The sequence below is a fragment of the Drosophila innubila genome, chromosome X, assembly GCF_004354385.1.
Source record: "Drosophila innubila isolate TH190305 chromosome X, UK_Dinn_1.0, whole genome shotgun sequence".
In the NCBI taxonomy this organism is placed as follows: domain Eukaryota; kingdom Metazoa; phylum Arthropoda; class Insecta; order Diptera; family Drosophilidae; genus Drosophila; species Drosophila innubila.
In genome coordinates this window covers 28,526,057-28,665,824 of record NC_047626.1, presented here as the reverse complement: position 1 = coordinate 28,665,824, position 139,768 = coordinate 28,526,057, and the positions used below count along the sequence as shown (strand labels likewise).

General features: G+C 38.0%; 21 protein-coding genes across 26 annotated transcripts in view; 9 read left to right on the top strand and 12 right to left on the bottom strand.

Moving 5' to 3' along the window:
• LOC117786189 (probable isoaspartyl peptidase/L-asparaginase GA20639) overlaps positions 1-386 on the top strand; it is a 1,553-nt gene extending 1,167 nt beyond the window's left edge. The window contains exon 1 of the mRNA XM_034624315.1: positions 1-386. This exon is cut by the window's left edge and continues 1,167 nt beyond it. Coding sequence (XP_034480206.1) covers positions 1-194 — 194 coding nt within the window. The 3' untranslated portion in view covers positions 195-386.
• Positions 387-678: 292 nt separating this feature from the next.
• Positions 679-1,985, bottom strand: LOC117787873 (UPF0454 protein C12orf49 homolog). Of its 2 annotated transcripts, none has more exons than XM_034626499.1 (2): positions 1,626-1,985; positions 679-1,570 (listed from the first exon to the last, which is right to left on the bottom strand). In XM_034626499.1, exons 1-2 carry the CDS (start codon positions 1,734-1,736, stop codon positions 1,022-1,024), a joined length of 660 nt encoding a protein of 219 aa, XP_034482390.1. In that variant the 5' UTR covers positions 1,737-1,985; the 3' UTR covers positions 679-1,021. The 2 variants fall into 2 exon arrangements, with proteins under 2 accessions (XP_034482390.1, XP_034482397.1); XM_034626506.1 differs by having other exon boundaries at positions 679-1,567.
• A 270-nt stretch (positions 1,986-2,255) lies between these two features.
• On the bottom strand, positions 2,256-3,186 carry LOC117789216 (E3 SUMO-protein ligase NSE2). Its single transcript, XM_034628310.1, has 2 exons — positions 3,035-3,186; positions 2,256-2,980 (listed from the first exon to the last, which is right to left on the bottom strand). Exons 1-2 carry the CDS (start codon positions 3,108-3,110, stop codon positions 2,376-2,378), a joined length of 681 nt encoding a protein of 226 aa, XP_034484201.1. The 5' UTR covers positions 3,111-3,186; the 3' UTR covers positions 2,256-2,375.
• Positions 3,187-3,499: 313 nt separating this feature from the next.
• Positions 3,500-5,035, top strand: LOC117793573 (dnaJ homolog subfamily C member 25 homolog). Its single transcript, XM_034633927.1, has one exon. It carries the CDS (start codon positions 3,783-3,785, stop codon positions 4,806-4,808), a length of 1,026 nt encoding a protein of 341 aa, XP_034489818.1. The 5' UTR covers positions 3,500-3,782; the 3' UTR covers positions 4,809-5,035.
• Positions 5,036-6,004: 969 nt separating this feature from the next.
• LOC117794358 (myoneurin) lies at positions 6,005-8,036 on the bottom strand. 2 transcript variants are annotated; one of them, XM_034635007.1, is made up of 2 exons: positions 7,124-8,022; positions 6,272-6,585 (listed from the first exon to the last, which is right to left on the bottom strand). In XM_034635007.1, exons 1-2 carry the CDS (start codon positions 7,909-7,911, stop codon positions 6,372-6,374), a joined length of 1,002 nt encoding a protein of 333 aa, XP_034490898.1. In that variant the 5' UTR covers positions 7,912-8,022; the 3' UTR covers positions 6,272-6,371. The 2 variants fall into 2 exon arrangements, with proteins under 2 accessions (XP_034490893.1, XP_034490898.1); XM_034635002.1 differs by having other exon boundaries at positions 6,005-8,036.
• Positions 8,037-8,931: 895 nt separating this feature from the next.
• Positions 8,932-12,745, top strand: LOC117794391 (DALR anticodon-binding domain-containing protein 3). The gene is made up of 3 exons (XM_034635012.1): positions 8,932-9,787; positions 11,524-11,842; positions 11,896-12,745. Exons 1-3 carry the CDS (start codon positions 9,018-9,020, stop codon positions 12,181-12,183), a joined length of 1,377 nt encoding a protein of 458 aa, XP_034490903.1. The 5' UTR covers positions 8,932-9,017; the 3' UTR covers positions 12,184-12,745.
• Positions 12,746-13,137: 392 nt separating this feature from the next.
• LOC117794344 (chondroitin sulfate synthase 1) lies at positions 13,138-26,845 on the bottom strand. 2 transcript variants are annotated; one of them, XM_034634982.1, is made up of 5 exons: positions 26,796-26,845; positions 21,635-22,461; positions 21,256-21,574; positions 15,973-16,386; positions 13,138-14,260 (listed from the first exon to the last, which is right to left on the bottom strand). In XM_034634982.1, exons 2-5 carry the CDS (start codon positions 22,397-22,399, stop codon positions 13,281-13,283), a joined length of 2,478 nt encoding a protein of 825 aa, XP_034490873.1. In that variant the 5' UTR covers positions 22,400-22,461; positions 26,796-26,845; the 3' UTR covers positions 13,138-13,280. The 2 variants fall into 2 exon arrangements, with proteins under 2 accessions (XP_034490873.1, XP_034490881.1); XM_034634990.1 differs by having other exon boundaries at positions 14,077-14,247.
• Positions 17,735-19,914, top strand: LOC117794375 (alkaline phosphatase, tissue-nonspecific isozyme). Its single transcript, XM_034635011.1, has 2 exons — positions 17,735-19,056; positions 19,619-19,914. Exons 1-2 carry the CDS (start codon positions 17,817-17,819, stop codon positions 19,801-19,803), a joined length of 1,425 nt encoding a protein of 474 aa, XP_034490902.1. The 5' UTR covers positions 17,735-17,816; the 3' UTR covers positions 19,804-19,914.
• A 2,094-nt stretch (positions 26,846-28,939) lies between the features above and the next one.
• Positions 28,940-40,128, top strand: LOC117793982. Its single transcript, XM_034634446.1, has 7 exons — positions 28,940-29,095; positions 29,157-31,301; positions 32,319-32,448; positions 32,521-32,651; positions 34,070-35,819; positions 35,882-36,099; positions 37,999-40,128. The coding sequence occupies exons 1-7, from the start codon at positions 28,940-28,942 to the stop codon at positions 39,988-39,990; spliced, it is 6,522 nt and encodes a 2,173-aa protein (XP_034490337.1). The 3' UTR covers positions 39,991-40,128.
• Positions 40,129-40,917: 789 nt separating this feature from the next.
• LOC117788782 (mucin-5AC) lies at positions 40,918-45,182 on the bottom strand. The gene is made up of 3 exons (XM_034627652.1): positions 44,976-45,182; positions 42,143-44,919; positions 40,918-42,040 (listed from the first exon to the last, which is right to left on the bottom strand). The coding sequence occupies exons 1-3, from the start codon at positions 45,149-45,151 to the stop codon at positions 41,040-41,042; spliced, it is 3,954 nt and encodes a 1,317-aa protein (XP_034483543.1). The 5' UTR covers positions 45,152-45,182; the 3' UTR covers positions 40,918-41,039.
• Positions 45,183-65,104: 19,922 nt separating this feature from the next.
• LOC117790307 (N-alpha-acetyltransferase 30A) lies at positions 65,105-69,457 on the top strand. Of its 2 annotated transcripts, none has more exons than XM_034629729.1 (4): positions 65,105-65,340; positions 65,472-66,364; positions 67,974-68,219; positions 68,294-69,457. In XM_034629729.1, the coding sequence occupies exons 2-4, from the start codon at positions 65,483-65,485 to the stop codon at positions 68,456-68,458; spliced, it is 1,293 nt and encodes a 430-aa protein (XP_034485620.1). In that variant the 5' UTR covers positions 65,105-65,340; positions 65,472-65,482; the 3' UTR covers positions 68,459-69,457. The 2 variants fall into 2 exon arrangements, with proteins under 2 accessions (XP_034485620.1, XP_034485611.1); XM_034629720.1 differs by having other exon boundaries at positions 65,115-65,340; positions 65,475-66,364.
• A 774-nt stretch (positions 69,458-70,231) lies between these two features.
• LOC117790055 (poly(A) RNA polymerase, mitochondrial) lies at positions 70,232-76,988 on the bottom strand. Of its 2 annotated transcripts, XM_034629305.1 has the most exons (3): positions 76,785-76,988; positions 75,837-76,719; positions 70,232-71,401 (listed from the first exon to the last, which is right to left on the bottom strand). In XM_034629305.1, the coding sequence occupies exons 1-3, from the start codon at positions 76,879-76,881 to the stop codon at positions 70,522-70,524; spliced, it is 1,860 nt and encodes a 619-aa protein (XP_034485196.1). In that variant the 5' UTR covers positions 76,882-76,988; the 3' UTR covers positions 70,232-70,521. The 2 variants fall into 2 exon arrangements, with proteins under 2 accessions (XP_034485196.1, XP_034485204.1); XM_034629313.1 differs by lacking the exons at positions 75,837-76,719; positions 76,785-76,988 and adding an exon at positions 72,401-72,680.
• On the top strand, positions 72,771-74,837 carry LOC117790066 (tetraspanin-2A). The gene is made up of 2 exons (XM_034629326.1): positions 72,771-72,917; positions 73,902-74,837. Exon 2 carries the CDS (start codon positions 73,911-73,913, stop codon positions 74,643-74,645), a length of 735 nt encoding a protein of 244 aa, XP_034485217.1. The 5' UTR covers positions 72,771-72,917; positions 73,902-73,910; the 3' UTR covers positions 74,646-74,837.
• A 548-nt stretch (positions 76,989-77,536) lies between the features above and the next one.
• Positions 77,537-82,230, bottom strand: LOC117790004 (solute carrier family 12 member 8). Its single transcript, XM_034629239.1, has 7 exons — positions 81,539-82,230; positions 80,930-81,477; positions 80,662-80,863; positions 79,895-80,129; positions 79,139-79,732; positions 78,901-79,079; positions 77,537-78,826 (listed from the first exon to the last, which is right to left on the bottom strand). Exons 1-7 carry the CDS (start codon positions 81,766-81,768, stop codon positions 78,667-78,669), a joined length of 2,148 nt encoding a protein of 715 aa, XP_034485130.1. The 5' UTR covers positions 81,769-82,230; the 3' UTR covers positions 77,537-78,666.
• A 338-nt stretch (positions 82,231-82,568) lies between these two features.
• LOC117788609 (pre-rRNA-processing protein esf1) lies at positions 82,569-85,157 on the top strand. Its single transcript, XM_034627421.1, has one exon. It carries the CDS (start codon positions 82,634-82,636, stop codon positions 84,977-84,979), a length of 2,346 nt encoding a protein of 781 aa, XP_034483312.1. The 5' UTR covers positions 82,569-82,633; the 3' UTR covers positions 84,980-85,157.
• Positions 85,158-85,730: 573 nt separating this feature from the next.
• On the top strand, positions 85,731-90,772 carry LOC117788624 (histidine-rich glycoprotein). Its single transcript, XM_034627447.1, has 2 exons — positions 85,731-85,745; positions 90,377-90,772. The coding sequence occupies exons 1-2, from the start codon at positions 85,731-85,733 to the stop codon at positions 90,770-90,772; spliced, it is 411 nt and encodes a 136-aa protein (XP_034483338.1).
• LOC117788615 (serine/threonine-protein kinase Nek3) lies at positions 86,185-87,355 on the bottom strand. Its single transcript, XM_034627436.1, has 2 exons — positions 87,130-87,355; positions 86,185-87,066 (listed from the first exon to the last, which is right to left on the bottom strand). Exons 1-2 carry the CDS (start codon positions 87,295-87,297, stop codon positions 86,368-86,370), a joined length of 867 nt encoding a protein of 288 aa, XP_034483327.1. The 5' UTR covers positions 87,298-87,355; the 3' UTR covers positions 86,185-86,367.
• A 3,264-nt stretch (positions 90,773-94,036) lies between the features above and the next one.
• Positions 94,037-100,523, bottom strand: LOC117793981 (myb-like protein AA). The gene is made up of 5 exons (XM_034634445.1): positions 100,446-100,523; positions 98,281-98,488; positions 96,050-96,255; positions 95,855-95,917; positions 94,037-95,695 (listed from the first exon to the last, which is right to left on the bottom strand). Exons 1-5 carry the CDS (start codon positions 100,521-100,523, stop codon positions 94,037-94,039), a joined length of 2,214 nt encoding a protein of 737 aa, XP_034490336.1.
• Positions 100,524-108,318: 7,795 nt separating this feature from the next.
• On the bottom strand, positions 108,319-113,281 carry LOC117793980 (putative uncharacterized protein DDB_G0271606). Its single transcript, XM_034634444.1, has 3 exons — positions 113,273-113,281; positions 112,529-112,938; positions 108,319-109,873 (listed from the first exon to the last, which is right to left on the bottom strand). The coding sequence occupies exons 1-3, from the start codon at positions 113,279-113,281 to the stop codon at positions 108,418-108,420; spliced, it is 1,875 nt and encodes a 624-aa protein (XP_034490335.1). The 3' UTR covers positions 108,319-108,417.
• A 15,025-nt stretch (positions 113,282-128,306) lies between these two features.
• LOC117793977 lies at positions 128,307-133,898 on the bottom strand. Its single transcript, XM_034634443.1, has 3 exons — positions 133,800-133,898; positions 130,882-131,249; positions 128,307-129,003 (listed from the first exon to the last, which is right to left on the bottom strand). The coding sequence occupies exons 1-3, from the start codon at positions 133,896-133,898 to the stop codon at positions 128,307-128,309; spliced, it is 1,164 nt and encodes a 387-aa protein (XP_034490334.1).
• Positions 133,899-136,758: 2,860 nt separating this feature from the next.
• LOC117793976 lies at positions 136,759-137,616 on the bottom strand. Its single transcript, XM_034634442.1, has one exon. It carries the CDS (start codon positions 137,614-137,616, stop codon positions 136,759-136,761), a length of 858 nt encoding a protein of 285 aa, XP_034490333.1.
• Between the last annotated feature and the right edge of the window lie 2,152 nt (positions 137,617-139,768).

The window sequence follows — 139,768 nt, the reverse complement described above, 5'->3', positions numbered from 1 at the left end:
ACCAGGAGTGTCAACGGATGACAAAGCGTATTGGCGGCACCGGTGGCGCCATTGTCATTGACCATAATGGGCAAGTGGGCATCAGTTTCACTTCCCGCCGCATGGCCTGGGGCTATGTACAGGATGGCATTATTCACTACGGAATCGAGCACAACGAAGTGCTCCAAGAGCCACTTGTGCCCATAAATGAATGAACAACTTAACATTACAATCCGAGATCACAAATAATGATTATTTTCTATTGTTAAATTCAAAAAATCAACGTCAAGAAAGAAAGATACAAGAAAAAGAAAAATGTTCTAATGATTCTTCCAATGATATCTTATTATTGATTTTTATGGACCTTCATCAATGATAATGATTATTTTTCAGTAATTTTATAGAAATCCAACAGTAATCATTTGTAATTGCAATTAATATTTATTTTGATACAAAAAAAATCATAAGGGAAGATTATTAGTGTTTTTTTTTTCATTCAAATATAATGATTACTGACAAATTATTGTATAAATTATTCAAAATAATCATCAATAATGAAAATTTTTTTAAATCATCTAATAATCATTACTATGTGAGTTGTAAAAATATAACTCAAAAGGATTTTCTAAATCAATATGTAACCATCACTATGTAAGTTGTAAAAATAAAACTTAAAATGATTACGTTCTCTGGTTACAATTTTCATTTGAATAAATTACTTTAATAAAGCACAAAAGTCAGAAATATACGTATATACAGCAAAGCTCATCAATATATGTATATATGATCTATGTACATGATTAACCTTAGGGACATTTAATTGTTTAGCTTAATTCTAAGATAATTGTTCATTATTTCCAGACCGAACTCGGATTTCCTTGAAAAAAAAAATACAAATAAAAATAGAAAACCTGAGATAAAACAATAGACGAGCATTTGGAGCTCTATAGACACTAATGGGTTACTAATTGGGTTTGTTGTCCCCGACTATAGAGATTGCACATGACCTTTTGCGGATTTCCTGGGCGGGTTAGTTAGAACCCTAACCCTGGCCACCTCGGGGCGCCACTTCACGTTGGGACTCGTGTGCCTCGGTGGTGCCATAGCAATATTTGGCCGCCTCGTTGCGGTATTTGTTCTCGTGCTCAACGGAATGCGAGTTGGTGCGACACTTGACCAGGCACAGCTCGAAGTGATCCTCCACGCTGGCATATATATATTTTTGTGTATCGGACGCCCGTAGCACTTGCTCCAGCAACGGTCGCTTGTTCGGATGCAGGCAGCAGGAGACACAGTATTCGTAGATGCCACAGCAGTGAGATGTGCCGTTGCAGCTTTGACAGCTATAGTAGCTAATATCGGGCAGCTCCACGTTGCAGCAACCGTTGACCAGCATCTGTTCGCGCAGGCAAACAAAGCCCCGCTCATCCGCCAGAAGTTTGCGTCCCTGCACCGAATTGCGGCAGTGTAGTTCCGGATCATGGGTACGATTAAGATGTTCTTCGGGCGCAAGCAGCTGTTGTTGCCAGAGCAGCGGGCGCGTCCGTTGCACATTATACTCATCATAATGCAGTCCACTGAAAGCTCCCTTCTGAAGTTAAGAACTAAATTAATTACACAAACGGATTACCCATCATGTTACTCACCCGATCAAAGAGGTTGCCAAATATATAAACTAAAGCGAGCAGCACAAGGATTATGTAAATGAAGCGACGTCTCAGGAGGCGTGTCAGTGCGGCTGGCCACATCGTATGCATCGAATGCACAGTACAATGGCATCGGCATCATTGCCAGCGGCGTCCTTCTGATTCTGTTTCTGGTTCGTTGGTTAACGTTACGTTCCGTTCCGTCAACGGTTGTAGCGTTGTTGCTGTGTCACAGCCTTTTTTTGATTTGCACGCTTCATGCACATTTGTTGTTCAACGGTTAGTTTTTGTTGATGCCCCCAAATATACTCGAGTAATATTTGCAATTTGTTTTGAGTCAAACAGCTGAGAGCGCTACCAGATAGTCTGAAAAAAACATCAATGGTAAAATCTATAGTATCCATGCGCGATAATTTTCTGTTTATATAGTTGTGTAGTAATTTGTTATTCTTGTATTTTACTTGAAATACATTTGCCTACTTTTGGATAATTGTTTTCTTTAACTTTCTGCCATCTATGAATTCACTATCGATATTCCACTGTTGACCATATGGCAACGCCCCGAAAATTTTATCGATGAAATTCTTAATCTTATAAACAATTGTTTAAAAAAGCATATAAGACAAAAAATTATAGGTTGTTTTGACCTCGACATTGTGTGAGCTAAGAAACTCTGCGATTGAATTTTTTTATTTTAATTTTTAAATATTATTATTTCACAGCCATTTTGTTAAAATGGAATTTGTTTTGTTAATCTTCATCTTCGGAGGATAAAAGGGCTGCCTGATCGGCTTTATGTTCATTGATCTTTTGCTGCAATGTCAGATCGGCTTGAAGATGGTTCGGTTGTATGTAGATTTTGGTTACACAGCCAACAACTGGACAACGTACGCTCATGTTATTCTTAATGACAGACATGACAGAATCCCGATCGTAGTGATGACCACACTTGATGTTTCGCACGGGATTCAACATGAGTCCCTTGGTCCATGGATCATACATTGAACAAGCCGTGTTACCGGATTCCATGATTTCCATAATTTCAGCTTCCACATTACTATTGGAACCGCTGGCGGTTGAAGCGTTTAAGTTACCAACTAATTCATCCTTAAACTCTTTGTACTCAGACGTTAGCTTGACATTAGAACGTTTCTTTTCTTCAGCTGCATTTAAGTCGGCATATTTCTTTTCAAATTGTTGCAGTGTATCGCTGTCATTGGCGGCCATTTCTAAGATTTGATCAAGACGTTTCTGTTTGGTTTTCAAGCGAATTAAAGTTTCGCCCATTTCCAAACGCTTTTCAAGTATTTCATCGTTGAACTTTTTAAGCTCATCTCGCAGTTTATCTCCAGTACCTTTAAAACAAAGACTTTAAGCCATGTTAAAGTTGATTGTAGGCGGGAACTTACCTTCGAATGATTTCATGTACTCAGCGTTCTCAACAATGCATTTTTTCATATTATTTATATCATTAAAAAAATCCATGGCAAACACTTTTAAGTGTTTTGTAACATATGAAATAGAGTTTACAGAATCGACTAAAACAAGAAAAAAGCCGGCAAATTGTATTAAGGATGGGTATCGATGTAGAGAAACGATATGCAAGTAATATCGATACAGTGACGCCAATATTAAATAACTATCGGAACTACTACTGTGCTCAAGCGAACAGCGCGAAGCGCACAATTTAAAAATATAAAGAGTAAAACATATTTTTTTCAATAAAATTTTGTACTGGTTTGTCATATGGCACTACATAAAATATTATATTTGTATTAGCTTTAAATAACTTTCTTCGTTTGCGAACTGAAGCTAAAGAACTGGCTCAGATGTAAAGGCCGCCGAATTAAATTGGTTCCGTTGGGCACCGCTACAACTCTAGAAAAGAACTGCAAAGAACGTTAAGAAGCTGAGGCCGTGAGCGAGGTGAAAGTGGCAAAGGCCCGTAAGCGCCAGCATTGAAGCGACTTAGCAACGTAGCAACAATAAACGGAATATAACAGTTGCTAAGCAGCAAGCATACACACGTATAGGGGAGCATTGTGTGGAGCTGTCAAACAGTTGAATCCACAGCACACCACGTCAAGTGCACAGGAGCAACAGCTGTTGCTCACACACAAAGACACACACCCGCACAGACATATATACATATACAAAATGCCACACACACAATCGCAAAGATGGCTGTACAGCTGTGTGTTGGTGTGCATGCTGCCCACACTGTGCCTGGGCTTACTGGAGGGTCTCTACTGCGGCAAGGAGAACTGCTACGATGTGCTGGGCGTGACACGTGAATCGTCCAAGTCGGAGATAGGCAAAGCCTATCGCCTGCTGGCCCGTAAGCATCATCCGGATCTGCATCGCGGCGAGGAGGCCAAAGCACTTGCCGAGGAACAGTTTAAGCTGGTGGCCACCGCCTACGAGATACTCCGAGATGAGGAATCCCGCAACGATTACGATTACATGCTGGACAATCCGGACGCATATTATGCCCATTACTATCGCTACTATCGACGACGCGTGGCGCCCAAGGTGGATGTACGTGTGGTAATTGTAGTCACGCTGACCATCATCTCGGTGATTCAGTACTATTCGGGATGGCAGCGATACGATGCGGCCATCAAGTACTTTGCCACGGTGCCCAAATATCGCAACAAGGCACTGGACATCGCCCGGGATGAGATCCAGGAGCGTATACACAATCGCAAGGGCAAGAATCGAAAGAATCTTTCCAAGACAGAGCAAAAAGAGGAACTGGAGCGTATCATACGCAAGGTCATCGAGGAGAAGATGGACGTCCAAGGCGGCTATGCGAAGCCAACGCTCTGGGATGTCCTCTGGGTGCAGTTGATCATCTGTCCCTACACCTTGTTCAACTTTATTGTGTGGCATGCTCAATGGTTCTGGCGCTACACGATCCTCAAGCAGGAGTACGGACGGGAGCAGCAGCTCTATTTGATAAGACGCCACATGGGCATGGGTCAGCATCAGTTCAACTCGCTGGAGGACAAACAGATTGAGGAGTATCTGCAATTGGAGCTGTGGCAACGGGACAACTTTGTCGCGTGGAAAGCCGATCAGGATGAGGAGATGAAGAAGAAACTGGCGGAGAATCCTCGCTATAAGGCCTATCGCCGTTATATGAAGAACCATGGACCCGGTCGCATTACTTTCGAGGATTAGAGAGACGACACACCTGTTGATGTTCAAGTTTTATTGTTCCATCTCGTCGCCAAATGGCCTAAACTGTAATTTATTATTTCATCCTCCTCCTTTACTACCTACATTTTTTTTATATACGAGTATACATACATATATATATTTTTTACCAACTTTTTATACAAATGTTCAATGTGTGTAGGGCAATAGTTTAAAAATAAATTATGTTAATAATTCTTTAAGCCATCAAATTTCGCCCATGGCCAAAACGTTGACCTCGCCATTGAAAACCGGTCCGGCTCGGACCGTACCAAAACGTGCTGTCTCCCATTTCATCTTCTTCTCAGTAAAACGGCCACACAGTGCGCGCCATCTGACTAGAAACGTGTGTTAAGCACGTACCAAATCGCAATTAGAAACCCAACCCCTGTTAAAACAAAAAAAAATATCAAAAATCGTTGTAGCTCAATTGTTTTAATTTTTGTTAAAAAAAAAATATACAATTAATATTATATTAAATGAAATCTAATTCAATTCGAAACAACTTTTATGATTTTAAGAGATGCCAAGTTACTCAATGATTTTTTTTTGTTTATTGAATCGATTAATATGTTTCTAATTTCATAGATATAAACCGGAAGTATTTGCTAAAGTGAGTTATATGAAGAAGCGAACTATATCTAATTTTCCGCTGGAAAACACCGTATTTAATTTATTACGATTAATCAAGTTTTAGTAACTTGTTTGTTTCTTGAGATATCTGGAACAAACATACAAGAGAACATTTGGTAAATATCGGACAAATAGTGCAATATATGAAGAATGTGACTATATCTGTGCCTATCTTGAATTTCCTAATTTTTCGCTGAAAAAAGTGTACTTAATTTATTCAGAGAAATGAAGTTTTAGTAACTTGTTTGTTTCTTGTGATATCTGGACCAACATTTGGTAATATTATACTAATATATCACATTGAATATAGTGGACGAACAATGCAATAGTTTGGCCCCAACAAAAACTGTTGTTATATCCTTTAATATATTTCATTCTTTAAAGTAAAGGTATATTTTTTATAAAAAAAAATCGCTGAAAATGATAAAGTGAGAATGCGGAATTAGCATATATGGCGTGCAACCAGTGGCTCGTGTACACAGTTGTTTTGACCACATTTTTCCAAAATTAAAAACAAGGAACAACAGAAAGAACAAGAAAAGAGTTCATTTAAGACTTTTGTTATTGAATATGTTGGTAACCGTTGCCAACTCGGCTTTATTTACACAGGTGTTGAGCACTATTCTAAATTGTTTAGCATGCATGTTTCCCATAGATTATGATTACGTACTAGAGGGGAGTTCGGGTGGGTTGGGTTGTTGTGGTTGTTGGGTAGTAGTAGAATTTAATCCATCAAGTATTTGGTATCGCTGACCAGATCATCGGCATCGAGCAGATCACCAACGAGGCCATAGGGCACCTTAACATGCTGAACATTTTGAAATTCATTCTCATCCAGCTCCGTATCATGGTAATCGTCCAGATCATGCTCCTCCGTCTCGTCGGCATCCTCGTCGTTAAACATGAAATCATTGGTCACAATGCATTCCTCCAATACTTTGTTGGCCTGTTCCCCGCCCACTTGGCTAAGGGAGGCGATGCCAATGCCAACACTGACACCGACACCAACACTGACACTGTCATCATCATAATCATCATCATCATCCACATCTGCAATGTCGTCGTTGTCATCATATTGCAAATGATGTTGCTGCTGTTGATGTTGCTGCTGTTGATGTTGTTGCTGCTGCTGTTGTCGCTGTTGCTTGCGCGTCGGCAATCTCTGAAGCGTTCCAGCCGTGCTCCCAGCCAGCTCCATCAAGTTGGGCTGGTTAATACGATGCTGCTCCAGATGCGTGGCCAGATAACATTTCTTGGTGAATCCCTTGTCACATTGTGTGCACTGGAATTGCTTTTTGCCCGTATGCGTTCGCCGGTGCACGGACAGCACATGGGCATAGGCGAATCCCTTGTTGCACACCTCACATACATAGGGTCGCTCTCCGGTATGGATGCGTTCATGCTTCTTGCTGCTGCCAAAGTCCGAGAAACGTCGCTCGCAATAACGACAGCCGTACGGCTTCTGTCCGGTGTGGACGCGCATGTGACGTCGCAACTCCACGTTGGAGATGAACGCCTTCTGGCATACCTCGCAGGGATAGGGTCGCTCGTTGTTGTGGCGTCGCATGTGTGCGTTGAGGGCATGCTGATACTTGTACGTGTTGCCACAGATGTCACAGATCTTGGGCTCTGTGGAGCGTCGATTTCTGTTGTTGTTGTTGCTGATGATGTTGTTGTTGCTGCTGGTGTTGCTGATGTTGTTGTTGCTGCTGTTGCTGCTGGTGACTGTGACACACGGCATTGTCTGCACCTCCTCCGGCTGTTCATCGGACAGTTTGTACTGCTCATCAACCTCCTCCTCCTCCTCCTCTTCCTCCAGCTTCTGCTCCAGATCCAGCTCCTGCTCCAGATTTTGCTCCAAGTCCTGAACATTGCTCGATTCCGACTCTATGGCATCTGTGCCCCAGTCAACACCCAGAGCAATCATTTTGTCATCATCATTATCAGATGCAACACCTGTCAGATCCTGTAGGACAATTGTGGTCACCGCATCCTCTTTCTTCACCAAAGTGAGCGTATCTCCATCGCCAACATCGTCGTTGTAATACTTTAATCTGCTGGAGGCCGGCTCCGTTTCGAGACGTTTGATTCTTAGGCTGGCGGGCAATTTGAGCTGCTGTTGCTGCTCCAGCTGCAGCTTGTCCACGTCCAGCAGGAGTGTTGCCGTCGCCGCCGATTGGAACACCTTCTGCGCCTCGAGACACTTCTGCTGGAAACGGTACGTGATGCTCAGCTCGTTGCGGCAGCCGTGACAGATCTTGTCCGGCAATTGGGCGAGCAGTGGCCTGTCCAGTTGCAATGCACTGCAGCTCCGGATTTTGTCCACTATTTGCATATGTGGTGTCTCCAGATCCTGGCCGTAAATCGAGCAATATCCCTGCTCTGCCCGCAGGCATATGAGGCAGACGGCGCCTAGATCCACTAGGCGAGATCCAGAGCCCAAATTACGCGGCATTTCTTTTTACTGTTTATTATTTGGATTCTGAAAACAAAACGCCCACACAAACACACACACATACACTCACACACACATACAATGCTTTATTTTGTGTGTCTATTTTGTGCGTGTTGCGCTTTGTTGTTGTTTGTTGCAGCTAGAGATGTGCGATTTTCAGGTCACTGTTACTTATCACAAGTATTTTAAGGTAACTGCACCTGCGACAACCAAATCTTAAAAGTTGCATTTATAATGTTGATAGAGTGGCTTACGCTGCTTTAAATTAAAGCGAAGTACTTTAAAGCACCTTTATAAATAGTTTTTTAATGCGCTTTATCGTAGCTTGCTTTTTAAGCCCGTCGCTAATATTTCAAATCGCTTAAAAAGAACGTATAAACACTTATCGGCGAAGAAAAAATAAAAATAAAATGTTGTAAGAAAACACGATTTTGGTTACATCTGGTTCAGCTGCTCTATAAACATGGTAAATATCAGCTTTATAAGCTCCAAAATCACTGAATGCGCAAATCGAACTATTCATATGATACTATTCATAAGTGAAAGTATTCGAAATTTCCATATATATGAATTGTTGTTTCAGTATCATAAATATACGTTAAGTGCAAAATTCTACTAGGCGTCACTGATTTTCCACACACAATTATCATCATATAGCTCAGCTCTAGTTGCAGCGAAACTCTATCGATAGTCGTGCAGCTCCATCGGATCGACTCCATCTATCGATAGATAGACTGTTTTTATATTTAAAATATAATAGTTTATATTAACTTGTTCCCTTCTGTTTCAAATATCGTAATAAAACCACACTTTATGTGTGAAACTGAAATGAGAGGCTACTGTTAATGTCGATCATTTTCAAATATATTTCAACTTTTGTTGTTTATTTATTTACTTCATTTTAAAAGCGAGTAGCATAGCGTTCACAACTAGTAATTCTCAAAAATTGTTTCCTTAAAAATAAATACACTTATCTCCCAAGAAGGGAAGTATCGTACATTATCGATAAATTATCGCTTTCGCTTAAAAACATAACTGTTGCATTCCCGTTTTGTTCGTTTGTTTGTTTTAGTTGTTTGCTGATTAATTAATCAAGTTTCAAACAAATGCATACCCACGATATGGACATGTCGCACAATCCAATAACCAAGTTAACACGCCAATTGATTGATTTCTTTGCCATTTACCCGGATAAGGAGGATGCTCCACGTTTACAACGCTACGGCGAACTCATAAGATATCACAACGAAGATCTGGTGGAACTGGGCGATCTCAGCATTGCGGCAAGTAAAATAAATTGGATATGTTTTAGCCAAAAGAATGGCATGCTATTACGCATCGATTCGGATCAATTGCTACCGGATGAGGAGTCAATGGAACAGCTGTTGGAGCACAGCAAGCAATGGCTATTCCCCCTGCTCAGTGTGTCCAAGCTGCGCAAGGAGCGTTATGCACTCCGCTTTCAGCGTGCTCCAATCATTGCCTATGTACTCGACTCGATTTTGCAGCAGGGCGACACTTATGGCCAGGTCAAAAAGTTGGAAAATAGCAATGATGAGAATATGCCCACACTCTGTCTCATCCTACATGAAAAGTTCGCTGAAATAGATGGCGGCAATATCAAAGAGCTGCACAAATTCCGGGCTAAGCAACTGTTCCTGATTGTGCGCCGCCTACTGAACTATGATCACTACCGCCTGGTGGAACCGGAGGACAAGACCGACGACACTATTATTGTCAGCGTTGAGTGCAATAATCAATCACGTCGTTGTGCCACCGAGCAATCCCCACAAAAATACGTTCGCTTAGCTTGCGGTCCGGTTCTGGAGCCGACCAAGAAGACGGCCACAATGCTAACTAGCAGCAGCTACATGGCGTAAGTACGAGGGTGGGCTAATAAGTCATTGGCTCACTTTGGAACGCAGTTACGTTAATTATACCCGTTACCTTAAAAACTAAGTAAAATGGTATATTAAGTTCGTTGGAATTCATGTAACAGCGAGAATGAGGCATCTCCGACCCTACAAAATATATATCGAGCTCTATTTGTTTTTTTTTAATGCAAATACCAACAGCATCTGCACTCAAAATATTCAATTTTAGTTTTATATATATAGTATTTACCGAGATATAGGCCTATCAATTATAACGTAGGCGACAGACGGAATACGAAACACGACACACGATAATTCAAAAGAAACTCTTTTCTGTGAAATTTGTTTTTTGTCGCTTGCGTCTTTTATGCAAACAGGGCTCGATAAATTCTTGATCAGCATCAACAGACGAGTCGATATAGAACTCGGAGACTACAAGAGATAGAGCAACCAAATTTGGCAATCAGATTTCTATTGACTCCACGCAGGTTAACTTTGTTTTAAATTTTAGCACGCCACCGCAAATCGGGAGAATTCGCCACACCCACAGTTTTTAAGATAATACATTTTTTATGGTATTTAACATCACTTAATAATATCTATTATCTCACCTAATAGCTAACGAAAGTTATTAAAAATTAAGGCAATACAAGCATTCAAAAATATGTAGTGGTTTTTATTAGGTAGTATTCTAGGTATTCTATGGTCGGGATCTCGACTATAGCCTTTCCGACTTGTTTTTCAATATAATATTCCATATCGTTCCACTTCTGCATGTCCTTCAAATAATAAGACAGATATTTGTTTGAGAAATAACATCGTCACTAGACGGAAATCTTCTGTCTTTTTTATGGTAGTTGCCAAATCAATTCGAGCCCCTAATCATTAGTGCCTAATGCATTCAATCTCTCCATTTTAGCTACGCTCTTTTGAGCCGCAGCGTTTAAATAGGTCGTTTTATTCGCAATCCCTCATCGAATCAATCGAAGAGCTTTGTATAGCATTTTTCGGTTATTGTTTTGACCCAGACCGTTCAAATTTTCCAGCCCAGTTCGAAATTATTAATAACTGTTATAAATAAGATTTAAATAAGTAAACATTTTCCTCTTACAACTAGCGAATTTTTCAATCATTTATATATTATTTTATAGAAAATTCTTTGATCGAAATTAGAGCTCTTTAACCTGATGCGTCTATTATTTAGAGAAGCGGAGGGCACAAACTTTTCAATAGGAGCACTACAAAAACATCTAGAACAAATAAACAGTCATGAAACCAAATGTGCGAGCAATAAAAAATGTCGTCGTCAGCGATAGCTTCAATCGAGCACACAGAGCGTGTATTTTGATATTATTATTATTATATGACCTGAATCAGCTATTGGGGCATGGCCTGATGCGCAATTTGCCTCCACGCGATGGTAACACTAAGGGCTGACAGGGCTTTTGCATGTATTTTGTTATTGTAAGCTCGCTCGCTTGTGCGCCTCTCTGGCGCCATCTACCAAAATATAACGAGTAGAGCACTGTGAGCAGCAGGACGAAAGACGTGTCCACCGTTGGCTTAGAATATTTTTGTACTTCGTGACTTTTATGTCTACCGTGCTTTCGGTCTTTTTGGTAAGGCTCCCCCGCATGAAAAATTTATAAGTAACATAACACTTGTAGCGCTGGGAATCAATGAAATAAATGAAATTAAGTTTACTTTTAATCGCAATCTAACGATCTTTAATTCTTAGGCTGCGCTCCAATGATATGCTTTTAATAGCCATGCATCGTCATGGAGTACGTGAGTGCGGCAAGGGTACTGATTTGGAGCGTCTAATGCAACGCCTTGGTCATGCAGCCGTCATTGTGGATCTGTTCGAGGTGCGTCATGGTACTGGTGCCACTGTGGTACGCAACGGTTCAGGCAGTTCCAAGGGCGCAAACTATGTACTTTATAATTCGGCGCGTCTGGAGACGTTGCTGCGCACCTTTGCCGCCCAAGTGAATGCTGGCGTCTATGAACCCTTGCCACCGCTGGAAAAAATCGATCTGAGTCTACTTGAAGACGAGGTATGTTTACACTTGAATACCAATATCTGTTGATATTATCCTTTCGTTTTCAGCTCGATTGGCAATTGATTTATGGCTATTTGCTCAGCTTTCCGGAACTTGTCGAGTCAACACTGATGCAACTGCTGCAAGGTCAGTGTGCCGTCCATCTTCTCGTGCGCTACATTGTCAATTTGGCCAGCTTGTTTAGTCGCTATTACCGCAACAAACAGATTCTCGTACAGAAGCGATCAAACCTGATGCCTGTGCTATATGCCCGCATTTATTTGGTGAAAGCGGTACGTCAGGTACTTAATTCAGCGCTGGCGCTACTTGGAATACAGCCAGTTGACTATATGTAAAATGTCTTTATATCGAATGCTGTAAAATAATGTAAGAAAAAAAAGCGAGATTTTCTTTTTGTATATTTAATGTACAAATTGTTTAAAATGTAACAACAAAGCTATGATTTATATGAATAAGGCTTGAGAATATTGCTGGGTGTGCATAGTGCAACCTCGATAAGTTTGTTCTTATATAACTTAATAGATGCCCTTGCAAAAGGCTAAATATAGTTTATAATTTTTTGGTTCCCTACATTAATACACATTTAAAATATGTATGACAGTCGGAATAGTTACTGCCTCAGAAGCAATAGCTGGCTTTTGTATTTGTAGGTATAAGGAATACTTGTCACTTAAGTTTTCATCGAATTTGATCCATAGTATCTGCAATTATTTGCTTACATTTAATTTATAACTACATCTACAGATGTTTGTCGAAATGATATTAAATAAAAGACTTAAATTAGTATAAGACTATAGAGCAGCTGGCCAAAAAACTCCGTTGTAAACTGAAAAACACTGTTTAATTTCTCATATTTATATAAAGTTTGTTCAATAAACTCTTATTTGTAAAAGGCAAGTTGAAAATAAGTTTTCTTTTTAGGAACTTCGTATAGTCTATAGTTTTGCAAGGGCTTTTATTTTCGGCATGCCAAATTGAATCTTCTTTCTCTCTCGCTTTCTTTCAATTTATATATTTCATCCCCCTCTTATTCATAAGTATCATACACAGCCAAGATCCGTGTTTCGCATACAAATAATTTTATAACATGGAATTATCTGTACATAAAATAAATTTCATATCAATTTCTGATATTTTGAGAATTTTTGTATGCTATATACAGTACAATTCGATTTGCAAGTACTTAAATTTTTAAACAATTTAGTTGCACAAACTCAAATCGTAAAATTTAGCGAAAACCGAATCATGTCTGATTATCTATTTCTAGCTTAGCATTAACAGTGATTTTATTTGGCATTTTTTCTGGATATGAGTCCATTCACGCACACACACACACACACTCACACTTGCACATTTGCACATTCTCGCATACACACAGATAGGAAACAGTTAACATAATACTAAAGTGAAACATGCCAGGATTTGGGGCATCTCATCTTGTTTGCTGCCTTTGGCGATTAAAGTCGGCAATGAACTCGACGTTCTTTTGATTATTGAAGAAGAGCTGCTCCATCAGACGTGTGCTGCCCAGAGAATTGGCTTTGGTGCCCAAACACATGTTGTATTGGGGTGCATCTAGCTGGACATCACAGCTAATGTCGTGGTAGATGTGCACCAGCGTGGGATCTGGAGCACGAAACACGGTTAGACGTCGCCACTGTTCTGCAGCCTCGTTATAATCAAGCGGTACCTCGGCAGTGTTCACCAGGAAGCCACGTTGGCGTGTGCCGACGCGCACAATCTTCTCCAGAAACTTGACATCCTCCAGACCCCAGCCAGTAATGTCCTTGTCAAAGCCATTAATGTCCTCGTCCAGTATGTCCGACTTGTAAATGGCACAAATGCCAAATCCAAACTGCCTGAAGTATCCGTTCTCATCATCAATAGGAAGCGACTCAGTGGAACTGCCAGCTTCACGACGCTTTGGATCATACTGGCTGAACACAATGGGCAGATATACCTGCCGTCCACGTTGCGTGTGCATTCTCACACGCTGTAGCGTTTCCACGCCAAATACCATGTCCACGTCAATGAACAATATGATGTCCTGCTCCTGTATATAGGATGAGCGTGCGGCAATGTCCAATGCAACGCCGCGGGAGAATTCTCCACTGCGTTGTATATAGTTGATCTGCTTGTAAATGTGACGAGATCGCAAATCGGTCAGCAGCTTCAGATGTTCAGTCAACTGTTCCAGTGGACCAAATATGACCACAAGTAGATCACAGTGCTGTGAGGCATCGATGCAGATGCGTTCATAGGTGAGCAGAAAGCGCTCAAAGGTCGCCAGACGACCGGCAATGGGCAGCACAAATACAATCTTATCCGGCGGCGGTGTCAACAGATTACTGGCCATGGTGAAATGACTGCTCAGGCGTGCCATGCTGTTCTGGAAGAGGCTGCCCAAAAGACCTGAAAAATAATTATAGACAAATGTATAAATATGTATAAATATATTTATACTATGTATATCAAGGGAGCAAACGTCCAAATTTGTTGAGAAGATTCGGTTTTTTGCTTCGAGCCCCTGAACTCGAGGTTTTGGCTCAAACTTATAGAACAACCTTTTCTTCGCAATTAAATTTTAGCCAACCTGAACCTGAACTGAACCACTTTCATTACTAAAAGGTTCAGTTCCAAACTTAAACTTTTTACAATAATTTTATGCTTTTTTAATAATGCACAACTATGCGCAACTGAAACGACGAATAAAAAAATATAATAATAAGTCATATTTAAATATAAGAACTAATTTGGATTATTTACAAAACTCGATTTTTTTAATAAAAAATGTACTCAAAATCAAGAAACATTTTAAACAATAAATTTTTTTAGACCCCGTACTTAAAAAAAGTACAGGGTTTGGGTTTGTTTTAACGAATATGTGCGTAACAGGCAGAAGGAGGCGTGGCAGACCCTATAAAGTATATATATTCTTGATCAGCATCAATAGCCAAGTCGATATAGCAATGTCCGTCTGTCCGTCCGTCTGTCCGTCTGTATGAACACCTAGATCTCAAAGACTATATGAGCTAAAGACACCAAACTTGGTATGTAGGTTCCTCTATATTGCAAGCAGATCAAGTTTATTTCCAAAGTCGGCCACGCCCCCTTTATCGCCCACAAATCTAAATAAAAAATGTCATATCCAAATTATAAGAACAATGCTAGAGACATCAAATTTGGTGTGTAGATTCCTCAATATTGCTGGCAAATCCAGTTTCTTTTTTTAATCGGACCACTATATCATATAGCGCCCATAGGAACAATCGGTCGAAAATCAAGTTTTAGTATGAAAAAATTTTTTGTTTAATGAGATATTGTAACCAAACTAATGCAATAAGCATATAACTTGGTCTTATATATCCTGTCCAAAGTTGGTTCAAATCGGACCACTATATCATATAGCTGCCATAGGACCGATCGGGCGTAAATCAAGTCTTAGCAAGAAAATTTTTTTGTTTTATGAAATATCGTAACCAAACTAATAGAATATGCATTAAACTTGGCTTTATATAGCCTGTCTAAAGTTGGTTCAAATCGGACCACTATATCATATAGCTGTCATAGGAGCGATCGGACGAAAATCAAGTCTTAGTAAGAAAAACTTTTTTCCATTATTAGTTTTTGACATACAAAGTACGGGGTCTCCGACAGTCGAGTATGCTCGACTTTTTAATAAATTGAACCAAGGCTAGCACCCAAACCCTAGGTTTGGAAGGTATTTAAACCGGCTGGAGAACCGAACTTAAGTCTTAAGAACCATGTAGGTTCGAACCACCGAACCGAACCTTTACAAAAATTTTTACAAAATTTACAAATTTTAAATTGTCAGTTTTTTTTTTTGAATCGAGGTTTTATTTTAAGAAAGTGTTTGGTTCCAGTTAGAGAGGTAAATAATTTTAAAGAATTGGTACATGATCCGAGGAACTCACTCGAAATATACCAATTTGCAGTCTTGATATACATATGTATATAAAAGGGTGCCACAGAATTTGAAACCAACCAAAAATCTTCCAAAAATGTATGGAGTTTTGGAAGATTATCGGTTGGTTTCGATTTCTGTGCATGGAGTTTTGTCAGTTTTTCGGTTATTGGTTATTTATTTATTTTCCTGTACTCACTTTGCTGTAGCGTCACATTGTAGAAATCCTCGTCTAGTTCCTTCACAAAGATGCCTGTGAATGCGCGTTGCACGTACAGATGTCGACGCACTGGAACAGTCATCTTCTTGCCCCGATACTTTTTGTAGATGAGCAACAGATCGAGTATCAGATCCTGACCATGGAGCGCATCCAACCGATGGTAACCATAAAGCAGCTCACGGAACTCAATAACGCGTCCACGTTGCCGCGAATAATAGTTAATATTTTCCATCACTTCGGTTATCACATCCTCGAGACCCTCGCGCATTGCCGAGTCAATTTTCTGCTTGGGATTCGCCGAGCCGGCTGAGTACAGACTGCGAGCTATAAAGGACCAATCCAGTAGATCCGCAGTGCTTTCCGGCACAAACTTATTTAGCTCAGGGCTGATACCTATAGGGATCGAAACCAAATATTTGAATTAAAGAAATTTCGACAAAAAACATCAACACTCATATTTGAAATGCAACTGAAATGCAAGAAGATTTAATATTAAAACTTGTTAAACTGAATGAAATTTCGCCTTGTCGAGGCTCGAACTTATTTTATTCGTAATTTGTAATTGTAACGTTTAACATCGAAATTTCCTAAAGGTCCCTAGATAAGAAAAAAACACTTAAAACAATTTTATACGGTAGAACTGTTACCAACAAATTTTTTGAAATCTATTTTTCTTTTGCGGTACTTTTCAGAGTTAAAGCCTTGTTACACTAGGAGGGAAAGGACCGCGAAATGAAAAACTCCATTTAAAAAAAAACAGCGAAAGAACTTTTTACTTCCATTTTTATATGGAGTTTTTCATTCCGTGATCGTTTTGCTTTTATTATTTATTATTTTACTCATAAAATAATGATTATTTTTTAGCAAAAAACTAAAACTCAATAAATAATCATTATGTTTCAAAATTTATACAATAATGATTATTTCTTGAGTTTTTTTTTTTTTTGATTACTCCTTGAGTTGTATTTTTTTTTATTATTCCTTGAGTTTTATTTTTTTGATCAAAAATAAAACTCAAGTTGTTATTTTGACTAGGAATATATTTAAATTTTGTCCATATTCCTTATAAAAAGTCAAAATACAACTTGAGCTTTATTTTTGATCAAAAAAATAATAATCATTTCTTGAATTTAATTTTTTTGCCCAAATGTAATCATAATTTATATAATAAAAATAAAAAATAATGATTATTTCTTGTGTTTTATAATAAATCTTATAATGATTACAGTCCCTGAATTTTTTATCATTACTTGAGAATGTACCAATCGACTTTAGACAGCTTCTAAATATATTTTTGAATATATCTATTTATTACTCATAATTAAACAGTATAAAATGTTAGTAAATTTTTTAAAACATACATATATATATGAGTTTTTTTAATTTATTTTATGCAGTATTTTTTGTATATAACTTCAAGATTCTGGGTAACTTTGAAAACAATTTAGCTTTGTTTGATATTTAAAATGCAAAAGAAATAAATGAAAATAATAAAGATGATAAAATTCGAGCTAAGCGTAGCTTTGGAAAATAAAAGAGATAGCAAAATAGGTTAAACGTTTTCTTGACTTGGAAATATATTCTTAAATGGAATACAAACGCTGCTGGAGCTCAAATTGAAACGGAGTACTTCCGATAAGGTTAGAAGGTATGTAGAGTCTAAAATTTATAGTTCGAATTTTATTGTCAATTCGGCTTACGTCCACATTTGACATGGAATTTTAACTGCTGATAAGGTTAGAAGTTAGAGTTTAAAATGAAAAAGTTGACAACATTTCTGGTTAGAATTTTATTGTCAATTTAGCTTAACAATTGCGTGAAACATGTGGCCCAAAAACTTGCATAGTCTGATGCTTTTGTTGCCATTGCTAGTCAATTGTCGAGTGCCTGGTAACAATAAGAGGCAGGCGGAGACAAATGAGGATGAGCGCACTGCCAGCTATTGGTTGGAGCAGGCGCAGCGGCAGCTGGCGGATCGTTTGGAGCGCACACGTGTGACGGGCGGTGGTGGGGACAAGCGTGTGGCCAAAAACATAATAATGCTAATGGGCGATGGTCTGTCCATTACAACATTGACCGCTGCACGCATCCTGAAGGGTCAGCATGCTGGTCAGAGCGGAGAGGAGTGCCAACTGGCGGTGGAACAATTCCCCTATTCGGGTCTAAGCAAAACCTATTGCACGGACAGCCAAACGGCGGATTCAGCCTGTGCAGCAACCGCCTGCTTGACGGGTGTGAAGACCAACTACGGTAGCATCGGACAGAGTGCTCAAGGAGCACACGTCGAGTCGATCCTTCAGTGGGCTCAACGCGCTGGCAAGGCAACGGGCATTGTGACCACAACGCGGCTAACAGATGCGAGTCCAGCGGCCACATATGCGCATGTGAAAAAACGTACACAGGAATTGGATATTGGACGCCAGTTGATTGAGGATATGCCAGGACGTAATCTGAATGTAATCCTTGGCGGCGGACTTGGCAAGTTTGCTAGCGAACGAACGGACGGACGTGATCTGCTCCAGCAATGGCATGATACAAATCCCAATGGTTGTTTTGCCCGTACGCTGACCGAGCTGCACAATTGCAGCAACGATCACAATGGCAACTTACTGGGCGTGTTCAGTGACAGTCACATGGCCTATCATCTGGCAGCGTCTCCGGATCAACCGCGTCTTAGCGACATGACAGCGGCAGCCATTGAACGACTGTCGGCAAATTCGAATGGTTATTTTATGTTCATCGAGGGCGGTCGCATTGATCATGGCCATCATGAGACACGGGCAGGATATGCACTGGACGAGATGCTGGAGTTCGATGCGGCCATCGAGACGGCTGTCCGTCTTACCGATGCACATGAGACACTCATAGTCGTCACGGCGGATCATTCGCATACGCTGAGCATGGCGGGTTATGCCAATCGTGGCACATCCATACTGGGCATGGACACGAGTCAACGTGACTTGGATGGTGTTCCGTACAGTACGCTTAACTACGCCATTGGCAAGTGGCAGAGTCTCAATAAGGATGGCAAACGCGAGAATCCTGCACCTCATCTAAGCAGAAGTGAGTAAAGATATTACAGTGGGCAGGATCGCATAAAAAGGTCAATAAAATCTTGAAGCATAATTATAGATTAAAATGCCGTTGAGAATGAAACTTAAAAACTGCTCCTATTTGAAAAATATCCACATTTTAAATATTCTTTAAGTGAACAATTTTTGTCGAAGAAAAAATTGTGATAAAAATCTGAGGCATCATTCAGCCTGACTATTTCCATTTCAAAACGGAAACAACTGTTAAGATCGGTGCAAACTAACTATTGTTTATAAATGTGAGGAATACCTCACAAGATAAATTTTGGGGAAAAAAGGTACAAACTATGCACTATAAAATCCATTTATAAACAATAGTTAGTTTGCACCGATCTTAACAGTTGTTAAAGCTGATCCTATTGGAGTATTGTATTCTAAATACAATCTATCTATATCTATCTATAATCATTAACAAAAAACGACCTGTTTTCAGATTTTTTTGTACATTTTTATATGTTTCCTGTCCTACTGCTTATGCCCATCGTGACAGAGAATGCGATAATAAAATATACTAATTTGTTTATTGTGTCTAGCCTCTTTTACGCCTAGCTATATACATGCCAAGGGCGTGCACTCTGGCGAGGATGTGGCCATCTTTGCCCAGGGTCCCCAGTCGCATCTCTTTAGCGGTGTCATGGAGCAGAATTTGTTGCCGCATCTGATGGCTTACGCAGGCTGTATTGGCCAGGGTGATACTCACTGCAAACAGCTTAAATAGGAGCACCCTGAACGCTCACCCTTCACACATATCTACAGCTTTAAATATGTTTAGCAGTTGCAATGTAAATTTTGTTATGTGTTAGTTTAAATAAAACGTTTATAATAGTGATTGCATTTGAGAAATAATCTTATCGATAATGATAACTAGACAGATAAAGCGTTTGCGATCACCTTATTGCAACAATATGGCAGCTCTGGCTTTAATTACCAAGTTTATGCCGCAGCTTAATGAAAACGAGCTAAAAACTAGTGGGCCGGTGCTACAGTCGAGCATACTCGACTGTCGGAGACCCCGTACTTACTATTGCAAAAACTAATAATAGAAAAAATTAAAAAATATTTAGTTAACTTAAATGTATATTCTATCAGATTGTTTACGATGTCTCATAAAACATAAAAGATTTTCATACTAAGACTTGATTTTCGCCCGATCGGTCCTATGACAGCTATATGATATAGTGATCTGATTTAAGCCAACTTTGGACAGGATATATGAAACCAAGTTATATGCTTATTGTATCAGATTGCTTTAGATATCTCATAAAACAAAAAAGTTTTTCATACTAAAACTTGATTTTCGACCGATTGTTCCTATGTCAGCTATATGATATAGTGGTCCGATTTGAACCAACTTTGGACAGGATATATAAAACCAAGTTATATTTTTATTGCATCAGTTTGGTAACAATATCTCATTAAACAAAAAAGTTTTTCATACTTAAACTTGATTTTCGACCGATTGTTCCTATGGGCGCTATATGATATAATGGTCCTATTAAAAAAAGAAACAAACTTGATCTGTCTGCAATATTAAGGAATCTACATACCAAATTTAGTGTCACTAGCTTTTACATTGTTCTTATAATTTGGATATGAAATTTTTTTTTTCGATTTGTGGGCGATACATACCAAGTTTGATGTCTTTAGCTCATATAGTCTCTGAGATCTAGGTGTTCATACAGACGGACGGACAGACAGACAGGCAGACGAACAGACGGACATTGCTATATCGACTTTTTTATTGATGCTGATCAAGAATATATATACCTTATAGGGTCTGCCACGCCTCCTTCTGCCTGTTACACACATATTCGTTAAAACAAACCCAATAGACCACTGTACTTTTTCTTAAGTACGGGGTCTAAAAACGCAGCTATAAACACTCTTAATGCATCTCAAAGCAAGAGTTGATTAAACAAAGGGAGTTTTTTAAACATGGATATTTTTATAAATTAGTTTAGTTAAACAATTTTTGAATTTCCCAGACGTAAACTGACTTATATTAACTTAATTAAATTTTTGTATATTTTCAGTTGTTGTTGTTCTTAAATCGAGTATAAGTTTTATAATTGAATTGCTCTTCTTTATTATTAAATTAGATTTTCCTAGCTGCCTTGTAAACTTAGTGGGGAAACTGGATTTCCCGATCAGCTGTAACTTTGCAACTTACCCAAAATATTGTGATCCTCAAAGTGTCGTTTGCCACTGTCAGTGTCTGACACGGAAGCCGGAGAGACGCTGGGCAGCATGTATGTGCTTTCATCGGGCACTTCCAGGTATTTGGCCATGCGCTTAATGTCCCTGTGCAGTAGCAGCGACTCCTGACGCAGCTCCTCGGCCTTGAGGCCCTGTATGTAGGAATGCAGGCGGTACATCAAAGGTGCCTGCTTGATTGGATGCAGTGTGATGGCATTGTGGATCTCCTTGCGTTTCAGCTTGCCAGTGTAGGCGTTGCGACCGCTCGAATTGTGCCGCAATATGTACTGCATCTGTAAATGGACAAGAGAATCAGAGAAAGTGCTGGAAAGTGAGTAAATTGAAACACCTACCTCATAGTTCCAGGTGCATGGTATGCCGGCAAACTTTTGCACACAACGTCCCACCTCGACATCCTCGTGAGTGCTGTAAAGATTCTTGAGGCACGTTGGAATATGGGGAGCAACACGACGCAAAGTCTCGCTGCTGAGTATGACGCCAGGACCGCCCATGCAGAAGTTCTCATCGAACTCAAGGGACAATAGGCCGAATTCCTCGCTATTGCCCTTGCCCGCCTGTCCAATGAACTGTGGCTTCGAGCTGTCTATGGAGCGCAGGAAACGTTCCAGCTTGTCCGGTTCCATGTAGACATCGTCATCGGCGCGTATGAACCATTCAAAGCGATCAATATAATGCTCATACATGTAGTACAACATCATAAACGATTTCTTCTGCGGCGGATAACGATCATCTACATTCTTCAGTCCCACCACGGGCAATTCCTCCGAGTAACTGCCCTCGGAGCTAAAGAACGCAATCCGTCCCGGCACCTCTTTGCCCCATGTGTCATACACAGCTCGTGCCCGACCCTCGATAAAATTCTTGGCGGTCATAACGCCCACAAAAACTAGATTACGCTGCGAATTCTGTATGGTATCCTCATCATTGAGGCCAATAATCTCGTTGGGTGTCTTCAGATTTGTTGGACGCATACTGCAGCGTTTCACAATCTCCAGGGCTCGATAGTTCTTGAGAACGGTGCCAATGCAGAGGCCCAATGCAATGCCAAAGCAGGCAATGATAAGCGTTTTACGCTTGGTCATCGTATGCTGCAGCATTTTGATAAACGTCTATTACGCTTTGGGGGAATTCCACAATTCACCTAGTGTGCATGGGGGTGCTGTTGGCGGATAGACCAAGTCAACGGGGGGGAAGAAAAGATGAAATGAATCCAATTTAAATATAATCCGATTGGATAATTTTTTTGGCGCGTGGCACATGTGAAATTGTAATAATCGCAGAGATAATTTATTCATACAGCACATAATATACCCTACCCTCCTACCTTTTAACAATATGTTCACAATGAATATTATTAAATTTATACGTAATTATTATATATATATATATATAAAGTTGTTCGTCCAGTACACTCATTCACTCACTCATGTATCATTGTAGTGGCCAAACTGATCGAGATATAAGTTTGAAATTTTCGAACAGTAAACTTAAGATAATTTCATCGGGAGATAAGGCGGCGTTTTTGAAAATTCGACTTGCAAGTGAGTCAAAATAGAGGTAAAAGTTCGCGTTTATTTTAATTTACATGTAGCAGCGTTAAGTCAGCCAGCGGGCTCAGTACTAAGCAAGTGCAGAGGATTCTGTTGTAGACTCACGCGCACGGGGTCGCGAGCTCGAAGTTCGAACCCAAACCGAGAAAGATTTTACTTTAATTTTTGAATTTCATTTTGTTAACATTTTTATAAATTTGACGATATTTAACAATTTGGTCCAAATCGGGTTACTATATCATATAGCTGTCATAGGAACAATCGGGATCATATTAAGATTTAGTGTGAAAAACTTTTCTGTGTTTTACGGTTTTTTTCTGACAAATCTAGAATTTTCCCGCCAAATCCGGGTTTTTTCCGCCAAATCTTGCGATTTTGTCAAAGTCCATTTGCAGGGTCAGCTGGCAGCGTGAATTTAATTATTCGTTTCACTTTCAAAAAATGTTATATTATATAAATTTGTTGCTACTTATTACATTCAGCGTTAAATTTCCAACAACAACAAATTTTAAATTCTTCTCAAGGAACTGATAACTGATAAAAATTGCTTCGCACGAGTAAAAAAACGTAGTAGTCTGATTTGTATAAGAAGGTATCATGTCATTTTGCAGGTACTTTTTACTGATCCATCTGAAGTAAAGAAGGGATTACTGACTGCCGAATAAACCATATGTTAGAAAAACGAACATTTGCTTTTAAATGACAGAAACTGCAGTTGAAATGCCTTCTCTTTCAATTTTTTTTTTTAATATTATACTGTTATTATAATCATGCATACAAACACGTTAATATGATCGGATTTCAGAATCAATAAATTTGTGTGGTGCCCGGGTTACAGAATATTTTATAGATAAAAATTGAGTGTCCGAAATATCAGGTTGTCGTAATTATCAAGTGCCCGAATTATTGAAGTAGAACACAAATTTATTTTTGCGTAAAAGAAGTTTATTGAAGAAAAATATAAGAAGTGCTCCTCCTTTTCACGTTTCAATATCGCGAGCGAATCGAGCGGGGGGTTGGCCAGCGAAGCGAGCAGTACTAGTACTATATATTTATAAACGACAAAATTAAAGCGATTTTTTTCCCATCATATCACTCATCATAGAGTTTAAAACTATAGAATCTAAGCAATCAAAATAATCACAGATAAACTATCGAAATCAAACCTATCCTTATTTTAAAATATATAAATCAAAGCTAGCATCACTTCAAATAATTGAAATCAAAGATATCCCAGATTTAATCAATCGGTATTAAAGGTAACTTAAATTAAGTTAACGAAATAGAATTTGTTTTCAACAAAAATTAAGCTTAACAAACTTGATTGAAATCAAAGATAATCTCTCTTTTAATATAAATTGTAGTATAAATATAATCATAAAAAACCGAAATCAAAACTTACTTTAAAATGTCGAAATATAGTGATAAAAGGTTTCAGTTTCAAACCTTATCGTAATGTGTATTTTTGTTTTTTCGGCAGAAAAAGTATAAGGGTTAATAAACTGAATCATAAACTGATTCTATTATTGTAAGAGCATTTAATTTTTAATTTGGTTTTGAAATTTAATGGGTTTTATTTTTGAGTATTGCTCATGCAAGGTTTTCTTGGAATTCTCGCAGATACACACTCAACACACACACTCACACACACACACACATTTGGAAGGCCTATTGATGTTAGTTAAACAATTTCGTGGTTTTAGTGCTCTTGGATCAGATAATGCATTACACATGTGTCCGGCCACTTCAGAGTAAAGACGAGTAGAGGATGAATAGAGAGATACAGATACATAGATACTCAGATACTTAGATATACTCATACTTGGGTACACAAAGCGAGCTGAGATTGAAAATAAGCGACAGTCGCCGCTGGCAGCTAAATTTAGCTGATCACTTGGTGCTACAAATAAATTGGACATTGTCCGAGTGCAAAACATCAATTGGATAGTGTCCCGTAAAGATGGTTTCATATGCCCCCGACGGGGGAACCTTACAGTGATCGTCTCCGAGTCTCAGATTTTTGTTGTTCTGTGTCGTATTTGCTTTAATGTTTCCCCGCCCTCCACCCCTTTTGCAATGGCACCGGCACCGCACATAAATGTTAATTAAATAAACAAACAGCTCAGAAAACTATTTGGTCTAGAAAACTGACGCAGCCTTCCAATAGATCGACTTTGATCGGTTGAGAGTTGGATCCGATTCGAGTATGTTTAGCTAACAGCTGGAAATCTTTTTTAATTTTTCAAATATACGCAACACTTTTTGCACTGCCTAATGGCCTTTTTCTCTCTCTCTCTCTCTCTATCTCTCTCTCTATCTCTTAATTTGACTCACCTTAGCAGGTGTGTTTATAGCGGTCAGCTTTCCGTTTAAATGCTCCAACTCTATGTGTATATACTATATCTATAAGTACGAGTATCTCAATTATGCAACTGACTATCGCTGGATAGCTCGAGCGTTGTGTTTATAGCAGATAATAACTCAATTTCATTATTTTTGTTTGTAGACTGTATTCCCCAGTTTTTTTTGTTATTCAAGGTAGTGCATTTGACTATTAGATAATGTGGGTTTAATTCACTTAAAGATGTTTGAAATTTAAATGAGAAAATTAAAAATTCTTTAGAATAACTCATTAGATCACGCATGCTATTATACTATAAATGCATGTGTGTATATGCGTGTGATTTTCTAACGCATTTAAGATTTTGAAAAACTAAATCACTAAAAATTTATTCATTCTGAATAAATATATACCATTGAGCTTATTTTTTCCAAATATGTATTCAAATCTAATTTAATTTTGCTGATTGCGAAAACGGGAGCAGCTGCGATAAGGAAATATTGCTTGATAATGAAAACTAGAAAGACCTTCATTCATGCTAGGCAATATTTATCATTGAGTTATCTAAAAACCTTATTATCTCGTCATTAAAGAAGCAAAGCATCTTTTATTTTTGGAGTTCGCAAATAAGACTTTTAAGAATAAAAAATCAAGCACGATTAAAATGATCTGTATCTTTAAATTTTAAGTTTAAAATAAAAATTAATTAAAACTCTTTTTTTGATCTTAATAATTTTATATAGAAATCATAAAATAACTCGAGCTGTATCAAACATAACTACTAGAGATTCTTCTGTAAGTCGAACTTACCTTAGGCAAATCGACTCTAAACCAAATCTTAGGATTCTTATCTTCTCTAAGGTCCCAGTTTAAAAATAAAGTAGAATCAAAAAAAACTCAATTTAAATTTATTTGAACTATATAAAAGAAGTGTTAGTAAAATTCAGAATTTTTAAAAAATAATACGAATTTTTTGTTATAATTCCTAGGTTTTCTTTACACAGGGGTGTTTAGAAATGTAAGCCAACCGAAAACTAACCAAGTTTTTTAAGTTATTAAGTTAAGTTAAGTTTTTTCTGCTCGAAATCTCAAGGGGTCTACTACTACTACTGTATAGTTTTCGTTACAGTTATTTTCAGGGATTAAAACCGTTATCCAAACCGTAATAATAACCGAAATAACCGATTAGTAACCGATTCAGGTATAACGGTTAGTTTCGCTTCATTAAAGCATTACATTTAATTCATCGTTTTTCAAACTTATTTTGATTTTGAAATTTGGAACCGGAAACCTACAAAAACCGGTTAGCGTTACGAAACCGATTCAAACATTTTTGGTAACCGATAACCAAAAACAAAAAAAAAAACATGACCGAAAATCTAACTGAAACGGATATTCGATTCGGTTTGATACCCTATACCTGTAAAATACTATTTTTTTTTAGAATTGAATTTAAAACTCATTGAAAAGTCTATTTTGAGATAGTTTTTTATATCGAGGTTTTACTATATTTACTAATTGCAATTTGTAGGCAATCTTCTCTAGCTAACAATTTACATCTGACCTTTTTGTAGTGCTGATGAAATCCTATTTAGAACTCACCTGTTGCTCCCGCCTTGAGTTAAATTTTAAAAACACGTTCGATGTTTATGTTGTTGTTTTTCTCGGCTGTGCTAAGTAAGCAGATTTTTGAATTTGTGCGTTGTTATTATTGTTATTGCTGTTGGTGGTTGTCGGACCGTTGGTTATACGTAAGTTGTATGTTGATAATTTTGCACTTTTTCTTCCTTCACGACAGAGATAGCGATAGAGAGTGAGGGAGATAAAGGGCTGTAAAAAGGAGCGACGACCGGACGGGTAAGCGAGTGTCGTCTGTCTACGTCATCCGACGGACGCTGCTGTCGTTGTGTGTCAGTGTCACGTTGCGTCGTGTGCTTTCGTTTTGTATCGTGTCGCTGTCTCAAGCCCGACTGTGTCTGTCTCTTTGATCTATTGGTCTGGCGACGCGGGCGGAAATGAGGATGGGGATGGGATGCGAAACTGAGACTCACACGCGAAATGCGAGCGAACATCCGAAACGGTTCGAAAATGCTTTTGCAGCCCAAACACTTTAATATGTCGAACAATTTGTAGCAACAACAACAACAACAACAACGAGTTGTTCAAATGTTGACAATTACGAGTAGACGCCGCTGGGGCAATTAATGTGCTGGGCTTTTAACTTGAACCGATGCAAAGACCACACACACACACACACATATATATATACATATATTCGCACACTCGGTAAAACATGCGCTGTTTAATTATTTTTAGCTGTTGTTGCTGCTGTTGCTTTTATTGCTGCCGCTGTTACGACGATAAGTTCGCAAAGGTCGATGAAGCAACGACAACAACAACAATTATTATTATGATTATATAAACATATAATTTATACATATAAATTTTTTAGAATTTGCATCAGTTTTTATTCTCAATTTCACTTTTTGTAACGAAGCACAACAAAAAATAATATATATCGCAAAGAAGTAAAATTTGTGTCTGTTTGGTTTCGTTTGGCGGTTGCTTGCCTGTTTCTGTTGCTGTTGCTTGGTGGTTGCTCTCTTTCGTCTGTCTGTCTGTCTGTCTATGTGTGCGTGCGTGCGTGCAACAAGAACAAACGTCGAAAAACGCTGAATTCCGTTGAAGAACTAACCTAACGAGCGGCCTGTGTCAACGCTCGTTGCTCCGTTTTGCCCAAACTTGTTGGCAAAGAAAGAGAGAGCGGGAGAGTGAGAGAGCCAATGAACAAACTCGAGAGAGCGCCATTCAATGTGAAAGAGGGAGAGAGAGAGAGAGAGAGCGTATGCGCAACCGGCTGTCTACCTTTGCTGCAAATACATATTCACATAACTCTCACCAGCTCACACGAACTTTGTGTGTGTGCGTGTGTGAGTGAGAGATCTTTGAGTTGATAGCAGCAATCGGTTGCTCTTTACGCCCCATCTTCTGAACAAATTGCCTCCCTTACCACCCCCTACGTTATCAAATAATTCGTACGTTGATGTCAAAACAGTCATGGACATGACGTGCCGCAATCTCAATCAAAACTTGATCCAAAAGAATCATTCAACCGCCTGTATATTTTTTTAAATTCTATTTTGTAAATCAAAAAATTCTGTACTTCTAGATTCACAAATTTTGAAATCTAGAATTTAACAATAAGTTAATTAACCGCCCCTTCTTATGTATATTTAGAATAATAAAGTGTAAGTTAAATAGCGTACTTTTAATATGATAAATGTACTTAAAAATTTTTTATGCTGCGTTTAAATAAACGTTACAAGTCTTGTACTGGTGTCCTACAGGCTGTAGCACACTTTGCTATTCGTCGATCATTTGTGGGTTCGTGTCCAAGCTAAGCCTTGCAGAACCACTAACAACAAAGTAGCCTTTTAGGCCTTGTCTCAACTGCTTTACTCAGTTTATAAACAACATATAACTCTTAAACAAAAATTTGTGAATTTTTAAGTAAAAGCGCTTAAATCAATGTAAAAAATAAATAATAGTGAATTTAATATAGAATTATAACAAGTGCTGCCAGATCTGTTGATGACGAACGCGCTGGCAGCGCTGCAATAAAAGAAACGGTAAATTTTGTAAATATAAAAAAAAACTGTGTTCACGTGTTGCTTGTTAAAATTGTAATTAATTGTTTGTTGTGCTTAATTGAATTAGCATAAAAAGCTAAAGCGGAAGTGAATAAAATGAATTTATTGCTGAGCCTGCTGCTGCTGCTGTTTGGGGCATGCAACGGCAGCAGAGGTGCAACAAACTCCCCCACCCCCACCCCCTCAGCGAAGCAACTTGCGGCGATTGAAAAGATACGCGGCGAATTGAACGAAGCATTTGAGGCAGGCGAGGTAAGAAGAGAGGAAATTCGACTTTAATTCAAATTTAACTGATTCAACTGATTCACTGCAGGAGGCGGAGGGGGAGGGCGTGATCGTACAGCCAGCCTGGACCAAGCAGGGTCACAAGGTCACAGCCAGTGCGCCTGCACCCAAGGTCATTGTGAATTCAGCTGCGCTGCAAGCGGCAAAAGCGCTGCGCAGCGAGATCAATGAGGCGGTAGCCCGTCAAGGACACACGGAGCAAGTGCGTCAATTGGAGGCGGCAATCAAGGCGAAAACAGGTGACACTCCGGGAGCGGGTCCCGAATCCGGAGCCGGACAATCTGTCGTTGGCAGTGCCCGTGATGAGATGCTGGGCAGCAGTCTGGAAGATGCGGCAAATGTTGTGGATGCAGCACCGCTGGACATCGATCTGGCCCAGCTGCAGCAACTGGAGCTGTCCAAGAGACGCACTCGTGAAATGCTTGTACTCAGTCGCATCGAGGAGAATCTGCAGTTCACTCTAGGCGAGGATGTCTCCCACTGGTTGCACCTGCAACAGAATGCCACAACCTATTTTGTGGGTCAACGCCATCAGGAGTTGCTGTTGCTGGAGCAACAAGCTCCCATTGCATCTGACACGTTTCCCACCTATGAAAAAATCCAGACATTGCCAATTCCGGAGAACATCATAACCATGATCAGCTTCGAGCGCTGGAATCCAAGGATGCAGCTACAGAAGGGCTTGGTGCTGCTCTCTGTGGATCAGCAGCTGATCTGGTATCGCCTCGAAGCGGGTGTTGGCCTAAACCAATTCTGGCAGTGGCCAATTGGCAATATTACCAAGATGCTGCCATTCGTGGTGGAGAATCGCGAGTATCTAGTTGTGGTGTCCAATCAGACGCTTAGCATCTATGCCCATCATGTGGATGCCTTGGAGTTCTGGATTGTACAGCGTCTGCAGCTGGAGGAGGAGATTACGGCCATCGCTGTGCTGGACACTGGCCGGGATCTCCTTCTGGCCGTTGGTCAGAGCAACGAGGCCATCATCTATGCCCACAACATGCATGATCTGGCGCAGGAGGCGGGATTGCAGCTGCAGATACGTCAGCATCTGGATGCACCACAAATCGCTGACATTGCTGCCTTTCAAATGGGCGGACGCAGTTATCTGGCCCTGGGCGGTCAACGTCCACAGATACTCGCCTATGTGCAGGGCCAGCTGCTGCCCAAGACGGTGCTCGGCCAGAACTTTGGTCTCGTGGAGCTATTTCTGCCCGTGCCAGTGCGCAGCTATCGAGATGATCTGTTGCTGCTAGTGCAGCATCGAATTTACTTTGATACCCATACATTGGTCCAGTTGGAGGTGCTGGTGTGGAATGGAGAGGCCTTCGAGGCCAGTTTGCCGCCGCCCTGTGAGCTGGGCTCCCTGATCCGCTATGGTGCCGGCTGCATGCTGGACGAGCTGCGGGACAGGGGCATGGCTGGAGCGGCATTGTTGCGTCAGGTGCAACCACCGCTACTGCTCGTGCCGCAACAGGCAGCGCCCTCGGGACTCTTTCGGCTGCACACGGAGCTGTTGCCGCGCAACTCGGAATTGCATGACATACAGGAGATTCAGGAATTTATGCGCAACTGGGTCGCAGAGCAGGACAAGGTGCTGCAGCATGCCCAGCAGCTGATTCATGCTTCAGATCCAGATCCAGATACAGAGCTGGAGGTAATCCAATACGAGGTGATAAATACACCGCTGCTCATCAGCGAAGGCGCCATCGTTGGAGCACTCTATGTGAACGAGGTGCCTTGGACAACGGCAGATGCTGGCACAGATCTGTTGCAGCTGTTGCAACAGATTCGCCTCTTGAGGCAACAGCTGCTGGACTTGCACGGACGTAGCAGGCGTCAATCTCCGCTCTTCTTTTACGACTACGAGCAGCTGGACTTTGATGTGGTTGAAGTGCAGGAGCTGCTCGTCCAGAAATTGAACCATGTGCCCTTCTACATACAGAATGCCACACTGCAGTTCAATGGCTCGATCAACGTGCAACAATTGGAGCTGCTGCAGCCTCAATTAACCGAGCCACCCGAATCTCTGCCCTCAAGCACGCGAGAGCAACTGAAAGTATCTGGAGATCTGACTTGTGATTATATCAATGGACTCAGCTGGGATGTATTCCAACAAGAGGTGATCTGGCGCTACAAGGCTCTGCAGTTGTCTCAGCTGCAGGTGCAAGGTGTAAGTTGTTTCACATCTCGCATCTCAATATACCCCAACTCCCCTCCCACAAAGTATATTAACTCCTGGTCGGTATATATGTTCTTAAGTCGGTTAAAATATTCCATCTGTCCCTCTGTTACTATTAATTATAAAATCTTACGTGCGGTTCGGATTATTACATCAAATAGCTATCATTGCAGCTGACTGGACTGATCCAAAATCAAAGTGAATAGCTTGTTTCTTAAGATATTTGATATGAAAACTTATTTGTTTCCTTTAATTATTTTGTTTTTTTTTTTTTTAAACTGAAAAATCATTCACTTATAGTAACTTAAAAAGAGCGTGAAGTATAGAAATATTTTTCTTTAAGGGTAATCTATGCAATTTAACCATGATACCCAAATTTACGATTTTTATTATTATACTTACGAAATAATGATTAATCAAGGAATAATCATTATTTTTGAGGAAAAATATAAAACTCATAAAATAATGATTATTCCTTAAGTTTTTTTTTATAACATATAAAATAAAGATAATTCCTTAGTTTTTATTTTTTTGCTCAATGGTTTTGTTCATGGTTGGGGCTTTAAGTCCATTCTACATTTAAATTTAATTGATTTGGCTAAAAAACAAGGTTAAATCTAGATATTGGTTTGCAAAGGAATTTTTAGGGCCGATTTTTTCATATATGATATACATTTTACGTAAAAATATCTCTGATATAGTTATAAAACCGGCCCTTAAAGTAAAAAATTTTAAATCTCAAGTTTTCACTTTTAATTCTTTGTAATACATATCTCAAAGCAACCTTACAAGCTCGATTTTAAATGATATTTTAGACATACTGACCAGATTTAGAGAATATTTGCCCAGTATGCGATATAGCTGCTATATAAAGTATTTTTTTTTATTAGTTTTGTATGAAAACCCTTATTGTTATTTCAATATATTTAAGCAAAATTAATAACTAAACTAAACTTGACTAAAATAATTTCTTGTGATTTCTCTAATTGAAACTCGTCTTACTTTCAGGCTGTAGTCTTTGAGGACTCGCTGCATTTGAGTGCGCTTAATGAGCTTAGCTTTCCTGAGGATTATCTCTGGTCCCAAAGCAGCTCCACGAGCATTGTGCGTGCCCCGAAACAATTTACTCAGACGCTGAGTAAGTGCCTCAATTTGGTTTGACCTGGTCCGAGCTTAATCCCTCTGTCCCATGTCCCCCTATTTGTTTCAGCTGTCAACGATGTGGACACTGCTGGCACCATCAATGGACGCGATCCCTTGGATGCCATTACGTTGAGCGATGCTCAGGATTGGCCAGGTTTGGTTACATTCACGCAGCTGGAAGTGTCCGAGGAGCTGCAGGTGAGTTGTCAAACTAAACCGGGACTGTGGAAATTTTTTTTTTTTTGGAACCAATAATAATAGTGGTCCCTATATCATATAGGTGTCATAGGACCGATTGGTCGAAAATCAAGTTTTAGTACAAAAAAAAATTTTTTTTTTTGAAATATCGTTATACAGTATGTATTTACCTTGGTTTTATACATCCTGACCGAACTTGGTTTAAATCTGTCCACTATGCCATATATATGGCATAGGACCTATTGGTCGAAAATCAAGTTTTATTATGATAAACTTTGTTTTGTAAGATATCGTAACCAAACTGATAGAATATACACTCAGAAAAAAATCAAGATTTCCGTACTTAAACAGGCCATTTTCAAGTACAAACGGTCTCACAAGCTGTCTAAGTTCGGAATTTCTAAAGTTGAGAACAAAAATCTTATTTCAAGTTCGGTTTTCGCAAGTACGGAAATCTTAAAATAAGATTTTTCGGGGATATTTTAAGTACACTTTGGGTTTAATTCAGGTCTGAAAATATTGAAAACATACTACTTTAACTACACATAAATCTTGAACTAATCCCGAAATGTACTTGTTTCTAGTACAAAACATTGTCATAATTAATTAATTTTAATCTTAAAACATTCACTAGTATGTGTACTAAATTTAAGGAAAATACCAAAATAAAATACCATTTTATAATGGTGTATTTTCTTGGTTAGCGGACTTTCTAAATAGGTGCTGATTTTACCAGCGATCCAACCTTAACGTCAGTTGAGAACGTACTTGTTTTTAGTATGAAACGATCTTATTTTTAACTACCTTTCAATCTTGAAAAAAACTATTTTAAGTACAAAAAAATCTTAAAGTAGTTTAGTACAAATAACTCAGTTGTTTCCTGAGGTATCTTCACGAGACTCACGGATTATATATTTGCCATGGTCCTATATATTCTCACTAAGTTTGGATAAGATCGGACTACTGTTTCGGATAGCTGCCATAGGAATGTGAAGTCAGAATTCTAAATTTTAGATCGATTTATACCTAATTCAAGATTTTTAGTACACATCAATCTTAAAATTTTAAGATCGAAACGGTATAAATTCAAGTACGGTCGTACCTAGTTTTTGGATGGCATATTTTGCTGAGTGTACATTTAAGTTGGTCTTATATCAAATAGCCTTACCGAAATTGATTTAAATCGGCTTACTATATCATATAGCTGCCATCAGAACAAGAAGTCGTTAATTTAATACAGCACTCTGCCAAGTATCTAAGTGCCTGGGCTCTGGGTATCCTACAGTCTAGTAAACAATATATTTTTAAATTTTTACCAGTCTTAGCTTTTTCTATAGTAAGTAGTTCTTGGAATAAAACTTACATTGATTACAGTCCTTAATTAAAAAACTACAAACATTGCGATTGCTTTATTGCAGCTGAATGGAACTGCGCAGGGACGTAAGTTCGAGGAGGCGCCGCTGAATCCCACACTTTTGGAAGCACATCACATTCATGCAGCGTGCCACTTTGCTCACCTGGTTGTAAATGGACCTTTGCAGGTCCACGGACTGTTGGATGCGAACACTTATGATTCATTGTTGGGGGATCTCGCTCAGCGATCTCTTGATGGCAATGAGGAGCTGTTGATAGCTGGAATGAAACACGTGCAGCAGCTGACGTTGCCAGTGGATGCACATGTCATGGATGGCAAGTTGAGTGGCATTCCCATCGAGCAGTTTGTGACCAAGCACACGAATCAGACACTCCACAATGTGAATAGCTTGGATGGTTATGTCTACTTCCATCGGCTGCAACTAAACGGAGCCTTTGATGGCGTCCACCTGCAGGAGCTATTCGATCAATCTCTGCACGTGGATGCACCGTTGATGGCGCCAAGTACGCGACTTCAGTTTGTCAACGATCTGGAGTTGCCACAGCTGCAGATTACACGCATCCTCAACGATGTTCCGCTCTCCGGTTACCAGACACTTCAGGAGCCTCTACATCTCAGCCAGGCGAGTTTCAAAAGCCTCCAGGCTGATCAACTGGACGTCGCATTTAATGTGACGGGTGCGGGTCGGCTCAATGGTCGTCCTCTTGACGAGCTGTTGAGCGTATCCAGGCAATCAGATCATGTCCAGGTGCAAGAACTCATCCTTCCAATGGGCGTGGAGGCGACAAAGTTGCAGGGACTCGACGCCGATCAATTGTTGAGTTTCCTGCAACAGTTGGATGTGCTGCCATTACTCATACTCCATGGCCAGCTGCAGGTGGAACAGATTGCGATCAGTGGTGCGGTGCAGGTGGAGGGTAAACTCAATGGACGCAATCTCGATCAGCTGCAGCGTGAAGTTGTCTGGCTGGATCAGCCTAACGAGTTGCGCACACGTTGGCGCTTCCAACAGCCGCCAATCTTTGCCAGCGATCTTGTCCTCCAGGGCAGTTACAACCAACGTCTGTTGCCTGAACTGCTCGAGGATATTATCTTTCGATCTGATCAGCTGAATGCGAAGGAGCTCTTGATTATGGGCACCAAGAACTTTGTAGGGCATGTTATTGTCCGGGACAGTCTCCGACTGGAGGCACTAAATGGTGTGCCCTTTAACCAATTGGCCAACAAACGGCAACCTCTAAGCTTTTCCGGCAATCTACACTTGGCTGGGCAACTTCATGTGGCAAATGTGCAGCTGGATGGCGAACTGAACAGCCAAGCGGTTAACCAGCTGGAGGAACGTTTGCTCTGGCATCCACAACTGAATGCGTTTGTACAACGTGGACTGATTCATTTGCCGCCACTTCAGCTGAAGGATCTCACGGTTCTAGGTCATCTGGGAAATCGCAGTCTGGAGCCGCTGCAAGACTTCTTTGCCAATCTGCTTGACAAACAGCAGCCTCAATTGCGTGTGGAGGGTCACAAAATCTTCACCGGTCGCGTGAGCATTCACAGTGGCGCCCACATTACCGAACTGAATGGCATCCAGCTGAAGGAGCTTTTGGAGCAGCTCATCTTTCTCGATGGCCAGGACGAGGTAACACTGCACTCGCCTGTGCACTTCGAGGCGCCTGTCCAGATGAATCAACTGCAGGTTGATCAACTCATTTTACAAGGCGAACGAATCAATGGCTGCAATGTTACCGATTGGATTTATGACACAATTCGCGTGGATCGCGACTGGGAAGCGGCTGGTAAGAATGTCATTCGATTTCTTCACCCAATAACACTAAAGATCTGCTTAACTTTCTTGCAGCTCCCGTCACGTTTACGCCCGGCGCCCTGGACAACAATGCATTGCAAGTGAAGCAGCTGAATCACTTGAATCTATCGCACGTTGTCACACTTCATACGGAGCAACATCTCATCTATCCGCTGTTGGCCCAGGAACTTCAACTGGATGATGGACATGTGTTGCTCCAGGGTCTAGTGAATGGACACAATCTGTTTGAAGAATTCTCCAATACCTTGCTGGTGGGTTTCCTTGTGCATCCATTGTGTATTATTACCGTCACTCGTAGAAAACAATGTGAAGGCTTAGGCTATAAAGTAAAAAAATTCTTGATCGTCCCCGTACCAACAATTTTAAATTCATTGAAAACCCTTTTTTGTTACTCTAAGTAAAAGGATTGAATCAACTTTTTGCTGGCGCAATTAGGTCCGATAAAGAAAAGTCAAAGTAAAAAAAAAACATTTTATTACATTCGATACAATAAAAAGTGAAAACCGGAGTAGGTCTTTATAACTTTCAGAATGATTTAATAATTTACACATAAATTAATTTATCAATCTTTAGTTTTTTCCATTTTAAGATATATCTCAATATAATTGCCAATATATTGAAAATCCCAAATATCTATTTTTGCACTGCAAATCTAATACCATCGAAAAATGAAAAAAAGAAACATTTCCTATAATTTTAAAGATATATATCTTTTTTTTAGTTTTAGATGTTGAACTTTAACACCAAATTTTAAAAAAATATCCGTTCTTTAACTTTTCTTGCTTTTTATGTATTTAAATTTTCTTATTGCATTATAGTAAAACAATATTGAGATTGATTGGGTTAAACATGTTAAAAGTAACAAATGTGTGAATTTTTTATTTGGTCAAAACAATTACAAATTTTACGAGTATATATTTCAGGGACTGAAAATAATGATTATTGTTCAAAATAGGAACATAAAAAATCAACCATAAGGAGAAGTTCAATTTTGGTTTTGAATTTACCAAAATTTTTGTTATTTGTATATCTCTGCAAACAGCTAATAAACTTTTATTTGAGTTATTAAAGAAAAAAATCAAAATTAATGGTTATTTAAAGACTTGATTTTGTAAATCACATTAAATAATTATTTGTGATCAAAAAAATTAAGAATAATAATTATTATTGATTTTTATTTTATTAATCTTTCATAAGAGTCTTTGATTTTTTTTTTGAATAAAAGTCTATAAAGACTTTGAAGACTTTTATTTTGATAAATAAAACAAAAATTTTTAAAGATTTTTACGATTTGAAAACTTTTGAATAAAAGTCTTTGTCGATATCTGCGCTCACACTCAAGATAAAACTTGCAAAATTACAACACCAGTAAAACCTACGACATTCTATGAACCTTTATCCTCTACTAACCAACTACGCTCTTCTTCGCAAAGCGGGATCAGTTCACAATTTTTTGTTGCAATAATCATATCTCTTAATCCAATAAAGATATTTAAATTTAAAATAGTGGGAAATTGGCGGTAGAAGGTGGCAGCTAGTTATCTTCCATCAATCTAGTGAATTTGTAAACGTGAGTTCAAATACTATTATTATTTTTTGGGTTCAAAAAATATTTTTCTGTTTTTCCAACTACTTCAGAACTTTATTTTACAATGTAATTGGGAAAAATATTTCCATGGTTGGTATAGATAAAAGAGAGCCAAGTGTGTAGTTTTGAAATTTTTTTCTTATTATAAGCGGAGATATTCACAAAGACTTTTATTCAAATTTTTTTATTTAACAAAAGTCTTTAAAGACTTTTATTTTATTCCTCAAAAATAAAAGTCTTTTGAGACTTTTAAAATTTTAAAATCAGAAATAAAAGTCTACAGACTTTTAAATTATTCATCAAAAAAGACTTGAAAGACTTACTAAAGACTAATAAAATAAAAATCAAAAATAATGATTAATTTTAAGTTTTATTTTTTTTTAATAAAAGTAACTTTTATTTCGTATTTATAAAATAAAAGTCTTAAAATAACCATTAAAAGTGACTTTTTTGGATATTCCTTATAACAGTTATGGTCCCTGATATATTTAAAATAAGTGAGGGTTATCTTATAGTTCGACCAGTAATGTAATCTGTTGAAATGTTCGTATTCTTTTTGCAGGTAAATGCACCACATGTGCAACATGTGGAGACGCCACTGGTGATGCAGTCCGTGCATGTGCTGGGCTCCTTGTGGGCCAACTCGTCAACTATCAATGGCGATCGCAATCTTAATTTGAGTGATGTGGCCACGCTGCGGGAGGAGCAACTGCATCTTAAGACGCCGCTATATTTCGATCTGCTGCATGCTCCAGAATTGCGCACAGGCTTTCGCATCAATGGCTTCGACTATAATGCCTGGTATGAGAAGAGCTTGTGGGCACAGGGGAGAGCAACGCAGGTTATCACCGGCAATTGGAGCGTCTATTGGCTGCGTGTGAAGCAACCCCATGAGGCAGAGCAGGCGGCACATGTCCTTTATCGTCGCCAGACGACAGCATTGGCGGAACGACATCAGGAGTTGTGCAAGCGCCTGGCCAGACTCTTTGGCCTGCTGCATCTGCCGTATCAGGTGAAGCAATTGCGACACAGCTTTGAACTGACACAGAATACGGATCAGGCGGATTTGCGTCGCGTATTTGCGCTTAAGTCGCCGGTAAAAGGCGTCAATTATCTGCTGCTTAACGAGCTCGGCTGCTGGACACGCATCCATCGCTGGAATGGCACGCACTTTGCCAATGCGGGATCCTTTGAGAGTGGTCCCATCGATGATGTGGTTGTGCTGCAGTTGCGCAATGAAAGCAACAGCGATAACGATCAGTTTAGCTTCATGACCAGCTACGAGCTGGGCGAGGAGCAACTGGAATGCAGCAGTCTACAGAATCTACAGAGCTGGCGTACAAGTGCAAAGATTGAGATTGAACCGTTGGGTGTGCCCGCCAATTCGCTGGAGAAGCTGCAGCAACAGCATGAGGCAAAACAGTTGCAACGTCGTGTGCCAAGCTATCAGGATGCCATCAAGTATCTAAATCGCCCCAGCATCGAGTCCCAATTGCGTCCACATCTCGATGCCTCGCATGCGATCACCCAGGAGCAATATGAGACATTGAGAGAGCGACTGTTGGAGCATCTCAGTTTTCGTTTGCAGACCGAGGTGAACATCACACAACTGAGCATTCCCGAGAGTGATCTCTATGATGACGAGCATCTTGTGGAGGATTTCTTGTGGTTAATGCATCAGCTTCAACGACATGCAATTAAGTCTGGATCTGAAATGTTTGTAGCGCTGCAAACAGATACGTTACCATTGCCAAATAGTCCGGCACGCGTCTTGGCCGCAAGAAGTTCTCAACTCATTTGGCCAGTGCTGGGGGAGTTAAGGGCATTGCATGCTCGACTGGCACTGAATGATAGTCGGGCTGGGGAGCTGTTACTTCAACTGGAGCAGACAGTGCACGATGTGCTGCAATTGGCCTACATGGGCAGCAATTTGGCCAATGCGAATGAAGATGATGACACGATACGGTTGCATGCCGTGATTGAGCGACTGCGTCAACTGCAACTGCATCTGCAACCGGAGCAGCAACCGGCGGAAAGTATCATGTACACCATGAGCCTGCCAGCGCCACATGCGCAGCAGAATTGGCAGCCCGTGCAAACAATACGCTTGCATGTGGGTCCTGCACAGCGTGGCAGGCTCCTCTATGCCCGTCTGACTATTGTCGCTCCTGATGCACCCTCGGTGGCACCATCAACCGCTCCAGCTGCCCACATACAGCTGCATCATGCCAATGGCACACTCTTTCAGTCCCTGGCCGCCGATCAACGGGCACGTCAGCTCACGGCCCTGCGTGTGCTCGACGAGACGCTGTTGGCCTTCGTCGAGGGATGTTGCCAGGTGCGCATCTTCATCTATCGGGGCGTCCAGGGCTTTGTGCCCTTCGCCCAGTTCCAGACTGAAGCTGATGATGATGTGTTGCAATTGCTGGCACTTCGTCTGCCCCTTCTGCAATCCCCTGGCGCTCTCTATACCTTGGCTGTAGTCCAGGCACGTCGTATTGTATTCTATGAGCTCGTCATCCCTGGACTCTTTGAGCCTTGGCTTCATTGCTGATAAGTATGTTATCAAAATTAGAAATTTCTTAAGCTTATTAGCTATTTCTTGCATTATGTAGTTTCGTTAATTATTAGTTATTATTGTTGAATATGTCTTCTCTTTAGTATACATACATATATGATGTATATATATAAATATATAAACTGTTTTGATCAAAAATAAGTTGTGAGTTCTTATTAACAAGCTATTCTTCATCCGATCGGTAGGATAATTAAAGGTCTTATTTTTATATCTCAATATAGTGTTTATTTGGGAAAAATGTACTGATATCGAACCCGATGGTAATGTTTTGGTTTTGGTTCCAGTTCCTATATTATTTTCTGGTCTAAGCTACACATAATTATCATCCCGCAAGTAAAAAAATAAGTATGGTTTCAAATATGATGTTCAATCAATTGTTTTTTTGTCGTAGGATTCAAAAAACGACTTGTTTTCGAAACAAGCTTTAGCCAACTGTTTAAGAATGTGCCGGGATAATTAATGAGAGTCGGTATCGGAAATAAACGAAATTAAACACATTTTGAATGTACATATAAATTTTGTACACATCTTTATTAAACCTTATGTAAAATTGTTGTATGTTTATAAAACTCTTGATTCCTTATAAGCACACTCGATTGTTTCTTTTCTGATTATTTTTATTTTTTATTTTTTTTGTTATTGACTCTTACACATTAGGCTTAGGCCCCAACTTATGACTACGACCCGGTAACCCGGATGGGATCGGGTCCATTAGGCGGCGGCGGAGAAAAAAAAAAAAACCAGTGACTACAATAAATACAACACGCACACAATAACGATAATCAATAATTATAATCAATGATAATCATAATGAAAATCATAATGACAATGCCAATCATAATGAAAATCGTAATGACAATCAAAATGACAATGATAGTCGTAATGATATTCATAATGATAATGCAAATCATAATGAAAATCATAATGACAATGATTGGGTATTAGGATAATTTTAGAGGGAGCTAATTAAGATCTATATACACACTGCCTGCTAATTGGCTAATTGGTCCACACATCCAGATGGGTTAGACGGGCAGAAAGTCGCGTGGATCTCCAATTTTGGGACTGAGACGCACCACCACCTGATCATCGCCATCGCCCACTTCGAGGAATGAATTCCAATCGGCCAGAAAATAGAAACCATTCTTCTTTTTGGCCGGCGGCGGCTCCTGTGAAACAGGATCGGGTCCAAACGAATCCGCCAGATCGTCCAGTGAACCGTTGCGTGATTCCTCAGTGGTTGAGCTGCTGCTGCTGCTGGCCTCAGTTGTGGTGCTGGCATCACTGGCATCACTTGTGACCTCATCCGCATCACTCAAGCCCAGATTCAGGCTAATCCGTGTGGGCGACTGTGTTGTGGAGGCATCCTCCGTCTCCAGTGGTGCACTGGTGGTAGTGGTAGTGGTGCTAGTGGTGGCATCACTGCTGCTATTGTCAATGCTCTGTCTGCGCGACTTGCTCGTGTCCAGCTGCTGTCCCTGCAGCTGGGATTGCAAATAGATGGCATCTGCCTGGGATTGTGGTGTCCTTACCAGATCGAGACTCACATTGAGCTGTTGCAGCTGTTGAAGATTGCTGATTAGGCGCTGCAACTCATCGAGATTCTCACCACCCAGCATTGGTGGCACTTGCTCCGGCTGTGGCTCCGGCTGTGGCTCCGGCTGTGGCTCCGGCTTGGCCAGCTGATAGTTGAGCTCACTGAACTCCGCCATCAGATCACCATCCATGACACCCTCCTGCTCCCCCTCCGCCTCCATATCGAGCTGATCGTCACTGCGTCGCCGGAAGCCGTAACCCACAGCCGGCACAAGATTCATTGGCGATTGCTCCGTGGAGACGCCAATGCGATTGGCAGCCCGCTTGATGGCAGCCTCAATGATCTTGGTGGCACTGAAGATCGGCAGCTCCACGCTGCTCTCTGTCGTATGGGGGCTGGGACGTGGTGGGCGTGGCGATGCGGGCTTGCTGGTGGTTAGCGAGAAAACCGCTGGCGAGGATGAATCATGCGATGGAGAGGGGGAGGGTGAGGGTGAGGGTGAGGGTGAGAGAAAGACTGTAGATGGAGGAGTGGGAGCGGGAGTGGATGTGGGAATGGGAACGGCAACGGGAGCAGCTGTTGTCGTGGTGCTAGTCGAAGTGGTGCGGGTGGTGGTACTGCTGGTGGTGCTGCTGCTCGTGGGTTGTGTTTGCAGCTGACTCTCCAGCTGCTGGGACAGCTCATTGGGCAGTGCCACGCCCAGTTTCTGCAATTGTTGCGTGTTGTAGAGCAGCTTCTGCAGCTCCGCCAGATCGGATTGCCTCATGGTGGTGCTGGGAGCAGCTGTTGATGGCTTCGGCGTTGACGTCACCGTCTTGTAGATGGGCTGCATGTGTTGATAGCTCTGCCGCTCTCCGTTGTCCTCCAGGCTGCTAAAGAACTGTTGGTACTGCTCAAAGTCCTGATCCTGGCCAGCGGCGGGTCGGCTCTGTGGATGCGCCGGCCGTGACATGGCCAGCTCACGCAGCTCCTCGCTGGAGCTCAGCCTGGAGCTGGGCATGGGAGTGGTCAGCATTGGCGCAGGTTGCCTGTAAACCGGCAGATCCAGCTTGATATCCATCTCCTGGTCGGACACCGCTGGCTGGGCATACACAATCTGTGCGCCGCTCAAGCTCTTCACGTTCTGGGTGCGCACCGAGGCGGCGGTGACCAGTTGATGGCCAGTTGTGGGACGCGTCTCCTGCAGCTGCACCCGCTCCAATTCCTGCACCTTGCTGAGCAGCTTCTGCAGCTGCACATAATCCTGCGGCTGCACATCCTGCAGCAGACCATTGCTCCGCTCGAAGTTGTTCAACGGTCGCGGTCGTTGTCGCTGCTTGGACGTCGTTGCCGCCGTTGAGATCTCCACGTCGCCTTGGCCATGGTACTGCTCAAAGTCTGGCGAGGCTGCGGCCAGCTGTTGCAGCTGGGCGTAGTCGTTGCTGGGCAGGCCCAGACTTGGACCGCGTTCACTAGCTGCCACATTGCGTGTGCTGAAACCCGGTGTCGTGGATTTGGGCTGCTGCAGTTGCTCCAGCTGCTGGACGCGTGTGATTAACGCCTCGAACTGTGCATGATCCACGGCAGCGGCGGCTTTAGTGGGTCGTGGCGTCGTTGTGGTGGTTGTGGTGGTGCTGCTGGTGGTGCTGCTGGTGGTGGGACTCTTGGCCACTTTCTTGTTATTGCGCGCCTGTTCATAGAGTCGCTCCAGCTCGCGGTCATCGCTGAGAAGTCGTTGCAGCTGGGCGAGATCGGCGACGGCCAAGCGACTCGATTGTGCGCCATTCAGACTCAGACTGGCTGCAGGCGGCTTAGGCTTTGGTCTCCTTGTGGTGCTGGTGGTGCTAGTGGTGCTAGTGGTGCTAGTGGTGACCTTGTGCACCGCATTCGCCTGCTCCAGCTGCTGCAGTTGTCGCAGAATAAGCTGCAAATCCCGTGCATCATTGCTAACCGCCAGTGGAGCAGCTGTGGTGGTTGTGGCTCTGGTGGTGCTGGTCGCTGGTGTGGTGCTGCTCACGCTGAAGCGATTGCTCAGTGCCTGTGTGCCTGGACTGGTCGCTTTCAGCACATTCTCCGGATTGATCTTGAGCTTTTCCAGCTCCTGGAGGTTCTGCAACAGCTTGGACAGCTCATCCATTGAGGTCGACTGCTTCTGGTGGTTGCCTCCATTGGCAAAGTTGATGTCAATGTTGGGATCAATGCGTCGTCGCGGCTTCTTCGGCTCAATCAGCAGTGGTGCGCCATGTGTGATCAGCGATGTGGGTGGTGCAGGTGTGGTGGTTGTGCTTGTCGTGCTGGTGGTGCTGGTGCTGGTGGTGGAGGTGGTTGTACTCGGCACTCGATTACTCCTCATTTGCAATCGCTCCAGTTCCTGCAGATTCTCGAGCAGCTTGGCCAGCTCCATATTGGGCACCTTGGCCGTTGCCGTCGATAGCTCCGTGTGGGCGCCAGTTGGCTCCTCCGTGGGCGTGGCAGCCCCTTGAGCGGCTTGAGATTTCTTCAGTGCCTTTGGCGATTTCTTGACGATGCCAAAGCGCGTTAGATAACCCTCCACCTCCGGCTTGACGCGCAGTTCCTCGCCAATGTTCAATGGCTTGAAATTGGAGTAGGCATCTGGACGAATGCGTGCTCCTTGCACACCACGCAAATCCGCCATTGCCACCACCGGCTGTGGTGCACTCTCCGCCGGATAGTAATCATCTATGGCATAGCGCTTGTGATTCGTCTGACCAGCGCCGGCTCCACCCACAATGCCGAGGCTCTCGAGGATGTCCGCCACGGGCTTGACGGTGCTGCTGGACTTTGTGCCCTGGGCCGGCTTTGGTTTGCGCAAGAATTGCGCATTCTTTGCATTATAATGGGAGCTGAATCTCTGCGCGGTCTGTGGAGCAACTGGACGAACAGCAGCAGGAGCAGCTTGAGCATGGGCATAGTCATATGCCTGGGGCAGCTTGGTAACCGGCTGGAAATCCATGCTCGGCTTGCCCAGTGACGGCGTCAGCTGGTACATGACGGGCGCCGGGGCTGGGGGATGATATGTGGTTGCCGTTGGTGCCGGGTACAGTTGCTTGGGCAGATTGCCAAAGGCGGGCTTATAGGTGGTGGCTGCCACAGCGGGATTGCCGCCGGGCACAGTGCTCCGCGGCGCCGCATTGGGATCGGGAGTAAGGAACTTGATGGGATCGGGCGGCGTGTAGCCATCAATGACCCGGGTAACGGGTGGACGGGTGTACAGCTCCTGCAGATTCTCCTCGGTGTTGTTGTCCGTGTTGAACGGCAGCACCAACATCAGAGCACGCATGCTGTCCGCTCGGCTCATGTCGCCCGCCTCGATGCTCTTTTCGTACTCCTCCCGCGTGACCTTCTCATACAGCTCCTCGATCTCCCCGCTGCAATAGATTTAATCAGCTCTATTTGAACATTTCTTTCCGCGTCTTCCACTTACCGAGTGAGCCTGGGCAGCGCTGGATCATTGGCCAGTATCTTCTGCACCTCATCGATGGTCTGCTCGATCTCTCTTGGTTGAAAGAAACTCTTGTCCAGCTGCTGCACATAGTTGGCCCCACTGTGCGCTCCCTGCTGCTGTATCGTGGGCAATGCCTCAATCCTCCAGAGCAACATCGTGAACTGCAGCAGCAACAGCAGCAGCAGCGGATGCTGTTGTGTCCGCCGCATCGAACAGCTCATCTTGCAGCGCTACGGTAAAGAGCAACAGAAAGAGAGAGTTTAAAGTTTTAATTAATAATTTAAGATTTATTTCTAAATTCTTTAAAAATGTGTTTGGCAGGATGTACGTAACAGGCAAAAAGGCGCTTGGCAGACCCCATTAAGTATATATATTCATGCTCAGGATCAGGAGCCATGTACGTCTGTCTGTCCGTCTGTTTGTCCGTCTGTTTGTCCGTCTGTTTGAACGCGTCGATCTCAGAGAGCATAAGAGCTAGAGACTTCAAATTTGATATGTATGTTCCTGTATACCATACGCAGATCAAGTGTGTTTTTATTTTTGGATCGAACCACAATATCATATAGCTGCCATAGAAACTATACATCGAAAATGAAGTTTTAGTATGAAAAAGTTGTTTGTTTGTTGAGATATCTTAACCCCCTAATAGATTATGCATCTGGGCCGGTAATTTACATACTGACCAAATTTGGTTCAATTCCGTCCACTATATCATATAGCTGCAATAGAGACGCTCAATTGAAAATTAAGTCAAAGCATGAAAAAGTTGTTTGTTTTTTTTAATATCTTAATCAAACTAATAGAATATGCATTTTACTTGGTTTTGTACATTCTGGTCGAAGTTCGTTCAAATCGGTCGACTATATCATATAGCTGTCATAGGACTGGTCGGCCAAAAATCAACTTTTAGCATAAAAAGTATTTTGTTTTTTAAGATATCTTAACCAAACTTTTAGAATATGCATTTAAGTTGATTTTGTACATTCTGACCAAATTTGGTTTAATTCGGTTCCATATATCATATAGCTGCCACAGGACCAATCGGTCGAACATCAACTTTCAGTACAGAGTACCTTGACACAGGGTATCCTACTGTCAGGCGTGCTTGACTGTAACCGCCGCTTGATTTATTATAAAATGCTGACAAAAGCATCCCCAATTGTTATGAAGATAATGAAGATAATGAAGATAACATTTAAATTGTTAGACCACTTCTCTCTAAATTTTATTTTCTTTCGATTTTCTTATTGCAAAATTTAAATAAATTAAGTAAATATTCTCGATTTTAGAAAATGGTCTTCATTACTTTTCAATGTATAGAGAGGGAAAACTATTAAATTTCATTTTTATTTTAAGAAATGAACAGAATTTTTTATAATTATTCAAAAAATCCAATTTTTCTAGATATCTGAACTGTTGGAGAAGAGATAATGATAATGAGCGCAGGATAAATCAAACCTTTTTTTAATTTGGGATCAAGTAATATATTTTAGATATCAATGAAAATAATTAGTAGCAATATGCACTTTTTTTTTGTTTATTATGACGGTTAAGATAAAGCGAAAATCAGTAAGACATAATCCGCACAGAAAGAAAAATGACGGAATAAAAAGCATAAAATATGGGCTCTAGACCCTAGATAAATAGAGTTCTTTCAGGAAGTTCATTGAGAAAAACGCGTTTGAGCCGACGACGCTTGTAGCTGCACTATAGTTTGAAAATAAATTTCTTATCTAATAAGTATCTTCTAAACGAAAGATATTCTTACATTCTCTTCAAAGTTTTGAACTCCCACATTGTTCTTATAAATTTTATAGTTGATTTTAACGATGTAACTTCTTTAACTAATATGATGTGCTTTAAAAATTACAAATAAATAAATATAAAATTTCAAAAATATTCAAATCTTGTAAAAAACAAAAATGTTGAAACTGTGTATTTCTCCAACTCTATAATGTAAATCTGATAAAAAAAACTATTAAGATTTTTGTGCCAATGGTATGCTTAAGTAACAAGTTCAACATTTTTGGCTTGTTTTTGTACCCAGTGCACCAATTAATTGGAATGTTCTTGTAGTAAATGGAAATAAGATATTCTAAATAAAAAACATTTTAGAGAATTTAAATTTTAATTTTGTTTTTAAAAAGTTTTGCTTCAATTCAATAATCAACAATAGAATTTTTATACGATCTATAATGGTAGAATTAAAATTAAAATATTTAAAATGAATTCGTATTATATGAAAAAGAGATCAATCAGAAGATGAAGCCAAGTGAAGTTATACATAGAGACATAACTTGTAAATGTATGCCACATTTCAGGATTTTATAAGTGGACGAGCTAAAAGTATGGTTTAACTTTATGCAAGAAGCTGACTTCCCCATTTGCTACCAAGATTTATTTCCAGCTATAAAGTGCATTTGATGTGGTAATCCATTTGGTTTATTCACAAGTTATTGCAGTGAAAGGATTGCAATAAACTTAAAAATTCAACGAGGCAATACTCGCGTAAATGAATTAGCTGCCGATTCCAGTTAACTGACTCTGTCTGTGTCTCTGGATAATTCCAGAGTATTTCGAAATGTCTGACTGGTTAGTCAGAGATTCAGTTATAGTTCCAGTTTTAGTTCCAGTCACCAGAGTTGTTAAGCTGTTACAAGTACAAGTATGTGGTTCATTAAGTCGGAGGCCATTTAGAATGCACGGCACGTAGCCAGTTGAGTTGAGTTGAGTTGAGTCTGTTGGAGTCAAATACTTTTGCCATAATCGTTGCATTTGTTACCTTTTTTATTTTAATTTTTTTTTTTTTCTGTAACTCTTTCACCATTTTGTCAAGATTATCTAACAGTTCATTTTGCTAACGGCTTCGCTGCTGGACACTTAACAAGTCCACGTAGACGACGATCGAGGCAATCATATTCATCGTTGTCATCACCGCTTTCTACGGCACTCATTAAATTTATGATTCAACTACGGCAATTAAGTGAAAATTAAACGCTTCGATTGGCTCGAGACGGAGTACTCATACTCTAACTTGGTCTAGCCCAGCCTGCAATGGACTGTGAAAAGTAGTTCCGCACAATCAGCAAACGCTGGACAAGATCGCCAATTGGCGATCGCTCTTACGTCATATTTATTCACGAGCATCTCTCCTGTCACTCGCTCTCACTCCTTTTCTCTTGTTAGTCATTATAACTTTGCATAATAAATCATAAAATTTATGTTACTTTTAAAAGTATGGTGCAAATAACTAAAACGCCTTCCTCCCATCAACTGGGACGGCAACTGTTTTTCATAAAACTTTGTAATTATAATAACATTGTAAGTATACACTGTATAACATAAAATGTCTAAGAAGGGTTGAGTTAAGCATAGATACGGAACTAATAGAAGTAAATACATACTTCTGTTTCTATGAAAATTATTTTCAAAAATATTTATCAATGCTAGATACTCCAATTATTTACATTTAATGTGGAAAATTCAAAAATTTCATTAATTCGATTATAAGATACAGATATATTATTATAATTAATTTGAAATTTCTATGGTATCTCCCAGTCGAACAGTCTTCTATTTAATTTTTGTCATTGTAATGTTCAAATGAATTTGTACACTTGTCGTTTTGTTGGTTTGTTGATTTTCTTGCTGTCAGCTTTTGACAAAAATTTTGTCATGCATTTCATTTAATTGTTTTCCGTTTTTCTTCAAGTTTTCCATTTTTTTTTCTTTCCAGTTGGCGGAAATCGACTTGACAGTTAAGCAAATTGTGTCGCAGTTGATTTTAAAGAGTTTTTAACTTCGGTACACACAATTGCGACAAAACCAAATGAATATGAATTGCTTCGCCGATTTGCAATCGATCCGTGAGACTTAATTAATAGATCAAAGTCAGCGACCGCATGTAACCATCTTATAATGATATGTGATAATGACAGTGATCATGCTATATTCATTGCTTTAATACAATGCAACATTACGAAGCATTATAGTTGTCTCGGAAAACCACAAAGCAATTGTCATTTAACATAAGTTAAAGAGTTTAAGTATTATTTTTATTACATTTATTTTGTGGTAAGCAGAAATGTATTGTATATTTTTTTAATGTATTTTTTTTTTGTATTTCGTAACTCAAGTTTTATAAATACGTAATCTCAAAGTAAGCAACTGAGTGTTTTTAAAGTTCAAATAGTTGGGAATCTAGAAAGACCATTTATTATGAAATATTCTTATATCTCCATTTTAGAATCTATCAAAAATGTATTAAGCTTCAAATAAAATTGGAAAATATTTTCTCTGCAATTTCGCAGCATATTTTTAGCAAATTGATTTTAGCTAACAACACGTCGCATACGTAATTTTATTTTGTCTCAGTTTTTTTTTTAAATTTGCATATTTATGCGCTGCACTCAGCAAAATTCGATTAAACTTCAATAAAGAAATATGTGAAGAGAGAAAAAATGTATTTTAATTTCATAATCAGTGTCGCTGTGCGTGTCTCGCTATATTTATGTGTATGTGTTTGTGTATGTGTTTGTGTATTACATTGGCCGCAATCAAAACGCAAATAATTTGTTACAATTGCGGCAACAAACATAATAACAACAACAACAACACGAAATGTGAGCCAATCTTTGGTGAGTGCATTTCCAATCCGCCGGCGACGTCGACGGCGACTGCGACGTCACTGAAGCGCATTAGACGTCGACTGCGCTGCTGCCACAACTCATGTGTATGTGCATAGTGTGTGTGTGTGTGTGTGTGTTTGTGATTATGGTAACAATTAAATTGCTGTTAAGTAATTTCTGCCGTTTGTTATTGTTATTAACATTTTAAACTACATATTCACAATGGCCTAGTCCCTGCCTGGAAAGCCGCTATTAATTTAATGCAATTTGCCATGTTAATTATTGTGTTGTTGATATTATTATTTGACATTTTAATTTCATTTTAATTTTTATTTGCTTTGCTCTTACGTTCGTTATTTAACTTGACACATTCGTTCAGACGGAAGTGAAACTGTCGCTAAGTTTGGTCTAAAAGCTTTGACATATGACTTAAAAACTCAATAAAAAGTGCAAAACGTTACTCAAAACTTGGCTTTGGTATGTCTTTATGACTTAAGTGACATAAGCTGAAAGCTAAAGATTAAGTCATATTATATTCTAACAGAAAGTGAAGCAGTTAAAAAGGGAGCATAAAGTTCAGCTGCAAACACATAAGCCATCTTTTAACATTCCTACTTATGAACTAGCTTTTCAATCTATAGCTACAGTACAGCTTTAAGTGAGACTTAAGCTTTCAGGTGCTTTTTTTAGTACATATAAAGCTGTAGGTTTTCTTAAAACTATAAAATAAATCAAATAAAAGCTTTTAAGTAATCGCACAACAATAGACTATAGCTAAAGCGCAAGCTTTTACTAAAAGCTTCAGTTTCGTGGGATGGATAATTTTGAACGTTTTGCAGCCTTGCTTAATAGACTTCTTCAGAGGTATTCTACAAATCTCTAACAGCGCCAAAGCAACCCAAAAGCAATTATTGGTGTTCCTGAAAGGTTTAACAAAATGTCAAATTTATTGAATTAAATTAAAATAGTTTTTAAATTAAATACAAATGCATAAAATACATTTTAAAATGCATATTTTTATTATATAAAATATTTAAAGGCCTAAAATGTATGTTGAAACTGGAAGTAAGTAAGAAGCAGTCGATTTATTTGATCTAGAAAATATGTTCGAAAAAACTAAGTCTCTGATATTTAAGAATCACCGAAATTTCGAACTGTGCTGTTTATCTACAAACTAGCTGACAAATTTAAAGCTTTAAGTTGCTGTAATAGCGCGAACAGAACAGTTCATAAATAGTTGAATGAGATGCTTTAGGGCATATACCAATGCAAGTGGTGTTTAACTTTATCGTATGAATCCATCAATTGTTTTCAATAATGCTGTTCATATATACATATTTCATTAATTAGCAAATGCTAAAATTAATATAATATTTTGATTAACTAATTAGTTGTGGCATTGCATTTACTTAGCGAGTGCTTGGACTCGAATGGCTTTAACCCTGAACCTTAACGTGCAACTTTCTTGAGGACAGCGAACGCTAAAATTCACTTGACCTCTCTCATTACTAACAACAACAACAATCACAGTAGCACCAACAACAACAACTACGCTAACAACAACAATCCAATTTAAAGTAATCGTCAAGGCGGCGCATTACGAGCTGCCTTTTTTGCCATTGTCCATTGTTTTTCTTATATCAAGACAGAAATAGCGATAGACATGAAAGAGAGAGAGGGTGAGAATGGGCGCGAGATAGTTAGTCCACTTCATTAGCTTAGTTAATCAAGAGCACTAAGGTACTTTGCTGGTCCCCTCGGTAATTATCATGACCTTTAAATTTCCGACTCAGTTTTACACCTTTTTAAGAGCATTTTCCAACAGCAACAAAAATACTAAAATACCAAAATAATACTAAAAACTGCTGCAGATCAGTTAATAAGGTCTTGTGAAATGCAAGTGGGTTAGTCATAAAATATCAAACACATGTGCCGCACCCTTTTTGATAAACAGTTTTATAGCCCGAAGAAAGTTTTTTTCTTCAAGAATCGTTAAGTTAACATAATTCATGGGACAGTCAGAGCAACGGTTTTTGGCTTATGGGTTGGCATTCGTTAGTAACACTTGAAGATCAGCTTACAGATCTGAATAATGTTGCCCAAAGATTAATCAGCGAACATTAGCGGGCACCAAAGCTGTTTTGACCTCGTTGTGCAGCTAAAAAAGACCTGCAACGCTACTTAAACAAGAAAAATAAAAATAATACCCCACAGATCCATCATCAAATCGTTTTAAAAAATTATGAAATAATGCAAACAACAAATCGAATAAACTATAAATAAATGCTAAGTTGATCTAGCAATAAGTGGGCTTCAAAATACATTGAAATCAGCATTAATTAGGGTTAAGTTTGGCATTTAGGTAGAATTTTTTTACTTTTACTTATTTTATAGATTTACACACGGCTTAGAGATTGATCAATAGGGTGGAGTAAATTTGGCTTTATTTTTATTTTCGAAAACGCTGTATCATCATAGGATAATATGATATATAAACAATATCTGTAAATTATTAAATTAATTAACCCAAAAAATCTATTAAGACATTTGGCATAAATCACGTGCCTTCTTCAAACATTGCACACATTCCAAAAGAACGTGCTCGCCTCAATTGTTAAATATTTTTTTTACCAATTTTCTTAAAAAATCTATAAGTCCGATGTTTTTCCACCGATCTTAACCGTTGATATGGTTTTGGAAAGAAAACAGTTAGGGCTTACTAAGAAAAATAATATTTATTTTTTAATAACCATCCTTTGGGATTAAATTACAGTTATGTCGAATTTTTTGAGTTTTTGACCGATTCCCCAAAATAGGTCGTCGATGCGCCACCTCAGGATGACTTCCAAAAAAATTTATTTTTTTTTATTTTTTTATTACTGCGTTTTCGAAAATAAAAAAAATTCATTTTTACTCCACGCTATTGATCAATTTTTAAAAAGACAAAAGACTTAAATGAATACTAAAATGATCTGGCAAGTGGGCTTGGAAATATAGTGAAATCAGCGTTCATTAGGGTTAAATTTGATATATAAGAAAAATTTGTTAAATTTTATTTATTTTATACATTTACAGATTGCTAGATTCTCATAAAGACAAAAGACTTAAGGCACAAACTAACTACAATTATTGTACATCGCACTCAAAAAATGACTTATGACACAAACTAGCTGCAATTAGAGACCTTAAACCCTTGTATTCCGCAAATTGGTGTCACGTAAAACAACACGTGCCGCGTCCAATACATTTCATGTCTACACAAAAGATTTAAGACACAAACTAGCTCGTATTTCATTACACCCAAAAGAAAAGGCTAAAAAACAACTGATTAAAATTTTGATAAAAGACTTAAGACACGAACTTTAAACTGAATATTGATATGCTTCAAAGCCACTAAAGTACAGTAGTTATTCAGCTGGGAAGGTCGTCTGCTAACATTTCCGGTATGAATTGTTTGGAAAGCGCCGCTGGCGGTCGACTGACTGACGGTCTAACTGGCTGACTGCTCTCACTTTAGACAATTAGTCAGTGGCGACAACTCGTGTTAAATTCATCAACTTCAAACCGCTGCGCTTTATTAGCCAGCTGTCGTGCAGAGGGAGAGAGAAAGAGAGAGACTGAGAGTGAGAACGGGAGAGGGAGCTGTTGTGTTGGAGATGAACAGCTGGAAAGAGACAGGGCGACTTATACGCACCACTTTTACTGCAACTTGTTACAAATGTTTGTTGCTTTTGACTTTTTTTTTTTTTAATTTTTACACTGCCCGCAATAGTAGTGGTTGTTGTTGTTGCCGCGTTTTGTACACGGGTTTTCCTGCTTTTTTCAGCCTACTGGCCAGACAGGCTTTTAGTTTATGCCAAAAATTTGCAAGTTTTCGTTGCAGTAGCAGTTGTTGCTGTCGATTTGTTGTTGTTGTTGTTGTTTTTATAGCTGTTGTTGTTGCTGCTAAATTCTATTTTAGCCAAGTGGCAAACATTGCCTACATATGAGAAGTGAATGTTGTTTCGGGCGGCCAGGAAAAGAAACCTCAACCAGATTCAAACACAAAATCAAAGACAATATCAAAAGCAAAAAGCAAAAACAACCACAAGCTGCCGGCTCACTAAATGTGGCTTCAATTGGTTTCAATTGCATTTTACAGATATGGTACTATATATATGTAAGCATGGCCAGTTTATTGATTGTTACTTTTCACCAGTTTTCATTCAGTTTATTTATTTATTTTCATTTATTTGCACAACTTTTACTTCACTCAATTGATTTTTTACCTTAACAAATTTTACGCTTAATTTGTATTATTGATTTTTATTTTCTTTCTTTTTATTTTTTCTTTGCTTCTTTTCTTTATAGTTTTGTTTTTTTTTTGGCAGTTGCTTTTGTTGTAGTTGTTTCCCTTTTTGTTCACACTTTCACCTGTGCCACCAACATATAAACATAAAAAAAAATAACAACAAAAACAAACATAAAACACTTTTAACTTTTATTGTTCACTTTTGCTTATATTAATTGTTGTTGCTGCTTGTTCAGCGGTCAATTTTTTCTTTATTATTATTATTGTTATGTTAATAGTTATCATAAAAGAATGTCGCTGAAATTATGCGTTGACATTTCGTTTCTTTGTAGAAATTATATCACTGTCACCAAATGTAATCTAATTTTTAATTATTTTTTTCATATAGGTTTGTTGATTTTAATTTTGAATTGTTAGGCGCGTGTTTTTTACATTTCATAATAATGTAAGAAATGTAACTGCAATTGTTGAAATGCCCTTTATTCATTATTTTGATCAATATTCTGTACCTATCTACTGTAATCTCAGCATCTTAAGAATTTATTAATATGCAAATCCCAATTCTTTAAATAATCATGACTTTGTCCGACCTTAAACGATTTTTTTACATTTTTCTAACGGCTTGACCTTAATATTGATACGTAAGAACGCGATTTTTAAATACATATTTTTGTATATATGTATATAATGATGTAAGTAACCCTTAATAAGAATTTGAACCACAATTAAAAGCTATATTTAAATTATATAGATTTATAAATTATAAATTGCTAAATGTAAAATAATATTCCTTCCTCATTTAAGAGAATAATAATGAAAATCGAAATTAATGTTAATCTTATTCAATCGTGAATTGCAATAATTGAGTAATATTTAACTGAGAATAAATTAGAATATAGATTTTAAGAATTTTAATATGTAATAAGGGGTGATTTTATAAGCAGCCTTGATAATAATAGATTAAAGATCTAATGTAAAGATTTGATTGATTTATTTACAAAAAATTGCTGCCAGCTTCGGATTATTTATTTAAAAGCTTTTAAGGAAAAACTGGTCAAACTTTGCACATAGTTTTTTTTAGCGATGTTTTACTGTGTGGTCGTTAAATAATTTAATTCTTTTAATTTATGCAACACATTTGATATTCAAGCAATTCGATTTAATTTGCCTGAGGCCAATGATTGAAAGATGCTGCAATCTTTCGGCCATTTGCATACCTATCCCCCACACACATAAAATACACACACACACACACGTACACACACACACACAGGTGTCTTTGCGCCAACCCACGCCTGTCGCCGTCACGCCATTAATTCATGAATCTGTTACTAATGCAGTCGAGTCAAGGTCATTGCAAGTTCGTTGAAAGCATTTTCCTCCATCTGCATACACAACACATATGTATACATATGTCAATTATCAGTGGTTTTCATGTTTTTCCTTTTATATCTTTAACACAAAAAAATAACACATTTTCAATTACATTTTTCCAATATATTTTGACGTTTCGCTTGGCTGTGGCACGTTCCGTACTATTTTTTGTTTTTCTTTTCTTCGATGCACCAAAACAACAACAAAAATATTTACTATATATATATATAAATTTATATATAGAAATTCGATGGTTTACTATAATTTATATGAGCACGCGACGAATCCGAATACAAAATCCGACACCGACTGCAACTACGACGACTACGACTACGACTTTTGGGTGAACGTGGAGTTATAGGCTTGGCGCATGCGCAGCCTGTAGACCATTTTCAATGAGCGTTCGAATTAAACTGAACGGGTCGGACCGACGACAACGTTACCGTCGACGCGTCGCTTTAACTGTCTCAGCCACCGTCTCAGTCGCTTTGTCAGCGTGTCCAAAAGAGAGCGTCAAGCTCTGCTTTTTTATTTGTGTGTATGTGTGTCCGTGTGTGAGGAGGCATCTCTAGAAGCGGCTATCTGGCACTGGGAATGCGTCTTTTAATTTGGATTCTGTGCCAAATTGATCAGACAGTCCACTATGGGAAAAAAGTCCGATATTTTGCCTTTTATTTAAATTTCTTGAAAATTTTTTAATTTTTTAAATCTGAATCTTCAGGATAGAACAAAAATATTAGCTCCATGTCAAATATCCAGTCTCTAGCTTTACATTTAGAGTTTATGTCAAAATATCGTGCTTTTTTCCCATAGTGCAGTCGCTTAAGCTGGAGCTTCAACCTCTTCTGGCTTCAAAGTGTTATTTGATTTTTGTGATTGTTGTTGCTTCTATTGCTGATGATGTTGTATTTGTTTTCAGCTGTTCATTCGCCTCGCTTACCTTGACCAAGTGCACCTGCACGACCTGAGAGCACACATAACGATTGTGCAGCAGTTGGAGCAGCGTGCAGCATGCCGGGGGGTAATTCCAAGGAGCTTCAGTCATGACTAAAGGAGAGGGCAGCGGTACGCAGGCAAGGCAACTGCATTCTATCACACTGGTTTTTAAACGCTTTATTTGCCCAGCTTGTGCTGTGTGCCATTTCTCATTTCACATCTTACATTTCTCTTTGCCAGATGACAACGCATTTGTGCCCAGGCACGCAATTAGGCAGAGGTGTAGGGGTAGCTAAAACAGGGGTGACATCAAGTATTTATAATTTTACTTGTCAAATTTGGTATTTATTTATATAATTTTTGATATTTTTTTTTTAATTTTCAAAAATAAGATAGGAAATTACATTTTGTTTTATTAACTTATAAACAATTTTATTTTATTCAAATATAGCAATTAATAATATTCCAAATAGTTTTAAATAATCATATTTTCTGTTGAATTAAACCACACATAATACCTACTATTTTCCTTGGTTTTTGTCATTAACGACCTACCCTCCATTCTGCCTTAAATCATTAAGTTTAAATCTTTAAGTAACCGTAGATCTTGAAACTTTAAGTATCATGACATTTTATTCTTCCAGTTCTTAACTTAAAAGCCTACAAAAAATTTTTAAAATTTTAAAATTTTAAAATTGTTTTGAATAATTGTTTTTATTGACTGCTTTTATTTGATGTTAAATAACGTTAAATAAATAAATGCACATTTAAATTATATTCGTGACTAGCAAAATAATTTAAAAGTAAAACGTTCAGTGCAAATGTTCAAAAAATATTTATCTAAATTATAACAATATAGAATTTAAGCAACGATTAATCTTCTTAATCTTCTTAATCTTCTATCATTTCTTAATTAATATATTTTTCTATTACATTTTAATCTCAAAAAAAATAATTTTAAAAGACAATTTTTTTGTCGACCTAGTTTTCGGTACCCTGTCAATATCCTGCTCAGTACGCCCCTGCCACAATGAGCATCACATTGGATTTCAGTCTTCAGCTTTCTGGCTTGCTGCTCCATTTCGGGAACCTGGCCACTTGACGCCAGCCGCTTGTTGAAATTGATTTGGAATTTGATTACGATTACGTTTGGTTTTATATATCTATTTTTTTATTATTTGTTTTGGCTTTGGCTTTGGCGGGGCCATTATTGCATAATGCATATCAAGTCGAAGTCCATACATAAATACATACATATTTAAGTATATGGATGTATATGCCGATCACATTGCATTGCGTTGGGCCTCGATGCACTCGAATCAATTGATACTTATTACTGCAAATGGAGCATTTCGTGCATTGTGATTCGATTTGTTGATGGAAACTGAATGACCAGTTTGGTCCACGCTTCGCACAACCGCTTGCTGCGTTTTTTTTTATTTATTTAATTTTTTTTTTGTTGGCACTGCTTTGAACACAAATGTAGAAGTAATACAGACTGTATAAAGATACATTGGAACAGAGTCTAAGGAGTTATAGAATATTAATTTTAATTTTTTGACATTAAAAAAATATGAAATTAATCAAGAGGTCTAGGAACTACGTATCACTGCGGAAAGCAGTTCGCGCTAGTGACGAAAGCATCACGAAGGGTGCGAAAGGCGGCTAGCAATATGTACAGCTAATATTGACAATTTGCTCCAAACTAACAAAATGGCATACTAAAACTTTTTCTAACTCACCTGGTTTATGAGATAAGGGGGTGTAAGTGGGAGGAGAAAAATTGAAATGATTGCCGCTAATGGGGCCGTTGGAGCCTTTTGTTAATATTTTTTATTTTTGAAAAATTCTAATTTAAAATACGAGTCGATTGATACCTCGACCACTCGAATCCGACAACTAGTTTAAAAGATAATTAAATTTGAAATTTTTAGTAGACTTCTCAAAATGAGATGAAAAAATTGTTTGTCTGTTTGCATCAAAGCGCTAAAGAAGCTTAGATGTAATGATAGGGGTTTATTCCTTTTCGAAAATAAAAAAATGTTTGTTCTACGACTTTTTGGAAACCGCTAGTTTAGCGGGAAAACACTTAATCCCGCTAAAATTGAAGCCCCAACAGTTTCCAAATCATAGAAGATTTAGATATGTTCTATATATCATTGAAAAGGCGTGTTTGAGGGCTTTTAGGTGTACCTTTTTTTCTAAAGTACTCAGGTAACATTTTACAGGTGAAATAAGATTTTTTAGCTTATATTTTGGCAATTTCTGAGAAAATGGATATAACGATTTTTATTAAATTTGAGTATGTTGGAGAACGTAAAATTTTGCATTTTTTTGGTTTGTGAAACATAAATTTTGGCTGAGGGGTTTGGAAGATATTACATGTTAACTGAATATATACATTTTTCTATCGGTCGAAAATCACGTTTTAGTACGAACAGCTTTTTAGTTTTATGAGATATCTCAACTGATACAATATGCATTTAGGTTTGTTTCAAAAATCCTGACCGAAGTTAGTTCTTATCGGACCACTATGTCATATAGCTTTCATAGGACCGATCGGTCCAATATTAAGTATGAACAACTTTTTGTTTTACGTGATATCGTAACCAAACTAATATAATATGCATTTAAGTTAGACTTATAGATCCTGTCCAAAGTTGGGTCTAATCGAACCACGATATCATATAGCTGTCAGAGGACCGATCGGGCGAAATCCACGTCCTAGTATGAAAAACTTTTTTTTTCATTGTAGGTACGGGGTCTCCGACAGTAGAGTATGCTCGACTGTAGCAACGCAAAAAAAAAATATAAATTAATCAAAAAAAAAAACCAAAATTGGCTTTCGGCACTGCGCGAAAAGTAATTTTTATGTACAAAGAAGCTCACCCTTTTTGCGCACAGTGCACAATGCCAATTTTCGTTTTTTTTTTTATTAATTTATATTTTTATTTAAAATTTTTAAATTAAACTGAATTTTGTTCGTCACAAAACTGGATATTAGAAATTTTGGGACTTGAATTTGCTTTCGTCGCTAGACTTTACCTCGTGTAGAGGTTTTTTTGTGGGATTCTGTAGAACATTAGAATAAATTTATTTTTAAGCAGGGACTGTAATCATTATAAGTATATTATAAGCATACTAATACCATTACTAACACTCATTGATCATTTTAAATTTAAATTTTAAAGATATAAGTCAACTATTCTTAGTTGACACTAAATAAATAAGTTTTTTTTTTATAAAAATTACAACATAATCATTATTATTGATTTTTATTATTTTATTTCTTGAAGAAGTAGTCATTATTTAATAAGTTTATTTTTTTGCTCAAAGATTAATTGGAAAACGAATGCCCCATCCTCATAAAGATACAAGAGCCTTATCTACTTTAGTTAGACATTAAGCAAAGTTCTTATTTAATTAGTGTTAACTAAGAAAAGTTGATTAAAATTATAATAAAACTATGAAACATATCTTTTAATTAATAATTACAATTTAAAATGATAAAAAATCAAATTAAAAACTTAAAAGCTTAAACGTGTGGGGAAATTATAAAAGTTATTAAATTATTTAACATTGTATTATAAAGACTATGTCAAATAAATCCCACCTTAAATAAACTGTAAAACTTTTTAACTCGTTCAAAATCTTAAAATAAAAATACAATATTTTTAAATCAATGATGCTTAATCTGGCAGAAAGTTGAAATAGTCTTAACAACTTTTAGATAACTAAGAATTTAACAGTCAAATACTTACTATATCCAGAAATTAGAATTGGAGCGGAGTAAGATTAAGCTTATAGATTCAATCTAATTAATCTCTGCTTTTAAGAAGTATTTAGGAACTTAGTTGACATAAGATGTTAAATTGGCATTTAATGTATAATATGTCAACATTTCCATATTTGTGCAAGCTATTTTAAGCTGATTTGTTTCTTGGTTTTGCTGTTGTTTGCTCCAATTTTGGATATCTTCTAAGTTTTTTTTTTTGCATAATGCTACGCTGCGTGCCCTTGCTTAACCAGCCCACCTGCCCCTCTCCTCTCTTTGGCCATCCGCTTCGCTCGCTTTTGGTGGAAATAATTAAAAACGATTTTGGCAACAAATTTGTAACATTACCATTTCGTTTTGCCATAAACAAAACGAAAAACGCAAAATGTTAACTACTTGCTCGGTTCGGCTTAAGTCTGTCCGTGTCTGGCGGCCTTTGTGGCCTTTTGGTGACAAAATTTGGCACAATTTGACGCTGACACCGCAAAAATGCGACTAAAATAAATCGACACAGTTGATGTCCAAGCTAAATGGATGCGTAGATGACTACCCAAACCAGAGTCGAGCTCTCATTTGTTGCATGGGGCTTTCAAGTGTTTTGAATTGCAACAGCATGCCGGCAAATGACACCACATAACTGCCAACATGACAAGCCAAATTTTGTAGTTGTACTTGTAGTTGTTGCTTGGGGCATCGTTTGAAAACAAAAAGGTAAATTGCTTTTCGGACGGGCGTAATGCATATATGCACAACATGAGAAACAACAAATCTAAAACAAGGCCCCACTTGAGGAGTCTGTCTGGGAGTCTGTGTAACAACGTTTTGCGTCTACGAGTATGATAAGAGACGTTGGGGCGTTGGTTTGTCACTAGTCCTCAGTTGTTGTTGTTGTTGTTGTTATTGCTTTTACTTTAAACGGCCATTCACTTTCTCCCCATGCCTTTTATTTGCTTTTGCTGCTTACTTCGCTAATTTTTTTTTCTTTTGGTTTTTAAAAAGTGAAACAACAAACAGAAAGAGAAAGAGAGCAAGAGCGAGCGATATTATGTATTGGCATATGCAAATTCAAAAAAGAAAAAAATTATTCAATCGCGTTTGACCGTGTCACAGTTAACTCTCAAGTTTTAGCTATTCTCAGCAATAAGTAGCCGATCATTTTAGCACACTTTTAGCAGCTGAAAAGGAACTCTTTCAGCTTAATGAGGTTGCTGACTGAAACATACCTTAGTATAAATTAACACATGGTAATCTCAATTGCAAACCTGCAAAAATTTGGGAAAAGTTTCAGCTTAGTGGATCAAATCACATTCAAGCTTAAAAATATTATTTTTATTAGTCTTAAAAAATTTAAATTTATATAAAAATTGCAAACTTTTTAAAGACTCTAACTTAAGATTAAGATTCAATATATTTTTTCTTTTACTTTTTCAAAATCAAGCTGACATGAAATTATACATTTTTAATATGTTCACACACACTTACAAACAAAATTCACACTACATATCTGATTCTCAGCTTCAAGTGTGACTGATTATGTCAAAATTCGGCATAATTTCAAGTCACTTGCATCATATTGTAAATGCTTGCATTGTGCTCCAATTCCTGAAATAAGTAGGCATAAAAAGGCAAAACAATAACAATAGCGACAACAACAAGCAGCAGCTACGACAACAACGAAAGCACTTTGCAATGCCAAGTTCGTTGCTTAAGTCTTTTGTTAGCGGGCGACGAATTTGTGTCATCGCAGCAAAGTGACACCCCAAAACCCTCCCCACCGTACTATGGGCTCTTAGCTCATTCACATAGCCATAAAGTGCCCAATCAATCAGTGAAGCTCTCTGGAGGGCGCGACAAATGCGACAGATGCGACTGTTAAATACCAAAGCCAAACAAACAGTGACTGCTAATTAACATCGCTCTACGGAAATTTAATGCCAATTGCAGATAAAGTTGAAGTCAATATTGTCGCGCTAGCTATCCAAAATAACTTTGTGACCATCTTCATTAACTTGGCCAAGCCAAGTTGCCTAGCCTGTTGACTTGTTTACTTTGGCTTGGTTGAGTTTGTCTTGCTTTCGAGCCGTCCAAGTGAAAGGCCGCCGGCAAGTCTTAAGTATTTTCTGTCTGCATTTGCTAAATGAGTATTATGATTATATTGAAAGGTTTGCCAATTTTTGCGATATACGAGTATACAGATTGAACTATTAACAATGCATTTGTTAGATTTTGAAAGCGCATTTGATTACGAAATCTATTTGATGAGTTATATAGCGGAGCATTCTTCTACTTCATAATGGCCACTCTTTTGAAATGAAGTAGTGTAGCTGTATGAAAATGTAGTCAAAATTTATATTAAATTAAGTTTTGCTTAGAAATTAACCAGACGAGTTCCTTTATAGTGTTTTTCCCTACAATCTTCACATAAAATGACTTTTAAGTTGTTTTTGCAGAGCTTTGGTTGAGCTCGTCCAAAAATCGAAATGAAATGAAAAACTCTTAAGACGCAGCAGTTAATGCGTCGCTTGCATAAGAGCTTGCCGCTGCGGATCAGACATTTGACGGACAAAAATCACTTGGAGACACTCGGCTGCAGTTGACTAATTCAGCTAGCCGGCAAACCAACAGGAAGGAAGCACAGTGAAGCGTTCACTTTGAATTAAAAATGGCTGCGAGACAGATCAAATTAAAGTTTAGTAACATTTTAATTTGTTAACTTTATATTCATCCAATATAATTTTAATTTATCTTGTTTTATTTTATTTTATTTATGAGCATGTTTATATTTGATACCTAAATAAAACTAGGCGAAGGTTGGAATCGCAGTTTCAAATTTAATTTTTATTTTGTGAGGGAATTGACGCTAAATCAATCGAACATAAAATAAATTCAAGTTCAAGCATTCCATCTAAAAACAAGATTATGTTACCAACAAGAGTCTACAAATAAAAATGGTGCTCGTATACATACCATATACTATATACATTTAAGAAAATTAACATTTTTTGCATGGCTTTTTTTTTAGATTTTTTTACTTTAAAATTCAAGGATAACTCGAAAAAAGTTAATTAAATTTTCTTTGCTATTTTATTTACATTTACGTACATTAGTTACGCATCGTTTAAGATATGATTCATAAAAATCAATGGCGGGACGTCTAGGTTATTGGCAAATAAGCAAAGAAACGAGTTTCACGCAAAGGTTGATTTTCGACTGATCGGTCCCATGGCAGATATATGATATAGTGCACCGATTTAAGTCAACTTCGGTAAGGATGCATGAGACCAACCTTAATGCACATTCTATCAGTTAAGTTAAGAAGATTCAAAAAAACAAAAATGTTTTTTGTACTTAAACTTGATTTTAGACCGATCGGTCCTACGGCAGCTATATGATATAGTAGTCCGATTTGAACCGATATTGGTGAAGATATATAAGGCAGCATAAAATACACAATCTGTGAGTTTGGTTGAAATATTTTAGAAAATAATAAAGTTTTTCGTACTAAAAATGGATTTTTGACTGATGGTTCCTATGGCAGCTATATTGAATAGTGAACCGATTTGAACCAAATTTGGTAGGGATACATAACACATTACTAGATACTCAACATGCGAGATTAGATGATATATCTTAAGAAACAGCAGAAGTTTGCATACTAAAGGCTGATTTTGAACTGATTCCTCCTATGGCAGTTATATCATATAGTAGTCCGATTTAAACCAAGTATGGTCATTATATGTAAGACAACAACACATTGATATGTTATTCTGTGAGATTGGTTAAGGTATCGCAACAAACTCAAGAAACTTTTACACTAAAGGTCATGCTGCTCCACAAGGAAGTCATAAAAATAAAAATAAAAACATCCCTACAGATATAATATTATTATATCACCGTTTCGCCATAGATTTGTATGAATCATATCTTAAACAACGCATAATTAATACAGCTATGTAAATAAAATAGAAACGAAAATCTAATTAATTTTTTGTCTGCCATAGAAAATAAAATGCTTTTCGTCTATCCAAAAAAGTGGGTTTCGATCGTTTAATTTTTGGGCTGTTGCCTAGTGTAATGTACCAGTTGACTCAAATTTTGAAGTGCAAACAAGCAGCGGCCAGCTTACGCTGGGAGAATTATTACAAAACTAACAACAAAACGTCAAGAAATGAAAACAACATCAGGGACAACGTTAGAGACAATCAAGCAAAGGGAATTTTAGTTTTGCAGAGTCTGTTCAACAGCATCTTTAAAGTATTAAAATACAAATTGCAGTTCAATTCGTAATAAAATAGAAACGTTGTTTAAGAATGAGCTGTAACTGATGGAACTATTTCTAATACTGTAGCCATGATTGGTGTCCTTTAGAATATAAAGAACCATTTAAAACTGACACGGAATGGCGCCAAAGTGCACATATAAATAAGGCTACCGATTTTCAGCCAACTTTATTGACAATCGACAGTTATCGATAACAAACAAAACCGAAATTTGTTCGCACAGCTGTTCGCCGTGTTACATGTGTTCTATGTGTGTATGTGAGCGAATTTGTTCATAACCAAGAGACGAAAGCGGAGCTAACAAACTGTAAACAAAAAAAGGCGAACGAAGAAGTGTAAAAATGAACAGAAATTAGTTATGCACATACTGGTGTAAATGCAAAAAAAAAAAAATTAAATTCAGTACCATATACGGATTAGGAACAAAGTGCGACACCAAAGAGAGTGTGTGCGTGCGTGAGAGTGTGTGTGCTCGTGAGTGTTAGAGAGGACAAAATTCTATATTTACAAATTATGGTGACAATCAGAAAAGTTACTTTTTAAACATAAACAAATACTTCCCAGCATTGGTGTATTTTATTCTCCAAAAAAATAATTAATGGTTTTTGTTTACCCAAAAGACTGACTCTTCATTTGCAGTATTTTGATAAATTTGAATAAAATTAAAATAAAAGAGAAGTGCCCTCTCACCGAAAAACAACTTAAAAATCTACAAAAAATTTTAATTTGATTAAGATAAATTAAAATCACTTGATAGAATATTTCTTAGATCAGATACAAACAGTTTTTAAATTTCACTCGCGCTATTCGGTGAAGTAACTGCGACTCGTTACTTAAAAATAGTCGTGATAAGTCGCAGACACGAAAATATCGCACATCCCTAGGGGAGCTGTGTGAGCGTGTGTGTGTGCGTGCGGGTGTGTGAATGAAAAACTGGCAACTGTGAAAATATAACCAAAAATAAAGGCAAATCTGTATTGAGTGCGTTGCCTTAACGCCATCGACAGTGAAATCAAAGTTGCCATCGACAGCTGAGAAGTCGCAGCAGCAGTTGGAGCAGGTGAACATCATTGTGTGCCCATTGTACCCAGTACTCTATACTTCCAACCTCCCCCTTTCCATCATTCAACACACTCAGCTGTGTCCTCCTGTTTGGGAACTAAACTAAATAATTTTTTTGCTTCTGTTTAGCAACAGCAGCCATGGCGGACACTGCGACGGCAGCGACAACTGCGGCGGCCACTAAAAAGAAGTTTAAAAATAAAAACAAAAAGTCACAGCAGCAGCAACAACAACAAAAAACTGAGCCAGAGACAGCACAAGGCTCAGCGGCAGTTAAAGCTGCTCATCAGCCAAATGGACATGTCCCGGATGCTAGGAATGCCGCTGATGATGCGGATGTTGAACTGATCAACGGTATTATGCAGCAGGTGCAACTGTGTAATGGCCATGCCAAGGATAAGGCAATGACAAAGGCAAAAGCAAAAGCAAAGGCTGAATCGGTGGGGGCTGAGATGCTTACAGTCACGGCCACACTCAATGGGCATGTGAATAAGAGTGCTGCTATTAATAACAACAATCATATTAACAATAACAACAATAGCAACAACAACAACAATGTTAACAACAACACCAGCAACCGCAACAAGAACAACAATAACAATAGCAGCAGCAGCGGCGGTAAAGCGAAAAACAACAACAAGTCCCAATCTGCAGTTGAAGAAAGTACGGAGTCCAAGTTGTTGACAGCATCGGATCCATTGCTGGAGGAGGCGGAGGAGGATGACGAGGAGCAGCAGCAAACGACAGGTGTAAAAGGCGCCAGCGTAGTTGCGACAAGTAAAAGCACTGCCAACACACAAACAACATCAGCAACAACAACAAAGACAACAGCCATGGCCATCGCAACAAGAGGCAGTCCACAGGATGAGGCGCCCTCGACATCAGCTGCTGCGGCTGCCGCTGCAGCGCAGCCACAACCGCAGTCACAGCCACAACCACAGCAATCCCAGCTTCAGCTCGAACCTGCCATTTCAGCCGATGAAATCATTTACAAGGAATACGAAGCCGAGCATCAGATGCATGTAAGCTTCACAAACCCAAACTCAAAACCCCATATTGTTAGGAGCAGGGATTAAAACCGTAATCAAAAGCGTAACCTTAAGCCGGTGTTAACCGATTGAAATTGGTTATCGAAAATGAAACTCTTAACCGCAACAAGACTTTTTATACCCGATACTTAAAAAATAAGTAAAAGGGTATATTGTAGTGATGTAAATCCAAACTTTAGATCGAGGGTTATATCGAAATAGAAAATCGACAAAAATAAGTATCGAGTTGTCGATATATCGGAAAATAGTAGATCAAGCTGAAAATATCGAGTTTTTTAAAAAAAAAAATTTGTTTTATTTGAAAACGCAATTGTAATCACAAAATACACGCGGGCTTTTATTAGAAATATTATATTTCTAGCATCGCTTTCATTTTTTATTCAAATTTTGGCAATTTAACTACGATAAACTACAAATTAACTACGATAAACAATCCTCTGTGAGTTGTCGGTTTTTCATGGCAATCGATTTAATCAACTCGATAGATCGTAAAAAAAATCAACGAGTTGAAGTACTTGATCATCGCTTTCGCGAAAATCGAATTGTCGATAATTCCTTATATTTTTTTTTACAACACTAGTATATTGTGTTCGTTAGAATGTATGTAACAGGAAGAAGAAGGCATCTCCGACCCTATAAGGTATATATATTCTTGATCAGCATCAACAGCTGAGGCGATACAGCCATGTTATCTGTCCGTCCGTGTGAGCGCCTAGATTTCAGAGATTATAAGAGATAAAGCAACCAAATTGGGCACGCGTATCCCAATGGTGATGGACCAGGTCAAGTTTGTTTTACATTTTAGACACGCCCACTTCCTTTCACGTTAAACACGAAAAACCACCAAACCCACTGTTTGTTAGATAATACGTTTTTTATGGTAATTAACGTTATCTATGAATATTATCTATTATCTCACTTAACAGCAGCGAGATCGGACAAGTAGATCGGCAGTAATAGCTAACCAAAGTTATTATTAATTAAGACAATAAATGCACTCAAAAGTATGCAGTACTTTTTATTATATGAACAAGTTTAAGTGAAATTTCTATAACGTAACAAAATAAGTAACGGGTATTCTATGGTCGGGATCTCGACTAAAGCCTTTTCAACTAATTTATTACACCGCAACCGAAAAACCGAAATTATTCAAACCGAAATAACCGATTTGGAACCGATTCATGTATAACGATTAGTTTCGGTTCAATCAAGCCTTAAATTCAGTTATGTTTTTAAGGTGTAAACATCGTTTTTCAAACTTATTTTGATTTTAAATTTGAATATTGATTGTATTGAATAGATCTTTTTTGAAATCAAAGAAGTTTTGTTATATATTAACTTTCTTATTTTTTTTATAAAATTTCTACCACTTATTTCTTTTCTTTTTTGAGAAACGATATCATACCGGTATTTTGAAACCGAAACATACAAGTAACCAGTAACAAGTAAACCGATACACAAAGGTTTTCAGTAACCGAAAACCAGAATACGAAAATAATCAAAACCTTAACTGTAATCAAAATTCGTTTCGGTTTGACACGCTGGGTATTAATAATGTCATATCTATTCGTTCTATTTGTAGGATATAATGCGACTGATACAGGCGGAGCTGTCCGAGCCATATTCAATATACACTTACCGCTACTTCATTTACAATTGGCCAAAATTATGCTTCCTAGCCTCGCACGATAATCAATATGTGGGCGCCATTGTATGCAAGCTGGACATGCATATGAATGTGCGACGCGGTTACATTGCGATGTTGGCGGTGCGCAAGGAATACCGCAAGCTAAAGATCGGCACCACGCTGGTGACCAAAGCCATCGAGGTGCGTCTACAATCCCAATTTGCACCCAAAAATGAATGTTGAATTCCAATCAAAATTTCTATAATTTTTTATAGGCCATGCTCGCTGACAATGCTGATGAAGTGGTGCTGGAAACGGAAATGCGTAATGAGCCGGCGCTGCGTCTATATGAAAATTTGGGCTTTGTGCGTGATAAACGACTATTTCGTTACTATCTTAATGGCGTGGATGCACTGCGTCTCAAGCTCTGGTTTAGATGAGCCAACGCAATATCGGAAGATACTGTCGAAATTATTGTCTAGTGGCCGCCAAGCGAGAGCTCTACAAAAAAGATGCCTTGTTTTTTTTTTTGTGACTATTTATATAGTTAAAAACCCAACGTTTTCCTTGGGCTGGCTTCCACACACACCCAAACAAACACACACACCTCTGCATACTGTCCGCAAGAACAGGACTCTTGTTTGTTTCTTCTAATCCTTTTTTTTTCTATATATAAATATATACATATAAGTATATATTAATTTTACTAGGCGTTTGTTTGTCGGTCGATTTAGTTGCTGAAGTGGCGCATGACAAACAATCATTTTGTACCTATGAACTAGGATTTACAAATTAATTTTCATTAACTGTATGTAAATTATTTTAATTATTTAAGCGTAATGGCAACATGAAGCAGAGCAACAAACAAAAAAAATAATAAACACACACAACAAGAATAACAAATGGGAATTCATATAGAAAATTAACAAATACATATGCAATACGTGATTGACACACACATACACATACAAACATAAGGCGCATAAGCAACAGCTACAACAACAAGAACAACAACTATCACATATTCATAGCAATATGTAATCATAGCATTAAAAAAGAAGAGAACACGAAAAACTTACATTGAAAACGTACATATGTTTAACAAATTAATACACATACATTGAAGATCAAAACCATTTGCATAAGTGAATAAACACACACGTATTATATAAATATAGCCTTTTGTTATACATAGATACAGACATGCAAATACATACATACATACACACATATGTTAAATCAAATTTCGTGTGCTAATTTGTAGCATTTTAAAACATTTATGAAAATAGTTGAAACGAATGAAAGAAGAGAAACCCGAAACAGAAAGAGAAAAAAAAAATAAGATTGAGAAAAAAGAAATTATTTGAAAATGGCAGCATGAGGCGCGTTGTTAACGATCAAGACTTTGCCGTAAATTATACAAAATATATAACTAATAATAAAAAAGAAAACACAAAACAAAGAAATGAACAAAAACCTATTACAAAAAATTTAATAAATTGAGCAATTATGAAAATATTAACACAATTTTGCCTTAATCTAAGGTTAAAATGATGATTGTTGAACTTTGATATATGATTTACAGCTATGATTGATGTATGCAAATAGATATAGAAATGTATGTGCATAGTGCCTCTTTGAGTACAATATATCAGTCAACATATTTGATAGTACCTATATTTTGTGTTGGACTCATTCTAAAAATAATTTAATTTTGTATGATATGGTTACAAGTCGAAAAGGAACCAAATTATAAAAATTTAATTTAATGAAATATATCAGTAACACTTTTTGAGAAAATTATAGATGCTACTTTAAGGTTTGTTTACGTTTTAATTTAAAAAATACTTTCGTTTTATATTTAAAAAGTTATATAGTCCCATAACAATAGGAATACACTGATTACAGCAAGTTCTAAAGGCAAAATTCATTCATTAAAAAGCTAATATTAGCTATTACCCTTAGTAAGATTTGCTAAGCAGTTTTGTTTTCACGCTTCTTTTGATTTCTTGATTGTAATTTCAGCATGTTAGATGTGTATCCTAGAGATTTCTAAATGAAAGGATATCAATTACAATTGCTAGACAAGCAGATATGCATCTAGTATATAGTCTGTAGAATGTGTCTCAGCTTATATACATATGTAAGTATTTGAGTCTGAGTGCCTGTATAAAGCTTATAGGGTATCACTTTTTTTAAAAAAAAAAATCACGTATTTTTGAAAAACACTTTATTTATAATTTTATTAATTAAAAAACAGCTAGAATACTTAACGCCAGTAATTAGCAATGCAATGGGAAGCCACAGAGTTGTCCCGTTAATTGCATGATCTATAAAATCGTACTTTATAATTGTACGCCTCCTTAGCTGTTAGCTCGGCCGTAACGCTTAACAATATGAACAACATTTAGTTAACTAATTCAGTGGTCAATGGTAGAGCTACGTTTTCTAGTTATGTATGTACACTAAGTCGGGCCTTGTCGTCTCGAAATGCCGCCATTTATCATCTGCTGCGTTTGGTTTTTGATGTGGACGTGGACGTCGTCGTTGCCGTTGCTGTCGCTGTGCTGGATTCACGCATTTGCTTCAGCTCGCTGCGTGTGGCTGCCTTGATGGACTGCACCTGTTGGCGCACTGTGGAGTTTTTGTAGTTGACGGGCGACATTGTTGAGGCACCGTTTTGTGATTTCTCGAAGAGATCACTAACCTCAACCATGCGTGGCTTGAAAAACATATTGGGACGTATTATAGATTTTTCAGGATGCTTAAATAGATTAAGTAGACCCCAGGGCTGTTCCTGTCTTTCTTGCTCCGACAACGTTGAGTTCTCTACCTCAGACTCTAGTATCCAGGCGGCATTTCGTACTTCAATCCGTAACCGTTCACATTCCTCCAGACTCACGTTCTTACTGACATTCAGCAACTGTTCCAGTGGATTTACAATGTACATCGCCGAGTGATCTGGCTTGGCCAACGCTCGACCCTCATTCAATGAGATCGCACGATTGTGAAAGTCGAACTGAGAATAGAATTCAAAGAACTGCAGGAGAAGCTCACTTAGGCTGCTTGTATTGCGGCTTGGGAATGACACACGTTCCATGTCGCGGGCAAAGGTACAATTGATGCCATCCTCGGTGACCCTGATGTCTGCGGCAGCTGCTGCCTTTACCATCGCACTTATTGAAGGCAGTATGGGTTGCCTTAGTTGTTGCAGGAAATACATGACGAGGCAGCTCAGCGAGAAGTTCGATATCCATCGTCCTGGCGACGGATTCGTCAAGCCGCAAGACTGCGCCCAGCGTCGTATGCTGAAGGTCAAGGGTCGCACGCGCGGATCCACCTCCCCAAACATGTACAACAGCTCGGACATGTAGAAACCCGTGCTGGAAGATGTGAAAATAAATTATATAGTAAGTTAATACCAATCGATATAAGTACAGCTTGTTAAAGGAGTAAACAACTTTTTATAAGTGCACTTATGGACAATTGGTCCTTTGATTCTATGAAATCTTGAAAGTACTGGTCCCAACAAGAGTTTTGATCCCAATCTTGTTAGGTTCGGACTAACAAAACTACAGATATGCTAATAACAACATACTAAACATTTAAAAAAAAATTTTTTTTTTTCAACCCAAAAATTTGGGACTAGGAATTGATTTTAGAACTTTTGTTGTTGGTGAAAACATCTTATAATTGAACGTAGATTACGACCTTGGATTACCATTTTTCTTCTGTTTTTTTGTGCCCATACAAATCGATGCACACTAATATTTATACTTGTTCTGAAATAAAATATTAATACAAATAACTATAGGTACAAAGAAAAATAATTTTGTTGAAATTTAATATATATTACAATTTTTAAACAATTTTTTAAAATGTATTTAAAAGACATCGAACATTTTAAATTAATTTTTTTATTGAATCAAATATGGTATACCAAAATTTAATATTTTTGGTAAAATCTTTTTTAATCCGAAAATATGTCCAAAATATGAAATCTAGCCATTTCAGGAATTCCAAATAAATTCGTTCGGTTGCTTTCAAGAGCTATTTTCATTAATATGTGCAAATCTGCACATAAGATTATAATTGATAATTTCATTCATCAATCTATACTCGATAATTTTAAAAAATTTCAAAATACCTTTAGAATTTCTATACATGTACATTTCTATATTCGTTCTGAATAGAATTATTAAGTTTGTTCTATACATGTACATTTCTATATTCGTTCTTAATAGAATTATTAAGTTTGGAAATTAAGATCACAGTTTGGAAAAGCTTTTTTGGCTTTCTGACTCACACAGACCGCCCACATTACCGCCAAGGCGTGGCAGGCGATCCATTGTGTGTTTCATTGAGAAAAACTGACCACACACCACAAACCGGATATGGTTGCGAGTATGACTGCTGCAGTGTGAGCTTTAGTGTGGTATCAGTAGCTCGACGGATTCGTCCATGAATCACAACACACATTGGTATGGCAGATTGTGGGGAAAGAAGTTCGGAACTGATTCACCTGTTCGATGGGGTAAAAGAGATGGACATACTATGAAGTTTTACATGGCATTTAGCAATCGGCACCTGTTCGTATCTAATCTTATCAGTAAAAGCTTTGCCATGCCTCAGACTTATCTTATCTTATCTAAAGGCCTCCTCAACCTGTTACAATTGCGGACCGCCAAACTGTACACTGTGTGGATGTTGTCATCGTATTGAAGTTTTTGTTGTTGCTGTAACACATTTGATCAGGTTGCTGGCGTTGTATTTATTTTTCAAGCAGGCAAAACGATTTCAACGAACGAACCAAGCGGAGCTGCGTTTTTAAAATTTTAAATAACGCTCTCAACGGCCTAACAAAACATTTTTCTTTTTTTCCTGTGAAGAATACAAAAGGTGAAGACAATAAAACAATATTAAGAATATCTTGTAAGACTTTCTTATATTCATATCATATCACGAGTGAAGTGACTCAATTAATTCTCGAAAATAAAGAAAACAAACGTTCAATTTTCATTTTCTTTCTGAAAACCTTGAAAAGTGCTCGCGAGTGACCGCCAAGAAATGTTGATAATGGGTCAAAAAGATAAAAACAATTCAAATTAATTATAAACGAAGTCTGTCTGAATTTTTTGGCTAAGAAGCGAGTTTCCTACTGGAATTCAATGAGTGTTGCAATCCAAGAACTTGATATATTAATCATGTAGTGCGTACGACTTTATGGGACGTACAAAGCCAACTAATGATAACGTTATTTGCTAAACAGACCGCTGATAACGCCAACTTGCTTGGCCGCATTCATTTGGGGCTGTGGCTCTGGGAATCGCTAGCCAAAGTTATTGGGGCTTGCATGATTAATACAATGTTCTAAGGGGGAGAGAGCTTTTAATGATATCGATGAGTCAACGGACTTCTTTGTAATATCCATAAAATATATTGTCAGGACTTTACGGACTTTATGTAATATCTTTTTAATATCTTGTCGTTCTCTTTGTATCTCCAAATATAAAAGACTTCATTGTTATGTATTATTATTTTTTATTTCTCCTTAAATGATGTCTACCAATTAAACGAGCTTCTCGGTGTATCTATCTAATATATTGTCTTTACTCGTGTTGATGGAGTCAGAAATCAACAGAGTTGCTTTGTAATCAGTCTTGTATTTTTCCTGGTTTTTTTTTTTTCAATTCAGCAGACATCTCTATAGAATCCATACAATACCCTGTATTTTTTCTAGTTTCTCCTGACTTCTTAGTCTCCTAAAGAGATGTCCATTGACATAATGAATTTGTCTGCAGTATCTTTCTTAATGCAGCCAACTCAAAAGATTCTTCTATGTAATATACATCTAATATACAATTTTTTTTGCTTCTCCTGTAGCCTTTCAACATGGGCATTGGCTATGGCGCCTCCGACGAGCAGCTGGAGAAACAAATCGGATGTGTGAAGTACACTCTCTTCTGCTTCAACATTGTCGCCTGGATGATCTCTACGGCGTTGTTTGCCCTGACCGTCTGGCTGCGTGCTGAACCGGGATTCAATGACTGGCTGCGCATTTTGGAAGCGCAATCCTTTTATATTGGCGTCTATGTGCTGATTGCCATCAGCATCATTATGATGGCTGTTAGCTTTCTGGGCTGTCTCAGTGCTCTCATGGAGAACACGTTGGCACTCTTTGTATTCGTGGGCACACAGATCTTTGGATTTGTGGGAACTGTCGCTGGATCGGCCATATTGCTGCAGTACAGCACAATTAACTCGAGCCTGCAGCCGCTGTTGAATGTGACGCTGAGAAGATTTGTGTCGACATCGGAGTACACGTACTCAAACTATGTGCTGACCATGATACAGGAGAATATTGGCTGCTGTGGCGCCAGCGGACCATGGGACTATTTGGATTTGCATCAACCGTTGCCAAGTTCCTGCCGCGACACTGTTAGTGGCAATGCATTCTTCAGTGGCTGTGTGGATGAGCTGACCTGGTTCTTTGAGGGCAAGACTTCCTGGATTGTGGGACTCGCCATGACAATGGCCATGATGAATGTCGTCTGTGGCGTTATGAGTTTTATTCTCGTCCAGGCCGTCAAGAAGGAGGAGGAGCAGGCCAGCAACTACAGGCGCTAAACTTCAAAACTTCAAAACCCCCAAACTCCACATACAACTTCAACTTATTAGAGTTAGCTAAGTTAACAACAGCCTAGACGAGCCTAGGCGAGCGCAAAGTGCAAAAAGTTATGTCCATGCTTCATAGATCCTAAGTTTTCATTTCGAACAATAAGTACGTTAATAAACAAAGCCATCATTGGCCCAACTAAGCTTCTAGGCCTTTCAGTTTTTATAAGTATGGGCATTTCCAGGCAAAGTTCAACGAAGAAAAACCAGTAACCAATTTTTTTGAAAGATTTAAAAAAAAAACCAAAACAAATATCGAATCCAAATGCGCCCGAAACAACTATTTCAGTAAAAGGTTCTCTTTTATTATTTTTTTTCTTTTTGAACATTAGGTTCCGTTATCACTACCGGTATGTATCGGCACAACAAATCAATTTTGATTTTGAGTACTGTATAATTGTTGTTTTATAAAAAATACGACATTAAAGTTAAAACTTGGGATTACAAATTTTGAATTTTCGAAAAACATAAGGGAGACAAGTAGAAATTTGAGATTCAAAATTTTCAATTCTAAAATTCCCAGTGTTTGCATTAAAAATCGAAATCTAAATTAAATTAATTTGAATGCAGAATTCATTTAGAGGCCAAATCATGATCAAAATAGCTATTCGTTTGATATCGGTTTAGTTTTGACAGCTATGGAAATTTGAAGTTGGGTAATCCCAGCAGTTATGTTGTTTTTTAATATTTTTAATATTAACAGACAATAACAAATTATTTTTGGAAAAATTGACCGAAACCACACCGGTTTCGAATACGTTTCGGTAATCGGTACATAAAAAATAATTTTTTTTGGTTACGGGTCCGCTTCCGGTACCTAAAATGATAAGTTTCGGTTTGGCTTTCATATTGCAGGCTAATATTAGACTTATATGAAGTCTTATCAAGATAGCTTCAAAACTGAGACCTAGTTTGAACAGAAACAGATAGACGGACGGAAATTGACTCGGCACGTCGACTTAACCAAGAATATATGAGCATATCTATATACTTTATGGGTTCTTCACCGTCTCTTTGAATCCCTTACAAACAAAATTGTAATCCCTCTTTAAGGGTACTTTTCACTTTAAAGCTGTAAGAATGTCGCGTTCGCAATTCTATCAATGCCTATGAGCAAATGAATAATAGATTGTGGGTACTCACAGGTTGCTCATGGAGAGATCCACCTCGAGGTCCAGATGCTCGTGATGATATTTGATGATGGGCACACGCGCCTGTAGAATGCGTCGGACATGGCAAACGCCGGGCAGAAAGAGATGCAGCATGTCACCAATGCATTCCATTTGTCGCTGCGTCTGGGATCGACCGTTGGTCAGATTCTCCTTGGTGTGGTAAACAAGACGCGACAATTCGCGCTGACCATTGGCTGTAGTTTCGCCATCGAAACGCAATATTAAATCTAAATCACAGCCCATTTTGCCAAAGCCATTCACCGAGGAGCCAAATGGCTGAGCTCTTGCATCCGGGAACATGCCCGAGATGGCCTGCTGCACCTGAAGCGCTGCCAGGAAGCGCATTCGCACGCCCAAGTCATTCAAACGCGTGTGCTCGTAGAGCAACAGCAGCTGTTGCTCAATGCTCTCGGCTCCACGCAACAGTGTCTGCAAATGCTCCTGACCCAGCGGCCGTGTGCCGTCAATTGTGGCCAGCGGTAGGGTTTTGTGGTTTGCCGAGAGTTTAGCTTGAGTGCGTCTGCCAGCGGCTGCTGCCCTAAACCAGAGGAAAGGCGATCGCACCGGTATTCCACCTCCACTTCCAGCTCCTCCTGCACTTGAGCTCAGTTCGGCATTATAGGCACTGGAGTCAATGGCGGCTGTTGCCTCGCCGGGATTGGCATACTCTAGCAGCATGTAGTGTAGCTCATCCTCATGCTGCACACAGTAATGGTGGGCAGTAACAATGCGTCCAAATCTGCTGCAGTAGTTATACAATTCATTGTAAGACTTCTCTGAGCTGACCTGCACCACAATGCTCCGTTGTGCCTGCTGATGTCGACTGCCAATGAGCTCCTCGTAATTGGGTTTGCCTGTTGACAGCATCAAGTAACTAGTTGCCACACAATCTGATCAATCATTTAGTTTGTTTACCCACCTTTGGCTGCGGCTTCTGTGCCGGCGACGGCGCATTGTTTTATGCAATATGTGCGCCAGTGGTGTAGCTGCTGGACACGGCGCATTAGGGTGTTCATGGCGACTGGCTGGTGTTATTGGAGCAACCTCATGTACTTGCACTTGTCAGTTTTGATCAGAAATTGGGTAAAATTGCAGTGTATATTGTTTTTATTGGTAACACATTTGAGGTTATAGGGCTGCAGCAATCGCATTCGAGGGCTGACAAACTTGACTATCGTTTAATTGATTCACGCAAATATCGATAGCAAATTTGTCACCAAATCAAATACAAACATTGGCGCCAAATAACAGATTCAAAGTTCTAATTAACAGATTTAAAAAAAAAACTATATAATGGACAATTCTCTAATGTCGAATGCGACTTTCTGAAGCATTCAAAGTGAAAAAAATATATAATTGCTGTTAATGTTTAAAAAAAAAAATTACAAAAAAACCAAGGGATTCGCATGCGACACAAAACGGAAGTCGTTCAGCGAAACCTTAGGGAATATTTTAATGAAGGTTTATTACCTTTTTGGTCCTAGAAGAAAGATTTTGTCAAAAAATCATTACCACCATTTTGGAAGTCAACTTTTGGCAAACAGGAAAAAGTATACAACAACTTAATTTATTCAACCCTATTGGAGAATATGATTCTTGTATAGCTTGCAATGTTTTATGTAATTTTGCAGACGACTCAAAATGTTGATATTTTTCTGTAATAAAAATGTCTTTTTGGTTTATTAAACTGGTTTAATACACATTTCAGTTAATTTTGTTATTACATTTATATAGATCATCAGTTTGTTCTTGGATGTGCTATTTGCTTTTTGTATAACTAGGTTACATTTACGCTATATATGTATGTACGTCCAAAAGTAAAACGCTTTGTATATTTTTTAAATATAACGAGCTGCAAAGATTTTTATGTTGTTTGTTTTTGTTAATTTGTTATGTAAGTGTGTTATAGTTTTACTTAAACAACATTTGGTTACATACCTATTTAAATAATATAATGGTATATGTAATGCAGCTATTGTGGTTATTTTGTGTTTATAGATTATGATTTAAAAATGTTTATATTGTTGTGGCTTATTTATTTGCTAGTGAAATGTTGGACTTAAATTTGTTTGTGACTTTGTGGCTCTAACAGTTTGTGACTAATAATACTCAAATGATTGTGTATGTAGGTGTGGTGTGTCTGTATGCGTACACACAATAAACTTAAAGACTTTTAATCAATTCAATTTGATCTGTAGTTCATACTACATACTTTACTTTCATAGAATACGATCGCGCCAAATATCATTTTGATTTTATTTTATTTTATTTCTTTGTTGATTTTTCGTTTGGGTTGTGGGTCTTGTTTTACTTTGTTTTTGATTGTTTTACTTATTATCTCAGTATCACATATGTTTCCACAAACAAGCAATGTATTCGCTTTGAGACGATACAAAACGTACGGAAACATATTAAGCAACAGTTTTACAGGCTCTCCATAAAACTAAACAATAGAAAAATATCAAAGAGACTTTACACAAGAAAGGAACATTTTAAAAGCAGGTTATTAAATTCTTGAACTTAGATTATTAAATATACATAATTAGTAGACAATTAATTTTAGCTAAAGCTGCAATGTGCGCTGGGTTCGGTCTCTCGAGTGTAAGTGTAAGTGGGAAGATCGATTCTAAATGCATGTGCTGGATTAAACATAACTATCCTTAGCATTACATTATATATATACTCGTAAGTTATATCGTTTAGTATAAGCAAAATGCACTCAAAATATTGCTTGCCATGCCATTCCTCCCATTAAACCCATGTTCCCACTGTCCACAGTCCACGGCCCATACCCCAAGAGTCTAGATGTCATCTATCAGACGACCCTCAATTACCGAAGAGTGATGGTAATTGGGTCGCGGCCTGAAGTCCTCATTTTGCTCGTTCAACTGGGTGGGCGACAGATCCACGCCCGGGCAAGAGGGTGTCACAACAATCTGTTCATACTCGTGCATGCGTTTTCTGTATGCAATTATAGACAGTAGATATCGGTGGATTATTATTTTTCTTGATAAGTAAAACGTTCGATTTCTTACCCAAAACATCGAAAGATGACGCTCTTCAGCCAGCCAAAAAAGTTAAACTCAGCTGTCAGGCCGGGCTTGACGGCGGGATTAGCTGTGCCCACATAGAACCAAACAATGAAGACGACCACGAAACAGGTCAAGGCATAGTACCAGTTCACCAACAGCATGACCAGCAGCTTGATGAGCGCCTGCAAGTGGTCCACAATATTTAAGTAAAGATTTGACTCCGATTGGAAACTCAACTTACGCCCGCCAATGAAGCCCAGCGATTGCAGAAGCCAGAGTACCAGTTTTTCGTCTTGGAATGTATGGGCGGACGAATGGGTGCAATCGGCTCATTCTCATCCTCAAGCTCGCTGCCATTCTGGCCCGCTGACTGTTCCACGGTCAGTGCGGTGCGGTCGGATGTTGTCGCTGCATCGCCTTGACCGGACGATGTGCTTGGAGCTGGCGCATCGAAATCTACAATGTTCTCAGTAGGCACTGGAGGTGTTGGTTGTGTCTGATGCAGCGGTGAATTCTGTGGACTCTGCAGATTCTTATGACGCACTCGATCCGGAAACAACAAATCCAGATCATTGCCTCCATCCGATACGCTGCCATAGCGACGCGTCTCATAGCTAGGACTGGAGGCTTGTATACGGAAGCGTTCCTCGCGCTGTTCCTGTATGTCAAATGTTTGGGCGAGAGCAAAATATGCATAGTCTATGCACGCATATGTCATCAGGAATGGCATTGTCACAATGGGCGCCAAGAAGTTAATGTCTCCCACAATGATAAAGGTGACGGTGACCACAGCCACAACGGCCATTGCGTACAGGGGCACCTTATTGGGTCCACGCTGCATAAATCAAATAGAAACATAGACAAAGACAGAGAGACACAAAGAGAGAGAGAGAGAGAGAGACAGAGACAGAGAGAGAAAGAGACAGAGAGAGAGAGAGAGAGAGAGAGAAAGATAAGTTAAGTTAAATAGTCATAGCTATATAGTATATTCACTTACACCCTTGCCGAGTGCATCTATTCCGGGTATGACACTCTCCTTGGCAATGCTCTGTAGGACGCGCGGCGTACCGTACATGGCACCCAGGCAGGAGGACATGCTCGACACATAGATGCCAGCCAGCAGCAAAAACTGTATTGCTGAAACCTTCACGGAGATCATAAAGTCGACGAGTAGCTTGGTACGTTTGCATGTGGCACCCAAAAACAGCACAAAGACCATATACAGGAACGTTCTGTGCGAGAAATCATCAAGTTAATAAATCAAGTAAGAACGGTATAGTCGAGTCACCGACTATCTAAATATATCGAAACCTAACAGCTATGTCTCAAATAGGGTATCATACCGAAACGAATATCGGTTTCAGTAAGGGTTTCGGTTACGTCTGTATTTTGGTTTTCGGTTACGCAAAATCTTTGTATGTCTGTTTTGTTACGGTTATCGGTTTTTTGTATTTTTCGGTTTTAAAATACCAGTGAGATTTCGGTATTCTGTTAACTGTTACGGATTCAATTAAGGTTTTAATCCCTGGTCTCAAATATTTAAATTGTAATAAATTATTTAAAATAATAAATTAAATGAATGGAAAGTAATTCAAAGTTTGAATTTCAAACACTGAAAAACTAGTACGCTAAATTAGTATGGTGAATTTTTTCCGATTTGCAGAGCCGAAGGTGCGTGACAAAATTATGAAAACGACGACATCCTTGTACTTTGCGAGTAACGACTATAAAAGTAAAGCAAGAATGTTTAGCAAAAATTCTTACGATGTGCCGAATGCAGCTAGTGTGCCATTGGGTATGTCTGTCGAGGGAGCGCGAAGATCACCGCTCATATTGATGCCGGAGAGGACACCAGTGACGGTGGGAAAGAAGACGCCAAATACACGAAACCATGAATACCCATCTTCATATTTTGGCCAAAGATTCTCCATAAAGTTACCGCTCATCCAGCCATCGAAGCCACTATCTGAAATATGTATAATAATGAGTTGTAGAACAGTGATAAAATTTGTTAAGTATATCAATTACGTACTGGGATCTCCGCCAGTGAAGCTGCCCACCATAAAATCCAATGCTGAAATGAGCAGAATCATTAACAAGATGAACTGCAGCTTGATGACCCACTTGACGCCGGCAATGTTGATGCAGCCGAGCAGCAAAACGGCGGCCGTAGCAAAGCCACGTATAGCCCAGTTATTGTTGGCGAGACCGACCAGGCCGGCCATTGATTCGCCAAAGCCCATCACGTTAAGGGCACAGCCCACGGCCTGGCCAAAGCAGTAGAGCAATCCAAGGGCACCTCCAAAGCGGGAACCGAGTGTATGTGCAATTAGAAAGTAAACTCCACCACTCTCCACCCGACACCGCTCACAGATCCCAATGGCGGAGAGTACACTGATTAGGGCAATAACCACAGTGACAAAAATGATAAGCACGGCATTTATAATGCCTGCCTGGGCAACAATCCAACCGGAGCGTAGGAATACGATCACGCCAAACACGTTGATCAGGCAGGAGGTGAAGACGCCATCCCAAGTGCCAAAGAGCACCGGTTGTGAGATGAAGAAATTGGAGCGCCACCTGTTGATCGATGATTAGAGTAAGATATATCCAAAATACACGTAATTGATATGCGACTTACCATGGCTTGTCGCCCTGCTCGCCGGCAAAGATCTCATTGGCGCCGGACGCATGATGACCGCCTGCTGCATACGTGTACTCATTACCAAGATCAACGAATCCGCCAGTGTTGTTGTTGCTGCGCTGGCGAAAGTTGGCCACTGTTATCTCGCCCTCATCGTCACCTCCAAGACCAAAGCGCTGCCAATCAACGGTGCGTCTATTGCCATTACTTTCTACGTTATTACTCATACTTTTTCTGTTTCTGCTGCCGCTATTGTTGTCGTTGTTGTTGTCGGCCCTCCGTCCGCCACCCCCTCTCCAATATCTTTGACAGTATCGTGATTATGTTGTTCTTGTTTTTTTCTTATTGACTCTTTGATTACCGTGTTTTGGTTCTTTTCGTGAGACGAATTCGCTGTTAACTGTTCTTTCCTAGGTGTAACTACAAACTGATTTCTTATCCAAGTGACGTGATGTTTGTTGCTGTTGCTATTTGGGTTTCTGTTTATGATATCCAATGCGTATCCACGCAGGCAGAACGAAACAAAACGCCTCCTTGGATCACTGGCAGCATCCACGTGCGACACAGTATGTCATCATAGGATTGCAATGACACTAAACAATGCGACCGTGCTTTTGGAATCCGTAAAAAGTTAAATAAAAACACTTCTCATACACATACACATACATATATATATATAGTAAAACTCGCGCAGGTCGTCATCGATAATACGTTGTTGTTGCTGGGTTAACGATAACAAACGGCGCTGCCTAACTGATTGCGCGCCATTTCAAGTTAAATTCACCATATATGTCATAGTCAAAATAAGCATAATTAAAATTATTTTTGACATACATTAATATAAGTAATGCTTGCTTAAAAGTGGACTTAATTAAAATACCGATTCTAAACTTGTTTATAGGTGGCAACGTTAATGGTCTAAAAACATCGATTTGCTAAGCAGTGCGATATTTATGCAAATATCGATAGCTCTAAGAAAGCCAAATTAATTTCACATCGATATTAGGAATATCGCTCACGCACATATCGATATGCAGCCTACCCTTCAATGCACGTGTTGATATTTTGCTAGTTTGTTTGAATTACAATAAAATGGCAAAAAAGCCGGAGAAGTCAGTTAAAAAGAATGCAAAGCCTAAAAAGGAGGAGCCGCCGACTACATCATCATCACAAATCCAAAATGGCCAGCCTGAAGCATCTGGCATTTGGAAGGATGCGCGCTTTCAACATTTGCTGACCGATCCGCGCTTTCGCGGTGTGCCAAAGGTGCAGAGAAAGGTGAAGATCGACAAGCGGTTCCAGGGCATGTTCGATGACGACAAGTTCAAGGTAAAGTACACCGTGGACAAGTACGGCAGACCGGTGAACAAATCAAACGCCGAGGATTTGCGTAAGTTTTATGAGCTCGACGATAACGAGAGCTCTGATGAGGATGAGGATAAGGATAAGGAGTCAAATAAGGAGAAGGAAACTAGTGAGGATGATGAACGGCGTGCCGAAGAGCTAGCCATAGCACGCGATGAACTGAAGTTGGACAGCGATGATGAAACCGAGGTGCCTGAGAATTTACGCGAGCGTTTAACGAATCCAAATGTTGATTATGCTCGTGGCGAGGGTCGCTTAATGACTGACTCATCGTCAGATGAGGACAGCGATGAGGATGGGGAAGATGAGGGACCAGAGCTGCAAATCGATCACGTGTGGGGCGAACTGGACATGGATGCGGAATGCACAGAGGAATCGTCACGTCGCTTGGCCGTTTGTAACATGGATTGGGATCGCATTCGCGCCCAAGACTTGATGGTGTTGCTCAGTTCCTTTTTGCCGCCAGGTGGCAGCATTCTGAGCGTCAAGATCTATCCTTCCGAGTACGGTAAAGCTCGAATGGCCGAAGAAGATGTTCACGGTCCAACTGAACTGTTGAGCAGCAAGCCCGAGGCTGACTCCGATCTGGATTCCGATGAGGAGTTGGTGCGAGAACAGGACAGCGATGCCGAGGAGGGCGATGACTATCACATGGAAAAGTTACGTCAATATCAGTTGAATCGCTTGCGTTATTATTATGCGGTTGTTGAATGCGACAGCATCTCCACGGCGGACAAGGTGTATAAGGAGTGTGATGGCATTGAGTACGAGAGCTCGGCGACGCGTGTGGATCTGCGCTTTATACCAGATGACACGAGCTTTGACGAGGACATGCCCACGGACGAGTGCTATGAGTTGCCGGATGCGAGCAGCTACAAGCCACGACAGTTTACAACGACGGCACTGCAGCAGGCAAAGGTGGATCTAACCTGGGACGAGACGGCATTGGATAGACGTGAGCTGGGCGACAAGCTGTCCAGCGGCAAGGTGGATCAGTTGAATGATAAGGAACTCCGCCAGATTGTTGCTTACAGCAGTGAAGAGGACGACGATGATGACGAGGAGGAAGTGAAGGAGCCCAAAAAGGAGACAGAGGCAGAGCAAGCACAGCCAGATGCAACTGCGAAGAAGCCTAGCAAGCGCCTTAGAGAAAAGGAGCGCATTGAGAAGTACAAGAATCTGCTTGCCGAGATCAACGCCCAGGAGAAACAGTCTAAGGAGAAAAATTATGAAATGGAAATGTCGTGGAACGTTGAAACGAGCGATAAGCCAAGCAAGGATGCAAAAGAGTCAGCCATCAGCAACAAATCTCAGATGACACCCATTGAGCAAGTGCTGCAGAAGCGTAGCGAGAAGAACAAACAACGCAAGGAGCAGCGTCGTCGCAAGCAACTGGAACTTAAGGGTATTGATCCCGATGCTGCACAAAACAGCGATGACGACTCGATACCCGATGGCATTGACATGAACGATTCCTACTTTGCCGATGAGTTCGCCAACGGCGACTACGAGAAGCCCAAGCAAAGCAACAAGTCGCAGTCAAAGATGCAAAAGCACATCAAATCAACGCCAGACGAAGCTGAAGCGGAAGCACAGGCAGAAGCCCAGCTGGCCCTCTTGCTGGATGATGATGATGACATTGACCTGGAGACGCAGCAGGCGAGCGGTAAACAAAAGCAACACTTTAGTCTTGCCAAGATTCTAAAGGATGAGCAACAGAATGCCAGCAGCAAGCGGAAACGACGCAAGCAACTGAAAAAGTCCAAAACAACGAGCGACAGCAAACCACACGAAGATGATAATTTCCAGGTGGACTTGAATGATTCGAGATTTAAGGCCGTCTACAAGTCCCATGAGTACAACATTGATCCAACAAACTCCAACTACAAGGCCACCAAGGGCATGCAACAGCTAATTGGCGAAAAATTCAAGCGTCGCCAGCAGCAACAGGATGACGGAAAGTTGGATGATGGGGATGATGAGGCACCAGCTCAAAAGCGATCCAAGCAACAGCTCGAAACGAGTGCTTTGGTCAAGAGTCTGAAACGCAAGATTCAACAGCGAAAGGTGTAGTTTGTTCACTCCTATGATTTATTGCTTATAGCATGTAAAATAGATCTATCCTAGTAAATACAACTAATAAGGTTAACGATTGTTATAACTGCTACATTTTTCATTCGTTGTCTAATTGAAACTACAACTGGTTAATTGTTTGTAGATTTGGATAAAAAACCGATCATATCCATTGTAACTTTGCGTTTACCATCGGTTGGGAAAATATAATCACAATTTCAGCCACAACTTGGAAAAAAGTATTAAAGCCATACAATAAACCTGGGTTTATAGCGGCTTAGTTAATTTCGTCAGTAATTAGTGAATAACAGTTAAAAACGTTAAAATAAAATCTATTTAGCCTTTGGTTTGGTTTTTTTTTATACCCTGTGCCTATTAAAGATTGGCAAAAGGGTATAACATGTTCTGCAGAACGTGTGTTACAGACAGAAGAAGGCGTGGCAGACTCCATAAAGAATATATATATAGTTTGTTTTTATTTTTAGATCGGAACTATATGTCATATAGCTGTCATTGGAGCGATTGGTCGAAAATAAAATTTTAGTATGAAACTTCTTGGTTTTTTGAGATATGTATCTCAATCCCAATCTGACAACATGCATCTGATTTGGTATTATACATCCTGACCAAATTTGGTTAAAACCGGTTCACTATGTCATACGGCTGACATAGGACCGATCGATCGAAAGTCAAGTTTCAGTGAGAACAAGTTTTTTGTTGTTTGAGATATTTTAACAAAATTGATAAAAATATGCTTAAAGTTGGTGTTATACATCCTGACCAAATTTAGATCAAACCGGATTCCTATATCATGTAGTTGCCACTGGAACAATCGGTCGAAACTCAACTTTAAGTACAAAGTGCCTGGGCACAGGGTATTTTACCGTCGAGCGTGCTCGACTGTAGCCGCATCTTACCGCAAGCGAAGCGAGCAAGGGGCGGAGCCCCCTCGTTTTTATAGTGCAGTTAAATATTAACTGAGGTATTTTTAAATTTTACCATTAATTTTACGTACAAATATCTTTCAAATGAAAACTTAGACGTAGACTAGTATAGCTAATACTGTTTGGTCACGCAGCAGCCCAACAGCAACTTACACAAACAAAATGACCTGAGTACATATAAATATATGATACAGGTTATGTTACATTTCTCTTAAATCTGGTACGAAAGTACCTTATGAGAGATGTTGACATGGAATGACGTTACAATTTAGTAGCTATAGTTAAAGTATTGCTTATAAATGGTCAGCGTAATGAAGGGATCAAACATAAAGCTATCTAGTAATTAAGCCAACACTTGTTTTATCAGAATATGGAACATTAAACAGAATATAATATGAAATAATGACAAATATGAGAGATGTATACATGGAATGACGTTACAATTTAGTAGCTATAGTTGAAGTATTGCTTATAAATGGTCAGCGTAATGAAGGGATCTAGGCAGAAGAGATCAGGGAGACAGATGCGTTGATTCTGATCGTAGACAACCATTGATTCACAGATGCGCGTCCAAACAGGATCGTATCGTTGTCGCATTAGCTGACAGTCAAGCTTGGGACGCGACATCGCCTTAACTACGTTGTGCACTTGCTCGAAACGGGCATTTGGATCAAGCACTGATATAAACGGATTGCGGCCAATGCAGAGTTCGTAGAGCACCAGGCCCAGTGACCAGATATCTGATTTAAAGTCACATTTCCCGCCACACATTATCTCTGGCGCCATGTAGAGTGGTGTGCCAAGGACCCTCCATGGCAGCTCCTTCAAGGGTGTATGTATATTGGATATGCCAAAGTCGGCAAACTTGACACGATCATTCGCATCCAGCAGCATATTCTCTGGCTTGATATCGCGATGAATAACGTGGCGTATGTGCAAGTACTCCAGTCCAATAATCATATCGCTGAAATAACGTAATAGACGAGCACTTGCCACACCTCCTGCTGAGCGTGTCTGTTGAATGACATTGCGTATGGTTCCATTGGATGCATATTCCATGACAATGTTCATAGTGCCCGCGTGCATAAAGTGGCGTATAAATTGCACGATATTCGGATGGCGCAGCTGTGAAATGATATAGATCTGGTAAACTGATTAATTGCAATACCACAATAATAATAATAATCATGTCTGTCTCTCTAGTACCTCTTCCTTGATCAGGGCCAACTCATTCTTCACATTCCGCATAATTATGCGCTTAACGCACACTTTACGCTCATGGCGACCCTCGCGCTGCATGCACAAGAAGACGCGCCCAAAGGAGCCACTGCCAAGGACACGCAAGGGTCGGAGTTTGGCGTCGCCCAGATCCATGGCACACAATTGGTTTTCACAATTTTCACAGACACCTGGCAAGTTTACAGTTACATTTCATGTGTCGCGCGCAATATCAATAGCGATGACATTAAAAATCGTTTTGTTATCGAGCTTGTTGAGTAACAATAACTTCAATCACTGGGTCCTTGTTCTCACTGTTGCTAGCTAGCTTAGCTAGTTTAGCTTAGCTAGTTCTGGCTATTTTCAGAGTTGAGTGCTAGAAAAATTTTAAAAATTTGCTATTATCCCGAAATTTGGGCGTTTTCAACATATGCAAATAAAACAGAAAATAAAATGTAATAAATTTTATCGACTTTTCCTCGAAAAATGGCGCTTACGTTATTTATGCAAATAGGGCTCGATATATACAATAAAAATTATATATTTTGGGTATATAGTGATACTACATTCTCAACACTTTTGCCAAGGGCGTAGGCAGCAAGTAATATTAGAAAACCATAAAATTTATGCAATTATTTTTTTTTCGAACCGAACCTTTAATTTTAGAAAGCGGTTCGGCTTAGGTTCGGGTTCGCAAAGTTAATAATTTTAAGGGTTCGGTTCATGATCCGGTTCAGGCTGCTTAAAAACCCGAACCGAAACGGTTCTTCGAGGTTAGGTTCAGAACCGGTTTGCAGCCTTGATATATATAAAGTTTAAAATGACTACAAAGACTAATTAAACTACGAAGTAATAGGCTATTTCCACGACTACTCACATTTGCCACATTTGCAATATAATAGCTCATAGGAATGTGTGTTCTAAAAATCTCTAAAAGCAACCCAAAAGGTGGTGTTTCTGTAAATATGCAAGCAATGCTTTTTTTGGCCCCTCCCTTCGCTCAAAGAACATTCTGACAGCTGTGAGAGTCGGCAGTTAATGTTATCGGTTAATCAATTATGCTAGCAACAAGTGACAGCAATTCAAACAGGCTATTAGCCGTTACGCATTTAAATTTGTTAGCTCTATACGCGTTTAGAGACTTCCTGCCAATTGAAAAGAGGATTGTTGTTATATAAACGGCTTATCGTTTATCAAATTATTAATTAAAATTGCTAGTGTAGCATGCGCGCTTTCGACAACGGCAATTGCTTGTTATGCAAATTTGTCGTCATTGTGTGAGAAAGTATGTAGTTTACTTTTACTTTTGCACTGCAGTTTCTTGCCTATGTTGTTGTTGAAGCATACTAACCCAATGAAATGCAATCGATCGTACATACAACAAACAGTAGCAAACACAACAACAAAAACAACAACAACAACAACAACATCATCAACATCAATAAAACAATAGTGCCATTTGGCAAGACAGTTTTGTACTTTTAAAGCGGCTTTAAAGTTCGTCTCAAATCGACAATTTGATTTTTATTTTTTTTTTTTTTTTGGAAATTTTCGCAATTTTGAGCTTCCTGAGCCAAACAGCGCCATTCACCGAATGATTATCTAATCGTGCTGCATTTTAATTGCTATCTTGTTTTTTTTTTACTTTATGTACATTTAAATGATAATTGGAGCGCTAGGAAACTGATTTAATCATTTAATAGGTATTAGTTTATAAGCCAATTGGGAAAGTATTTACAAGCACATCGAACGATTTATAGGCACACAAATACCTTTCACCCTCATAATGCTTCAGCGTGCCACATTCAAATGCAGCGTATTGCAACGTGTTGCACACAGCCCTCACTATAATTAGGGCCAATCCATCAATCCATCATCCGAGCACCAATTTCTAAAGCATTCCAAAATTGTGCATTTACATTTGATTGGGCGCGGCTTGATGAATGAATGAGGAAGCAAATTTCAGAGTCTTGCAACAATTGGTATCGCTGTAGTTGCACGCAGAACAGCAGTTACATATGCAACAATTGCAACAAACACATCCCTAGACTGTCGTAGATGCAACCAAACAGGAAGATTATTGGGTGACATGGGGGAAAACCGCATAAAATTTGAATTGGATATCGATGTCAGTTTGCAGCCAATTAGTGCAAATCGTGCAATATGCAACAAATAAAACAAACTCAAAATCATAAATATTATTTGTATGTTTGTTTGTTGTATGCTTTAATGTTTCTTTCTTTGTTTATTTTGCTGACCGCCGTTTGAAAACTCAATATGTAACATATATATAAATATATATATATTTCTTGTACAATTACCTTGCACTTGCAATACATATTTATGCACCGCTCGACCGGTTAATGCTGATGGTGTGTGGACTGTGTCGGCGGTGGTTAACCCGATGCTGCTGCTGCTGCTGTTGCTGTTGCTGCTGTTGCTGTTGCTGTTACTGTTGCACCCTCTGTGGCTGCCACATCAATTGACAACAAGTTTTTAATGTAAAAGCGCCAGGCGGTGGCGTATACGTAATAATTTTTAATTGTACGAGTTTCGCACGCATGTGCTCAAGTGTGTGTGTGTTAGAGTGCTCGAGTGTCTATGTTTGCGTGTGTGACGGCAACAACAACAACGCTAGTGACAACTTCTCATATATGCCGCTAACAACTTCAACTTCGATTTCGTTTGCTGCTGTTGTTGATGTTGTTGTTATTGTTGTTGTTGCTGTTCATTTTGAAGTTCGTTGCCGCGGTTACTCAATTGTTGTTGCTGTTAGTTGTTGTGTTGCACATTTCACTTGTTCGTTGGTTGTTCGGCTTTACCTCGCCACATCATATTTTGGGTATAAATCGAATCTGGTCACAAACGCTGAGCCACATTCAGTTCACCAACGTCAAGGAGTTCACATCCCATAAAAACTCAAAGGAAAAACAAGAAACTATTCCCAATTTTTTTTTTTAATATATACATATACTTAAAAGTGTATTGTTTTGTGTGTGTGTGTTTGTGTTCAGTTAAAAACCAAATCAAAATGGTGAAATTTGTTGTAAGCAAAATATGAAATTACAGAGAAAACTACAAATGAAACAAAAGGATGTAAACGATCATAATACTATTAAAATCGACTGAAAATTCTTAAAACGCACCAAGCGATCTTTTGATCCTTTTGTTAAACTTCAAAAACGATGATAATACATTTTTTTTGTATGTGTCTGTTATTTTTGTTTTGGCTTAGCTTCCTTGTCTGGCGCTTTTGGCTTTGACCAGCGCCTTAAAAATCCACGAATATGAGCATGAGGAGCATGCCAAATATGAGCCGGAACACGAGGAGACCGAGGTGCATCATGAGGTAGATCACAAGCACGCAACATCGCATCAGAGCGTCAAATTTCATCATTATCATGCCGTGCCCGTTTACATTAAGAAGGAGGATCAGCATTTGGTCAAGAAGCCCATCGAAATTGGAGGTACCAAGCAAAAGTTGAAGATTCTGCATCCCAAGACTGAGCACAATCATAACCACGGCCTGGTTTTGGAGCACCACAGCGAGTCGCATCTGCATGAGCATGGACACTACGAGGAGCCAGTGCATCATTCCGAGCACTACGAGCATTATTCACATCATGAATAAGACGTTGCGGGGAAACTTCCCTTTTAGCCCCTAGACCCAATTTCCCATTTTTGCCAAATAATGTTTAATGTTTTCTTACCTTTCATGTGAGAAACTGTATTTTAAATACGTTCTTAGGCTTAAGGCTTTGTTATTTTCTCATTTATGTGAAATAAAGTTTCGTCCAGAGTATTATTATACACAATGGAGTTTTCCGTGGTAAGGGATCATTTTTTTTAAATTATTTGATTTGAGTTCCAAATTCTGGAATCTGAAAAGAAGCATTGAATATGAATATACTTTATTAAGAATAAAGAACTTAGTTATTCCAAATAGCAAGGCTTCACTTAAAATTAAAAGAGTTTGTAAATTTGCTCTGATTAAAAAGAAATAAGTGAACATTAACTTGGGAATACATTTAACTATGTAACACAAGTAATACATATACATCTGTATAAAGTTGATCAAATTAGAATTTGGAAGCAAAAAATCCTTAACTTAAAAAAATATTTATAATATCGTTTTAAGTAGAAGAATTTGAGAGGGTGCAACATAAGCCGGACTAGTAAATATTTAAAAAAAAATTACTACTTATAAAGATCATCGACGTAAAGAAATCTCAGCTATTTTATGATAAAGAAGAATGCGAGCCAAGTATAACTTGGTTGATTGGTTTTAGGCCTGAAAATGAGAAAGCTTTACTTTAGGGTTCAACTTGTTAATTTAGACATGCAAGACTAAAAGCTTACAGATACGACTGTGAAAGCTTTAAATGGTTACTGGGTATATATTATTAATTTTAGGTTACCTTAAAACTAAGTAAACAATGTATACTAATAAAGTTTTAAAGTTCAAAAAGCTAAGCTTTAAAGCTTCACCGAATTGAGCTTATAATTGTCTCTGTGGGCAAAGCTGCAGTGTAAAGCTTTTTTTTATTGAGTCTTTTATATATTTGCCATACAAAGTACATGATTCTTAAAAATAGAAAACTTCTGAGTTGTAGTAAAACTTTGAAATGTAAGAAATCCAAGCCTTAAAGCATCACTTAATAGCAATGGACTTTAATTACTATCGACAAAGCTAAAGGAAAAAGTTTTCATATGGGACATTGTGTGTTTTAATCAGCTTTCTTTTCGAGCTTTTTATAATGAAAAAACATTTTTATTCTGTGTGTATTTATTGCTGTGATGTCCAAAAGTTGAATACAGTAGGCTGTAAAATAAATTTTCGTAGAACATGTGATAAAAAAAGTATTTCTTAGCCTGCTTTAAACACCACTGATTTATTGTGAAAGCCAAAGAGTATTTCGTAGTGAAAGAAGCTGTTATCTCAAGCTTTTCTACCTATATGTGTGAGAAATCGGAAATATAAGTAATAAAAATTATTATTTTGCAGCTTTCAGTTCTCGGCAAAGATGCAAAAGTAGTGCTGCAAAATGATCGCTTTTCCTCTCATACAATTTCATGCATAGCAATCAGCTTCTGCCCGACTATATTGAAAATTGTGACGTCATAAGGAATTTTGCCATGCAAAAATACATATTTATATATTAGCACAATTATATTTTAATCTAATTGTATATTTGTATATACATAAATTATACATCAACAGTTTCATTACATGATATCGATAATACTTTTGCTTATTGCTCGATTCTTACTCGGTACCCAAAAAAAAATTGGGTACTATTTTGTACTGGCATGCTTTCTCGCTCGCACGTTTGATTTGCCATGCAAATGTAATTATTGAATTGAATGTAATTTCGAAATATCTTCTCTATTTATGGGTCAATCGCTTTAAAATCAGGATCGTTTAATAGACTTAGTGATATCTTAAAAATTGCGCCTGTAAATCATTTTGTGTGATGCACAAAATTTGGTATCATGTTACGGTAACAGTTAGAGGTGGATGTGTTCGATGTTTTTTCATCAGAACATCGATATTTATCGACGTTTTTCGTAAAATTGCCTTATTTAATGCAATGGTGTCATTTTTGCTTTTATTTTTATCGGTTATCGGGAGGTTTCAATGTTGTTTAAGTAAAAGTAAAACACATAAATCATACATTTTTTTTGTGTGTTTTGTTTCTATTGAAGCTAAGCCTTATTAAGCAGTTTTTATTTTATTTTTCTCTATTTTCTTTATATTACTTTTTCCAAAGTCATCTTTTTTTAACGTTCGATTTATAACACTACTTATTTAAAGCAGTGGTGATCAAAATGTAATTTTGCTGTGAAAAAGTTTTTTATAGTGTACATTTGAACACCACTTTTGATTGAATTCCAAATTTATGTAAAGAAAACTGATATTTATAATTAGAATTAAATTATTCATTTACCATTCATAACAAAAATTATATGCCTTAACTAAAGGTGCATATATTTGATTATAGAAATATCTTTGTCCTTAGCAATACCGAAAAAAGGGTTAATGATATGCCTGTTTTAGTAAATACATATGTAAGTTTTTCCCTAACTAAACACAGATATTTTGAACTGAAGCACTGGAATGAAAAACTCCAAAAATAAAAAGCAGTACACATTTTTTTCGCTTCCAGCACAGCCAATCAAATGTCCTATACATTTATTATTTAACATTCGATGCATTGATGTTTCCATCGATCTTTCTCCACCTCTAGTATCAGGGATCAGGGAGCAAACGTGCCTGGTGAATGCGACCATTCTTAAACTTTCCTGCTATCTCAGTTGTGTTGCTGGCATACGTACAGCTCTGTTCTTTTTTTCTTTAATAATTGCAAGAAAATGCAGAGCCTACTAAAAGCGCAGACATTAAGCTTTCCAATTTCAGAAATGGCAGTGTGTTCCCTTTCATGTCATAATTTGCAAGTTTGGCACACAACAATGTCATATACTACTCATTTGCCCGGGGGTACACAATCTCAAGATTATTACGGGGGGGGCTTATAGTACTTTTAGTCGACAAAGTTGTAGGGAAAAGTAATCATTCAGTACAGTGTAAGCGTTGAGAACAGTGTTTTTTTCGAGCTTTTTATAATTATATTTATTTTTTGTGAACTACAAAAAGTATTTATCTAGCTCACAATATGATTCCGTATTCGATTGTCGGTATTTGTTTACTACTTAGTTGGGTGGTTGGGTAACAACTGCTGCTTCCCCCACTCACTAATAGCAACTGGCTATAAAATAAATAATTAGTATTAGTAAACTATAAATAACTAAAGGAAAAAACAAAAAAAATTATGTAGAAGAAACGACAACATTCTCGTTTTAACAGATTTGTTCATATAATAAACTATTTAATGGACTATTTCTTGGGGGGTGGTCGTAGTGCCAAGCTTGCTTCCAGATCTTTGATGTGCTTGCCACCACCGACTCCGATTGTGGCACCAACGCCTGAGGGTCCGCCTCTCAGCAGTTTCTTTCCAGGACCACCACCAGATGACGGATGCGCGGCGCCTCCGCGTTTACCACGTTTGACGGCACTCCCGGCCGAGGATTGACCACCACCAGGTGAGCCGGCACCGCCACCGCGGAGCAACTGCGTCTTGTAGGTATGCTGATAGCCATAGCCCTCGGGATTGTTGTTAAACTTGGGACTATAACTGTCGTAGTCAAGGCTTGTGGACTTGTAGCCACCGGAAGCTGGTTTCCCATGGGCCTGACGCAGGGACTCCCAGCTTTCGCGCTCCTCCTCGTACTTGCTGGACAGTGGCTCCTTTTTCAGCACATACTGATAGGGTATGGGGTAGCCGTCATCCATGTCCTCGTTATCAATCCCGCTGGGCGGTAGCTTCTCCGACAGCTCCATACTGCTGGACACCGGCTCCGCAAAATAGCCGGAATAGCCTTTGTAATCCGGATGCAGATCGGCGGCTGCCTTCAGCTTGTGTCGATATTCCTGACCCTGCACAGAATGCATTTGACTGGCACTGGAGCTGACACCTCGCAGCTTCTCCCCCTTGTAGGGCAGCGAGTTAATGTCATGATAGATCTCTGAGTTGAAGTACAGCTTTTGCGGTTTGCTAGTCACGTGCTGTTCCTGCTCCTGTTCCCGATCCCGATCCCGCTCCCGCTCCCGTCCCCGCTCCCGTTCCGGTGTTGTGACCACATGCGATAAATCAAACTCCTCGATATTCTTTAGAGCAGCTCCATGATCAAAGTGCTCCGAGCTGCTCTTGAGCGGCAAAGTGTACGGCTTCGATACCGTCTTCACGGTGGCCGTCTGCAGCGGAGCACGAGTCTTGATCTTATAGATGAACTCTACATTGGGTGCCAAGGCTTCTGCCGACAGCTCAGGCGCCTGGTAGGCGGTCTCTGTCTCGGATTGATAGCGTTGTGGCTTGGTCAGCGCATGGGCACTTGGCTTATTGATGTTGACCTGATGATGCTGGTGCTGCTGCTGGTGCTGCTGCTGGGCATGGTATTGGCCATGCTGCTGACTAGACTGCGCCTGCTGACGACCCTGACCCGCTGCTGAAGGATTACTGTACTTGGGACGCACTGTGCTGCTGCTGTAGCGCTTTTCCTCTCCAGAATTGGCGGAACTTTGACTGGAGTTGGGCAACGAGAGCAGCTTGTAGTAGGTCTTGGTGGCTGGCGGTGCCAGTTCCTGTGGTGTGGTTATTATCTTACCCTCCGCCTCCAGCTCCTTCATGTATTTGATGACAGACTTTTCAATTTGCTTCATTATCTCCGCCTTGGGTATCTCTGTGGATGCGGAGACACGCACCTTATCCTCCGCCTCCGCCTCGATGCTGCGATATGGTTGCGGTGGTGCATAACTATAGTATTTGGTGCGATATAGACGCTCGATGTCGCCAGCAGCGGATTCGGGTTCGGGTTCGGGTTGAGCGGGTGTCTCATATATTTCATAGCTCCTTGGCACCGATTCCTTCTCATAGACAGGCGCTGGAGCGGGTGGAGATGCTTCACTTGCCACATTAATTGTATGTTGCTGCTGTTGCTGTTGTTGTTGTTGCTGTTGTTGCTGTTGCTGTTGGTGTTGTTCGGCTAGCAGCAATGCCTGTTGCTCCACTAGCTGCGCCTGCAGCTCCGCCTGCATTTGTGCCTCCAGCAGCGCCGCCTGCGCCTGTGCCTTCACCTGTTTCAACTGATCCTGCTCCAGTTGTTGCTGTTGTTGCTGCTGCTGTTGTTGCTGCTGCTGTTGTTGCTGCTGTTGTTGCTGCTGTTGTTGCTGTGTATACTTATGCTCAGTAGTTGAACTTGGATTGTAGGGACGCTGTGTGGCAGCCACAATACGCAGTTGCGGCTGTTGCTCCTTGTGACGTGTGCCGTAGGCCATCTTCATGGCATTGACCACGTACTCGGCAGCCGTCTCCGAGTCATCCAATGCCTTCTCGTGACTCATATCCCCGTTGTTGTTGTTGGCTGTTCCAATCGATTCGGAGGTTGTGCTCAAACTAACGCCGCCGTAATACCCATTGATCTTGCCATGCGGCGGTAATGAAGACGTCTCGTGCTCGGGTCGTATCAGATTTAGCTCCAGCTGGCCATAGCTGTAGTCTGTGTGAGAAGCGAGAACGAGTTTGAAATTGGTTAAAAACGTTCGTTTTAACTAAAATGTTAAATAAAGTTAATTTATTAGGTAATAAAGTTGCCAGTTGTTTGCATTTAATGCAGCTTTTAGAATGCCGCTAAATTCCTCATTCGATATTGGTAACACTCATCAGCTGATAAGCAGCTTTTAAGTCTTATGGAAATACAGGGTATCTCGAGTATTCTATGATTTTCTCTCTTTATCTCACGTTTTGTAATTCATTTTAAATGATTTTGAAACATTTTGTTAAGCTTTTCAAAAAGCTTTACGTGTAATTTAATATTGCATAATTACTGGTCGAGATTATATTAAGTTTGTGCAAAGTAGGTAACCGTCGGAAAAATGCGTATGAATTAAGAGGTCATTTAATGATCAAAGCCACATTCCGTTTAAAAATCGGTTCAGTTTTGATAAAGCTATGTAAGTTTGAAGTTGGTCTAACCCTTGACCTAGCAGCTTTACAAGTCAAAATTTTTGTTCAATTTGGCATGATTTAAAAAAAATTATATGAAACATTTTAGATTTTAATTTAAAGTATTCTTTTTTACCAACTACAATTTAAGGCTTCGATTAAAATTGAAAACTTGAGATTTACAAATTTTTTTTCTGAATTTGAAAGCCTAAATTCGAAGCCTAGATCTAGAGGGTATATATTTCTTGACCGTAAGTGATCAAATTTGAATGAAGAATGAATTTAGAGGCCGATCCTTGATCAAAATGACATTTCGTTCCATAATGAAAAAAACTTTCCGTTTGAAAATCGCTTCAGTTTTGACCAAGGCCTCAAACCACCAAAATTTTGGTAATATAGCAAGATTTAGGTTTGGTTTGCGAGCCGGCTTACATGCCCCCTAAGCTTAAAGTTTGGGTTCGAACCTTTGTTCAATTTAATACAAAAAAATAGTTTTATTACTTAAATTTTTTCTGGACATTTAAAATTTGGTCGAGTTCGAATTCAAATTTTTATAATAATCTAAATTTATTCGAAGATTTAAGTATGACTTACTTTTATCCGAAGTCTCAATAAAGTTAAGTAATATTAGAAATAATACAATTTATGTAGTTATTTTACATTCGAGCCGAACCTTTTATTTAAGAAAGTGGTTCGGCTTAGTTTCGGGTTTGGTTTATGATGGTTTTGACAAAGTTATGAATGTTTGAAATTGGTCCAACTATTGACCTAGCAACTATGCAAGTAAACATTTTCGTTGTCTTTTTATATTTATAAAAAAAAACCAGTGGGAAAGGCTATAGTCGAGATCCCGACCATAGGATACCCGTTACTTATTCAATATATATTAAAGTACTTTAAAGATATAACTTGTATTACTTTGAAAACATTAAATCGCCATAACTGACGTTCTACTTGTCCGATCTTTATGCGATTCAGTGGGATAATAGATAATGCTAATAGAAATCGTCAATTACCACAAGAAACGTATTATCTTAAAAATTGTGGGTGTGGTGGTTTTTTGCGATTTGAGGGCGCGGAAGGAGGCGTGTCAAAAATGTAAAACAAACTTGATCTACGTGGGGTCTATAGAAGTCTGCGTGTAAAAGTTTGGTATCTCTATCTCTTATAGTCTCAGAGATCTAGGCGCACGGCTCGGTTGCTGATGCTGATCAAGAATATATATACTTAATGGTGGCGGAGATGCCTCCTTCTCCCTGTTACATACATTCCAACGAACACAATGTGCCCTTTTACTTATTTTTTAAGTAACGGGTATAATTAAATACATACAAAAAATAACATAATATTTTGGAAAAAACTACGAAAACCGCAACTGTGCAAACGTTTCAATATTCGGCTCTTGAAAAAGAATTTATTTCGGATACGGGCTAACATTTTTTTTTATCAAGGCCATAGCTTTAATGAACTGCACTTGCAAATTCAAAAGATCAATGACTTAAGGCTGTCATATCTCCTGACTCTTTACATTTTTGAATGGTCATCACTCTGTTTGAGTTGGACGTTGAGTCTCTCTCACCTGGCGTTGGTTCCTTAGTTCTTGTATGCACTGCTGCACCGCGACGTTGATAGCCACGTCCTTGGCCATCTGAACGACTTGCGGCTAATGCCAGCTGATCGGGCACAATGGATCGCTCACTGGACTCCTCTGCAGCTGTCTTTGCAGCAGGTCGTCGACTGAGGCGTGGCTGTGATTGGGCGCTACACAGCGACAATTGCAACGTGAACTGAAAGTGCAAGTTGGTGAGAGTTAGAAAGAGTAAGATCAAGAGAGAAAGACAGATAGGTGAAATGATGAGGCCAAAATGTGGAGCAATTAAATGGTAATTGTTAACGATGTTCGATGTTGGATGTGGTTCGGCATCGATTGTCGGCCATGTGAATGCAAAGCGCGCATTCAGTTGGCCATTTGCTTTTCTTTAAATCAATGTTGTTACTCGTATCTATGCATGTATGGGTGTGTGTGTGTGTGTGTGTGTGTGTAAACACCAGTAGATTTTGTAATTAAACTAATTAAAGTTAACCAATTCGCTTTCGCTTTCAACGGGGTGCAGCGCTTATAACAACGGGAATGGGCCACTTGCCAGAGCACAGCCCCCGCCTACTTCTCCGCCTCCTCCGCCTCCTCCTCCTTCTACTCCTCCTTGTCATCGTTTTTGGCTTAATTTCTTATGATTGACTTGGCGCATGAGCTGCGTCCGCTGCAAGTTCATTGGCCCATGCATATGGATGATGGTTGCCCCAACATAAAATGTTTTCAACACGCAATTTTCTTTTGATTACGACCGATTAAGTATGTAGTGCCTGGCGAGGATGGATGGCCTTCAAAATTGGTTGTTTATTGTATGATTTACAGCCTAAGTGAATGTTAAGACAGTTGCAGCTAATGTATGTACAAGGCTGAATTAATTGATGCGTTGCTAATGACAAATATCCACTTGGAAATGAACAAATGATTGACTTCCTTTGCCATTCAACTATCTAAATGGTTTTTCCATTTTCAAAATAGCTTTTTTTTGTATATTATTATTTTGAAAAACTAATCTTATTCTGTTTTTGTATATAATAACATTAATAAAAGGACGATTGTAGTGCAATTTAAAAACATAATTTTAAAAAATGTTTTTTCTATAATAAGAAATAAATAACTTCAATTTGAAATTAAGACTTTAAACATTTATTTCATGAGAGATCAAAAGTTAAAGTTTTTGTTAATGTCAATATTTATATGCGATACTACTGGTATAGCTTTGCTAAGACTTAATGATTAAGCTTTAAGTAAGTCTCAAAATAAGCATTAGATTAGAGCACAACAATATTTAACATCTTGATTTCAGAAAGATTACTTTGGTCGTAATATATAAGGGCTTTTTAAATAACGTACTATCGTTGTATTTGTGTTAAAATACTAGACCTGACAACAACAATTTGTACTGAACAGATGTTTAACAGATGTTAATAACCTAACTTATACGATACTTTATTCGATATTTGGCATATTTGGTATTTTTGAGGGCTATATTACGCTACTTATGATATTTTTTTGGCATCAAATGTCTGTCGCTAAACGATCTGAAAATATTATTTAATTTTAAAATCCAAAACTACTTTTGCAATGAATCTATAGCTTAAAAAGGACTTTTCTTTATTTTCACTATGTCTATATCCTAATTGCTATTTTTTTTAATAGGTATGTTGCTCGTAAAATAAATTTAATTGCAAAAGATAATCTTAAATCAATCATTACTAGAATTGTTACATAAAGTAATAATGAGAAAATCGAAGTAGGAGTCTTTGGTATGTTTTTAAAAAAATATAAATATATCCTTTAGCCAAGTTCACAGTATAATAAGTCGTCACATGCTTCTGTGATTGATATTATAAGTATCATTTAATAGGTCCAGGGCTGCATCGGCTTTATGCATGTGTTTTTATTCTATACATTTATTATTTATTTTGATTGTTTTGAGTGTTTTTTTGTACTGAGCTTTGAGTTGAACGATTGTCTCAGTCAAACATTTCACTTTTACTCTTAGAAACTCCAAAGTCACTTTTTTTATTTCTAACTTGTGTCACACACACACATTGCACAATAAAAAAAAGTTAGTAAATTTTTTTGAAAATCCTTTGTTGATTTCAATGTAGAGTGTATCCTCATTTGAGTCCTCGGCCGGCACTACTTACAATGAGGAATGCCGCGACAAGGCTGAGGAGCGACCGATTCAGGTTCAGGCTCTTGGTAGACCGACAGCGCGTTGCCATTGCGAAGATCATTTCGCGTCTGTAACTGGATTTGAATTGTTAACGTCGAGTTGGTAAGGCGAGGCTTTTATAATGACGCTGCCGGCGCAGCGGAAAATTTATGCGAATGTGCGGGCCAAAGAAAACTAGCGAATTATAACAAAAACACACACAAACACCATGAGAGCGAGAGTGGAAAAGAGAGGGTGAAAGATGTGCTGTTACAGAGACATTCGCTTTTTTATTTTATTTTTTGCGCCAAACGGTGCATCGGTGGCGGCAACTTCAACGCCATCAACAGCTGAATATTCAAATTGTAACGGCCATTTAGCGCACTGTACGTATGCGTGATATATTCAGCTATCATAATGAGCTGCAAAGTATACGCCCCGTGTGACGCACATTCAACATCGACAAGTATCCGCTCCCCTGCTTATGTGGCTGCCACACACAAATCAAATGTCAAATGCTCAACTGGTTTTTTGTTTAAACTAAAGTTTCGATTTCGTTTCGGCCAATTAAGCCATAAACTGCACACACATTCACAGTGAAAATGCAGTTCAATGGAATGGCTGCGTTTTGGCATTGCTGGCCACGATGGGAAGGCGTCAATCAGTCAAATAGTCAAACATCTAATAATAATATATTTATAGCTCATACGAACATTAAATTCATGGATATTATGGTATTATGTTGTCTGCTGTGACAGGTTATAGCCTAATTGCAAACAACTTTATCTTAATTGTAGGGCATCAAATGTTTTCTCAGAGAAAATGAATTTTCTCAGCTTATAATTTACTAATATTATAGAAAATACAGAATATACAATTTGTTTGATCTGGATTATATTCTTATGCTCTAAATAGTTTAATCAATTGTTCATTTCGTAAAAAAACTTTTAAGTATATATTTTTAAACGTGTGAATTTTTTGATGTTTTAAAACTTTTTTAACAAGTAAACTACCATACAATTCTACAAAATAACGTTTTGCTTTAATTTTAATGTGCATTGGCTTATCCATATGTTATAGGAGATTTTATAATGCTCTTTAATTATCTTTAAATGGATTTTAAAGAAATTCTTTAAAAACGTACACATGTAAGCAACTATAATACAATTTTGAATAGTGTAATATCCTTAAAATTATGTATGTATTTTTGTCTTTATTTATTATTTCATAATTCCAATAATTATATGTATATAGTTTGATAAAAATCAAATAATCGAAAAAATTAGTTCTGAATTTGTAATCCCATTGTATTTTTTGGATTAGCTAATACTATAGGAATTCTTTTATTTTTTTCGAATTATTTCTTTATATTTACTAGCTAGCTTGAACAAATGTGATTAAATAATTTCCTATAAAAATATTTAAATGAAGGCAAACACTATCTATGGCTGACGAAGAGTCTTTAAGTTGAAACGATTAAACACATTTCGATTGTAATGCAACGCAGCGCGGCATCTGATCATCTTGGAGCCACAGCAGGAGCCACAGCAAGCACCACTTGCAACCATATTAACCAAAACAAGTGATTTTTTGTTGAAGTTGTTTTCATCTACTACGTATATAAGCGCTTTAAGGTTTCAGTTACTTCATGGTCACTGATTAAGTGCATAGTAATTAGCTAGCTGAGAGAAAAGAGTTGCACAAAATTGATGAGGATTTTTATCAGACCACAGGCCGCTTCGATGCAATTGTGTGGAGTTGTTACAAATGGATAAATAAGATTTCAATTTCGATTGCCGACCAGTATGAATACTCTTAAGCAGCTTAATTAATTTCGTTTTGAAAGCCAGGGTGAAACGGGTTCATTGTTTATCTATCACTTTCCTCTATGATGACAGCAGCGAGATTGTATAATTTATTAAATTTATATAATATATTATTATTATATTTTTTCTATTTGGTAGAACTGCAGCAATTTTAAACCAAGAAAATTTAATATAAAAAGATTCGCATGTCGGTGGCAGCATACATACATATACATACATACATTCATACATATGTGAAGATCAACAACCTTGCCAATGCGAATACGTGAATGCAATGCATGCTGGTTATATGGCCAAAACCAACAACAAACGACAGAAACCGACAAGTAACAACAACACATGCTGCGGCGGCAACGGCCACTGAAGAAAAAGACCCCAGTGCACAGTGGATCAAAATTGGTGTCTTCTTTATCAGGCATGATATGATTTTTATCTCAAACAACTCAAAATAAGCACAAAAGCCACTGTCGGAGATTCTTAAAACCAAGTAACCAATGCTTCAAATATCAAAATATTTCTTGAGAGATTGGATACAATTTAACATTTTATTTTACTAATTTTAGTTATTATTTTATCGTTTTTGTAAAATGATTCCATATTTATAGTTAAATAATCGCTAAACCAACGAAAAAATCACCATCACTTATTGGTAATAATTTCTTTTTGCAGCTGCTTAGATAGAAATGAAATGAATTTATTATCAATTACGTAATCCCTCCATCAATGCATGGTTCAAGCTTTCTTTTGGTTTTTTTTAAAGTATCTTAAGAAACTGTGGCATTAAAATCAAGGCTGCAAACCACCAAAATTTTGGTAAGGTTTCGGTTCGGCGGTTCGAAGCACAAAGCAAGACTTAGGCTCGGTTTGCAAACAGGTTTATATAACCCCTGAACGCAAGGTTAGGGTTAGAATCTTTGTTCAATTAAAAAAAATATATATTTATTTTTTCTTATTTTCTCTTTACTTTTTAAACTAATTTAATTTTTACTTAAAAAAAATTGAATTTTGATGATAATTTAAATTTATTTGGAGATTTAAATATGACATATTTTTATCCGAAGTTTCAAAAAGTTGAGTAATATTTTAAAAACATCAAATAAATGTCATTATTTTATTTTAGAAGCAAACCTTTTGTTTCAATAATTTGAAGGGTTCGGTTCACTATCCGGTTTGAGCTGCTTAAAAACAAGAACCGAATCGGTTCTGCGGGGCTCGATTCAGAACCGGTTTGCAGCCTTGATTGAAATATTAATAAGCAATGCTGTTTAAGTTTTGCAAATTATATTCATATATATATATATATACCGTGCAAGCAACTTTTAATTGCCCAGATTTAAAGGAACTTTGAACCACTGTTCACATTGTGGTGCTTGCAACGCTTGGACAATGTTGGAAAATGTTACGTTTTGTGTGTTGGCTTGACGCTTAAGTTATTAATTTGTTCGCTGTTGGCGAGCGAAGTGAGCGAATTGCTGTTGTGCTCTGGTGTTTTATGTGTCCATTGTTATAGTAGCATTAAGATCATTATACATTTTATGGGCTTAACGTGATTGTAGTTGCTGTATCTTTCCCTCAGCTTTTCCTTTTGCTTCATTTTTTCATCGATGACATTGGGGAGTTGAAGTGTCCCCAACTAGCATCCGGAAATTGCTTGCAATATATTTGAAGATGCCACAAGATGTGACAATTGCAAGATATTGATCTTCCTTCCGCTTGACAGTGTCGCATTATGGGAGAAATGCGGGTTAACCGCTAGGCCACCTGGTCAGTTTGGGCGGGGCAGACAAGTTCAATATATTGGCTAACTGCCCGTCTGGCCAACGTGACAGCAATGGTCAATCGAATCGTTCACTTTGAGAAGAAACTTTCAGTTTCGATATCTTCGTGTTGGCATGCAATGCGGCAAGTGAGGCCTCCAGATATCAGTTGCATCTGCCAAATCGTTATTAATCTGCAAGTGAAGCTCATTTTTAAGTGTGCGGAAGTTGTTGCCGCCTCTTGTTGCAACTGTTTGCATTTATTATATATCTCATTATTTCGACTGGACTGCAGCTGAACTGCCGCAATGCAATAAGGCTAAATTATTGAAATTGGCACAATTTACCATCCATTGCGGCAGCTGATTATGTTAATTGTTTACATTGTTTTGCATACTTCAGTTTTACATAAAGCTCATTTAAATGATGTGGTGTAATTCGAATAACGATCCTCAATTATAAAAGTAGGTGAAAGTTGCTAAACTTTAAAAATTGGGGTACTATATTTTTCTACTTAAACATTTATCTATTTTTTAAATTTAATAAGATGACACGATAATAACTATGCTAGATTAAAAAAAAGTATGATGAAAGAGTTTCAGCTCAGAGAGATTTCCAAACTAAAAAACGAATGCAATATAAACAATCAACTATAAACTTTACCCAAAATTTCCAAATAATTTTCATCAAAGTCTGTCCATCTAAGTTGACTTTAACTAAGTTCTGATAAAAATTTATGATAAAACAATGAAGTTGTGATAATAAAAATGGTATGTACATTAGAGTGGGTCAATTTGTATGGAGTAAAAAAATGCACACAGCGGGCTTAAAAATCATAATCTACGATGAATTCTAAAAAGAATTCCAATTTTACGAAGAAATTATACCTATTTCATATATTGGTAATTGTCTTTTAGGTGAAACTTACCTTTAAAACAAAATAAAAGTAAAACCCCAAATAGAGGGCGCCTTTTGATGAATTAAGAGGTAAGAATAAGTTGGCGGTCAATTTTCAATTGAATTTTAAAATTAATGCAAAATGAACATTTTTATTGAAACTTGACAAAAGTGCTTATGCTTAAAATTCAATTTAAGACCGCCAACTAATTCTTATCACTTAATTCATCATAATTTGTCCTCTATCTAGGGTTTTTTTTTTAAATTTTAAAAATTTTAAATTTTTTGAGTTTTACCTAACAGACAATTATCCATATAAAAAACAAGAATAACTTCTCTGTAAAAAGTGGAAGCTCGATATTGATTTAATACCCATGGTTTTTTAGGCAATTCTTCTTAGAATTCATCGTAAATTACGATTTTCATAGCCGCTTTGTCGCGAAAAAAATTAACCCACTCTAATGTATATATGTTTACAACAGATTTATTTAGGGTGCCACCAAGTGATTGACAGTATCTGTTAAAATTTGCAACTATCACTAATGATTGTAGAAACTAGTTTACGTCAATAATGTGGTATTAATAAGAAAGTCGAACAAAAGACTGTAACTTTAAAATAATCACTTACTATGACATTTTTAAGATTTTTGGAAAGTATTGTAACTTTTGGAAACAAATCAGACATTGAAGAAGACTATAGCATTAAATGTAATTGATTTTTATCAAACATTTAAGCTGTAAAGAAATAAAAATTAATTATCAATTTTGCGTCGATTTGTACGTTAATTTAATATTACTGCTGCTGTTTCATCTTTTCCTGTTTATTTGGTTGCCGCTTTGCGTGATTGTAGCAACTTGTTATTAAAATGCTTATACAGCTTTTTGCTTTTTTCACCTATTATATGCAATGTGGTATTTAAAAATTTCTGGCATTTAACACCAACAAAATTCAAATAAGAAATGCGAGCCAAAATGCGCATAAGCTTCAAATTGATATGATTTTGTGTTTTGTTTATTTGTTTTATGCGTGACTTCCGTATGATCATTGATAATTGCATAAGCCTCAATTTAAGCGCACTAACGGGTACTTATACTCGTACCCGCAATCGTACGCCATGTTCCGCATTAAAATGTGTTAAATGCGCCAGGCAATTCTCCTTCAAACATACCATTTGCAAATTACAAAAATTATTGCATGCTTTTAGGCTGTGCCGAAAATTATCAACCTGGGGGAATACAAGTATGTATGCAACGATGTATTTTTTTTTTTTTTAACTTACATTGCTTTTATTTATTGAATCTTCTCCAAGGGAGACTAACAATAAGTTTATCAAATCTTATATTTAAAGCTTAACTATCAGTCATGTTGAGCTGGAAGTTCGTTTCGCTTAAGGCGGGTCCGACTGCAAACTTGAGCTAATTGCCGAGTAAGAGGATTTGGGTGCAGGGTAGCTTAATGTTGTAGTTCGCTTTTTGTTCTGCTATCTCATCTTTGACGTATATAACGTTCAAATCGAACATGTTCGTTTATGGGGATGTCCGCTGTGTATATTACGTATCGTGTTGGTCCCAATACACTTCCCTGAGGAGTATTCCCGATGTTCGTATGCTGTACGTATTTCTGATGTTATTCGGTTGACTTTCTCGATAGTACCATGGTTTTCTCGGAAGCCAAATTGATGTGTTGGGATTGTGTTGTGTGTTCTCAGTTGAGGAATTATGCGCGTCGAGAGGCATTTTTCAAAAAGCTTATACAATCACGGTAGTAGGCTAATTGGTCTGTACGATGATGGTATTGTATGATCTTTTCCAGGTTTGGGAATCATTATAATCACCGATTTCTTCCATTTTTTTTGGGAAGTAGCCGAGTGTTGTAATCGCGTTGTTAAGTTCACAGATGAGGGAAATACCACAGTTTGGAAGTTCAATGATCATTTTTTGAGTTATTAGATCGCAGCCTGAAGCGTTTTTTGGTTTCATCTGTTCTTATAAGACTTTTAAAATTTCATTTGGACGAAATTCAGTTGGTTTAGGCTCGCCAGGACTATGAGATGCACAGGATGATATTATAAACGAATTTGTTGAGGGGTTTGTGTTAGTTCTGTCTTTGTCGCTGCGGGCCCAGCAGCCTGAGGAGTCTCCTATAGGTGAGCCCTCCACAAAGGATTCTTGGTACTGGCTGGTGATAATTGCTCTATGTAGCGGCGTTGGACATCTGCTTCTTCTTGCTTTAGAGCTTTGCTGAGTTTGCGTTAAGCACCTTTAAAGCGTTGTTTCGAAGATGGCGACTGCCATTCACCTCGCAACCGTTGCTTTTCCAGAACAAGTTGTTCTATTTGAAGATTAGTTTTGCGTTGATTGGTCTGCACATGCGCGTGTTGTGGAGATTTTAGTTGCTGCAACAAGTACAGATTCTAATAAATCAGCAGAGCAGTCGATGTCCGCTTCGATGTTGAACTGCGGGGCAATATCGAGGTGAGAGCAAACGTATTTCTTGTATTTGAGCCAGCTGGTTTTGTGTTGTAAGTCTATTAGGATATTCCACATATTCCGGGGATTGGAGTAGATTTATTAACACGGGGGAGTGGTCGGATAGAACATCCGAAAGTGCCGTTTAATAGGCTTACTTCTGAGCTGATTGTTCAGTCAGAGAGTCCTACCTTAAAAAAATTGCGCCTGTAAATCATTTTGTGCGATTTGTGGGCGAAGGGGGCGTGGGATCCAAAATTGGAACTTCAAACTTCAAAACTTCACCTGCGTATGGTATTTAGGAACCTACATACCAAATTTGAAGTCTCTAGCTCTTATAGTCTCTGAAATCGACGCATTCAAACAGACGGACGGACGGACGGACAGACAGACGGACAGGGCTAGATCGACTCGACTATTGATCCTGATCAAGAACATATGTACTTTATGGGGTCTGCAACACCTCCTTCTGCCTGTTACATACATTCTGCCAAACACATTATACCCTTTAAAAAAAAAACATAAAACGCCTTAAAATTTTTTTTTTCATTTCATTTATTTGTGCAAAAATAATTTTAAAAGCACATATTATTATTAAAAACTAATTATTGCACATATTTAATACAATTTGTTTGCTGTTAGCGAATAACAAAAAAATTATAAAAAAAAAATCGAAAGTAATTAATGCAATAATAATAATTATTGGATTACGATAATAAAAACAAGTGGCATGTGGCATGAGCATGAAATTGATGGAGATAAAACAACGCGAGATGAATTTGAAATTGATTGATATCAGGAATGGAATCGGATCGGATTAATTGCTGTGCATGATTCGATAAACTGGTTCGCAGCTGGATCCGCTTCCAAATTCCACAACAGAATAAATACTAATGTTAGAGTACTCTCTTTCTCTACACATAACTCAACAACAAACGTAAAACGAGCAATGATTTTAAAGTACATACAATACAATATTAACAATATGAGTCAAATTCCGGTTGAAACCCTTCGATTAACCCTCGAGCAGCTGCGTCGTCTTGTACTCCACCGCCGAGCCCATTTCGGCGCCGAGCTTTTCTCGCACATACTCGCGTATCTGTTGCAGCTGATGCTCCGCCGGATGATCCGCCTTGGCCGCCCTTTTGCCCTGGCGCACCTGACGTGGCATTTTCAGTCCATGGGCGTGGTAATTATAGGGCGGCTGTGTAATGCCCATGGCCTCGGCGGAAGCTTGCGATGGCTGATAATCATCCGCTGGCGCTTCGACATCCACATGAACATTTTCCACCTGCTGTTGATGCTGCTGTTGCTGTTGCTGGTGGTGGTGGTGGTGATGATGTTGCTGGTGGTGCTGTTGCTGATGCTCCTCCTCGTAGGGTTGTATGGAGGACAGGTCATACGTATTGGCGCCATAGTCGCCGCCACTGCTCTGTGAATTGAAGATGACCTTTGTGTGTGTGGCACGTGGATTGTTCTCGGTTATGGGCAGCTCATGTCCAGCCGACTGTGCTTCCGCTGCTGTAGGCGCCTCCTGCTCCGCCACATATATGGGCTGCTGTTGCTGCTGCTCCTGCTGTTGATGATGCTGAAGCTGATGATGCTGAAGCTGATGCTCTGCGGCGGCCGATGGTTCTGCGTATTGCGCCTGAGGCGCCATGGCAATCAGATAGAGATGTGGCTGATAGCTGCTCTCATACTGCGCCTGCTGTTGTGGTTGGGCATAATAGAACTGCGTCTGCTGCTGGTGGTAGCCGCTGGGATTGTAGTACGCCTCTGGTGCAGGCTGCTCGTACTGAATCTGCTGCTGAGGCTGGCGACCCTTGTACGTCTGATAGACATCATCAATGGGTCCGTACTGTACGGGCGGCGGTGTTGGTGCCAATTGATGGGCATAGCTAACATCGGGATGATAATGTGCCTCTTCATGCTGCTCGGGTGTGGCATATTGCTGTGGTGAAATCTCCTCCGGTTGCTGTTGCTTACGCTGTTCGGCCTCCTGCAGCAGATGCAGATACTGCGCGGCGCGTATTTCGAGGTATTGCTGTAGCAGTGTCTGCAAATGCGCCGCATACTTTGCAGGTCCGGGTATGCGCAACACTATGACTGGCTCCTGGTAGCCAGCGCTTTCATCTCCGCCAGCACCGCTCGTTTCATGTTGTGGTTGTTGCTGTGGCTGTGGCTGTGGCAAATCAATTTGCGGCTGCTCCGGATGCACATGTTGCTCTGCCGCCGGCTGTTGTGACTCATAGCTGGTTTGTGGCTTCAGCTCGTACGAATAGGATGGCTCAATGGTCACACTGGTCACCTGCTGATGCGGATGTGGCTGCGTCGTCTCTGGCTGCTCATAGTCCGCTGGTGAGTAGGCATACGCATCGGGCGATTCCGTTGCGGGTATATCGTGCTGGGAGTACGGATAGAACATGAATTTGGGTGGCGTGTAATCGTATCCCGGATGTGCATAGCCATAGCTGTGGAAAGACAATAGTGGGCATTAGTATCAGCATTACAATATGGTATACCTAAAACAAGAAGTGGAAGAAATGTAGATCCGTTATCGTTATGAATTCTCGAAAGATGTTTTGCCGTCTTGTTACCATTCACTTCTGGCAAAAACTTGACATTGAACTTCTGAATTTAATTTCAATTGAAATCAGTGTAAGTTTATTATAAAACTCAAGAAATAATCATTATTTTTAATTTTTTTTTATTTTACTTATGATTACTTTTGAGCAAAAAAATAAATCTCAAGAAATAATCATTATTTTTGAGCAGAAAAATAAAACTCACAGAATAATTATTATTTCTTGAGTTTTATATTTTTGATCAAATAAAAATCAATTTGGTTTTTTGACTTTTCTATAAGGAATATGGACAAAATGTACAAATATACTAAAGAGCTGCACAAAATATTTTGAAATTCTACTTTACTACTGTACAGTACTTCCAGACACTTTGTTCTAGTGTAGCTTTGACAGCAATGTTATATGTTCTACTATTTTGTTTTGAAATAGAACAAACACAACAGAATATGAAAATTCTCATTACAGTGCTTGAGTTCTATTGGGAAGTAAAATTTCAAAACAAAACATGTTATAGTAAGAAAATCATAATTGTTCTAGTGTACAGCGAGTGCACTAAAATATAGGGAAACAAATGAACGCCTTAACTCTCTCTTCGCTTTCCTCTCCTTCTTAAAGGGTGGTTAATATCTAGCTGGTGTACGACGTCTCATAAATTGGCAGTTTGTTTTGGGTATATTTGTGCCACAGAATAAGCGCCATCTGTTGATTATATATACTGTCAAGCTATAGCAAGCAGCTTTGGGTCATTCGCAATTATAATATTATTGTGTGATTAAATTACATTTGTTTTCTTAAAAGCTTTTTTCAATAAATTTTTAATTAAAGTTCTAGTGTACAGCAAAAAATTTTTCAAAACGTTATGTGTTTTACTTCAACAAGCTTTGAGTTCAGTATGGTTCTAGTTTAGTTGTGTTTTGAATGTTTTGGTTCTATTTGGCTTGGGTTCTATAGGTTCTATTGCTTGACGTATAGTATTTGTTCAAATATCAAAAACTTTTGACACTGAAGTATTTGTTTTAAATTTGGGCACAGTGCTTGTAGAACATAGTTTTTGTGCTTGTGCAGCTCTTTAAAATATACATACATACTTATATATCCATATTCCTTATAAAAAAATCAAAACACCAACTTGATTTTTATTTGATCAAAGATATAAAACTCAAGAAATAATCAATATACCATGAATTTTATTTTTTTTTTGCTCAAAAAAAATTATTATTTCTTGAGTTTTATTTATTTACTCAAAAATAATGATTACTTTATGAATAAAATAATAATAATCATAAATTTAAAACTCATTTTAAAATTGCATAGATTATCCTTAAAGTTAAAAAAAAATAAAAAAATCATTATTTACTGATCCTGATCTATAATCCTTATAAAGAAAAAAAGGAAATCCGGATCTCATTAGGATGACGTTGATCATAATACATATAAATATATAATATATTAGACTGCACTCATTTATATGCGTTTTATTTTCATGTGAAAATCAACCTAACTTAATGATAATGAACACTTGACACAATTGTTGTGGAAAGTGATTATGGTGTTCTGGGAACCGATGGTAGGATAGAGAGAGAGAGAGAGAAAACGAGACAGCGAGAGAGAGAGAGAGAGAGAGAGAGAGTGGGGTGAATGCTTGACTCACATAGAGATCAGGAATAGTACAGGGGCCCCATAAGACGGAAATCCACTTCTTAAAAAATTTTTTGGTAAGACTTGTTCTAGAAGAATTTTTAAAATATGCAATTTTTTTGCTTGCATTTTGATCATTATAGTAATTTCGAATGTCAGAGCCGATTTTAAAAAGAAACTGCTTACTAACATACATGTGTGCTGTGTACACAGATCTACTTCTTACTTTTAAATTTAACATCTCTTAGTAAGGGGGAGATTGTTGATGAAATGGTATGAAAAATACTGCGGATGGGCAGATACATTTAAATAAACAGGATATCATTGCAAGTATCTTCTTTGATTCTGTCAATTATCGAACGTAATGACATCACAAATGAAAATCTGAGCTTAAAACTAGCTCAAACTGGTTTAAAGTGTGCAGAGCACCACCAAACTGGGAAGCACCCAACTGTGGTTACACTATGCACTATGGGAAAAAGTCCGATATTTTGGCATAAAGACCAATTATTTAATTTTTTGATTTTCTTAATCTGAATACTCGGGTGAGAACAGAAAATTTGTTTTTTTTTTGTTTTTTCGGGACTACCCTAAATGTTTGAGGCTCGATTGAATTCAGCTGATTTAGAGTTGCCATGTGAAGTGAAAAAGCGCACAAATTTACTTGAACTTACAGCTCGAATTGTGTTTGTTTGGTTAAAATATAAAAGTAAAGTAAGTAAAAAAAAGTGTAAATATGAAGACGTGGTTCAATTAGAAATTGAAATTGAAATTCTGCAGTCTAACTAACTCTAACTAAGCTGCATGTCAAATATCAAGTCTCTAGCGTTTTACTTAGAGTTTTTGCCAAAATGTCGGCCCTTCTTCCCATGGTGCTATGTTAGTCATAGAGCAGTCACTGACCCGAGTTCGCCATCGATGGTGCGCTTGTTGTTCTTGCCGTTGCCGCTGCTGTTGGTTGAATTGTCACGCTCTACTTTGATCTTAATCTTGTTGCCATGAAGCTTAAACTGTTTGTCCAGCTCTTTGATGAACTCCAGATCATCGGCGGGTAAGTTGCTGAATCTGGCATCCAAAGCTGGTGCCTTTGTGGTTCTTGTCTTGCCGGTGGTTGCAATCTTGACGCGTGGTTTGCTTGGTTTTGTTGTGGATGATTGGGTGCCAATTGCCGAGGTGGCTGCAGTGCTGGGCGTCTTAGTGGGTCGCTTCTTCAGAGTGGTTACCTTCTTCGGATACCCGCTGCCTGATGACTTTGTGGGCGCCTCCGACTGTCCTACAGCGCTGGCCAAACACAGCGCTGCACTCAGTGTGCACTGCAATAAGAAGGATGCGAAATGTTAATAATACTTAATAAAATATATATTCATAGAGACGAGTGGTGCTGCTGTCGCTCGCTTTTGTTTGCTGGCACCTTTGTCTCCTCCAATTTGGGTCCAAGGTGAGGCGCAATCGAGACAATCGAACGGCGCTTTGATTGCGCCAAAAGCTCTTTTGTTTTTGTGCTCTTGGCTATCGAATGGTCTCGATACAAAAAGCCAAATCATCAAAAATCAATAAAATCAAACGATGCTTTCAGCAGCACCAATAATAAAATCAAAAACAAACACATTTACAGCTCGTTCACCAACACACATTCAGATATCTCACATTTGACATTTGGTCTAAGCCAAAATGTGGCTTGAATAAGGTGAATGAATGAAGTGAATACTTTTTTTTCTTAGATAGTGCATAATTTACCAATGGGGGTGATGTTTCTATTGCTGCTGTTGTTGCAGCTGTGTGAGGGTAAGCGATTTTTTTCAAGTTCGTGTCTTAAGTCTTCTGTTTTACCATACAATACCAACATGATTCAATTGGTTTTTCTTGTTAACAACTACAAAAAAAAAAACCACATTAAAAATTTAGTACAGTGAGCCTAAGTTAGATGGACATTTCCGGAGATTTTTCTATAAATATTCTGCATACGTATATGATGCAATACAAGAGTTTAAAATTATATAGAATTATTCTTTGCTTTATAAACTTCACAACATTGAATAATCTTTAAATATATATATTGTATTTTTTCCATAGGTTGAAGCTGTAAGCATATCGGTACTGCAGTAATATGAATGCATTGGATTTCATATCTATTATACAATTGATAGTATTCAAAAGCTATCATGCATAATAACGAGTAAAACGAATACATATAATGGCAATAATTTTCGTGACATAAAATTTCATATTAAATTTTTCCTAGATTTTCCGACTACATTTAAAAAGCCTTTTAAAATTATATTTAAATTCTATTGCTTGGCTTTAATTTAGCTAAATATCATATCGAAAAGATTATTTGAAAATTATACAACTTATCTTAATTGTCTGTGCTACAGGGTATCTCCAATTCGTTTACTCCAGTGTGTTTTTCTGCATAACTGAAAAAAGTTTCTCTGTCTTTTGTCATGTCTATAATTTCAACATTTTGCATACAATTCGAATAATTGTATTTTACAAGCTGACTGGCAACTCCGCAAAAATAATATAGTTAAATTTTAATTGCATTTTGTCACTCAATTACAGCGCTACGATAAATTCAAAACTGGGACAGTGTGTCAAGTTAACTCCACTGAACTTCTCTCATGATAGATCATTTACGACCGCGCTGTTATTTTTATTATTTTTTTTTATTAGTTTGGGTGTATGTGTGTGCGTGTGTGTTAAGCAGGAAGACTTTTTGGCAAACTTTCGTTCACTAGCTGCACGGCCGCACCTGCAACAGCAGCAATAAAATAAACAGCAAAAATGCTCAAAAAAACAAAAAAAAGACAGAAATAATTTCTGTCAAATGGTTACATTTTGAATGGGGATGGGGCATGGTTATAGCCCCCCAGGGAGGAGAGAGGCAAGTGGAGGAATGAGTTGTGTGGGGAGGCAAGGAAGTCGACGCGTTTCGCTAACATGCGAATTTATGTGATCTTTGTTGTTATATTGTCCGCTTTATATAAGGCGGCCAGCAACTGCCCCCTCTTTCTCAAGTCTATCCCTCTCCCCGCCCCTCTTTCTATTAGCGTCCGCCTGTCAGTTTCGGTTAGCATTGATTTATCTTTGGTGGTAACAGCAGCGCAAAAGACTTTTGTGCAATAATTTAATTAAAAGCACAGTTGCTGTTGCCTTTCACTTTGCAGAGTGTGACAACAAATTGTCAAGCAGCTCAGGCAGAACATTGTGCGGCAAAAAAAAAACAACAACAACCTCCTTCCCCCCCCGTTATCTCTCATTACAAAACTTTTCAAAGTGCCTAAAAAAAATATAAAATTTTAATTGAATTTAGAAAGATATTTTCGTTTTCCATTTAAACGCAATTGCAACACATAAAAATTGAATGCGAGTCTCGTGAGTTGTTGCGTTGCACTGTGGGACATTAAGGCGTAAAAACGTTGCAAAAATAATTTTTTCGATAAAAGCGATTGTAATAAATAATAATATATGCATTCGATAGAGAGAGAAATCTTCAAAGATTACGGATCCAAAATGCGCAAATTTTACAAAAAATACAAACTTTAAAACTGAATTGCAGACAAGTTAAGCGACCGATCGTTTAGTCGTTGGTTTCATATGAAAAGTATTTCTTCACTTGTTTCCATTTTATTCCAGCAATGTTTATTTTTCAAATACACATCTTAACTGGTTCAAAAGATATGATTTTTCACAAAATAAAATAAGAGATTTTCCCACTGTGCGTTGTTTGGAGCACGACACGCGTGCGGCAGCTGCAAGTAGAAATTGTTACCACAGGCGCCACGCAACGCGTCAAATTTAGTTGTAGTCTCATCATTTTGCTTTTGACGTTGTTGATGTTGTTTTACCGTTGTTACTTTGCTCAGCTTCTACAGCAGATAATCGCTTAAGTTGTTGTTGTTGTTGCTGTTGCTTGAAATGATGCAACAAAAAACCATAACAATAAAATGTAAATAAAACAACAATGAGCCAACTTGTTGAGCGGCTTTAGCGAGAGCTTTTAAAGCTCAAATTGCAGTTAATCCTGCGCCTTTACATAACAACAACATAACAACTAAATGCACCACATGCCACACCACAGCAACATCAACAGCAATAGCAACAACAGCAATATTTACAACAACAAACCACAAGAAACGAGTTCTCATTGCAAACCCGCCTCACATTTGCGTAAACATATTTTGTGGCCAACTCTGATGGTTTGGCAATCCATCGGGCTAATAAAACGTTGCCCCAATTAGCCAACTGATATGGAACTGGAACTGGAACTGGAACTATCTTAACCGATCACATCTCATGTGATCTCTGGTCTAATGTGATGTGCCATATTGCCACTGGCACTACATTGGAGCTTCTTTTAGTTGGTTGGATGAGGGACGAGGTCAACCAACAGAGCCGAAGGCACTTTGGGCCAACTTCAGCAAAGACAAGGGCAAGGGCAGCTTCCGTTAAGATAAGTTGCCGTTGTTGTTGCTGTGGGCTCAACGAAGCGATCAGTTTGTTGGCCGAACAGAGACTGAGACAAAGACACAGACAGAGATTGGGGAATCTTTCGTTTACAGTTCGTTTACATTTGCCAGCTGAAAGTCGAGTGTGCAGTTAACTTAAGTTATTGCTAGTAAAAGCTGATATACTGGGTGAGCCAGTTTGTTGCAAATCTAAAATAAAGTTTTCTTTTTTTTTTTCAAATTAATTTCTTGATTGATCGTGTAGAGATTACAAGTTTAACAAGGCTTTTGATATCCTTCCCTGAATGAGTTTTTACACACTGACTTTCTATTGCATTAAATATTAATTTCACTTTAAGAAAAATAAATATTACATAGATTAACTATTCTTTTAGCTATACTCTTAATCAATTGTAATTTTTCAATAATTTATTCTGAACTTGTCAGATATTATTTGCCTTTTTTTTTATTGTGAAACAATAATTTATTTAATATTAGTGCAAATATTTTTGTAAGTGCAATGATAATAGTTATTTACATATATACATATATGGGCATTTTCACAGATAGGTCCACCTCGCTCGAATACTTAAAATTGATCAAAAATTCAGATCCAGTCAAATTTTCACCCGGAAACAATATTAGGTTAAAGGCCTGTCTCCAGCAGGCCCGGAAATAAAAATTCCTGTCAAACTTTATATATAAAAAAAAAAAAAAAATTCCTGCAGTTTGTTTTATATGAAGTTTGACAGGAATTTTTATTTCCTGGCCTGCTGGAGTCATACATTAGTTAACTAGAATGAGCATACCGAATGCATATTTGAAGAAATTAATATTTTTTATATATTTGCCAGTTTTTCTAAAAATTAACTTCCAAAATGGAGGGTATGTATTATATCTATTATTTGACATAGTCTCTCTTTCAGCAACAAAAAGCTAATCAAAATGCAAAGAAAACACTTCAATTCTGCTATAAAAAGTCGTTAATTTTTAAAATTGTAATATATATTAATTTATGCATACATCAATTCTCTATAAAATGCTAGAGAATTTTATGTTGCGACGTAACGTTACATATAATTCTCTAGCAACGTAACGCGTCATACTAAGGCTAATTTAAATAAAATAAGAAGAGATTTATAAGTTAAAAACCCTGGAAATTAAACTTACATTTTTTTAAATGATTTAAAAAAAAAGTTTTATGCAGAAGGCTTGCCCATTTCAAAGAGTTTTGCGATTTCAATTCCAACTCAAAACCAACTTATATTTTTGCTTATATCTGCTAATCGGAAAGGTCGATTGTTTTCATTTCTGTTTATAAAATACAGTAAAGCTGAATTGCTACTCAGACATATAGTATAGACACTTTTTAAAAAATTTTATTTTTTCATGTTTTTAGTCACATTTTGCCTCGCGAATGTAACGTAACGGGGCTGTGGAAATTCCCATATATAGATATGTATTTAAAGATATAATATCAATACGAAATAGAGACGAACTATTTGTTGACTGCAGTCACTTTGTTAAATAACTTATAAATTTATAAAAGAGTCTTTAATCTAAATGTACTTATGTTTATCTGGCATAGTGACAATCCATAGTCATATGGTATGTGATTCATAAAAAAAGTAACAATGTTCCATATGAAAACAACTTACATGGAGTGTATAGTGTGTTATTGGGTATGTTGTCGGGTATATTGGCATTAAATTTGTACTAGAGTATGGTGTCAGGATCACTGAACTAGAGAGAGATCATGTTGCAAGAGAGACCTGACAAGCTTTTGCTCCTCGAACTGGTCAACTTGTTGTTGTACCACAAACTCAAAAAACTCCCACTGTGCACACTTTCCACAATGGCAGACATTACGTGGCATTCCCAAATCCGTCTCCTCGACTCCCAACGTTTTAAACAAAAGTGAAACACGAGCTAGCAGTTGGCAGCTGGCCAAGCCGGCTGAGCGGCTGAAATTGCAATGCAAATTAATTGAGCAGCCAAACGGATGACGGCACAGGAGTAGTAGGAAGCATTTCTGATGTGGCGTTCGTCACGCCCAAAAATTGCAGTACTTTTGAATTGCCACAAGTGAAAAGCCTTCTAAATGTTGGCTTTTGAAGCCAAGCCAAGCTGATGAACAGAATGCTTAAAAGTTGCTCAGTTTATGCCTAAGAAAGAATATGCTTCTTCCGCATTGCGATTGAGATGTGGCATCGATTATGCAAGAGATGGGGTGTGGTTGGGGTGGTTGGGGTGGTTGGGGTGTGGTTTTGGGATAATTTCACTTCCTACTTGTATACATACCAATATCAATGCTAATCTCATTGTTCCTCAGAAATGGTGGCACTCGGTGATGTTTTTTTTCTTTCTTTTTGTTGTTTTTACTCTCGATTTGTTGCCTCAGACAATGCACATTTAAATAATAATTTTCACACAGACATACAATAAAATTGCATATGTATGTTGTCTTAGTTTGAGTATTGTATTTTTCCTTATTGTCCGATCAAGTATATTCTAGCTGCTTCACTTGTTACGCGTTGTGATTGCCTTTCGCACAATTTCATTCAAATGCTAAATACCAGTCTCCAAGTTGTTGTAACTAATGCACAGTTTTTAGCAAAACAGTAACAGAAAAAAAAAAAAAATAGAAAACAGATGCTGGGAAAATTGTGAGAGACTTGCTCGTTACATGCCAAGCTCAATGCGATCCGTACAAGCGTTCAAAAGTCGCGCGACCAACTGTGGCTGGCGCTGGCGCCGCTCTTGGTTTTTATGCCCGATGACGACCACGACCACGACGACGACGACAACGCCAACGACAACAACAGTCGCAGAAGCAGCAGTAGCAACAGCAGCAAACACAACGACAACAACAACATCAGCCACAGCAGCAGCAGCGTCTTCGTTGCAGCAAGTCCAAGTCACTTGGCCAGTCAGTCAGCCAGCGGGACGAGCGTGCGGAACGAGCCATAGACGAGTTCACAGGCAATGACATCGCACGTCTGAGTATGTGTTTGTGTGTGTCTGTGTCTTTGTCTGCGTGTGTGTGTGTGGTTGAAGGTGTAGGTTGACAGACGCTGCTGCAATAAGAAATGCCATGAGCAAATACGCAAATCCGTTTCAAAGTTATAAATAAATCTAGTTCTAGATCAGCGTTTGGAGTTCCATTAAATACCTCTGTATCTTTACATAAAATTATAAAATATAAAAATACAGCGATTTACTCGCTTTATTATTCACTTCTCTGATATCATGTAAAAGCCGTTTGATTAATGGCATATTTTTATTAGAAAGTGTTTATATAATTATAGTTATGTTTAATTTATTTAAATATTCTTTTTAAAAATGCATTTTTTAATTAAAATAACATGTTGTACTATGTAAAATGTGTTTGATCTTAATTATTTTTCAAAAATAAACTATTTAAATAAAAAAAATTAAATGAGTAATTCGCGTGTTCATTAAATTGAGCTGTTTGATCTCGAATAAATGATCATCATAGATCCTAAGACATACCCATAATAAAAACTCTAAATACTAAACTCTACCATAGAACAACTCTATATTAAAGAATATATATACACTCAGCAAAATATTAAGATTTCTTTACTGAAACAAGCGATATTTAAGTACAATCGATCTCATAAGCTACTCGTATCTAAGTTCGGAATTTCTAAGGCTGAGAACAAAAATCTTATTTTAAGTTTGGTTTTTGCAAGTACGGAAATCTGAAAATTATATTTTTGGGGGATTCTTTAAGTACGTTATGGGTTTAATTCAAGTCTGTAAAAATTGAAACCATACTACACGTACTTTAAGTACACAAAAACCTTGAACTAGTGATTAAATGTACTTGTTTCTAGTACAAAACATTGTGATAATTAATAAATTTTAGAAATAATCAAAATACTATTTTGTATTTTGTTCGTTAGCGACCTTTCGAAAAAGGTGCTGATTTACCAGCGATCCAAGCTTAGCGTCATCTTTGCATCGCTAGAACCAGTTGAGAATTCTAAGGTGCGACAATGAAAAATAAGTATACCAAAATGTACTTGTTTTTAGTACAAAACATTCTTAATTTTAACTTTCTTTCAATCTTAAAAAAATCTATTTTAAGTACAAAAGAATCTTAAACTAGTTTAGTACAAATAACTCAGTTGTTTCAGGAGGTTTCTTAACGAGACGCCCGGATTATATATTTGCAATGGTCCTATAAATTCTGACTACTATTTTGGACAGCTGCCATAGCAATAGGCAGTCAGATTCATACTTAATTCAAAATTTTTTCAAGAACGGTCGTACCTAATTTTAAGATGGCATATATTTCTGAGTGTATTAGCTAAGTTAGTTGTTAACATCAATACACTATTGACACACTAATCCCATAACCCATTTTTGAGACCGTTTTTAACTGGCGTTAATCAACTGATTTGCCTTATTTATTTATTTATTTTTCGTTGAATTTCTCGTTTGACAATTTAATGTAGTGTAGTCGAAGTTTGTTCCTATACGGAACACCATGGTCAAATATGTCGAATTTCGGTCACGGTGCGATTCTAGCAATAACAATAAATATAATAATAATAATATAATATATTCTAATTTATATTAATGACTTTTTAATCCAAGGACAATCATTTACAGCTTATTTAAGGAGGATTAAAATTGGTCAGACCAAGCTAAAGATTTATAATTCAACGAAGACAACATCGATTGACAGATGACAATAAGTTATAATAGGGGCTTAATGAACGACCTTGCCATTTATTGACGCCTTTTCATTTATGGTTAATGTGAATATGCAGTCCAATTGTTTGGCGTGATCCCTTTCATTTTACGAAATTTCTTTTTAGAAAGACAATTTAATTTGTTTACCCAGTTCAAGTTCAAAGTCATAAAAAACAATAACAAAAAAAATACATATATAAGAAACTGGCGCAATATTGAGTATCGTCACGAGATTCAATCTGGGGAGACCTTTCATTTTAGATGAATACATTTTATGGTTATTATTATGGCCATTACACAAAAGCCAACCACCGACGACGACGACGACGACGACGACCACGACGACCAATCGAAACTGAATTTGCATAAAAACAATTGCAAAGACAAGAGCGAACCCGAACCTGAACCCGAACACAAACCAAAGCCAAAGATAAAGCTGGAAGGTACGCTACGATCTTTACAAGTAGTGGCAATTTAATTGGCGCATTAAAGTTGCCAAGCGTTTGGGATTGGGTTGAAGATTTTATTTTGATTTCGACGCTGTGAATTTGTATTGGAGTTTGCAGCATGGGCTTGGGCTCGGGTTTGGGTTTGGGTTTGGATTTGCGTGAAAAGAGAAATGGCATAACAAAGGCGGCCAAATGCAAACTTCGGTCAACTGTTTTTTTTTTTTTTTTTTTTTGTCAGTTTTGTAATCTATTTGGTCGAAATGAAGTGCCAGCTAAAACACCAGCAACAGCTGCGATAACGATAATAGCAATAAAAATATTTGAAAAGGAGACGAAAAATACAAAATGAGATAAAAACAACAGTCAAATAATACGAAAATCACGCGCCATCGTCGCAATCGGCAATCGGTTGCATTGTTTGAAAGTTTATTTTTTTTTTTCCTTTTTTTTTTTTTAGTTTTACGTATTGTACAAATTTGCTTTGATCTCACATCGATAGGCAAATAAACAGCAATTGAAATGTTGATCCATTCCTAATCGCCCCTTCATGGTTCAGCCTGTTGCACAATATTGAGCTCCTCCCCTTAACAACCTTCCTTTTCTCTTCTTTTCATTGTACCTTCAGCCAAATCATCGCTTCAATAGTGTCAGTTGTATAGTTATTATGGATACGTCACTGTTATTATTATTATCTTTATGGATTATTATTTATTATAGTGCTTTTTTTGTCATGTGTGTGAAGATGCGTCCAAAGTCTTGAGCAGCCCATAAAATATGAAATATCATAATGCCCGGTAATGATAATGCAGCTTACTCGCCCATTTTGCAGAAGGTTAACCGTGGGCTTTGCCCCTGCAGCTGCAAATGCTCGTCAACAGTAAAAATTAAACAGATAGGTTCAAAAAAACAACGACGATCAGATACGCTAGTCATTACTACGTAAAAATCAAAGTGGAAGTTTCTAAAGGGCATACAAATATTTTAAAAGCATAAAGTTTCTAGCAAATACATCGATGTATCGACTTCTGTAAAATCTAAATCCGATTAATTGATGACTTAACATCGCTGTGTCATACAAATATACAGTCGAACTTCCCTAACTCGAACTTTTATAGCACGAATTTTCGCTAACTCGAACAAAATCGAATGGAAATAGCGTTTACAAAAAATGGCGTTTAATTTTCGTTTCTGTTCCATGTTTCAGTTACCGGCCCGTTTGGATATGTTACAATGATTTACATTAACATTTACAGTTACAATTTTGGATATTTGTTAGTAAAACTAAATTAGAATTCATACAATTTTTGGATTTTTTATTTTACCTTGTCTTGTGATGTACAAAAGTAATACTCTACAGAACATGAACAAATTTATTAGTTTTGAGCTAAGAATGCACGTAAACAATACAGTGCAAAAATGCACAGTTAAGCACAAATATTAAAAATTTCTTCTAACAACTTATTTAGGTTATCTTGAGTAACATTTTTCATATTTACACTTTTTGCCTATGTCAACAAAACAAACACAATTCGAGCACAGTTTACATTTCAACTGTAAGTCAGCTGACTTTGATCGAGCCTCAAACATTGAGGGTAGTCCCGAAAAGTATATACAAATATTTTTGTTCTATCCTGAGTATTCAGATTTAGAAAATCAAAATATTTTCAAGATATTTTACAACAAAAAATTTTAAGTAAATGCAAAAATATCAGACTTTTTTGGAAAGACGCAGTTTATGTACTTTAATAGCTCGCAATTCGAATGTATGAGTTTGTAGTCACTAGTTTCTGATTTTTTTTTCTTAATTAAGCATGTAAGCCCTACAAGATAAAAAAAATTAAAAAGCTCACAATTTATTATGAATCAATTTGTAGATTCTTTAAATAAACTCGAAGTCTCCATAAGTCGAACTTTTTCTTTGGATATTGGTGACCCGAGTTAGGGAAGTTTGACTGTATATACAGTTAGTCAAGAAAGTGTTTTGCTAACACCGTATATGTGTACATTTATAAATATATTGCATGTTCATAAGTGGATACATCGATTAACATCGATGTTTTCTCATAATTATTTCTAACAGTCTTTGTTGTAAATGATTATATTTTCATCGAAACGAAACTGAAGTTTTATACAACCCAATCATAGGGTATCGTCAGACTAATAAACCACCTAAGATAAAGTAAAGTAGAAAAAGTAAAAATATTTGTATTGATCAATCGAAACAATCGACATGCATTCGATTCGAACCGAAGGTGAGTTTCCTATGCTTACGTGTGGGTATTAAAATACTTTGGAGCATCTGGAGCAAGCCCTTGGAACATGCAAGGCCATAAGATAATCTTCAATAGTTGGACTAAGCAATTGTCTATATATTAAACATCAAATGTTTTTCAATAATAAACAACTCGATAAACAAATTGTTATTTGTTTTATATATTTTATATAATGTTTTACTTTTCGACAATTAATTACAATTTAAATTGCGACTTTTTTCGAGCTGTTAACACCACTAAATTGTTGTATACTTTGCAAATAATTCAATTTACCGCAAATGAATGGGATTTTGATGAGATAATGAAGCTACTTGAAGTTGCGCTCCAAACACGTTTACTTTGCTGTATTTTTTCATTTTCGCAACTTCTCAGCCAAATTGGTGACTGTTGCTACAACAATTTTGTTGATAGTGAGAATAACAATGTCTTATATCACAAGCGAGTACATGGAAAGTTCATTTGCATTTCAACTAGCAACCTTTTTCTTATCTGCATACAATTTTCTTATTTGCTATGAAGTACCCTGTACCTCATTAAGTATTTAATAGAGTTGTTCAAATTGATGTATTCGTATCTGGTGAAAGATGAAAATGACAATTTAACATATGAAGTTCAATTATATATGCGTAATGAGTTCATGTTATTATTAATCCCAAAAACAAACAGTAACAAAAACAAGTGGGAAAGGCTATAGTCGAGATCCCGACCATAGGATACCCTTTACTTATTTCAATATATATCAAAGTACTTTAAAGATATTACTACCCAACAAAAGCTACTGCATACTTTTAGGTGATTGTATTGAAATAATAACTTTATTAATATCTTTGGTTAGCTATCATTGCCGATATACTTGTCCGATCTTGCTGCGATTAAGTGGGATAATAGATAATATTAATACACAACGCTCTAAATCTTATAGTGTCTGAGATTCTTTTTGTTCATACGGACGGAGAGACGGACATGGATATATCGACTCGGCAACGGAAAATAATATTGTTTTTTAACCAAAAAATCAATTTTCTACGATAGATCATTTATTTTGCGTCCATTAATTGATTTAGATATGTTGACATTTAGATGATTGAGATCATCAGCGAAGATGTAAAGAGATTAAAAGCTTTTTCGATGACGTGACGTTACATAGACATATCATTAGAAACAAATCAAAATTTTAACCTTGATTGATATTTCTTTTCCTTTTTAGCATTTTTTGTCGTTAGTTCTTGCTTCAATAAAATTGTTTGCGATAATAGTTCACCTACATTATTATTTTTAGAAAACTTAACTTTAAAGATAAGATGCTCTTAGAAATAAACAAAGCTGAACAAATCAAGACCTTCAACTTCAGAGCTTGAATTCTCGTCAATGCATCCAAAAAACGAATAATAAAATTTGAATATTTCTATATAATACAAAAATCTTAAAAAAATGTTTGGATGACTTGTAATTTTTTGGTCCTGTTTGACCTTCTGTGAAAATGCCATTATGGTTTTTATTTTTATAACGATCGTAGAATAATTTATTGCATTACATTTATAATAATCATATGTGGTTTTTTTTATTATTAAGCTTTTTCTGGAGGTAAGCTTATATTTTTGATCATTACTGTCAACAAACAATATTCTAAAAGCTTATTTGAAATTTTAAAATTCTGGAAAAATTGGAATAAAATGTCGTAACATTTTCTCACTTTTGTATTTTAATATTTCCATTAATTGGTCGTCGTTTGAGGTACAATTCAAAGAATTCGATAGAGAGAAATCGATCAATCAATATATACAAAACTCTTTAAGTTCACAAGTTGAATTTTGCTTGGTCTTTTAATCCTGCAAATTGTATAACTATAGTATGTTGTTAACATATCCATATAAAAAGTTATTAATTTTATTTCCTTATAGATTTTACTTCATTGGTAATGGACCATTACTAAGAGACTTTATTTAAACACCATAACAGAAGTTCGTCAAATGAATTGACCCTAAGGTTCAATGTCATAAGTTTGGATACATTAACTGCATTATAATTTAACCGGAAGTATAGCATGTCTTTTGGACAGACCGTTTCTTATAGTCACAGTCCTTAATCCAGGTTTTTGAGTGGATGATAAGCGGAAACTTGGGCAAATTTGACATCCTCCGTTTGCAGATTTTCGTATTTTCGCATTTAATTTATGGCAAACAAACCGCAGCAGACAATACAACAATTAGGGCCTTAGTCAGTCAGTTGGCAGTGGCAGCTAACTTGGTTGCAACTTCATTAACAGTGGCACACGGCAGATGCAACTCGGTTGTTGTTGTTGTCGGGGAAGTTGTTGTTGCTGCTGCGGCTGTTGCTGCATGTTGACGTCGCAGCATTGCAACGACGCTTCCTACTTGCATAAATTGTATAGTTGGAGAGGCTTTCTGAAAAGCATGCGATTCAACAAACACACTGCCATACAAATCATAACTTAGTGCAGCAACAACCTCTCGCAAAGATGCAACATTGACTGAGGCATCGACGAGGATGGCGACGCAAACAGAGGCAGAGACAGAGACAGAGACCGAAACTAAGACTGGGTCTTGGGTGCAGCTTCAGCTGGTGCATGCTGTTGATGATCCGGCCAGCCTGTAATTGTTTGCTGTAGTTGCTGGATGTTTGGTTTATGGACGCGATTACATCAGCAGCAACAACAGCAGCAGCAGCAGCTTTTCAGCTCATCGTCTTATAGACTTCATCGACTATTTAACAACGCCAAAGTCACATATATTGCACTCGGAGATGTCGCATAATTCGATTGATTTCGCCTCGCTTTAAATGGCCTGCGGATTTTGTTATGTGAGCACAGCTCTTTGGGATGCGATGTTACACATACTTATGATAGATACCCAAACACACAGTTCTTGTATAATCAGACCACTTGGCACTCATTCACTGGTCTAGGAAGTATTAATCAGGAGGTTCAAATATATCCTGAGTTCAGCCAGTGCACACTGGGCCAAATCGCGAAATATTTGGCATAAAATTCAGAACTTGGCATATTTAATAAATATTGTAAGCAAAATATGTAAACAAAATTTTGAGTTCATTTGACCACTCCTACTCTGACCGCCCATATTAGACCACATTGCGGATACGTAATCTTCATGTAAAAAGGAAATTGCCATGGAAATTGAGATTTTTAAATATTTTTGCTAATGTAAAATAGTCGTAAATATGAAAACATATGAAAATTAAGTGAATTACGATTAATTTATAGGTGGTCAAAACTACATACATATATATTCGGATATTGCCGACCAAACGTTCAGCAGCGTTTCGTGAGAGAACTCAAGCTTACCTGCAAATTGAATGTACCGAAAAGACCGCACAAAGCCGCAAAAAGCATTGCAAAAAATAATTAAAAGACACTTTCCACTTTATTGTAACATACATCACAGATCGTAGAATCCCGCAAAAAGTTAGTTTTTACCTTACAGAACACGATTTTCTTCATTTTTGGACAAAATAAAACAATGCACATAAATGACAAATAGCAATTGTTAACAAAATATTTTTTGGTTTATCCATTCTACATTCTGTGACCTTCAATATCCAATATTAACAATAAGTTTTGCTCCAAAAGCGTGCAATTGCCAAGCGCGCAAAAGTCAATGAAAATTTCCCGCCAATTTTATCAATGCAAACAGCTGACTAAACACCTGGACTTTGAAGCCCGATAAAATATGCACGGTTGCATTAATAGCGAAAATAATTATTAATTTTCTTAGATAAAGAAATTACTCTGATTATGTTGTACTAAAATTTTGTTATTTTTTTATTGAATTTTCAACTTTATGCCAAATATTTCGCGATTTGGACCAGTGTGCAGTGGCTGGTTGGGTACACTTGCTGAATATTCGAGTGTCAGATATATCTTAAGTGTCTTTAAGTCAAAGTATCCGGAAATGGCAAGTCGCCTTGTGACTCACCTTGGGTTATCTTCGTTAATTCAAGAGGTTTGTTTCAGATAATGGTTAGATAATAGTTAGATAATAATCTGGTTAGCTAATGGTTAACTTAAGATAATGGATAAACTTTTTTTTTTGAATATGCAAGCACAGTATCAAACGTGGACAATATTCACGTTGAAAAATGTTGGTGTGTCTATTAGAAAAGCATCGTTTTTATTGAACCTCATTAAAGATATGTTACGAATGGTACAATTTAAGTTTATAGCAGTTATCATAGGACACAAGAAAAATAAAATTTAATAACATGTGTCAGTAATATTATTTCGGATTTATAAAACAAAAATAAAAAAAATAAATGTTATCATTGGAGCCATTAAAATAAATGTCTAAAAATTTAATTAATATTATTTCGGATTTATAAAACAAAAATAAAAAAAATAAATGTTATCATTGGAGTTATTAAAATAAATGTCTAAAAATTTATGTTAAAAATAGATTTTCAATGAGAAACTTTAAGCTATTTTTCAATCTGAATAATAATGTATTGATGAAGGAATCGAAGACCCTTTAAATATACTCCTACTCCTACAACTAAATATATATATATATATAAATACATTTTTTTGTCCATCTGTTACAAAACTATGTCCTGTATATACTTACTTTTCTTATGAAAATCTTCACCAAAGCATATTTATTTTCGATTAAAGTTTGAAGAGGTGTGCTTTAATAAATAAATGAAAATGCATACATAAAATACTTGTAAAAAAAAAAGATAACATATACAATAACTATATATAAATGCATAGGTGTATTTGTTAATGCAATCGTTAAGTAAAAACTAAACCCAATTAGGCCAATTTGGCCGTTTCATCCAAGGGCAGGGATTTCTTCACGATTCGACTCCGTTCGGCCGTTCTTTCCAATCGTTCTTTGGAAGAGTCGCGTTTGAACAGTCTCAGATTGGGTACGGAGTAGGCCAAGGTATGACGCTGCAATGGACGAGATTGTTGATGCTGCTGAAGGAGACGCAGCACTTCCCAGCTGGGAATATACGAGTCTAGCAAGGATTTGGATTCTCGGCCTGCGAAGAGATCTGGCGTAAGGTCTGGCTGTGAAGGTCTGAAGGGTTTCGAATAGCTGGCAGCGTAACCAGATCCCGGTCTTCTAGTCGTAATGCTGATAAAGCTGGGTGGATAGGGCAGCGGGATGCGGGGAGCTGACGCATAGTTGCGTTGTGGAAGTGGCGCATAGGCAAACTGTTTGGATTGTTGTAGAAAAAGGCTGGGATGTGCACTGTGTGTGGATCGCAACGGTGGATGCTGAATAAAGGTGTATGGTGGTCGTAGTGGGCGTGGCCCAGGCCTGGGTAGAGGGCGTGGCACCACCGATGGCGAGACACCAGTCAGGGAATTGCCATTCAGATAATGCACGCCATTCAATTGCAGCTGCAGGTCCAGATCAAAGGGCACAATGGGTTGAAGAAGTCGCGTTCCAGACTTTGTTGTTGTTGCCGCTGTTGTTGTTGTTGTCGCTGACGTGGGAGAGCTAGAGAGAGTGAGAGAGGGAGAAAAAGAGAGTGGGAGTGTGAGTCTAATAGCGTTTAACGAGCTGCTCTTATCTAATCTCAGCGATTTATTATGGCAATCATTGCTGCCATTTGTCGGAAGCCAACGGCGGCAACAATCGTGAGTGAAACTGGCATTTCAACACCCACCCACAATACCCCACATACCACATGCGAGTACCTACATATCTATCAGCAACAGCAATTAACCTGGCATTATGTGCGAGATTAGAGCACAACCAGACCTAAATGTCTTTACGACTGCAATTTGCACCCATTTTGCAGCCAATTCGCCAATTCAGTTGACAAATGAACGAGGCTCACAACAATTTGCCTGCCAACAGTAAGTTGAATAATTCCGAACTGGACTTTGTGAGTGATTTATGTATAAGATTAGGTTCAATGGGCTCACTAGATTTTTACGACCATGAACGCACTGAGCATAAAAAAAAAATTATCGAATATCTTCTTCCTGTTTAGATTATACCTCGTGCAAATTTAGAATATTTTTGTTATAATTTCAAAAACGAAGGCAAATCCACATAAAATAAAATTTTGGAAAACCAAAATTAAGCTGAAACTAGTCGGAAAGGCTATAGTCGAGATCGAGATCAGAATACCCTTCAATATATATTAAAGTACTTTACAGAAATTACTGCCTAATAAAAACTACTGCATACTTTTAGGTGCTTGTATTGCCATAATGGTTTAATGAGTTTGGTTAGCTATTACTGCCGTTCTACTTGTCCGATCTTGCTGTGATTAAGTGAGATAATAGATAATATTCATAGATACCGTAAATTACCAAAAAAAACCGAATTATCATAAAAACTGTGAGTGTGGTGTTTATTTTGCGATTTGTAGGGATCGGGGGAGTCTTGTAAAAAACTTAAAACAAACTTGATCTTCTCCTACACCATTGAGATCTGCGTGCCAAATTTGATATCTCCATCTCTTTTAGTCTCTGTGATCTAGACGCTCACACAGACGGACAGTCGGACATGGCTATATTGACTCGGCTGTTGAAACTGATCAAGAATATATTTTCTTTATTACATTTACACGAACAAAATATACCCTTTAACCTGATTTTTAAGTAACGGGTATAAAAAGAGGGCAAGATCAAAACGAAAATTAGGTCAAAATCTACTTAGGAATTGCATTGAATTTTCTGAGCTCCGGTTAAATTTTGCTTCCAAATTTTTGCGATAATTTCCCAAAATGGATACCTATTTAAGTGATAAAAAAGAATACAAATTATCTAATGGATTTTGTTATACTTTCAATTAAATACGAAAATAAATTTCTTACAAAATATTTGTTTTTTTTTGCTGGAAAATTATTCAAACTATTTCTGGACTACAACCAGATCCCCATACATAATTCTATGATTCCTCACTCAAGTCTAAGTATATTTTAGTGAGTCTTTTAGCGTTTGAGATTATTAGGGGGGCCACAGAAATCGAAACCAACCGAAAACTCTAAAAAAAAAAGTATGAAGATTTGGAAGATTTTCAGTTGCGAAACTTTTTCAAGTATTTTGATCATAATTAATATTAAAAAATAGTATTTCAATGAAATATTATTATTTAACATGAGTAATTATACGTATTAAGCCCGATTTCCCGCACTTATTGTTTCATTTAAAATGCAGTTTAAAATTAAATAAGCTTTAAGCTGTCACAGAAAAGCTTTAACCGAATACAGCCGCCACAAAGAGTGCTTTCATCTTGGGTTCATGTCCAATTTGTTAAAGCTTAATATGAAGTCAACTTAAAGTTTAGTTGAAACTAGTTTGTATTCACAACAAAAGCTCAAGCTTCTGCAGAGCTTTTTGTTAGCGCTTGTTGCATACTTACACGTTGGGACCGCCCAGTAGTAGTAGACCACCAGGCAGGTGAGCGGGCAGCGCGTAACCAGCACTGAGCTGCTGATGTTGCAGATGCAATTGACGCAGTCGTTCCGCTTGCTCCAACTGGGCGGCATCACGAACGTAGCTGGGTGGGACGCTGGCAGCCACGCTTGGATGCCAGTCATAATGTGTGGGCAGCAGTGGCGGACGATTCACATCCAAATGCTGGTATTGTTGCTGCTCCTGCTCCCGTTCCAGATCCTCGAGACTCAGTTGCAACGAACTGTTTTCATCGTCATAGCGATGAGAAGGCGAAAGCACTGCTCGCGTTGCAGGCAGCACCGCCAGCAGTGCCCAGAGCAGAGGTAGTTGCTGCTGCAAATGTGGCAAAAAGGAGATGTAGTTTATTATTTGGTCTATTAGAAGGGCATTCACCAAGCGACAACAAGTGGTGAAGTCGCCACAAGGGGCGGACTCAGGTGCAAACAAAGTGGAAGTTGAATGTTACCGCGCAAGTGTTTGGCGGTGAAAGGTTTTCGCTTTACTTGCTGCCTTTCGCTTAATGTAGCCGCTGCCGCTGCCACGCCCACACGCGCCCAGTGATGCGTTTAATTGAGTTTTTATTTAGCTTGAAAGTTATGTGAATTTGGGTTTGTCTACGACTAGTCTCCAGCTCTGACCACTCAAGCGGAGCAAATGCAAATGGAAATGCTGAACTTCTCTGGGTGGGTGGGTTAATCGCAGATATTTCGATTGTGGTTTGTGGGTGTTTAGTTGGCAGGAAAGCGGCACAAGGCCAACTGAAGTAGTACCTGATAAGCTGGCGCCTTTCTAAAAATGCTGGCTTACAACTAACTAACGGCCATTTGTCACGGCACACACGCAACAAATTCCAAGCGCACCAAGATTGCAACATCCCCAACATGCGGTCTCAAATTGAAGCGGCCAAAAACTTGCATTTTTTGCAACTCTCAATGATGGCACTAAAAAAAAATCTATAAAATTTTCAAAACTAGTTGCAATTTTTGGTTGCAACTGTTGGCAGCATTCACTAACGCCCGGGGCCAGCAAAAGCAGCAACAACAACATCAACAACAGCCGCATCAACTTCAGCATCAACTTCAAATTTTAGCGTCATCATTATCTTCAATGCGTGCGCTAGTTTGGCACTGCTCTCTAATTATTTTGGCCACGGCATCTGGTAATGATCGGCCAGGTCACATGAGAGACTGTGCGCTTAGATGCAAATGCAGCTTGATTAATGACAAGCTGGCAAATGCTACTGATGGACTGCCAAATGCCATCGTTAACGTGCGTAATTTGAGCGCCTTTTGTCTTGCCTCTAGCAAAGTTCAAATTTTTAACAAAAAAATAACAAAAGACTTAAGACACGAACTGATAGAACTGCAACTTCAATCAATCATGCACATGACTATAGCATTCATAGGTGTCAAATAGCTACTGGGCGGTCTAACTCTGACTATTAGCAATTCTGAGTGTGTTTACAAATCAAAGCTGTAATTGCAATTTTGACTAAAGTAGCGCACTTGAATTTATCCATTGCTATGCTCATTTAGAGATGTAAATAGTTGATAGCTTGTGATGTTAGTATATTAAGTTAAGATTTGTTTCATTTCTGTATGCCAAAGATGTTGGAGTATTTAATCCTATTGAAACTGTTAAAATAAATTAGGGTGATTATAGTGCTTCTGGCACAGAAACACTGAGAACATATGAGTCAGAAAGTAAATATAACAAATTATATTAATCTTATACTTTAAACTATGTATTACTACATAATTCACTCAAAATTAAAATTTATTTTAATAATTATATTATTAATGTTAACTTTTCACTTTATGAATTGTATTAAAAGCGTTTAGACAAGTTAAAATAAATTATATTTAAAAACTTGTAGTAAGTATATCTCAATGAACCATATTTAAAATATCAATTTAAATCATTTAAATCTTTTATAGAATAATCCGATTGGCCTTATTAAAATATGTTGTTAACAGCATTTATACATTTTTGTTTCTTTCTGTACTATTAATATTTACACACCATTTTTCACTGAGATCTCTTCACGTTTTTTGAATTGACCTTGTGTTTGGCAACACTTATTAACACTTTTTTTTTAATCTACACTTGTTTCTTTCACTGGAACACTGGTAGGGCGAATGTTCCTTTACACGAAACCCAAAAAAAAAAGAAGTTAAATTTACAAAAATTGAAACGAAACCGAAATCGAAAGCGAGCAACGAAGCAATTGCGACTGTGACAGAGCATAGAGTGAACTGTGCGTTTTATACCAAGACGCGACGACTTGGCCAACAGCGTTAGCCGTGCAGTTCTGTTGCGGCCCAACAAGTGGACGCATTGTTGGCCATCAGCAAGCGAGAAAGAGAGAGGGAGAGTAAGACGGAGCAACAATGTTGTTAACTGCTGTCTGAGTGATGGCAATGTTGATGCAGATGAGCGAAGCAGCGTTGCGGCGTTGAAGGATTTGACGTTAGTTGAGGCAGCGGCAAGCCCAGAAATGTGAAGCATGAAAGCAGTTGAAAGCACCAAGTGCGCGCAATTAATTGAAATGGAAAGTAAATAGCAAACAGCTTGGATATTCAAATTGAAATCATTTCAAATTCAAATACCGCCCAAGCAACAACAACAGCAACAACAATCATCAAAGCTAATTTACGCATTTAAAAGTGTTATAACAGCATCAGCCATGGGAGGCCTTAACCCCCCATCATCACCACCAGCACCAAACTTGCGACAAGCATTCAAAGCATCCCAAAAACATGACCATTAATTGAACTACATACAAGTATTCCTCTGAGTACTTGTTGTTGCTTTGCTCTCGAGCCAAAGATAGCCTCAACCGTTCACTTCCGCCCCAAAGCAACGACCAGTCAAAAGTCGTACCCAAGTGGGCCTAATCAGACCCATCCACATTGAGTTTTCATTTGCGATGGGCCCCCACAAGACGGTGCAACAAACGCTGGGTACGCCACGGGGCGTCATCATCGCTTTTAGAGCTTGAAAGTTAATTGTGGCAATATGTACATCGATGTGGCATGTAATGCTCATCGATTTTGTGCCGCACTCAGTTAAAGTTTGGGCATACCACAAATGGCAAGCAAGTTGTTTTGGCCTAAGAAATTAAGGAAAATGAGATAAGCTTAAAAAGTTATCAATGTTATCAAATTTGTATGGCTATTATTACAATACGTCAATTATAAATTAACTTTTTAAATTTTAAACTCTTTAATTTTTTGCAATCAAGTTCTTGACTTTTTAGCGATATATATAGTATATATATTTTTTTTTTTTTATACATTTATTAATATTATGAGCACGCAACATGCTACTTAAATCATTTTCAGTGCAATTTCAAGAATTAACAGAAAAGGTAAGTTACAGATTTATTAAAATGGCAAGGTTCAAACCCAGTTATTTTTCAAACTGTAGTTCTAGTTATGTGATAGGTCGGCCACTCTAACAACTGAGCCACGGGACCACACAATATATGTTAGCAATATACTAAAACAATTTTTATAGCATACAAAATAATGTTGTAATATGAATAATCGTATTTTCAATTTACTTTGTTAATAGACAACTTGCAAATATGTGAGAGCTGTAACATATCCCTAAAGACTTGGCAATGGGGGCATTTAACATAAAATCTTAATCAGCTATCACGATAATCTATTATTACTTTATGCATTCAGTGGAAAATTGTCAGCAATTATAAATGTAAAGTATTGGCATCGATATCACAAAAAATTGTGTCGTACAAATTATGTATAACCTGATTATTTTTACTAACGATGAATATACGTATCTAAGAATGGCAATCGAAACTTTTTCTTTCAACAACCAAAAATCAGTATCAATAATATGTTTAAGGTATTAATTTGAAGAGTATTCAGTTGTTCAAATTGAATTTAAGCTACCCAACGGCATTCGCTCCACATAATGTCCCAAGTGAAAGAAGCTTTTCAATAATTGTAGTTTGAGTGGTAAGATGGAGTGGTAATGAAAGCTCTTGTAATGCCAAATGAATTTGTCAAAATGCGACAATTAGATAGCTGAATATGAATACCATTCAAATTAGACTTTGACGCCGCACAGTGGGGCAGATCCTCATTTTGCGTTGCAAAAATCATATCTTTTGAACCAGTGAAGATATTTTCAAAATTTAAAAAGCATTTGATAGAAAACTTCATAAGCTTTAACATGAGTGTTTTCACTGCGTAATAGGCCTACTGGTTGATTCAGGGCTTTCGTTCAAAGTTGAAAAATATTTTCAGTGCATATTTTACATGTAAAATTAAAAAAAAAAATTATTTATTTTTTGTTCGAAATATAAATTTTAATCTTTTTTATTCTTAAAACAGCATCGTTTAATATATAAAAAAGTTTTTTTACGTTTATTTAAAAAAAAAAAAATTTTGTTTTTTTGATAAATCTTGTATGATGCCTCGCATAACGAAAACGTATGAAATTGTACTGCGCTCTTCCTCTTCTATCACCATTTTTTTGCGAGGTTGCATCAGTTTTCGTCCTATAACTCTCCCAGACGCAGCTGGACGCATGAAAGACCGGGGTTATTTCGTTAGAGAATTGATTAACGAAGACTCCTGTGGTAGTGGGATCGAGTCCTTCGGAGTCCAATTTTTTTTCTATTCCATCAAAGTCAAAAAATAGCCTAATTTTAGTGCTTTTTTTAAACATCGCTGGAATGAAAGGTCAACAAGTGAAGAAACAAAATTCTACGGCATTTAATTAAAAATGAATGTACTTTTCAGATGAAGCCAAAAACATAAAGATCGGTCATATAACTTGTCATCAAATCAGTTTTAAAGATTGCATTTTTAGGAAAAAATCCACATTTGTGCGCGCACTGAAATAAGGGTCAACTTTGAGAGGCTGTCACGCCCACAATTTTTACCTGATTTCAAAAATCTTTTGGATTTATAATCTCTGGAGATTTCTCTATCGAATGCCTTTATTACTTTTTACAAACGCTTTCGTCAAAAAAATGATTTTTGCCACGCATATCGGCCGCCTGCCCCAGTGTGCGCCGTCTCCGTCTCCGTCTCGAAACCAACTTCAAACGCTTTAAGCGACTGGCCAATTGGCCGACTGACTGAAGCAACTTCAAGGTTGCCAACGTAATGTCTGCTTGGCTGACACATGAGCGTAAGCCTAAGTATTACCCATGTTAGTTATTTGACTGTTCCGGAACGGGCGTGAAATTTCTGTTTACTTTCACAGAAACCCAAAAACAAAATATGCCCAAAGACAATGAAATTGCATTCTATACGGCGGGCGTCGTCTCACTCTGACCTTGTTCCGAGTTTTGTTTTTTTCTTTGTTTGTTTGTTTGTCTTTCTTGACCAATTTGATGGTTTTGTAATTGATGCGTAGTACGCGCTGTAACAATTATAATGCTCTATTAACATGTTGTTGAATAAATATTTTGGTGAGCTTAGAAAAAGTGACAGAAAATTATGTGAAATTTAAGCATAAAAAATTGAGTTAAATGGATTAAATTAATATTAAACTGCTGACTAACTCGGTAAGTCCCCAAAGACCTTAACGGAAGCCATCAATATTTCGAATTCTAGCTAGTTCAATAAAACATTTTTTAAGGAACTGTCGACAATCTCTTCATCAACGTACCTTATTTACTGTTTAATATTTATTCGAGCCCTAATTTCAACAAAATTAGCTTATTCTTTATAATTATGTTTTGCTTTATTGAGTTTTCAACAATGACAGTCATGCCTTTTAGTAGCTAATCAAAAAAAAAAAAAAACAAAAGACTTAAAGAACAAACTTGGCTTTATAGTAGAGTTGACTGCAATGCAGCGCATTATTGTCTGGCTCTGATGTAGAGTTGAGTATGGGGATGCGATGCTGCTCCGGCAGCTGCGGCATCATGACCACCTGCAGCTGAGGGCAGATACTCATTAAGATTAAGGCTGAAAGTGGGAGGAAAGTGTTTATCCTTAGCCTCACGATTGATGCGATAGCTGCTGCGATAGGCGGCAACTGGGCTAATGGAATTCGCGTAACCCTGCAGACCGGCAGAAGCATAGTGTAAACCCGTGACGGCCGTATTGGAGGGCAGAGCACCAAGCTGTACAGTAGATCCACGTGTTGCAAACTCGGGTGTGGCACTCAAGTTAGGTGTAAGGACGGGTGAGGACGCCTGAACGCCACCAGTGGCAGCTGCCGTCAAAAAGGGACTGATTGGCACAATGATGGGACGGGTCGGTATCAGCTGCAAATACTGCACAGTGCCACTTCCATCCTGCAGCGACTGCGCCGGCAGATACTGCATCAACATGGGCGTGCTGGGCATATTGGCAATGGTGGGGTTATCGCCGATGTTGCCACTTTGCATAGGTGTAAAGTTCGTTTCCATTTCTGGCATCTTATAGGAGGGCTTGAAACCCGCCTCGGCTGTCGGCTGCAGTTGTGCCTGAGACGAAGCCAAGCTATCGTAGCTGGTGGCAAATGCACTCAACGAATTTAGATGCGTATCCTGGCCATTTGTGCTGGACTTGAGTTGTTGTTGTTGTGTTTGCTGCTGTGACAGAACGCTGTTGGGTGACTTGGCCGATTTGTTGACTATCTCTGGACTAGACACTGGCGAGGCATGAAGCAGAGGCAGCACCAGCAGCTGAGCGAGCAATAGCACAATATGCAGTTGGATTCGGCACAGCATCTGCAACAAAGGATTGAAAGTAAAGCAAGTGTAGTGGGCAGTTATTTATTTTGCACAGTCAAAAGCAGTGTTGTTCAAAAGGACGGTGTACTTATGCATTCTACAGCCCACTTTTAGACAACACTGGTCTACAAATAATTAATTTAAAAATTATTTTAAATGGGCTTGTTCAGTGTAAAGTCAATAAAAAGAAACTATAATTAATATATATACATATTTATATAAATTACAGTGGGTAAATTTTTTTTTTGCGACAAAGCGGTTTTTAAAATTGTAATCTACGATAAATTCTTAGAAGGTTTGCCCAAGAAACCATGGGTCTACACCAATTTCGAGCTTCCCATTTTTTAAAATTGATAAACGTATTTTATAAATTGGTAATAGTCTGTTAGCTGAGGCCTACCTATAAAAAAATAAAACACCCAAAACAAGGGCGATTTACGGCCTCTTTTTAATGAAATTTTAAAATTAATGCAAAATGAACTTTTTTATTGAATCTTTTCAGAAAATTAGCCCTCTAACAGACAAAATCGAAATAGTCATTCAATCAAGATGATATTTATTTTATAAGTAGATATAGGTTAAGTTTAAATTTCATAATTTTCTGTTGGTTGGAACTACCGTCAGGTGCAAAATACTGAAGACCGTCTATAGACGGTCTTGTCGGTTTAAGCGGAAAAAAATATGGCCGTTCGCTTGCATCACAAGGGAATATTGCACGCGACTTTTGGCGATAACTTTTGCTATTTATTGCTTCCAAAGTTTTTTTTGTAAGCAAATTTAAATGAACAGTTGCTTGAGTTGACCGTTAGTGTGTAATATGTGGAGAATCCCTATTAACAGGTATTTTTTAAGTTAGATGTCTTAAAATATATTTATTTTTGTAATGGTTGTTTTAAAAAATTGTTTGGGGGACTGCATTGAATAAATTGAGCATTAACTTCTACCAAAATACTAAATATATGCATATTTTTCCTCTTTATCCAGCCAAATTGAAAAATGATTTGCATTATCATATCTTTATCTGATATCAGATGAACAGCTCATTTCCAGTGATTGCTAAGCCGGTCAAGTCATTGCATGCCATTTCCATGAAGGAAACAAGTCCTGCTGCTATTTTTGTAAGGAACTCTGCATGCTTTAGCTGCTCTCCGATCCCATACTCTGAATAGGAAACTTTCTGTACAAGAACCCACCTGTATAACATGTTTGCATAAGTAATATTCATGTTCACGAAATGATAGAAAAGCCACTCATCATATAGTAGAATAGCTTTATTTATGTTTCCTATCTTCGTCCTTGGATTGTAACTGCCCATAAGGCCGTCCATCAAAGGGACTCCTTCAAATGTGATTATTGTATTCCTCATTTATTTGCAGGCAACTAATTTATATACAAAACTTCAGCATCCTGCCATAATGCAGTGCTTTAGCTCCTTCCTCATTGTAATGTACATTGATAGAGAGGTTGAAGTCTTGATGAACTGCATCGGAACAATCATTTTCAATAATTTTCCAATTTTCTAATGGTTTCGGTATAGTCCGGGTTTTTAGATCAAATGTTGTCGACAACATAATCGGAGTCCCATCACTTTAATCACTGCCAAACTTATCATCGCTTCTACCGAATCTTTCAACTCAAGCAATTGTTTATTTAAAATTGCTTACAAATTAGTATATTTTATAAATAATAGACACTTGAATTTAATAAATTCCATATTTATAGTTATATAAGTGATTACCAACTCAAAAAGAACTTCAGAAGCAAGAAATGACAAAACTTATCGTTTAATCAGCTTTGATAAGCTCTATTTTAAAACCCACAGGATTTAATAGCAGTTTAGGCTCCTTAGGGTCGGAAGCAACTGATTTATAATCTAGCATAGAGTATTATAATTTTAGCCCGAAATGATTTACGCATTATAGACGATGCGACGGACCCCAAATAGTATCTATGTGCAGCCATATCTTCTCTCTCTCTATTCGTTTGATTCTATGGGGACTAATCTTTCACTTTTTATTTAATATTTGAAATTGGAACAGAACCGTCAAATATTTAATTTGTGAAACAAATCATTTTAATAATAAAAAAAACTGAGATTTCTTTGAATATTTTAAATAAATATTTTCAAAATATTTCCTTTAATTTTATA

Coding starts and splice junctions, on each gene's coding strand:
- LOC117793980 (XM_034634444.1), bottom strand. Junction 109,874..112,528: donor ACCATCGATGGCGAACTCGG/GTCAGTGACTGC, acceptor GTCTTTCCACAG/CTATGGCTATGCACATCCGG.
- LOC117790004 (XM_034629239.1), bottom strand. CDS start 81,768: ATGAGTAATAACGTAGAAAGTAATGGCAATAGACGCACCGTTGATTGG. Junction 80,864..80,929: donor CTTCACTGGCGGAGATCCCA/GTACGTAATTGA, acceptor TACATATTTCAG/ATAGTGGCTTCGATGGCTGG. Junction 79,733..79,894: donor TAGATGCACTCGGCAAGGGT/GTAAGTGAATAT, acceptor TGATTTATGCAG/CGTGGACCCAATAAGGTGCC.
- LOC117788609 (XM_034627421.1), top strand. CDS start 82,634: ATGGCAAAAAAGCCGGAGAAGTCAGTTAAAAAGAATGCAAAGCCTAAA.
- LOC117793977 (XM_034634443.1), bottom strand. CDS start 133,898: ATGACGCCCCGTGGCGTACCCAGCGTTTGTTGCACCGTCTTGTGGGGG. Junction 131,250..133,799: donor GTCTGATTAGGCCCACTTGG/GTACGACTTTTG, acceptor CCACATTTGCAG/CAGCAACTACCTCTGCTCTG. Junction 129,004..130,881: donor CTACTGGGCGGTCCCAACGT/GTAAGTATGCAA, acceptor CACTCTCTCTAG/CTCTCCCACGTCAGCGACAA.
- LOC117787873 (XM_034626499.1), bottom strand. CDS start 1,736: ATGCATACGATGTGGCCAGCCGCACTGACACGCCTCCTGAGACGTCGC. Junction 1,571..1,625: donor TTGGCAACCTCTTTGATCGG/GTGAGTAACATG, acceptor TCTTAACTTCAG/AAGGGAGCTTTCAGTGGACT.
- LOC117788782 (XM_034627652.1), bottom strand. CDS start 45,151: ATGTTGCTCTGGAGGATTGAGGCATTGCCCACGATACAGCAGCAGGGA. Junction 44,920..44,975: donor GCGCTGCCCAGGCTCACTCG/GTAAGTGGAAGA, acceptor AATCTATTGCAG/CGGGGAGATCGAGGAGCTGT. Junction 42,041..42,142: donor CACCCGCACCACTTCGACTA/GCACCACGACAA, acceptor CACCCTCACCCT/CACCCTCCCCCTCTCCATCG.
- LOC117793981 (XM_034634445.1), bottom strand. CDS start 100,523: ATGGCAACGCGCTGTCGGTCTACCAAGAGCCTGAACCTGAATCGGTCG. Junction 95,918..96,049: donor AGACGGCTGCCGAGTACGTG/GTCAATGCCATG, acceptor CAGCAACAACAG/CAGCAACAACAGCAGCAACA. Junction 95,696..95,854: donor AGCAACAACAGCAACAACTG/GAGCAGGATCAG, acceptor CAACAACAACAG/CAACAGCAGCAACATACAAT.
- LOC117788615 (XM_034627436.1), bottom strand. CDS start 87,297: ATGGATCTGGGCGACGCCAAACTCCGACCCTTGCGTGTCCTTGGCAGT. Junction 87,067..87,129: donor TGGCCCTGATCAAGGAAGAG/GTACTAGAGAGA, acceptor TCAGTTTACCAG/ATCTATATCATTTCACAGCT.
- LOC117793976 (XM_034634442.1), bottom strand. CDS start 137,616: ATGCTGTGCCGAATCCAACTGCATATTGTGCTATTGCTCGCTCAGCTG.
- LOC117794375 (XM_034635011.1), top strand. CDS start 17,817: ATGTGGCCCAAAAACTTGCATAGTCTGATGCTTTTGTTGCCATTGCTA. Junction 19,057..19,618: donor TGCACCTCATCTAAGCAGAA/GTGAGTAAAGAT, acceptor TATTGTGTCTAG/CCTCTTTTACGCCTAGCTAT.
- LOC117793982 (XM_034634446.1), top strand. CDS start 28,940: ATGAATTTATTGCTGAGCCTGCTGCTGCTGCTGTTTGGGGCATGCAAC. Junction 29,096..29,156: donor AAGCATTTGAGGCAGGCGAG/GTAAGAAGAGAG, acceptor GATTCACTGCAG/GAGGCGGAGGGGGAGGGCGT. Junction 32,652..34,069: donor AAGTGTCCGAGGAGCTGCAG/GTGAGTTGTCAA, acceptor GCTTTATTGCAG/CTGAATGGAACTGCGCAGGG.
- LOC117789216 (XM_034628310.1), bottom strand. CDS start 3,110: ATGGATTTTTTTAATGATATAAATAATATGAAAAAATGCATTGTTGAG. Junction 2,981..3,034: donor GTACATGAAATCATTCGAAG/GTAAGTTCCCGC, acceptor TTTGTTTTAAAG/GTACTGGAGATAAACTGCGA.
- LOC117793573 (XM_034633927.1), top strand. CDS start 3,783: ATGCCACACACACAATCGCAAAGATGGCTGTACAGCTGTGTGTTGGTG.
- LOC117794344 (XM_034634982.1), bottom strand. CDS start 22,399: ATGCTGCAGCATACGATGACCAAGCGTAAAACGCTTATCATTGCCTGC. Junction 21,575..21,634: donor CATGCACCTGGAACTATGAG/GTAGGTGTTTCA, acceptor GTCCATTTACAG/ATGCAGTACATATTGCGGCA. Junction 16,387..21,255: donor TGAGGATCACAATATTTTGG/GTAAGTTGCAAA, acceptor CGATCCCTATAG/GTATCAGCCCTGAGCTAAAT.
- LOC117790307 (XM_034629729.1), top strand. CDS start 65,483: ATGGCGGACACTGCGACGGCAGCGACAACTGCGGCGGCCACTAAAAAG. Junction 66,365..67,973: donor AAGCCGAGCATCAGATGCAT/GTAAGCTTCACA, acceptor TTCTATTTGTAG/GATATAATGCGACTGATACA. Junction 68,220..68,293: donor TGGTGACCAAAGCCATCGAG/GTGCGTCTACAA, acceptor AATTTTTTATAG/GCCATGCTCGCTGACAATGC.
- LOC117790055 (XM_034629305.1), bottom strand. CDS start 76,881: ATGAACACCCTAATGCGCCGTGTCCAGCAGCTACACCACTGGCGCACA. Junction 76,720..76,784: donor CACAGAAGCCGCAGCCAAAG/GTGGGTAAACAA, acceptor TGCTGTCAACAG/GCAAACCCAATTACGAGGAG. Junction 71,402..75,836: donor GATCTCTCCATGAGCAACCT/GTGAGTACCCAC, acceptor CACATCTTCCAG/CACGGGTTTCTACATGTCCG.
- LOC117790066 (XM_034629326.1), top strand. CDS start 73,911: ATGGGCATTGGCTATGGCGCCTCCGACGAGCAGCTGGAGAAACAAATC.
- LOC117794391 (XM_034635012.1), top strand. CDS start 9,018: ATGCATACCCACGATATGGACATGTCGCACAATCCAATAACCAAGTTA. Junction 9,788..11,523: donor ACTAGCAGCAGCTACATGGC/GTAAGTACGAGG, acceptor TTTAATTCTTAG/GCTGCGCTCCAATGATATGC. Junction 11,843..11,895: donor TGAGTCTACTTGAAGACGAG/GTATGTTTACAC, acceptor TTTCGTTTTCAG/CTCGATTGGCAATTGATTTA.
- LOC117794358 (XM_034635002.1), bottom strand. CDS start 7,911: ATGCCGCGTAATTTGGGCTCTGGATCTCGCCTAGTGGATCTAGGCGCC.